Genomic DNA, 127896 nt, shown 5'->3' on the forward strand with positions numbered 1-127896 from the left:
TGTTAGTGCTTTGCTGATGGTCAAATGACAAAGTCTTAATAGAATATAGTGGGACCGGCAGGACAAAGGTGGGCAATGTTCAGCTGGATGCAGCCAATTTCTGTGTGAGAGGCCTGCCTAAAAACCCCATTCATGGGCTGTCTAATGCTGCTGCCGTAATTAAATGTGATTACTGGAGCAGAGGGCTCCTCTCTCTCGCTCTCTGAGGGCCACACACAGGCCTGCAGGCAGCGTGCATGCGCTCATTAAGGAGGCGCTAACAGATGTACACAAGCAACAACCACAGGCGTGCCTAAATCTCTAAGCTATGTCTCAACAGACAAACATTAACAAAGGGAAAAAAATGTATGTCCAAAATGTCAACTTTTCAGGTACTACGAAAATTAGGATTAGACTGGAAAAAGCTGAGAAGTAGGGGATTTTCTTTTTACAAAGAGGTATGCAATCCTTCAACTTCATTTTTAAATGTAACCTGGACTAAGGTTTCTTCCTGACAGTCTTTATCCTCCCAAAGTCTGAACCGTGCACAAAAACAAACAATTCCCAGCCGTAAATAAAAAACAGGCTAAACTATGACCCTCAGTAAGTGATAACCATAAAGCAAACAGTAAGAAATATAAACAAAAATCAATTATGGTTTCCATCAGCACAAACACACATTTGTGTGCACACACACACTTCGTCTGGCCAGCTCTCCGGTCCAGTTTCCTGGGCAGACACAGTCCCCCTGGTGCTCATGGGAAATCGTGAGCATGCCAGGCCCCACAAAGGCGTCCTTTCAGCCGCCTGCATGCTTGACCTGTGCAGGGTCAGCGCTCTGCTTTGTGCCCCGTGACCCTTGACTGACCCTGGGGTTACGTCGAGGGCCCCGGGGTCAAATCCAGATGCCTGCGTCTAATTTCGCCCCGACTGGGTTATCCGACCAAATCTGCCCGAAAATTTGCCCCCCAACCCCACCTTAAAACCCACTACACACGACTGAGTCCCATAGAAACACACAGGTACTCTGCCATCTAATTGGACTACCATGGAGTGGGCTCTCATGTACATTCACACACACTCATGCACATTCACACACACTCATGCACATTCATGCACATTAACACACACACACACACACACACACACACACACACACACACACACACACACACACACACACACACACACACACACACACACACATGCTGGCCTGACCCCCTGTAACTGCACTAATACCCCATCCCATGCCCTTTGGTCTATCTTGAGGGATTAAGTGCAGAAAGACACACATACAAGCACAGATACATCCGCACACACACACACACATTAACAGACACTCACATACACACTTCTGGGCGCAGCAGGCCTGGCCGAGGGTCTACCTTGAGGGATTAGGTGCGGAGAGACAGGACCCTCCAGCCAATCAACCGGTCTGTCACATTGATTTTGAGGGGTCACTGGTGCACAATGGCCAGGGTTTTCCTGTCTTAACCTCTCTGATCACACACATATGCACACACACACACACTTGCACACAGGCACACATGATAACAATGAACTTTATTTATATCATTTACGAAAAAGCAGAGTTAAACAGAGCCTCGTGACTGGGTTAAATGCAACTATTGTAAACAATTAGAGGTAAAAATAGACAGCATGGGAACAAAAAGACTTTAGGTATATACAAGTGATATTGTATGTGAAAATTCCTCCGATAACACTTGTAACAAAGGCATGCTCATATCAATACAACTCCAAATTCCCCCACCCTTTTCTCAAATCTCCATCACATCCCTGCTTCTCAAAATCCTCTGTCCCCATGGGGAAAGCACACCCGGCTGGGGGAAATCTCCCACATCAGCCCCCCTCCTCCACACTTCCATTCCCTCGCTCCTTCTCCCCTTTCCTGGTCAAACAACACAATAGCCATGTATCACAGAGGGCACCAGGCAGGAGGTTTGGATGATGGAAATAAACTGGGCTACACTGCCAGCAACATTTTCAGGTGTACAGGCTGGCTTCTTTCTCTGGCGTCATTGTGCACATTTCACCCTTTCTGTTATAGTCTTTTTAGTCCCCCCCCCTCACACCTTTAGCCCTCTGCACCCTTATGTTGCCTGTTTCCTTTTTCCTGGAGGGAATCTCCGAGGCATCTGGAAAAACAGGATTCATGCGTGTCTGTTGGTGTTGTTAAAACAGAGCAGGTCAGTGGTGGAAAAACTAGCCAGGTCCTAAAGGGGAGTAAAAGTATTAATACAAAGATGTGAAAATACCCAATTACAAGAGAAGATGTTCAATGAAATCACATTAAAGTAAATATATGAGGCATTAGATGCAAAATGTTATCACTGGATGAAAAATAAAAGTAATTCTGCAGGGAAAATGGGTCATATGATCTATTTATATGTAACATGGGATGTCCATTGTGCAATTTATTGTTGTATATCACCAGAAAGAGGAAAAACACAAACTCTTAATGTCTTTTTTGTTCCTTTATCTTCTGTCTTCTTTATTCATTTAACCAGTTTAAAGACTCATTGAGATTTAAAACCTCATTTTCAAGAGTGACCTGACCAAGACAGCAGCACAAAACAGGTTACAACATATCATATCATAGTGTGTGCTTTGAGCAGTACGATGTAAGGAAACCTGATAAGGTCATTATATCTGTGTTGGACAGAAAACAACTCACAGACATCTGACACATGTCAAAAGCGTGAGGTAAGATACATTTGTTTATTCTTGAGTAATCCATTATTTTTAAGTCATAACAAAGTCTGAAAGTAACAAATATATATATATATATATATATATATATATATATATATATATATATATATATATATATTAGAGAAAATGTATATTTTTAGCTTCTATAATTGAATGGGGAAGATAATAAATGAAGTAGCATAGAAAGATAATGCTGAAATAATGTAGGCAACAATAGGGAGCATATATGGAAGGATAAAATAAGTTTATATGTTGGAATAAATTAACCCTCCTGTTATGTTGCGAGTCAAATTGACTGATTTTAAAACTCCATAATCTGAAAAAAAATGTAAAAAGTTTTTTTTCACTCTGAAACTTTTTCTGCTTGGCTGAATTAGCTTAAACAACATATAAAATGAAAATTCCTTCCCCAAGGACACTTTGCCATTTGACTGCAGGAGCTGGGATCGAAGAGAGACAAGCTGGCAGCCCTGAGAACAGTGAGGTACAAGTGGGTAGAGCAACTTCTACTACTCTATAACCCTGGCCCTAATGTCAAAGTGGATGAAAGGCTAGTGGCATTCAGAGGTTCCTTCCATTTTAGGCAATATATGGCTACCAAACCAGCTAAATTTTTTCAAAATTTAAGATAAAATAAACAAAAATCTAAGTAATGTGAAACTATTGTATTTATATCTAGGTATTTCCAATGTACATTAAAAAAAGTTTTAACGTGAATTTTCATGAAAAACAATGAGTTATTCTCATTGAACCATGATCTGTGATAATTAAAGAACACCATTGCACTAAATATTGATTTAAATGGTTAGTGATGGAGTTAATAATGACATAAAAAAATGATTTGGGTTTTTTGGGTTCTGACACTTTTGGATCATTAAATATACCCTGGGTCAAGTTGACCCAAGAACATTATTGCTGTCCCTAAGAAACGAACATAACAGGAGGGTTAAGTAGAGGGAAAAGAAAAGCTTTCCCTTAATAAAAAAGGAGATTTCACGTCTGTACGTCACTAATTAATGTCTTCATGTGACCACGGGAGGGCGCCCGCGTGTCTCCGCAGTGATGAAGCAGCAGTCTGTGTTGTCTTCTGACTTCTTCTACCGTGAGCTCAACTTCCTGGATACGCGTTCAGAAAAACAGCCAGGCTGGATTTACTGCTGCTGTTTAAACTGAGTTTCCATGAACTTATTGTCTAAAGAAACAAGACGACGTTTTGTTCTGACGATAAATGTCCATGAATTACAGATGATAACGTAAACCGGAGGGTGAGGCGGTGGGCGCAGAAAGTCGCAGAGAAAGGTAAGTTCAGCAACAGTGTTAACGAAATTTCGTCTTTTTGATTAAGTGCTACTTATGTAAACGTGTGTCTTTGTTTTTGTGTTGTTTCTTTTCTTTTATAGAGATCGACGATAGGTTTAAGTGTGTGAAATGTAAACTAAGTAGTGTGTGTGTGTTTTCTCCCAGAGCGCCACGTCACTGAAAGGCGGAGGAGAAAGTAGTCCCCGCCGTGAGACAGCTGCTGTCACCGTGTGATTTTAGATTCCTGGTCGAGGGGGTCCAGTCAACAAGCTGGTCAAAATGACGGCGTCCAACTACGGGTTCATCGTGAACGTGGTGAACAGCATCGTTGGAGTCAGTGTGCTCACCATGCCCTTCTGCTTCAAACAGGTGCGTCACCTGAAGCTGTACGCTCACGTGTGGATGTGGAGGTATTGTGATGAAAATCCTTCACATGAACATAAGCCTTTATTTTGACTTCTGTCTCTGATAGAAAGAGTATTAATTCCGTTCAGTCGCTCATGACCAGTGGTGGACAGTAACAAAGTAAATTTACTTGAGTACTGTACTTAAGTACATTTTTTGAGTATCTGTACTTTACTTGAGTATTATTTTTTGGGGGGAACTTGTTACTTTTACTCCACTGCATTCAGAAGACAATTATTGTACTTTTTACTCCACTACTTTTCTATCAATGCTCTAGTTACTCACTAGTTTTGCTTTGAAGTCAGCTCATGAATTTCCATCTCTTTTCTGAAATCTGATCCTTAAGACAGTGAACTGTGTTTGTGTAGTTCTGTTTGTCTCAGTGGTTTAGTCATACGTGTATCTCATGCGTCTCCACGGTTGAACGTGGAGCAAACACAGAGCAAATTTCACTCAGATCAGGCAGTTCATTTAGAGGTGGTAATGATGGCTATAATTCTCCACCTGAGCTCCCATGGCCATATCTTCAGCGCGTGTTAGAGATTTTTGAAATGAAGATTGATACGTGTCATTTGAAATGTTCACCTTGTTTCTACCCAAACACACAAAAATTCACAGTAAAATCTCAAAGTGTGTTGAGCTACATAACATTTGATGAGCATTCCAAACTAATTTGTCTGTGCTGGGAGTAACTTAGTTCCTGTTTTTATTCCATGGTATAGTTTTTAGAGATTTGAAGTGATGATTTACAATGTTACAATGTCATTTAGCAGACGCTTTTATCCATAACGACGTACATACGAGAACAAGAACAACACAAGCAAAGAGTCCATTTGGGTGCAGGTACTGCCAAGCAGTGTAAAGGCAATGCACAAAATTAAATAAGGATTTTTTTTTTTTTTTTTTTTGTAAAATAAGGAACATCTACAATGAAGCAACCAAACCATTTAAGACTTTCCGTTATCATCATCAACAATTAACATCACCACAATAACGACCAAAGTACCAAGTGCTGGGTCACTGAAGAGCTGAACACAGATTCCCAGAGTAGAGCAAGAAAGTGTGAGTCAATTGTAGCTGGAAGACATGATCTGCCACTGGGGACAACAGTGGAGAACAGTCTAGCTAAGTGCATAGTGCTTCCTAAAGAGCTGGGTCTTCAGCTGTCTTTTGAAGGTAGAGAGGGACTCTGCAGATCGAATGGAGTTGGCCAATTCATTCCACCATTTAGGGGCAACAGAAGACAAGAGTCGAGCTAGTAATTTTGAGGCCTTGTGTGCTGGAGGCACTAGGCGCTTTTCAGAGGCTGAGCGTAGCAGGCGAGAAGGGCAGTAGACTTGGATGAGGGGTTCCAGGTAAACTTCTAGACTTCTAGATAAACATGATGTAACAGAATGTTACATCATAATGCATTTAAAGTTTTGCTCAAAAACAGAAAGTGACAAATTTTACTTAAAGAAGATCATTTTATTGTTTATGGAGATTAGCCCTTCATTTGATATAAGATTTATATTAGTGTTGCATTAATGAATGAAGTACCTTCAAAATATGTAGTTTGCCGAGGTGGAGCTGCAATTTCAGCTGTTGGTTGGATCCTTCTTAATTATAATGATACACTGATCAACATTATGAGCACCTGTCAAATGTTGTGTAGGCCCCGCCTGTCAGGTCAAGACCAAAACAACCCATATCTGATAAGACATAGCCTCCTTTAGACCTCTGAACGTGTGCTTTTATATCAGGCACCAAGTAATTAGCAGCAGATCCTTAAAGTCCTGTAAGTCGTGAGGTGGGACCTCCATGGATTGGATTTGGTCGTACAGAACATTCCACAGATGCTGGATTGTATTGAAATTTGGTTCGTTTGGAGGACAAGTCAACATTGTTGTGTTCCTCAAGGCCATCCTCTTCCATTACTCTGTAGTCCAGTTCTGATGGTCACACGCCCATTGTAGGCACTTCGTGGTAGACAGGGGCTCAGCATGGGCACCTTGACAGGTCTGTCGTCACAAACTGTGGTGCTCTTTGTGTTTTCACATCTGTCTGTCAGAATCAGTTTTAACGTTTTCACTTATTTAGGCTCCAGTCGCACTTTTGTTGGATTGGATCACAGAGCTCCACTCCCCACAAGCAGCAGTGAGCCATAGTTTACCCCACAATAGCTACAGTTTTGGGGATACTCTGACCCGGTTGACTAGTCATCACAATTTGGCCCTTCTCCGCTCACATCCTTACATTTGTCCATTTTCCTGCTTCCAAACATTTACATTGTAGAACTAAATGTAACTTGCTGCCTAACATCCCAACCACTGACAGATCCCACTGTGACAAGATAATCAATGCTATACACTTCATCTGCTGGTGGTCATAATGTTATAGCTGATCAGTGTGTATGGACTGTGTTATTCATTAAATCTGAATTGAAATAATTGAAATGTAAAGTGGAAAGGAGCTACAATAATTGCTGGTCATCCTGGATTACGCCAGCCACCCTCTGCACACTGTCATCAGCAACCAGAGAAGCTTGTTCAATGACAGAATGCTCCTCCCCAGATGCAGCACAAATAGACTCAAGAACTCCTGTGTCCCTCGTGCAATTAAACTGTATAACTCCTCACTTGGAGGGAGGAGGGGGGGCGGAAGGACAGAGGATGGGGGGAGAAATAGGCCTGAACTGACCACAACAAAATTCAAACAGCTTGCACTATTCATTATTTATAGTTAATTATGTATTTATAAACAAAATGCTTTTTCTTTCTCTTTTTTTTTTTTTTTACTGCTGCTGCTATTTTATTATAAACCTGCACCGATATTCCTTATTTAGACTTGTTTATTGAGCTACTGTGTACTGTACCATACACTACAGGCTACTATTTGTATACCTGTGATATTTTATTTTGTGTATCTGCGTGCTGTCCAAAGGATTAAGATGGATTAATTATCTATCTACCTATCTACCTATCTTATCTCTGACACACATTTGTCTATAATAATAAGGTAGTTGGACACAGACAGTGAGATTGGATTACAGGCACAGTAAAACCGTACCCACGTTTACACCTAGGGTAATTATATGGAATAGTTTATCCAAAGCATATATTATATACTGTATGTGTTGTGCAGAGGCAAAGATGGTGAGAATGTAAAGTTGCAGACTGTGTCTATAATGAAAATATGACTTAGTTATAGTCTACTGATTTATACAGTATATGATGTATAATGAATATGAAAAGTCTACACCCCCCTGTTAAAAAGCCAAGTTTTGTGATGTAAAAAAATGAGACCAAGATGAATCATGTCAGAACTTTTTCCATCTTTAATGTGACCTATAACATGAACAATTCAATTGAAAAAAAATCAAATCTTTTAGGAGGAAGAATACAAAATAAAAAAAAATAATAATGTGTAATTTAATATACTATATGTTCTTTATTACACTTTCTTCAAAGTGCTATGTATAGGGATGCATGATATTATTGGCACATTATCGGTATCAGCCGATATTGGCTTAAAAATGGACTATCGGACATCTGCCAACATGCCGATATCCGATGATATAATTATCCGATAAAATAATGGGCTGCCTGCTGCACACATGTTGGGCTCATGTTTTAAGTTAAATCTGAATTTAAGCAGCAGTCTGTAAGGTATATGTAGCTGACTAATTTAGGCACATTTACTGTCAAAGAGTAAACCATTTTATTTAATTTGGGTTTAATTGTTGTACAGTTACACTTTTCACGTGTTCCCTGTGAACAGAGGTTAGGTTTTCTTACTGTGTCAATTGTGAAATTGGCCAAATTTGCCCTGGTTGTGGGGATTGTTATGATTGTCTCAGGGAGAGCATCATCCAAGTTTTAAGTGGGATGTATCTTTTTGTGTGAATTTTGTTTGAAAGCCATTGTCATAAATAAATATGCAGTTTTAAGTATTAAGTATTTTTCTTATTTTGCACAAGAAATGAATATTACATAACAAATGTGGTAAGAGTATCACCATAATACTGTACGCTAATTCCAATACAGAAGAGAGTTGATGATCTCTGAAATTAGGTGTGCGGAAAATAATATCAGTATCAGTTATCGGCTAAATTAGTTGTAAAATATAGGCATATGAGATATCGGCAAAAACCCCAATATCGTGCATCCCTAAAAGATCAAACTTGCATTAAAATTCTCATGTGCAGATCATATTCAATGTTATGTATATGTCTAATACAGATATGTGCAGTCCATTCTGTTATTGTATCGTAAAGTGTGGATGACTTTTCTCAGACCTTTCATTCCCTTGTCCTTCTTTTCAGAGTTTGCAAAATGTAAAGCTGCTGAATGTGTTTTTCCCTCAATGCACTGCTGCTGTTGATTATGGTGTTTAAGAGACCCTCTGTCCTCTTATAGTGTGGGATCGTGCTGGGTGCTCTCCTGTTGTTCTTCTGTTCCTGGATGACCCACAAGTCCTGCATGTTTCTGGTCCACACAGCCAGCAACACAAAGAGAAGGACATACGCAGGACTGGGTGAGTTTTAACATGCATTGATACTTGAGTTTACATTAATGTCTATTTGTGCATAACATATATAAATGCAGTGATTCTGCATTTATTAAGTTCATGAAAGTTTGTGCATCTGAAGATTTGACTGTTTTTAGAGCCGTTTCCAGCAGGATATCCTAAATAAACCCATTTCAAATAGAGGAAGAAGTTGGTAGTCAGCAGTTGTATCAAAGCCATCATGACTTTGCACAGATGAAAGAAACTTGGACATAGAAATGCTTGTTCACGTCACAGCAGTGTTTTTATTTTATCTTAGGTTTTGTTAAAACAGAAACTGATTTTAGGACCCTCCTATATTTGTCCACATGTTACCTCCCGGCTGGATTACTGCAATGGAGTCCTGTTCGGGGTACCCAGCAATGCCCTGGACAGGCTCCAGCACATGCAGAACTCAGCTGCCAGAGTTCTCACGCACACCAAGCCCTGGCAGCACATGACCCCCACTCTCATTCACCTCCACTGGCTCCTTGTAAAGTACCGCATCACCTATAAACTCTTCCTCCTCACCTACAAATCCCTGCATGCCCTTGCCCCCCCCAAAAACCTGGCTGACCTCCTCCACCAACACACTCCATCCCGGAACCTACGGTCTTCGGACCTGGGTCTCCTCTGCATCCCCTGGACTAAGCTGCGGACTTTTGGGGACAGAGCATTCAGTGTGGCAGCCCCCACTCTGTGGAACTTTCTCCCTCCGGACATCCACAGCGCCCTGACCCTGGACAGTTTTAAGAAAGCAGTCAAAACGCACCTTTTCCTCAAGGCCTTTCCCCGTTAGATAGTGTTTTCCCACCTACCTCCCAGACCCCTACCTGACACTGTGAAGCGACCTTGGGTTTCTTGAAAGGCGCTATATAAATACCAGTTGTTGTTGTTGTTGTTGTTGTTGTTGTTGTTATTATTAATAATAATATGTTTTCAAACTGCTGTCTGTCTATCTCTGCAGCCTTTCATGCTTATGGGAAACCAGGGAAAGCTCTGGTGGAGCTGAGGTGAGTCAAATCACTGATTTTCTCTTTCTGTAGAGCTACATTTTAAATGTGTAATTCTACATTTTTCTTCAAATGATTTCAGTTAACAAATACATTTGTTTTAGTTCCAAAATGATATCACTGAATAATAAATGTAATTCTGTCCTCTGTCTCTCCCTGCAGTATGATTGGTCTGATGTTGGGCACCTGCATTGCCTTCTATGTTGTGATAGCTGACCTGGGCTCCAATTTTTTCGCTCAGCTGTTAGGTTTACAGGTTTGAGATCAGCATATTCTTTTCTCAATCTTTAAACACTCTTGTGATCAAGCAAATTGGCTTCCAAACCTCTCTCGTAGATCTCACTTCATGTTCATGGTATCACTCCCCTCTACAGGTGACGTTTGGTTTCCGTGTGCTGCTGCTGTTCGCTGTGTCTCTATTTATCGTGCTCCCTCTGAGTCTGCAGAGGAACATGATGTCCTCCATCCAGTCCTTCTCTGCCATGGCTCTCATGTTTTACACTCTGTTCATGTTCACGGTGAGCTCCCTGACACACACACATACAGAGAAAAATAGACCGCAGAGGAAGCACTCTTTAGCATTGCTTTCAGAACTTGACCACCAAAATGCATGAAGTAGAGCTGCCCTTATAGAGGGTTAAATACTTAATGAAAATATCTAAGGACACACATAGTTAATAAACTAGGTCATGTAAAGTTTAGCCTGCATTTACACTTTCTGTACTCTGTTTTATGATTTCCTAAAGTTCTGGGCCCGTATGCACGTCCAGCCATTACACAAACGGCATCTTTATTCTTAACGTACCGTTATGGAACGGCCCATTTGGCTGTAGCGTTAGCTGCATGCACGACTGCCAATAATTGACCAATTAACTAATTGCACCATGAAAGTGAGGCTGGTGCAAAACGTCATATGTCCAGGGAACCTCCTGAAAAAGCCAGAGCCAACAAATTCAAATTGCGCATGCCTACTACGCATAAAAAACAATAAACATGGCGAGCGGTACCGGTGTGACTGAGGGAAGATCAAGAAAAAACACTTTTTCAGTGGAAGAAGAAATGGACATTTTATTAGAAGAATATAGAATGAACAAACAGCTATTATCAGCAAGTCAATCGTCAAAGATAACAAACAAGGAGAAAGGGAAAGTTTGGCTTAAAGGTGACATATCATGCAAAATCTACTTTTTAATGGTTCTCTACCTGAAATATGTTTCCCTGGCATGTCTACAAACCCCCTGAAAATGAAAAAAATCCATTCTGCCCCTGTTCTGATTTCTCCACCTTTCTGTAAATGTGTGTGAAACGAGCCGTTTCAGTTTTCAGTGTTTTTGTTTCGTCACAACAATATCTGGTCTGTCACGGAGGTCAGAGCTCGGAGCTTGTTCCGCCCATAGACTGTATAAAATACAACTCAACTCCTCCATTTTTCATTACCTGCACAAATGTGTGGTAACAAGGAGCTTAGGAGGGAGGGATGCTAGTTGTAGGCTGTCTTCATAAACCACAAAGGTTGGTTTTACTCCCCACGTCTGCAGATTTGAAGATCTAGTGGATGATTTTTATTTGTCATGGATAAGTGCTAGCGCTAGTTAGCATAGCCACATAGGTACATGTCGTAGCTGTAGCTGTGTACCAAGACACACGTCGACATGCTGACAAATAAAACAACAAGAAACACAGAATCTGTGACCAATCGTTCAGAAAGGTCCTGCTACAGGCGCCTCTCCATCAGGATCAGACTCTGGATCAGATTCAGAGGGTTGAAGTAGCGCGGCCTGTAAGCAGTGTGTCTATTCAGCCAACATGTAAACATTAGATCAACGTGCTGGACAGCCGAGGCACATCCACTTCCTGAGGGGGCGTGGTCAGAGAGAAATCAGACCGTTCTGAGCAGGGCTGAAGAAGAGGGCTTTTCAGGCATGCCAAAATCTGATTTCAAAGTGTTCTTTTGAGCATAAACTTTAAAGACATGTTTTGGGGACCTCTTAGACCAATATATTTTGATGAAAAGAGCGGAATATGTCACCTTTAAGATCTTGAACCGAGTAAATGCGTGTGGTGTTTCTGAGCGCACATTAGAAGACCTAAAATTTAAAAGAAGCAACATGAAAGCAGCTTTGCGCAACAAGCACCGCCACCAACGTGGTACAGGTGGAGGACCACCTGTCCCCCCATTGAAGGATGAAGACTTGTTAACGGAGTTGTTTGGGAAGGATTCACTTAACAGCATTGCTGGTAGGTTACCTAAGAATTATGTTCTAATTCATTCATGTCAAATAATCTACAGAAGTACTTTTTTTTTTTTTACATTTTACATTTCGTCTTAAATGGTAACACACAAGCACGATGTCCGCCATCCTTTAAACAGCCCTAACAGGTACGGTAGTCCTGCTGTTAGCACCTGTAAAGGTGGGGTCTACCTCCATTAAATGTAACGCTTTGTTGGGGCGTTAACCTGGCTAATGCATACCCCTAATCGATTTTTTTTTCACTATTAGTACAAACGGCCCATTTTCATTGCTAATGGCCTGACGTGCATACGGGCCCTGGAGTTTATTCTGAACCAAACTCAATCTTTAATATCCTCTTCCACAAAGACATAGGTCATATATAAACACAACAGACACCTTGAAAACCTTTCTGAATATTGTGTGATGACTGTAATGTGTTGTATTTGGTGTGATGTTCTTCCCTATGTGCTCCATCGTACAGAACTGTGTTTTCCTTTTCCAATACAACATTGTCTTGCTCCTCTTTTTTAAAGAGCAAATTGGAACTTAATCACACCAGACAGAAAACAAACGCTGCACTGCTCTTTGTAGTGTGTAACACAGATCCCATGGGAACAAGACACCACTGGGGAATGGCCACCAGAGATATTTTAAGCACTGTAGGTGCAAAGTAAATAGAGGTCAGATAATCAATTCCACTGACTCAGAATCAGAATCAGAAATACTTTATTTGTCCCGGGGAGGGAAATTTGGTCATCACAGAGCTCTTATAAACAGTATGTAAGAAAGTCAAAATATTAACAGAAGAAGGAATATAAACATGAATAAAATAAAAGAAACAAATAAAAATTAAAATAATACTAAACTATGTACAGAAGCGCAGAATAGTTAGAACTATCTATGTACAAAAGCGCTGGGAAGGAAGGGGTCGGGGGGGATGAGTAACATTTAACTCAACATTCATGTTTTTGTTTGATTAAGTTCTATTTACAAATAAAAATTTCCATTACATTACCCTAAATTCCCATAACTCCCATGGAAAGTTTCCAATTTAGAATATTCCCAAAATTCCCCAGCTTAACTTCCCATGGAAATTTCCTGGGAACTTTCTGGAAATTTACCAGAAATTTCCACCCCTTTGCAACCCTAAACACAATTTACAAAGGTATTCACTTTCCAGGTTTAAGTCGGGTGACTTCTTGCAGCAGTTTTCTGCCTCAGGTGATTCAGCTCATTTACTCTTTAACCTCACACACAGTTAGTGCGTGTGGTTCTGTAGCACTAATATGGCGTTGCTTCCACAGACATGACCTGTAGATCTGTAGCATGGGGACAACCTGAAGCATTAGAAGGTGTGTGTCTGGCTTCAGATCCAGACCCGGCTCAGCCCAGTCCAGACCCATAACCGTCTAACATTGATGTCATTTTTCCCTCCTTTCCCTTTTTGCTGATTACACCACTTTACCTCTCTTTCTTCCTTGTGTCCTTCTGCTCTCCCTCACTCTCCTTGACTACCTCCTCCCTTCCTCTGCACCCTTTTGTTTGCTCCCCTCTGTCCCACCGCTCCTCCTGCTGCTGGTGCTGTAGATAGTGTTGTCGTCACTGCGCTATGGCATTATCTCGGGTTCCTGGGTGGAGCGGGTTCACCTGTGGCGTTTGAAGGGCGTCATTCAGTGCCTGCCCATTATCGCCACAACCTTCTGCTGTCACCCGTAAGTAAACCACGGAAAACCCACCCCCAGAGTAACACCACTGTAAGGGCAGTGTGGGGGGGGAGGGTGGAGATTGAAGGTAGCCTGCTGTTTCTTCCGCAACTTTACGCTCCTTAAACTCCTCTCCCTCCTACCTGGTCCTTCACTCTCACTCTCATCAGTCTTTTCCATGTTTCACCTTTTAATTTGGGTTTGGTCTGAGCCATTTGTGCTCTACGAGTGTGTATGTGTGTGTGTTGGTGGCAGTAGTACTAGGGCGGAGGAGTGAAACATACTGAAGTGAAAGTTCTGATGTTCAGCCGACTCCTCACCCAGGATGAGCAGCCTGGGTGTGGGTGTGGGAGGTTGAAGGGATAAGGAGTGTTCTGTTTTTAATCAGGTAACTAAAGGAGCAAGACGTAAGAAACACAAGCTGATCAAAAACCTGTAAGGTAGTTTGTGTTGTAATCACCTGTTCACAAGCCTCTTTTTTAAGTTCCATTTTTTTTAATTTTTCATTATGTATCACTTTCATTACCTAACAGGTTTTTTGTTCAGTTTTGGGTTTTCTGTCATGTCTCTTGTTTCTCTGTCTCTATTTTCTCTCCCCATTCATTCCTCTCATAACTTGTGAACCGTTGGCATGGGTGAAGCCCCCTCCCCTCCTCCTCTTCGTGCTCTCCCTTCCACTTTCAACATTTGGTTCGGGCCGTAACCCCCCCCCCCCCCTCCTTCCCTTCAGATGGTGCTGTCCTCGTTCAAACACGGGCTGCTCAGCGGCTGGTGGCTAGAGCAGGTCAATGTGGTGCGCTGGGAGGGTGTGTTTCGCTGTCTTCCCATCTGTGGGATGGCCTTCGCCTGTCAGTCGTAAGTACTCCTCCCATCCCTCCACCCGCACAGGACCAATGAAATAAAACTAATATAAAAAGAAACCAAAATAAAACGATCAAAAGACTATTCAGAGTAGGGAGAATGTGACGGTAGTACTGAAATCATCACTGTCAAACGGGGGTTTTTCCACTGTCTAACTCCTGCAGCTGCACCATGAAGTAAAACTTCCATTGCTGCATGTAGAAACTGATGATGATAATTATGCATCTCTACCTGCATCAAGCCACAGTGGAGGGATCGGGGGGAGTTTGTCACATAAAGAAGCTCTGAAATCTGTGGAGGAGATAATGGGTTGTCCATGGACTTCTTGCGGTAATTAAGGCAGTCTGCTTATTTTCATTAACATGCTTTTCACAATCCGCTCATGTGTTCCCTCTCCGCAGTAAGATCTGTCCCACATTTCCCAGGGTTAAGTGCAATACGTTTTTAAGATACTCAGAAATGTATTACTGAAAATGTTAGCTAACAAAAACTAACTTCAACGCCTGAGCTAACAAAACTAACACGCTAAGTTTCACATTTTAGTCAATAAAACTGACTATACTTACTTTCCAGCATTGTTTACTTCAAAACATTAGCTATCAAAACTTTTACAGCTTACTTAGAAATGTTAGTGAACAAAACTGATAAATGTAACTTACACGTTAGCTCGTAAAACTTGTATGTCAAAAATTTACAGGTTAATGTTGCTAACAAAACTAACTCTAATTGTTTAAGTTTATTTCATTTATATAGCACCTTAAAAGCAAAACAAGTGCAGAGATGCTTTACAAGATTAGCCAACAAAAATTATAGCTACGGGTATGGCTAACCATTAAATTTTAGCCACCAAAACTGACATTTCTTATTTCAAAATCTAAGCTAACAAAACTTGATAAGAAAACATCAAAATCTGATACACTTTTTCAACATTGCTTGCTTTTATATTAACTACCAAAACTCCCACGGTTGATTTAAAAATGTAAGCTAACATAAAAAAACATTTAAGTCAGAATTTTGCTATGTTAGCAAACAAAAAACAGGATGTCTAATTAAAAAATGTTAGCTGGTTTTATTTTGTAATCTGAATTTTAGAAATTTCCAAACCATAAATGGACACAGATCTGTGTGTGGCTAACACACTGTGTTTACACATGCTTTTAGATATTGCGCTGATTTTAATTTTGGCATAAGATAAACTATCCTCGCAACATCTGCAGATTTTCAACCACCACACTTCTTAGAATTTCTTAGAGTCATCTCTCTCTCATTTTGATCCATCTGCATGCTCTGTCACTGCTCTTTTGTTCTGTCCTTTGTACTTTATCTCTTGCTTTGCTCTGGGTTTTATACAGGTAAATTGTTGAAAGCTTAATTGGGATTTTGGTGTACAAAGTCTTATCTTTGGTTTGAACGCTGCACTTCATAAGGGTGAAAATACTGTTGCAGAGGTCATACGGGGCTAAATGTTTGGGTGGTGGCCCTGTATGGGTTTGTTTGTGTGTGAGAGAGTGAGGTAAGTGGCAGGAGTCGGTGACCGTAGCCTCGAGACTGAAACAACACTTCAATTAATATAATTGCACAAAGCCAACACGATATTATGGAATGGTAGGCTTTTTCATTAGTGAAGGATGTGAGGTGTGCGCCTGTTAGAAAAAGAAGAAAGAAGTATGTGTGTTTTGTGCATGGTGCTTCCACTAGCAGTGCTGAGTGATATTTGGCAGGGTGATTTCTTGGCCTGTGGTCAGGCTGAGCGAGGCGAGCACCCCGTTAAGCCAAACCACTAATCAACACATTGGACCGCCGCCATCTTACAGACACACACTGATGTATTCACGGGCTGATTAAACAGCTCTCAGCACATTGGACTTTTATTACATTCATGAAATGTGTTTACTTTCAGTTAAAACATTACTTAACATCACCATTATGACGGGGATGGGAGTTGGCCCTGTTGTCTTTTGGCTGCAGAGTTTGAATAGTGAGGAGCATTTAGCTCATAATAGAGGGACATAAGAAAAACATGTGCAGCCAAATTGTCCCTCTGCGATGCTTCTGTCAGCATGTTTCAACTGTCAAGCTAATGGTATTAACTACCGCACACACTCAAGCCCCCCCAACACTATTCCACGTTCACTTTGAAGACCTTCACAGTCCTATTTCCTCCATTTAAGGGCAGCAAAAAATCACATTAGCACCCGAGTCAGGACTGTTGAGTGACAATTAGATGCTCAAACTCCCCGCTCGAAAAATGCAGTTTTATTTAACCTTGGCTATCAGATTTACTGGTTTGCAGACTAAACAAGCATCGAAGAATAGCACCACAGGACAGGGTTTGCACATAAAACCAGAGTGTGTGAAAGAGAGAGAATAAGAGGCAGCATAAGTAATCGTTTCTCTCTCAGGTTTTCTCCACTTCTTACTTTTACACATATAGTGCAAGAGCGTAGGAAAGTTTACAGTGCCCTAAAACGCACCAGGCATTTTCTGTTATTTATAAAGCCTGTAAACATACAGGATAATGTACCGACAGCCCCCTCAACACTGTTGTGCTCTCTTATTGCACAGAACAGAGAGGTACAGAAGGAGAAAGATACCAACAGTTACAGATAGACAGACAGAGGTTTTAACGTCTGTTAGTCTTGACTACTGTCACCCATTCTGTGCCACGCGCACACACACACACACACACACACACACACACACACACACACACACACACACACACACACACACACACACACACACACACACACACACACACACACACACAGCCAATGTTGTGATCACTAAATGAAACTATGAAAGAGTTGATGCATTCATGTACATATCAGAAGAAAACTTACACAACAGACCTGATGGTCTTGATGCCCTGACTTACAAACATGACTTATGATTGGCCTTTTGTTTTGGGGCTCGTTTTTGTAGGTGATAATAAAGGATCTGACACTTCAATTATTCAAATAACAAACTTATAAATGAATAGTGAAACAGTTCCATATTTATGTATATAGGACATAATTATTAATACATAAAGTAATTATAATTAATAAGAAATATAAGGAATAATTTATAGTGAGCAGGTGGGCCAGTGTCTCACTGAAGCGATTCTATTCTATACGTTATCCTGATTTGTTAGCCATTAACCACTTACCTTAAGTTTGGTGCTCTCCAAATATTTAAAAAAATATCATACACATTTTTAGCATTCTGATTTAAAATGTCAATGAAACTTTTTTTTTACGCCTATTACCAATTTACAAATCTAGAACGCTAACGGAAACTAGCATTACTTCTTCAGACCCAACAGAGAGCAATGAAATGTGATAGAACTCCATTACGCAGATCAGTTTGACATTACGTGTCAGTCTTGCTATTCAGAATGTAAAAAACGCTGTTATGGGGTTTTGGCCAATGAGAATCAAGTATTTAACACAGCTGTGTAAGAGAGACGGGTAATAAGCTTCGATATGGACTCCTCTATTTTACATCAGATGGGGAGTTAAAAACGTTATTAATAGGTCAAAACCAAGCGGCAACCTAAAAATATGAGTCCAATGCGGAAGTGCTAAAAACTGCAGTTCATCGAGGATTCGCTTGAGGCTGGCTCCGGAAGAACCGGAAGTCACATACACACCAATTCAAAAAAGACGATCTTTACAGCAGGAATAAACATGTTTACAGCCTGGTGTAAAAGACGAGTGTAGTCTGGATAGCTCATTTCTCGATCGGCACACACTGTGAGGAGGTTTAATTTTTTCTAACGCGCCACTTTCAAAGATATTGAGATTACAAGTCTTCCAATGAGAGGCGCAGCTGCCTGCTGGAACCCTGTAGCTGTTGGCTAGGAGGCTCAAAGCCCGCCTCTGTACCACAATCACTCGACAGCAGCAATATGGCCGCCGTCACCGATCTGCCTCAAAATAGCGCTTCAGAAACAGATGGGTGACGTCACGGATACCACGTCCATATTTTATACAGTCTATGGTCGAAACTGACTGCCGTGTTTCTTACCATTGTTGAGCTCCATGAAAAACGTATTAGAGTTATATGATATTTTAAGATCTGTAAATGGCTGAATAAAAACATAGAACTCCCTAGTCAGAGTTGAATGGTGACATGAATTTGATTTGAGGAACACGTTTCATTTTATTATAGATTCAAACAACTAGGCCTCCATATGTCTGCAAATCTAAAAATGTCAGTAGCTTCAAGAAAAAACAAACTGTGTCAGTTTCTTCACTGTCACACGGTCTCTGCTGGGACTACTTGCTCTAATGCTCCACGTCCCACTGCACAAGTTGTAAAATGATTGGACAGTACATGAATGCACAGCAGCAGTAGCAGTGTAGTCTTGTAACATGCAGCAGCACACAAAAGTGTTTTGTTGTTGTTGGGCTTCTTGTCTCACAGGCAGGTGCTGCCGACGTATGACAGCCTTGACGAGCCATCCGTCAAACGCATGAGCACCATCTTCACCTCATCCCTCAACGTAGTCACCATCTTCTACATCACTGTGAGTAGAAAGACAACAACGCATAACAGCAAACATCATAAACACTGTCAGTGTATAATGGAAACAAATTTCTAACGCTCACATACATTTCACTTAGAAACCACTGAAACTTAACCCAATTCTTTTTTCTTACTGTTGGTTTGTGGACCAGGTGGGTTTCTTTGGCTACGTCAGTTTCACAGAGAACATCGCTGGAAACGTCCTGATGAACTTCCCGTCTAACTTGGTGACAGAGATGATCCGTGTGGGCTTCATGATGTCTGTTGCCGTTGGATTCCCAATGATGATTCTTCCCTGCCGCCAGGCCATCAATACTATGCTGTTTGAGCAGCAGGTGAGCTCCAGCGATGCTTTTAAACTAGCTGTGTAGAGAGTTCAAAAGGTTCAGAGGGTTAGATACACGTTCAAAAAGTGACATCAATGTGTGGTGTTTGAATTAAACCGATAGGTGTAACAAAAGTGCATCTTAAGGCAAGTGTCGACTGGAGTTAATCTTAAGTGTAGCTTTTTTCTTATACGTCTGAAAATGTTTGTATCAGAAAGTAAAATTGGCTGACATTTTATGTTTAAACCAGAACTCCAAACCTCTTTCAAATGAGATGAAATGCTGCATGTAAAACAGACCCCGCTGGAAACAAGAGCTATGATATTTAACTGTGACATGATATCTTATTAAGATGTTACGAGTATATAAAAACGTGTCTTAAAAAGCCGTCACGATTTCTTAAACGATACAACACACCAATTCAAAAAAGCTGATCTTTACAGCAGAAATAAACATGTTTACAGCCTGGTACAAAAGACGAGTGTAGTCTGGATAGCTCATTTCTCGATCGGCTCACACGGTGGGGGGGGTGAATTTTTTTCTAACGCAGTAATTTCGAAGATATCGAGATTACGAGTTTTCCAATGAGAGGCACAGCTGACTGTGGGAACACTGTAGCTGTTGGCTAGGAGGCTCAAAGCCCGCCTCTTTACGTCACACTTGCTCGACAGCATGGCTGCTGCCGACGATTTGCCTCAAAACAGCGCTTCAGAAACAGATGGGTGACGTCACGGATCCTACGTCCATATTTTATACTGTCTATGGTTTGCACACTGAATTTGAACAGATTAGTTTTTTCATATCCATCCCTTTCATTTAAAAGCTCCTGTGAGTCATTTCAGCTGAGAAAACGTGGACAACCATTGACTATGATCTTGTCTGAATAACCACAGATTCAGATGTCTATTTTCACTTTTCCATTGGCATCCTGTAATATACCTGTAAGCCATCGGATAATTCTGCAGCTCCTTTAACAGTAGGTAAATCTCTGCGTGCTCTCGTCTTGTTGCAGGAGTGGGTGGACCCAGTGTTTAAAACTTTTGAACAAGTGTCGTACTGTTGTACCAAGTTTTTTGCGAAGAATAGGAAAATCAACGCATCAGACTCCGTTTGTGGGTTTCTGTTCGGAACATTTTTTAATTGATCATAGATCCAAAAAATGTTTATGAAAAAAACAGACTCTGCAAAAGCCTTAACTGTTGGTAATATGCTGAAGAGAAATAAGGCTCCATTAAGTCCAAAAATGGGTTTGGCCACAGCACATGAATTCATACACTGGAAGCTTTTTAGAAAAAAAAAAGTAATGATATTGCTTCGAAATGGTAATTTTATTATAAATTTCCTTTTTTATTTCTGTTTTATTTTCTTTCTTTCTTCCAATGAACCTACTTTGTGATTTCGTCTTGTAGCAGAAGGATGGGACGTTTGCTGCTGGCGGATACATGCCTCCTCTGCGCTTCAAGATGATCACACTCTGCATTGTGTTTGGCACCATGCTGGGAGGCATTCTCATCCCCAACGGTACATCCTGTCTGCCTTTGTGTGTATGTGTGGGTGAACAATCATGTGTGAATTGAATGGATGGAGATTGTGTGTGTTTGTGTACAGCTCGTTGGCTGTAGGTCTTTAAGGTGCATGTGTTCCTTTATGTGGGCGGAGTAGCTGTGGAGTTTTACGATGTGTGTGAATGTGACTTTACGAGTCAGTGACTGTCACACTCTAACACAGTCCTTAAATCAGGACCCTAACTTTTATCTCCTTTTAGACGGGCAGACGGGAAGATAGGGCTATTATTCTCCCAGACTCTCACTACCACACACACTCGCACACAAACACACACATGCATACACACAAATCCATGTAAACACTTTCATTGGTCCTCAGTCAGGTTCCCGGAGTCTCTTGTCCTTTTCACAAACGGCTCTGAAACAGTGCAGATGTAAAGGTTAGCATGTTTTTATGTTTTATTCATCATTTTATTTGGCCACTGTTTGTTAAACTTTTGATTGAGTGGACGCACACTAACACATGCACACACACAGAGCGGTTTTGGCCAGCTCTTTGTGGATCTAATCAGGCTAATAGACTGAGGAGAAGGGAGGTAAAGACCCCGGAGAGAATGGACACTAAATCTGATGGAGACAATATGGTGTCCATCCTCTGGATGAACGATGGGCTTCCAGGCCCTACGCCCAGCCGGCTCAGTCCACGGGGACGGGGGCGGGGACAGGGCTCACTACTGCCAGGAGCAGGGTGCCATGGCTGGTAGAATAGGGCTGGGCAGGTGCCATATGTAAATAACAGCACCAGGTATGAACAAAGCCAGTGAATAAGTGCAGAGATATCAGAGCTTAAAGGAGGGCATTGAGGTTTCTAGAAGAAGTTGTGGTGCATGAGCAGGAAACTAACCTTTAACTCTTGGTATGTTCCCATCATGTTCTGCTATGTTATTCTATACTTTAGACTCACTCTTTCAACTCTGTCTGAAACTTCAAGCTTCCTAATTCATCTTTTTTCAAAACTTTAAGCTAACATTTTTTGCCCCCTTATCCTGAATTTGAAGTTAACAATTTCACCTCTTTTCTATAAACTTCAAACAATAACTAATTGAACTCTTGATTTTTAACTTTAAGCTCAGTATTTCACCTCTTTTTTGCAATCATTAAGCTATAACTATCTTAAAGTTTTATTTCTAATTTTAAGCTGTTAAAACTCTTTATTGAACCTTTAAGGAAACTATTTTAAGTTTCAACAGTTGACTTTAAAGCTGGGGTTGGTAGTCTCGGAAAACTAGCATGAATTTGAAGGTAGCATTTCCTCAGGACTCCGTCTAACCCCTCCCCTCCTCCCTTGGAGCAACGGTGTCATGCACCATCTTCCTTTTAAAGTGTCCAGTCACTCAATCATGACAGATTGATCGCCAGCCTTGTCCTCATCAACACCCACACCTGTGTTAATGTGTGTGACACCTGTGTGTCATTGAAATTATGTTAGCTTGTCCTTTTGTGGCAGGGCTGAAATGCAGTGGAAATGTGTTTTTGGTGATAAAGTTCATTTTCAAGGCAAAGAGGGACTTTGCAATTAATTGCAGTTGAGCTGATCAATCCTCATAACATTCTGGAGTATATGCAAATTGCCATTATAAAAACTGAAACAGCAGACTTTGTGAAAATTAATAGTTGTGTCATTCTCAAAACTTTTGGCCATGACTGTAGAGTGTGTGAGCTGGAGAGAAGAGAGACAAGAGGAGAAGTTCTTCATTCATTCAAACATTGATTGTTGTTTTGTTGGTTGGCGTGATCACGGCCGACAGTGACTGGTTAGTAAAACTCAACGTGTTCACGAATCAGCTCGTCATCCCTACAGCGTCCGGACGGACGCTGTAGGGATATACATTTTCTGTAGGACTTACTAAATGTCATTCATTCTTCTGCTTGTCAGAGCCCCCGTGGTGAGAGCTTTTTAGACTCTGATACGGACTACAGTCCTGAGCAAAGCACCTCATCGGGTCAGAGGGGACAGGCCCGAGGTCGAGCGAGAGGGGCAGTAAATAGAGTCAGGGGAAGCAGAGGCAGGAGACGGCGACGAGGAGTACACGCCGGGGAAATGTACGTGCAGGAGGCGGGCAGAACGGCAGGACGGGATTTGAATGGTTTAAAATTTTGGCACCCAAAAAACGGTGATTGGTTGGTGTTTTCCCAGGTTTACTCCGGCTGTAGATAGCAGCTCTTTTTCACTCTTTTTTAAGAACACATTATGTATTGATTGCCATCAGGACATAAAGATCATTTTAACCAGTATAACAAAAAGTGTATCTAAATCTGACTACCAACCCCAGCTTTAAGTGAATTATTTTAATGCTACACTTGGAGCTATTTCAACTCAATATCCTCTACTTCAAGCTTTCTATCTTGACCCTTTAATTTCAGCTTACTTCATTTACTATTACATTTAAACTTTTCTTTTTTATAATATATTTTTATAAGGTTTTTCTGCTGTATACATCAATCAAAAAGTGCATGTTACCCAGTTTTATATTTTTACAGACAAACAAGAACACATCGTACAATGACAACCACTAGAGTCTAATCCAATGTGTTTTGAAATGTTATCATAAAAATAAGAAAACAGGAAGGACTCATGAATTAGAAAGAAGAAATGATACATAAAATAAAAAAATTAAAAATAATTTCTTACAAAGAAAATCTTGAAATGAATTTTTTACAGCTTAGCCTATGAAACATATATTACGTTAGTCCTCAAGAGAGGGAATAGAATTTACAAATGATAGAAAAGGACCCTGGGTCTTTTTAAAATGATATGAACAACCTCTAGAACTATACTTAATTTTCTCTAAATAGAGGAAAGACATTAGGTCTTGTAGCCAGGAATTTTCAGATGGCGGTTTATTATCCTTCCATTGTAGAAGAATGCGTCTGCGGGCCACAAGAGAGGCAAAAGCAATGATATTTCTTTCCCTGACAGAAAAGCGAGTTTAAACTTATCTTAATTCTTTTACAAGCTATTTCAGGTTTTCATCCTTAAACTATGTATTTCAACTCTTTTTCTCATCTTAACGCTAAATATTTTGATTCTTCATCCTTTACGGTAAGAAAACTTTTTAAAGTGTGCATCCCTAATCACAGCCCTACAGATCAGCTCAATAATCCCTCTGTTTCTCTCTCTCGTTATCTCGTCAGTGGAAACTATTCTGGGTCTGACTGGAGCCACCATGGGGAGCCTCATCTGCTTCATATGCCCCGCTCTCATCTTCAGAAAGATCCAGAAGAATAGCCTGCTTGCTCAGGTGAGACAGTCAGATTAATCTCTCTCTCTCTGGATCCATCAGTTCATGTCATTCACTGTATCTGACCCGTCATTCTTCTCTGTTTTTCCGTGACATATAGCTGGTGCTCTGGGTTGGTCTGGGCATCCTTCTGATCAGCACCTTCACCACCCTTTCCATCTCAGCCAGCAGTCCCACCGTCAAGGTCCAACCTCCTCCTCCTCCAGCACCTGACAAGAACAACCTGCTGCTGCCAGACCTCCCTGAGCTGCATGGTAAAGATCATGACATGCGCTAATAGCATGCAATCACTTACTTACTTGATGGGATGTAGATTAAAGTGGTGAACTAATGAGCCTTGGAAACATTTACTTCACCGATCTGTGGCCAGGGTTTGTCTGCAGCGACTCAGATTAGACCGCAGCTCTGCATGCATTAATTTAATAGAAAAAGCAACATGAAAGATTATTTATGTTTTATTTTTAAAGTTGAGGATTAGCTGCGGCACCTGAGAAACAGCAATATACAGAATCTGAATATGAAGCCACAGCAGGGAGGCAAGAGAGATTAAAACAAAACCACAGTAAAAGAGAGGCTGTCTTTTTGTGAGAAGAAAAGATGGAGACGGACAGAGTGGCTGATAGACAGACAGGCCGGGTGAGGAGATAACCTCTTGATAATATCTGAGAGCAGCGCTGAGTGCTTGACATTGATGGAGCGAGAGTGATGCCCTTCAAACTCGAGTAATTCCCCCCCCCCCCTCCACCCCTCTTCCTCTGCTCATTTCTCCTGCTCTCCCCTCCCCCTCAAAATACAATGTCGAGACCCCTGTCTCCCCCTCATATCTCCAGTAGCAGCTTTAAAATGCCTGCAAGCTCCAGTAGCAGAAAGGGAAGAGGGTGATGAGGGTTTGGGAAGGGACCAGGGATGCAGATGGATATACAAATGGAGATTGGATGAAGAGGAACTATTCGAGTAAATGTTATAATTTCAAGGTGGTTTTTAGTATCACTTTATATCCTTTCACTTCCTCCTCAGGTGAAACCAATGTGGTCCGACCTCGTAACCTGTTTCCTGTTTGTCACTCTTCATTCTCATACAGCTCCCTCACCCCTCTCTTCTATCTTTATCATTATTATACACCAATTGTGCCTGTTTTGCGGCTGTCAGTATTTGCTGCCATCTAGTGGATCTACTCATCAGCATCAGTCTGATCCAATCCATCAAAGCTGGGTGGACCAGTGCACATCATTTGTATGAGATACACTGAGTTGTTAATTTCTTTTAGTGCCTGCTGTTAATGTGTGTAATAAACACAACTGTACAAAAACTAGAGAGTGCATGTCAGGGCAAGATTTAAATTGTGCTGCAAAAGAACACAGTCGTTTAACTTTTCTCAGACAGAAGAAAATAGAGGAATAAATGAGGTGGCACATTTATGGTTTCTTAATTTAGTCACAGCAGTGTGTCTCATATTATCCAGTGTGTCTGTGTATACTGGCTGTGTGATAAACTGCAACAAAGGCAAATAAAAGCTTGACAGTAGCAGTATTAAAGACGACAAGAAAATCTGTGGATGTGAAAACTTTACTTTAGTGTCACTTTAGGACTGATTTGTCTTAACATGAAGAACAGATTGACCTGGGATCCTGGGATATTTAACATTTATACAAAGTAGTAGTATCCAGTTGCTTAATGAATAATGTTGTGTGCCTGCATGTAGACAACTCTCCAAATAAGAAGCCAGTGGAGATGGAAAAGCCTGCCCTTCCAGATGTGGAGGTGGTTAAACCTGTAGAGAGGGTCCAAGCTGAGCCCCCCCAGATTAAAGGGCCAGGGGAGGTACCCGAGAGGAAGAAGCAGGAAGAAGTGCAGCTGGATCGCCCTGATGCGGGTAAGGACACAAAACCATGGCTTGAATCAGATTCGGTTTGATTTCGATTGTGTAGAAATTGTGACGTTTTGTCTTTCTGCTCAGGTGTTGCAGTTCCAGAAGGGGGGGCCCATCGCCATGAACCTCCCATCCCTCATGACTCAGTTGAGGTTGTCCCAAGGAAGAACAACGCAGAGCTAGAAGAGGACATAAAACAACCTGTCCCTCCTGCTGGAGATGCACCAAAGAAAGATGCAGTGGAGGCAGAGGGTAGCAAAGAAGAGAAAGATAAACAAAAGCCTGTTGTTGTGAAGAAAGAGGAAGTGGATTTGGGTGGAGGTGAAGTTCTGTCTAACGAGGTGCTGGAGAAGCAGGTTGTAGATGCAGGCAGTAAGCAAGAAGTTCCCCCACTGAAGAATGAAGTGGAGCTTAATCCTTCAAAAGAGAAGGTAGTCCTAGAAGAAAACAAGGAAGCAGCAGCACAAGAAGAAAATGTGGCCAAAGCTCCTGATGCTGCAGGAAAACGTGAGCATCTGTCACTGTTCTCATTTTACAGTAATTTAAGCTGAGTGTAATAAAAGACATCAATCATGTAATATTTCTTTACCTTTCAGGTTCACTCCCTGAAGGAGAACACCAGCCTGCTGCAGCTGCAGACAGCAAGGATACAGCAGATGAAAAGTTGGAAGGTGAGTAGTCTAGAAGTCTTCCACAGAGACACTTACTCAGCAGTAAAATGAGCTGCACGTTAATGTATCCTTTGTTGGTTCATTTTTCATCTTTGAATTTCTACAACTGTTCAGATGGGATGTGATGTACCCAGCACTTTGGTTTACTTCACTGGCAGGCCAAACAATCCATTTTTGATTGTATTTGCCAAATCTAATGTTATCGTAAGACACTTTAGAGAAGAGCAGGTCAAACTGTAATCTTATTTTATTTGGACACAACTTAAATCCACCATGATCAATCACTTGAGCAGCACTCGATGTGGACATACTTCCTTTCAGCAGACAGAAACCTTGAGCAGAACCAGACTCATGAAAACAGCCATCTGCTGTGACTTAATGGGCTAAAGGTGCATTTTGACCAAGAGTTCCGGGGTCTTTTAGCCCCCAGAACTGCTTTCCCCGGAACTAAAAAGTTACTGTGCCCCCATTGTTGTCTGCGTTTCGACCGCAGGCTGAAGTCCTGGGTAGATTGTGCAAATCAGGCCAGTGACGTATGGAGAAAAAAAATTATATTAAATAATATTTTGAAATCTTAATAGAAAACTAAACTAGTATGCATTCCCAGGAACTCCCTCTGTGTTTCAACACTTGTGTAAACTCCACAAACACCGATACGTTCAACCGAAAGTCCCAGGATCTTTGAAAAGTACTACCCCAAAGCAGGGGCTTTTCAGGGGGGAGATGATCTACCCCTGAACTAAATTTAGACCCTGGTTCCTCCGGTCAATTCGACGTAGTTCAGGGGTAAAGTCCCTAGTTCTGGGTTAAAGTTCCTGCGGTCGAAAAATGCCTTTAGAAAGTAGGATATGGGGAGGGACACAGAGAAAGATGGATAGAGACAAACAACCAGAGCAACAACACAAACAAATAAAACTGATGTATGGCTATAATGCTAATGCTAATGGTAATGGTAAAAACATGTATTATACCTGTTGTAACAGAAATGTAATGATAATGGACTGATAATAATGATCGTAAGAGAGGAGGTCAGAAAGTCTTATATTAGCATTAGCAGCTATTATGAAGATTTTAAGGGGAAGACCTGATGATGTTAAATGTGACCAACTAGAACAATTATATTTCCTTTTAGAAAATGTGTGGGGAAACTGAAAGCTGAAGGAAATCGCAAAATAGTAAACACAAAAAGGGGTTTACCATAAAGCGGGAGCTCCACATACACACTCAGACATGCACATATTCACACACCCAGCACTGTTCCGCCCTACAGGCTTCTATTGCACATGGCCACCGTCTTCCCCTCTACACACCTCTGTTTATCTCAGGTGCTGGATCAGAGGCAAGGCGACCAAGCCCCAGCAGTACGGCTTCACGCGTCACACAGTGCAGACAAGGTGCAACAGGGGCATAAATATCCTATTTTAGAGCCTATTGACGGCCCTGCTGTAGAAACTAGAAGCTGAAATACTTAAGCTCAAAAAGCTTGGAGACGATGGAAGAGCAGACAAAATACAAACAAGCTTATGATTGAAATCAGCGTTGGAAAAGAAAAATAAATAAGTTGCTTGAGAAACTGGACCCTTTAAATGAGCTTATGACACAGCTGAACTACAGACGCTTAATACTGTAAACAACTTGATTTTGTAATTAAGGATAAGGTTAAATGTCCTCAGAGGGATGAACACTGAGCACCTTATAGCATCAGTATGGATTTCCAGTGTTGTTCTGTATGCTGTTCATGCTCCCTCCGCTTTACTCCTCATGTCAGTGTGCATGTTTTATCTCACATTGTGTAATCTCTGCAGTTTCTTCTTGGTTATTTTGCTTATTATTAGGGTTGCAAAGGGGTGGAAAATTTCCTGTGAATTTATGGGAATTAACTGGGAATTGAGGGTAATTTAATGGAAAGGTATCATATCCAAGCATATATATTTGTTTTGTTATAAGCAGACATCCATCCAAAATAACAGTACAGTTAAAATACAGTTAAAACTGATTTATTTGTAAGTAGAACTTTATCAACTCAACTCAACTCAAACTTTATTTATAGGGCACTTTTAAAACAACCGGGGTTGACCAAAGTGCTGATCAAAAGCAGCACAATTTAAGTGTTAAATATTTTATTAAACAATCAATTCTTTCATTAAAGAGAACAACAACATGAATGTTGAGTTAAATGTTACTCACCCCCCTGACCCAGCCCATTCAAAAATTAACGAAAATGCAATCCCAACAAAATCCCATTCAAAATGTTAAATGTATAAGAGGAGCACAGCAGTGGTTTGATTCTAGTCTGTTTCTTTCTCTTAGCTTTTGTTGACTTTCTTGTTCTGTTTACTTTTGCCCTCTCTCTATCTCTCTCTCCAACTTTACCTTTTTTTTCTTCCTTTCTTTGCCGGACTCCTGTCACAGTGATAAAAAAGCTGGTTGCAGGTATGAATTCTCTCTTTCCTCTTTTCCCAATCTCCCTGTCGCTCTGTCATTCACGTAGTGTACTATACATATCAGTAAAAAGCGTACAAACATAAAGTACAATCTATTTCTTAATCATATTTAGGGCTGTCAAAGTTAACAGAATAATAATGCATTAACACAAATCCCTTTTAACGGCACAAATGTTTTTTTGATGTGCAATTAATGCACGTGTGTTCTGTGGTAATGACCCTCGGTCGCCCTGTGGGAAATCAGGAGGCGGTGCAGCGGTTCTCTCCACAAGGCCAAAATTATTTGCATTTACTGTCGATGTGAATTTATTTACCACCGGAGTGTGTTGAGTCTCAAACAACACTCATCGGCGAAGCACACGGCTGACGCAGAGAGCCCTCCTCCTCCTGACCTAAGCTGTTGCAAATGTTCCTGTGTGGTCTTATTTTCCCCCATGTGAGGTCAGACACGATTACATTGGATGAAATGATTTAGTGTAAGTGTGACGGATCAAGGGAAGGATCTTTGAGCGAGTTCCATCATTTTGTGTTGAGCTGCTTGAAAAAAAGATGTTTAGCTAACCTTTACAGGTGTACACCGTGTTCCAAATTATTATGCAAGTTGCCTTTTTGTGAATATTTTAAAAACTATGTTAACAGTCGTTTTCAAATTAGTTTGGAAGTCAGGTAGTGAATATATTTCTTCAACTGTGTGGTTAAAATTATGCTTTTTGGCTGTATTTTTAAATAAATGCAGAATCTGCAGAAATTAATGTGCCAAATTATTATGCAAGTTGGTGATAAGAGCATATAACTTGTGAAAATTAAAAACTAGGCACCATTTTTAATGTTCTATTGATTGAAAATAATAATAATATTTACTACAACTGTATTAAAACTTCAACAAAAACACAGTTTTCTTTACATTTGTAAACAAAATAGAACTGTTAATGTCTTTAAACATTTCAAATCTAAATTGTTTCTCAAATTTCCGATATAACCTTTTTTTTCAGTGAGAGTCAGAGGTCACTGGTAAACCGATTTAGTTTCTGAAGACTTTTCCGCTGACTCTGTGTGCTGCACATTGTATTGCTTTCCAAAGATGCTCTTTTGAGCTGTATTTCTTGCCATTACTGTAAATTATCTCCTTTATTATTGACCACAAGTTCTCAGTCGGGTTGAGATCAGGTGAGCAGGCAAGCCAGTTCATGAGGCGATGAAATATATTCACTATTTGACTTCTTGACAAATTTGAAAACGACTGTTGACATAGTTTTTAAAATATTCACAAAAATGCAACATGCATAATAATTTGGAACACGGTGTAAAGTTGGACACTACATTGTGTTGGTATTACTAAGTAATGTTACGTTCAGGTCAGAGTGCGTATCAGTTGTTGCTTGTTGGGCTTGAGTTTGCCATGCTATGCTTTCACGTGTCTTTGAGCGTGCAGTACCTTTGAGGTTATAGTGGACACTTTTCTGGACACTGTTTGTCATTGTTTCGGGTTGTTGTATAATAATGGATTTACAGATGTATCAAGCAAGCTTATTTTTCCACTCCCATGTTGATAAGAGTGTAAATGGAGAGATAAAATGTGTGTTTTGATGTGCGATTAATCAGGATCTAAAGAATTAAATGTTTGACAGCCCTAGATATAAGTTAATGTGTTGATGTAGAATCCACCCACTCACCTCCCTCCCTAACATAGTTTGTGTGTCTACAGCCGCTCCTCCCAGTTTAAAAGTTCGGACCAATGACAGAAATTAGTCATAGAGGGAAAAAAATGTCTGTCTCCCTTCCCTTCTCACCTAGACACTGGTCCCACATCCACCTAACTGAACTTCTGGCTAATAAAATGTTCTTTGAGCACTTTGTTACTCATCCTAATTCACATGTCTGTCATGTAGAGGGCCAGCTGGATCATGCCGTCCTGCTGCAGGTGATCAAGGAGCAGCAGGTGCAGCAGAAGAGGCTTCTGGACCAGCAGGAGAAACTTTTGGCTGTCATAGAAGAGCAACACAAGGAGATCCATCAGAAACAGCCTGCTGGTACGTATGCATGTGATGTTTTGCAGATGTAAGAAAGAAGAAAACGTAGTTGGTAGTGCTCAATTAAAGAAATGAATGTGTTTATAATTGAAGGGGCTGGTGAAGGCGAGGCAGAGAAAGGCATCCAGGAACACTTGGATGTGGTGGAGGGAGGAGCAGCAGAAAATCCTAAAGAGCCTGGCCTAGCCTCAGACCTGAAGCAGCCCAACGAGGGAGCTGGGGCTGCAGCTGGAGCTCCACAGGCCAGAGCAGAGGAGCCTCAAGTTGTAGCCCAGAATCAAGCCCAGGCTGTGGGTCAGGGTGCTGTGGTCGGGGCTCCTAAAGCAGTCGTTAAAGCAGCTTACAAAGAGGATAGCCCCGACGCAGCAGGAGGAGGAGAGCCCCAGAAGCAGAGTGAGCTGGGGGCAAGGGGAGTGCCACTGGGAAATAAAATACCTGATGACCATCAGCCTGAACCTCAAAATAATCAGGTAGCTCAAATTAGAACTGAAGAAAAAAGATTAGATAAGGAGAAAGAACGACTAGAGAAAGAGGTTCGGGTGAAACTGGAAAAAGAAAAGTTAGAGAGGGAGCTAGATAGGGAGATAAAGGAGAAACTGCTCAGAGAACAGGAGTTGGAAAAGAAGCAAGCTGAGAAAGAAAGGATACAAAAAGAAGTGGAGGCAAGAGTAGAAAAGGAGCGACTGGAAAGGGAGAGACGGGAGAGGCTGGCTAAAGAACAGGAGCTGGAGAAAGAAAGAGCGCTGAGGGAGAAACTAGCACAGGAGAAAGAAGTAGAAGAGAGACTGAAGCTTAAGATCCAGGAAGTAGACAATGAAATACTTCAGAGGAAGAAAGTGGAGGAGGAGGAGGCTCGGGTGAAGCTGGCCCAAGCGGAGCAAGACGTTGAGGCCAGAGTTGCGGCACAGGGGGCTGGAGGTCCAGAGGGAGAAGCTTTGAAGAACGGAGGACGAGACCTCAAAGAGAACGCTGCAGATCAGGCCGACCCCAGAGGAGGAGCAGAAGACTCGGCCGTCAGAGCCAAGGTTCAGCCTCAGGGCTCCCACGAGAAGGTCAGGGAGCAGGGAGAGATGGATCTGAGGAGGAAGCGCAGGGCACTGGGATCTACACAGGCCAAAGGAGCCTCAGAGGAGACTGGTGCGTCCAGGGGGGTGCCTGGGCTGGAGCCCCTGCTGGAGCTGGGGGGCCCAGACCTGCACGCAGCCTTGGAGCAGCAGCTAATGGCTGCTGCTCTAGTGCACTCACGGCAGATTAAACAGACCTCAGAGGACAAGGGGGCGAAATAATACACACCAAACACACACGCAGATAACTAAACTATACCTGCAAAGAGCCTGTAAAACTGTGGACCATGATACCGTCGCCTTACAGTCTTTCTTGACTTAAGAAATGTTTTGGACTAAGAGGAATATTTTCTCCTTCACCATACTGTGTGCTTCAGAAATAACCCAAAGTCTTTATTTAAGAGCAAAGTGTCTGTAAATAGTAACTTATTTTGTCTGTAAGGGGGAGAGCTTGGAGAGGTTACTGTTGAAATGCTTCTGAATCTATGCAAATACCAGTCTGTGTGGAGTATTTAGACAGGGTGAATAAATTAATGTATGTATGAGTCGATGAAGTCTCTCTTGATTCACCAGCTTCCTAGGATCTGTTTGTTTATTGTCACCTGTGTATTTTTAAAGTTGTGGTCAGTTTGGTCGATCTGTTACTTTCAAGTGTTAATATTGTAAATTTGAAGTGTGGTTAATGTCGAGGGATTTTTGAACCTGACTTGACCACATATTGGATGTAACGTGGGTTTGAGCGCCTTAGTGTCTTTTCGCTATACTTTCTAATGAAAGTAACTGATTTGAGCCTCCCGCCGGAGGTACGAGGTGTATAGTAGTGTAGCCTTGCTGATAAATAAACTGTTGGCAGTGAAGCAGCTTGATCCACTGGGTCCATGATTGTAGTTACTTATCATTCCATCTTCAACATCTCCTCTGTGTTGATTTATCAGTGCCTTCTAATCAATATGCTGCAGTGGTAATGTATCAAACAAACCAATGACTTTATTATTTTGGTCTTTTTCCTCCATTAGACCTCTTACTGTAAACATTACGCCATTTATGAAACAAGTTTTGTACGTTGTGTTGAGGACATATGTTGAGGGCTTTTCTTAGTAATCAAACTTCTCTGACTCCAACCGATAGCACTTCCACACATGCTGGACCCATGCCTTGTACCAGAGGCTATTTTTATGACTATTTTTTATGTGCATTGTCTTTCTGTACATTTTGCTTAGAAGAATAAATGAAACGTCTTTATTGCATCCATTGTGGTTGGTCTGTTTTCTCTCTATAGATGAGAACATTGAATGAAATGTTTAATTCAACTTTGTACAGTAATACATTTAAATTACTTTCACAATAAGTCACAAAATGGCACACTTAAATCCAAACTCCACATACACAATGCAACACTTGAGTCCATTTTGCAGCTCCAACAAATCCAGAACAGCTTCCATTCACTTAGTGTTTTTTCTTGGCCTGTAATAGAAAAAAAAAAGAAGTCAGAGCCATGCTGTTCTATCACCACTGTGTAAACACAAACAGGATCACTGACTTTGTCACGTACTGCATTTATAAAACAGGTCTTCAGGGCGTCAAACTCCTTGGCACAAAGGTCTTTCTTCAGTTCCTGTCTGCCTGTTGTAGTAGCGGTCACACACTTCCCGTACACTGCTGCCTAATCACACAAGTTGACATCAAATAAAAGGAAAAACTTTTGTTAATATAATTCAACTTGATTCAAAAATTATTTTTACTTTAAAGTTATATTTTTGGGCTTTTTTTGCCTTTAACTGATAGGACAGCTGAAGAGAGACAGGAAATGTGGGGATCAGAGAGTGGGAGAAGACATGCAGGAAATGGTCACGGCCGGGAGTCGCACATGCGACCACTGCGACAAGGACTATAATCTGTATATTTTTACTTTTAAAAAAATCTCATTTGAAGACTATTGTCCTCATGAATTGACTTTAAGTACTCTTTGCTTTGCAATGTAACTTTAGTAAAATTGTACAAAAGCAGTGTGTGCTGTAGTATTTATAGTTTTCGATACACTTATATGACTTTCTTAAAAATGTAAGTGTTTTATATTTCCATCATTTATAATGCATTGTCCATTTATAAAATGGTTTAGAATCTTATACATAATGTGTTGCATGTAATAGGGGGTTAACTTCATTTCATCTACAACCCTATACTGCATACTAAAAGTGACAACTTAAGTCCGACTAATATAAACTATACATCCTCAAACAATCATGGGCTTTAATTTGGTTAGTTTGGTCAGAATAAGTGGCCAACTTTTAGTCACAAAGGTGGTTTACATTGTACAGGTTCTTCATTGTGCTGTTAGTACAAACTCAACATTTTTCACAGATTGTTTCAAATAAAATAGACTATATTATTAAAGTAACTAGGTAATTCAGTGAGTTGCAATGTTCGTATAAGCAACTTGAGAATAGACTGCCATCCTGTGGCACCAGAAGATTACTACAAAATACAGTTTGAAAAATAAAATAACATATGTTTGAGTCTATGAATTAAAGCAATGACGATGTACTTATACTATAGCTAACTAACCAACTACCTACAATGCATCAAACATGGAAACCAACAAGAGTTTATCCACCCTTGTTTTTTGACATTACAAATAGCCCTTATCAGTTTGGGTTTGCCACGCCCCCTGATGTCAAAATTGATTAATAGACCAATGACTGTACAGAAGTTAAGGAAATATGGCATTAATAAATATTTAAATACATTGTAAAGCTAAGAATAGTTTATCATGATCATATTTCAAACCCACGTTAAGTCTACACTGTGCTGGATTTTGCACTTTTCAGAGCTTTAAAAATATGTCCTCGTTATCTCTCTACAAGCAAACTGCATTTGAGGCTTGGAAGTACGGTGGCCCTGAAGGACAAAACAAATTTACAAAAGATGAAACACTTTCACAAAGTTGGAGACAAATTTACATTTTGAAAAACATTTTTACATTTCATAAAACAAAATTACATCAGCAAAAAACTTCTACCAAGGCCAAAACACATTTACATTTTAGAAAAGAAATCTACAAAAGATGAAACACTTTTACAAAGTTGGAGACAATTTTACGAACGATGGTACACTTTAACCGTTACGTCCGACTCCGTTTAGCCTGAATCCATTTAGCCTGAGGCTATGTGGTCTGAGGCCGTTTCATCTGAGTTCTGACACATGATGAAGGTTTTGCGGAGATATGACGGAGCTCTTCCAGAGACATGATGCTTTTTCATCTGAGGTCTGACACCGCTCTCTGAGACCAGAGGATGTTCTAATATGTAAACCATGTCAATCTTCATTTGGTTTCCCTCCATCAAAACAAACTAAGGCTGTTTTCGAAACGGCCTGCTACATACTACTTAGTAATGTAGTAGGCTGTAGGTATTGCCTTCTACATACTGCGTTTGAATTTAGTCTGTAGTCTAACTGTTCTGTTCGATCTGTGTTGCAGTATGCTGGGACAGACGTCGCTAGATTTCCGGTTTCGGAAAGCAGAAGTAAACAACGGCGAAGCCGATAGAGAAACTGCTTCTTTAGCATCCACTTATGATTTAAAAAGTTAGGAAGTGGTTTATATGTAATTCAATAACCTTCACAGCACCCAAAAACAGATTTCCTCCCGTAAAAATTGAAGGAAAAAGAAAAAGCGGAACGAGATTGTGCATTATGGGAAACAGTACGCGAGGCAGACTGGTAGGATGCATACTGTGAAACTTTCCCGAATCAGTAGACGTCCGGGGAGTTTTGACATACTGCAGATTTTGCTCTTGTTCACATACTGCTTACTACATACTGAATTCTGGCCAAATCAGTACGTACTGCTAGTATAGTAGGCGGTTTCGGAAACAGCCTAAATGACCCCCTCGATCACTTCCAGATCACTTCCGGTATTTGGTACATTCTCTTTCCGTAAAAATGAAATGTTAATTTGTTTCAGAAATGGTTAAAGTGTTTCATCTTTTGTAAATTTGTTTTGTCCTTCAGGGCCACCGTATGGAAGGCTTGCTGAAGCAAAGGTTAATGTAAAGTAAGCTATTTCTATGTTTAACAGATTCAGATGAAAATTGCACAGTACAATGTCTTTGGCTTTACTACAGTAACAACTCTATGACTCTTCTTATGCAGTGCTTACCTCTGCTGAACACTGAGCAAGAAGTTCAGGGAAAAGTCTTAATTTTTCTCGACTTCGACTCCAAACATTTGACCCAGACATGACTTCAGTTAAAAGGTCCTTAAAATATCAACCGACGAGCACAATAGAGGCTAAACGATCATTTGGTATCACGCTCCTATTCACAACATTTAAAGTGACCTAGAAAACGTGTAAAACGTTTACATGTAACATACACATCAACCAGACACTGTACATCATGGACGGCGCCATAATGTTGACCTCGTCATAAAGGAAACATCCAGCAGAACATTCCGTGATATGATTGGCTCATGTTCCTGTCAATCACGGTGAACGTTCCAGCTTTAACTAACCTGATTGGCTATCTGTCAAGCGTGGTCGTAACCAGAACGCCAATGGGCATTGTGGAAGCTGTTTGCTCTCCTCTGATTGGCCAGCTGTCAACTCGAGCCCAACCCTCCCCTCGTACCCCTGAGAGGAAGATGAGCAACCCGCAGCCAGGATTGCTAAATCATGGCAACATTTATGGAACGATTAGCTTTCCTTCAGAAAGTAAGTGTGGTTCGCGGTCATTACTTGATGTGAAATCTATTAGCTGAGAGATGGAAGAAGCATGACTTCAATGACGTGCGCAAACAGTCTGTGTTAATCTTTTTAAGTTGTGCCATCAGTAGCTTGTTAGCTGCCTGCTAGCTAACATCATGAAAAAACAATCTGGTTATTGCATTCGTGTCATATTTTAGTTTGCAGCTTGCAAGTGTACAACTTCGGACACGAAGGCACCAAGTAACAATGCTGATAAAACTGCATGTTTCGCCAAAAGCAATCTGACTCAGACCCTGGTGAGGTGCCACATTGGTGCTCATTCCAGTATGTTTCTAAGCTGTGTAGTAAACAACTTTATCACACGCCCTTCCTGACAGCTTTTAACCTCACTGTATCATTTCCATCATCTGAAGGTCCCGACTCTGATGAAGGCTACAGCAGATGATGAAAACCCCTGTCCTGGCTACCTTTTTCAAGAGATTGGAAGTATCCTTTGCAGGTTTTGTTTGCATATTTTTCATTGAAAGTCAGAAAACATTTGATCACCACAACTTTTTTACCCTTGTTGGACTATGGAGACCTGCTTTTTATCAATGCTCCTGATCAGTTTTTAAAGAAATTAGATACTGTATATTACTGTGCTTTGCATTTTATTACCGGTTGCAGCTATGTAGATCACTGTTACTTATACGCTGTCGCACACTGTCAATCTTTGTACGGCCGTAGACTCTCTCACGGGCTGATTTTTATATATAAATCTATTCTTGGACTTCTCCCTACATACTACATGTGTAGAAACCTCAGCTGATATGGCCTGTGCTCTCAGGACATCATACAGTTGCTGGTCCCAAGAGTCAGAACTGAATTGGGCAAAAAGGCTTTTTCATTTTCAGCCCTGTTAACCTAGAATGATTTGCAGAAGGACTTGAAACTGACACATCTTGTAACTCTGGGGGAATTCCATTCAATCATAAAAGACAGAAACAAGCTCAATTGGTTCTTGTGATTGCACTGTGTTATCATGTAACCATGTGAAACTGTGACCGTATTTTATTTGTGTTGTTTCGTGTGCTTGTTGTGTGTTGTTACCTGTTTTGTGCTGCCGTCTTGGGCAGGTCACTATTGAAAAAGAGGTTTTAAATCTCAATGAGTTTTTTAGAAAGAAAGAAAGAAAGAAAGAAAGAAAGAAAGAAAGAAAGAAAGAAAGAAAGAAAAAAAGAAAGAAGAACATGCATCTACATTGATTTAGTTAATAGCCACTTGATTTCATCTCCTTTTTCTTAACCTCTGAGAATGTAGGGATGTTAACGTCAACATTGTAAGTGTCCAGAGATTAGAAATCCATTGCCTTACGATGAATTGCAAAATTACATGATGTGTCACAGATACTGTCAGATAGAGATCAAGAGTTTGAGTCATAAGTATAGTTTTCTAGAAACCCCTTTATAAGGTAAACTCTACAACAAAAATGAAACCATGGGAATGTATTTGTACCCATATCCTAAAGCAGGAAGTTATTCATTAAAAAGTATGTCTATAATATTCACACAAGGGCAAGAATATTATCACCACAGTTATTTGTGATGGTCTTGTATTCTAACAATTTGAAAATGACTGTGATAAGGGTAGAAGTACTAGATGGACAACACCATGGAAAGATTCTTAACCATCGTTCAACTGAAGAAATCTCTCATGAGTCTTCAGGTTGTGGGCAGTGTTTGCTGGAGTACCTTCTGGAGCGGTTGCAGGTGGAGTCCTGTCATGTCAAACTCAAGGTGTGAACAGTGTTTGTGTATATCAAAACTAGATTTTCTTACCTTTTCTGTCAGCATGTTCGTTATTATTGTTTTCTTCTCTGCTCCTCGTGTTTCAGGTGCTGAAGATCTTTGTCCATCTTTGTGGCCATGGCTCAAACCATTTCCTCACAGAACTTCGAAGAAACTCCACCTTCATCCAGCAGGCGTCAGGTGAGACATTGATAATTTCTGATTTCAGCTTGGATTTATTATGGCTCTTTCACCAGCTTACATCAAATCTGTTGTTGGGTTTCCTGCTCTTTTAAGTGTACAGTGGCCCTCCTGATCCCATCCATGGCACAGCCTTATACCAGAAAGTGAGAAATACAGCCCAGGTAAGACAGGTTTGATTTAGTCATCAAATCAATTATAGAAATTTCACAGGATTAATACTTTTAATCTTCTTCCCATTTTCTACTCAAAGGAGGTGGCCAGGCTGCTTTTCACAGATACACTTTCAGCCAGAAGTGATGCACTCACTCTGAACACAGCCCCCCCGAGTATGGGTGAGTCATAAATTAAGTATTTAATGTTCATTTAAATAAACGTGACTAATGATAAATAAGTGTCTATTGCAGCTTGAAGGACCATTTTAATCCCCTTAGTAAGGGTATTTGTACTTTAGAGCTCTGAATACAACCAGTGCTCTGTCTGTTTCTGTCCAGGTATGGGCTCAGGAACTTCCCACAGGTCAGGAATGCAGGGATTTGGATACAGTCCGAGAAAGCAGGGAACAGGTGAGTGACGCACTTTTATAAACACACACTACACACACATTCAGCCTCTCCTCTGTGTAGGAGTCTGTCTTTACCTTTATCTGTCTGTACCTGCTCCTCCCAGCAGGCAGTGACTCACTGCTGGATAAGATCCAGAAAGCTGCAGAGGTAGTGGCCAGCGCTGTTCTTCCCCCCACTGAACACCAGGGTATCCGTCTCCATGACAACCATTACCGGGCTGTGGTCGCGCCCTCTGCCCCTATAGAGGTGGCTGTGCCTGCGTGTGCCTACAATGTGCCTGCTCACAGACCTCAAGGTGAAACTTTGATGGTCTGAGGGGACATTAGCATTGGTTTCTCAGTTGATTTAAAATAGCGTGATGCAGTGCACTTCATGTCCTCTGCGCTGTGTACACTTGCCACAGGATTGAGCCAGCGCTGCCCAGGTCAGGTGGGAGGTGGTTGGGAGGAGACCGACAGTGGCACCAGCTCCTCTCATAACTCTTCTCAGGATATCCCAGCTAACAGCAGAGCCTCTGTGGGCAGCAAGTCAGCCGGTACAGGGAGCCAATCAGGAGCCAGCAGGGAGAGCAGTGGGGACCTATCAGAGCGGTGAGCAGCAAAATGAAACAAGCTTGTTTGATCACAAGGCACATTGAAGAGCTAGTACGTGATCATTTAAATATGAAGGGGGTTGTTTAGTTCTGTCAAAGTACATGATGTCAGCCTGGTCTGCAGGGTGGAAGCGTTGCAGTTAGGGGACTGTGGCCAGGAGGTGGCGCTCATCAACAGACTGACTGAGGGATCCAGAGTGTTTCTGTCCCGAGAGGAGAGCCAGCACTTCATCAAAGAGTCTGTCCATCTAAATGGATCCGTTATGATCTTTATTACTTATTTTTGCGTATTATTGTTGCGATTAATTCCTGTTCTGTTTACTTCTTCAGGTGCTCCATTCTCAACTGTGAAGTTGTGGTGGAGTTGCTCTCAAGCAAGCTTCAAGATCCATCAAACACTATCAAGATGGTAATAGCATTTAGGACTCACCAGAGATCCAGGTTTTGTTTTTGATGTTGTCCTACTTTTTGTTTCTTATTGTTGTTTCCCTCCAAATGTTCAGCGGGTGCTGTGTGCTGTGTCATGCCTCATGACCTCTGACCTCCTCTCTCTTGAACAAATGTTTGGAGCGACACAACGAAGACTCCGTCAGCTGAGTGAGGGTGCTCCGGGTCCTGTGGCCAACAAAGCCACTAAGGTGAGGGGAGAAAGCTGCACATGATACAGCACTGATAGGACAACACTACAAAGTATGAGCATTAAGGGTGTGTGTTTTTATTCTTATCTCCTCTAACCAGATCCTGCGCCAGTTTGAGGCTCTCATGAGTGGATGCCTACACCCTCCCAGGCAGGATACAGCCAATAGCAACAACCAGACAATGCCCAATCAGCTTCCAACACCTACATACTCAGACCCTTTACTACCAACCTGCTCCTCTGTTAACACTAACCTCAACCATCATCAGCAGGATATCTCACCCACAGGTGTCAGCCAAACACTAAATCACCCATCATCTTCTTCTTCTGCTCCCTCCACGGACCAGAGAGACTCTTCAGCAGAGATTAATGACGTTGATGCAGAGACACTGCCTGCAGCTCAGAGAGAGTTGGTGCAAAACCATGTGGAGCCAATCAGGACTGCTGAGGATGAATTAGTTGTTGGGGAGCCAGAACTGGATGAAAACAGGAGCTCTTCCCCTTTAGCTGAACCCCCGAGGGAGCAGCCCAGTCTGAGCAGACTGTTCCTGTTCAACGGTATGGAACTGGTGACAAAGCCGAGGCCCCTGTGTGACAGAGAGGCCTCACAGACAGAGACAAATAAAATGGACGACAGGTTCAGGGAGAATTTGTGTGTGCATAGCAGTATAAGTAGACCCAGTGATGAAACTCCTTTAATTTGCAATTCAGTAGCATCTGAACCAACGTCGGCCTTCTCATTTCTCAACTTTTGACCACCTTTTTACAGCTGGGACTGTAAACACTTAATCCAATGATGTCATCACATAAGTCAGAAATCTATTTATTTAAAACCAAAATTAGATCTGTGCAGTTTTAACAATTTTAAAAAAGGAGATTAATCATGGTTGGGTGTTTTGTTCTTATCTGTACCATGCCTCTTTTGAAGTTCTATTTAAGCTGCAGATTAGTTTGAGAGAGCTCGTATCAATTGTAATTGCCAGAATACAGATGTGCATAAACCACACTCCTCACGTATATTAAGTAGACTGGTCTGGAACTATGTTGCGGGTTGGCTGAGGTCTGATTTTGCAAAAGAAGAGAATTCCCTGAGAGTGGTTGTGTTAGATTACAGGTTCTGATTGACGGTTGTTTTATCTCAGGATTCCTTTTAGCCAACTGGAACAACTTGTACGCCTCTGCAGCACGCTCCACACCTCTGAGGGAGAGCACCCTCTCTTTGTACTTTGCACTACAGTTGCTTTCCTTAGAGACTCTACAGAAAGAATTGTCTTCCATATTTTTTGGTACTAAGCTATTACGTTTGTGTAAAGGTTATGAGTTTACAGATTATTTATTAAGTCTATCCTGTCTTGATAGATCCATACCTGAGTGATCAAAGAGTGCATGTCTATGATTAAAAGCTGTTAACTAAGGGAGGAATACATTGTGAGATCCTGTGTGTACTTGTGTATGAAAGAACATCTGCTATCTGTATAATGCAAACAGCTGGTTGCTCATGTTACCAAATAAAAAGCTGATTATGTTCATTAATACACCGTTAATTCAGTTGCTGTTGAGTGAAGAGCGAGCTACATGCACAGACAGTAATCCAGCCTACTGATAATTACCATCCAAGCTACTGATGTGTTTTCTTTCACTGAACACAGGCTGTGATGTAAAATAAAACATGCTGTATTTTTGTTACAGCGCTAACTAAGTCTAGTACTGTCCTTTTATCTGAACACTGCATATCATCAGTGACATCACTTTCAGCAGGGCTTTTATTCCAGTGTCAGATGATTTGAAATATAACACAAAATATGACTCACTTCAACATCTCGCATTTTATTTGCAACACAGTGTGCTGGTCTTATTTAACCATACATGAACAAGTATGGCCGACAAGCTTGGTACACACACATACACACACATGTTGTGTAAAATGTTGAGGAAGTAAAAAGTGATTCAGAGAGCCTTTCCTTCAGGCTGTGTTGTTGTTCAGGAGCACTGAACTGAGTATGGCGTTGGAGCCGCAGACTGCTGTGCTGCTCTCACAGCTCTATAATTAGCCAGAGTCTAATCTGAGGTTGGACTTTGGTGGTGAGGCTCAAGATGAATCTCTGTTACCTAGAACCTGCTGACCTGCAACACTAAAACATTAGATTCATTTAGAAAGTGAAATGTAAATACTTAATCTGAAATTTACTGCTTTGGTTTACGACAATAAACAAAGGCTTTAAGTAATATCTACTGGATTGTTTTAAGAATCTCCGATGTGATTAATCCATGGACGTCGTTTTATGAATGTGATCACTACAACTCCCTCCCTGTGGATACAAACATGAGACAAACTTCCCCGGTCAAAAATAAACAGAATGAGGAATTATTGGGTAAAGTGCTTAGCTTTATTTAAGATTGCAAGCACTTTGGATCATCACACTCTCCTTTTGATTAGCACCAATGACAATGTCCACGCATCAACGCACGCATGTAAAGAGAATGATGCCTCTTTATAAAGTGCAAAGGGTGCGTGCACACACACACACGCACACACACACATCAATACTGCACAAAACCACAGTGGCTGGGCCATGGAAAGGCGGATGTGCTTATGGTCTTGACAAATGATACATGGCGAGGTGGGGATGAGTCTTTGTGCCCAAAAAATCTGTAAACCTCCCCACACATCGTCCCCACACATCGTCCCCACACATCGTCCCCACACATCGTCCCCACACATCGTCCCCCCACCCCCCCACCCCCCTGACCCAAGGGTGTTGCTTGAGGCTTTGAAAGAGGAGTCATCGTGCCAGTGATGTCAGCACTGATGTCGAAGGGCAATAGGTCAGGAGAGGGGTCAGAGGTCACGGTCATGTCGAGCCCGGGCGCCCTCTGGTCTGCAGACTATTGAAGTGCGCCTCCCTCAGGACTCTGTTGATGTGGTCGTAAGAGGCACTGCTGCTGTCGCCATGGAAACCATGCTGCGAGGAGCTTGCAGATTCTTCAGGCTTAGGGCTGAGGGAGTTGTGGGTGATGCGGTTGTTCTGGCTATGTATGCACGGCCTGGCGGTGACCACTACACCTCTCTCCGGACTGCTGATCCCATTGCTGCTGTCGCTGCTGGAAGACTGCAAACACAGAGCAGAGATGGGCCCTGAAGAGGAGCTTCATGGATGGATGGATGCAGATTCTTTAAATAAAACATGTAGTGCTCTTCCTGACCATGGTGCATTGCAAATGCGATACAGATTCCTGTGTTTTTATATGTATGATGCCTGGTTGCAGGCTGCATTCATAAATGTCTCGAGACTGCACATCAGAAGCTCAAGGATAGAAAATAAATGACCTTAATAAATGAGTAGAAAGATTTATCCTTTCCCACATGACTTTTCATCAAAACAGTGGAAATATTGTAGTATGTCTTTGTGATGCTCCTCAAAATTAGGGTGAAACCAGTCTCACCTCTGAATCCAAATCTGACACAAGCAGACTGGAACCCCCGCCTGACTTTTTGGCCTGCGGACTCAGCTGTTGGACCTCCTCACTGTCACAGCTACGGTGTCGTTTCCTGTGCACAACAGACCGGGGAGGAACATAAAGTATTCTGACTTAAAAGAGTGATCATTAAAGTGATGGAGATGGTGTGAAAGAAACTATGCAGGCGGGGGAGGGGATGTGGGGGGGGGGGGCAGGGCCGAGAGAGGCAGAAAATTAGAAAGAGAGAAAATGAAGGACAACCAAAAATAGCATCTCACACTCAGGCAGTTACATGATCACTTAAAGCACTACCACCATGAGAACATATTGATTAATACAACCATACCCTGGTCTACGTTGAGACTACACACTGAGTGGGGTTTACACTAATACTGCATCAAGTGTGTTTTAGCTACATTGTTGCATTACCATTAAGAAAGACATGCTAAATATGACAGTGTGGATCAATCAGCCTGTATTTCAAAACATTATTTTCATGAATCCCCGTTACCTGCTGTCAGTCAGCATTTCTGCAGTCTTGGTGGATGCTATTTTGGCAAAGAGAAAGGTTGTTGCTCCCTGTGAGCTGGATTGAAGGATCTTAGTTCGAGGCTATGAATATGTTACAGCTCCACGACCATTAGCACGGCCCTGTTCAGTCTCATAACGTCAGGAAATCTTTGATGTATGAATGAGCGATCCAGATGGCCGAAGCAGACGTAGGAAAGCACAAACCTCTGCTATGAATGAATTCAGACCTCTCAGGAGTCCAGTCCGCCCTGCCTACGCCTCGGTACTGGTACAAACTGCTGCTGTGTATCTGAGAGAACCAGCTGACTGACACAGCTATCTAGTATCTCTTCTCGTTGACGTGAATCTCGAAGAACTCAGGACATGACAACAACGAGACGAAGCTAGCCCGCTAGCAGCTACTCTACAACGTGAAATCAGCAAAATGTCAGGCTAACTACTTCAGCTAACTGGACTGAGCTAACTCAAAGTTCTTCCGCTTTCGTAAATCGTCCACTGGCTGTCAGCCGAAGTTAACTGTTCCCTGGACTCGACATAAATCCAGCACACGCGGTTTAACAACTAGAGTGAAGAAAACATGTACTGTTAATGTTGTTTGAAGTACACTGATGCATACTCAAGAGGCGGATGATATATAACAACTCGCCTATCCTGCTGGTTGTCAAAGTCGCACCGAGTGAAGCGCTTACTAGAGATGTGACGTTCGCGAACGAGTCGGTCTTTTGAACGGCTCTTTTAAGTGAACGATGAGAACCGATTCGCTGTTGCGAGCCGTTCATTTGGGAGCCGTTTTTTACGGTGGCCCTGAAGTGCAAATCACAACGGCAAATCAGAAAACACAACGGCAAATCAGAAAACACAACGGCAAATCAGAAAACACAACACAATGGCAAATCAGAAAACACAACACAATGGCAAATCAGAAAACACAACGGCAAATCAAAAAACACAACGGCAAATCAGAAAACACAACGGCAAATCAGAAAACACAACGGCAAAACAGAAAACACAACGGCAAATCAGAAAACACAACGGCAAATCAAAGAGGTTCCCTTCAAAGAGCCAGAAATCCCATCTCTAGAGCTTACATGTGACGTCATTAGTAAAAGCAGGCATTTGAGAACAGTAGGAAAATACGTAAATATCGGTTTTAGACAGCGAGACAGTGGTTGGAAATGTTGGTTCTTGGCTTGCCTCATTGCCATAATGCAGTGTCAGTGTGCAGAAACATGAAGGACCAAATACATGTTGTCTTAAAGACGTCTTAAGAATTCTTGTATTGCATGTATTTTCTCAATTGATATTGTTAGTTGGGATTTCTGATATATAGTTTGGTTGTGACAGTTTCTCGTTTGAAACAACAGGTGTCTCAGGTAAAGCTTAGTTTGGAGCAAGAAAAAAAAACAAAATCTTCATGGCGGTTTCAATTTTTTCTCACTTTAATAGCAGGTGATCATTGAAGTAGGAAGAACAACGATACAACTTCGAACTCCGAGCATACAAAGGACACGTGAATGCAGCATAAGGGCAAACAGTTTCCGGTATCAACACAATGGTGAACAACTTGTCAGTGGCAGTCCTTATACTCAGTTTAAAGATTTTCTCTCCACAAAAAAAAGTATTTTTTTATGACAGGAGGAATTCTTGTGGAGTTTCGATGAAATTATTTTCTTTTAATCTAACATACGTGTTGCGAGGTAAGTTATATACTTCGTAAAATGCTAAAATAAGTAGATACATTTTTTTAAGCACTATTAGACTGTCAGTCAGCAAGTGTCTGTCCAGGCAGGTCAGTCAATCTACTAATATCCCTACTGTACGGTCATCTGCATGCCATTATGTACAGCTACACAAAAACAATATTTCCATGTTCACAGGACTTTATTTATTGTTTTTTTTCTGAGTAGCTTTGTTATTATAATTTTTTTTAACTGTTTATTTTGGTTTTTCACCACTTAACACACATTTTCTACATTAATTACCATTTATATAAAGACATTTTTTATAATAAATAAATAAATAAAATGAAATAAAATAAACATTTGTATATAAATTAAATACATATAGAATATATATAAGGAATGGTAAAAATATGAATAAAACATTATGTAATAACAGGCATTTCAGGCAAGGGTCAGGGCCTCCTAATTAGCTGTAAGAAAGGTGTTAATGACCTACCTTAAATACAACCAAAACACAATAAGTCTTCAGAATATTAATTCATACAGCTTCTTTAAATACATTTCACCCATAGGTAACCATAGGGGCCGGTGCCTAATCTGTAACAAAGAACAACAAACCTCTGTAACAGAGTGTTTTGTATATTTTAACTTGACCAAATCTATATCTACTATGTGTCTCTCTTCCAGATGAAGGTGATCCAGCACTCTGTGGAGACCCTGCAAACAGCTTTGATCTCTAATCGTCAGGACTTGGTTACACTTTATAACAAGTACACTAAGAATGAGCGGCATCTTCTAGAGGAGGGATTCCACTCAGGGCAGCCAGGTTCCCTTTTCCAGCCCATTACTGTGCACTCTGACTCTGACTGGATCCCTGCTCATCCCGAAGAGCCTCAAGACTTTGAGAGCTTCTACAGAGACCTTTACCGCAAAACTCCTGATGCAAGCCTCCATACTATTTATATTCAAACCATAGGTGAGGCTCTCTGTGTTAAGTGAAGGTACAGCCTCTGGTGTGTTTATACTTATCCTCAATAACAACCCAGTATACCATTACCCATCAACACTCAAAATGAAAACAAAAATGTTAACACAGTTATGAAACAGAATAACCAAAAAATGTTAAGGCAACGTTCAAACCTCTACACTATTTTTCTCATAGGTTCGTTTGGGGAGGTAGGCTCTCAGACAGACCAGTACGTGGAGTGGCTCAGAGACTACTGCCAGGTGTTCTTCTATGGGCTCTCTGTCAAGCTGCTGCCAGCAGTTACTGTGGCTGAAACCAGATGTTCTTTCAGGATTAACAGTAACTCACACAACATTCAGATCCGTACCCGTAAGTTAGTTCTGCCCCCTCCTCATCTGTTGGGATGTCTTAGCCACTTTTCATGTAGAAATATATGAGAATGAAGGGTCAACGTTACGAATGTTGCTTTGAAAATGCACAATATTGCTTAGTAGTTGTTTTCTCTTGGCTTGTAGGTGACCTGCTTCGATTCCTGGAGGAAAGGAAACCCAAAGATGCTTTCTGTATTGTCGGACTGACCATGATTGACCTTTACCCCAAGGACTCCTGGAACTTTGTCTTTGGGGAGGCTTCTCTCAGTATGGGTGAGATTTAACCACACAGCCTTTGCTAAGTATCTCAACATATTGTAATTTTGCTGTTGAAGTACCTTCCTATCTCCTGAAAAAGCTACAAAAGTAGACGGTAAAGTAAATATTGGTTCGATCAGTATTTTATGCAATCTGTAGCATGCAGTATGGTTGAGCTTCCACTAGATGGTACAAAAGTGATTTATATAGAATTCTTGAAATTGCATTGGCTGTTTAGTCAAGGTTGCTCCATTTTGTCTTCAGGAATGGGTGTTTTCAGCTTTGCCAGGTATGATGACAACTTCTACAGTAGAAGTTACGCCGGTAGGCTGCAGAAACAACTTCAGCCAAAGCAGGGGGACTACTCTGTGTTTGATGACTACTACACTCCCCCCATCAGCAGCACTCTGCTCCTTCGATCCTGCAAGGTCTATTACAAATCTGCTCCTTTGATTGCTAACTTTTTGTACCATGAACCTTTGACTGGTCTTGCCAAAGAGCTTGTGTCAATACTACTGATTAGAAAAAGAAAAAATTCAATACTGCTGGTTGTTTTTTCTGTGTTTGCCTATATTTGTTATCAGAAAACACTATTGTTTTTTTTCAGACCATGACCCATGAAATTGGCCACATGTTTGGCATACAACATTGCCAGTGGTTAAACTGTGTCATGCAGGGCTCCAACCACCTTGAGGAGTCTGATCGGCGACCCCTGGATTTCTGTCCTGTCTGCCTTCGTAAGATACAAGTCGCAATCGGCTTCAAAATAGCTGAAAGATACCAGGTAAAAAGAAAATGATCTGAGGAAGGTTTATTATTGTGATGGCTCAGCAAAATGTATTATTTGTGTATTAAAATGCAAGACTTAAAAAAAAAAAAACAGTACAAGTATAGTAAGGTCAATGAAAAAAAGCATCATGACAAACTTTTATGAATGAAATACTTGATTTGTTCCCTCACATGGTCCTGGGTCAGTGAGTGCAGTCACACATGCCAAAGTAATCCTGCTTATTACAACCCACTTTCTAGAAACACCCATACAACACACGGAGAACATTCTCAACTGCCTGTTGAGAGTTCACTGGCAGTTCATTTTTAATGTTTGCAGCTAAAACATATTGACTGACATATTTCACACCAGACCACACTGTTTCACCACAATAGATTGTAACTTTACCTTAACTGTACCCACATCATTCCCCAACTTCTTCTTTGGAGTTCCTTGCAAAATTAAGTTAAGTAAGAATCACAGATACAAAATGTAAATACTTAAAAGAGATTACAGTTCATTAGAGGTAGCTGTTGTAAGTATTAACCCTAACCCTAACCCTAACCCTCAAAGTCATTTATTATTATAATGGTTTAAATATATATATTATAAGCACATAAGTTTGCCAAAGGGGCAGAAACAGTCACATGCATTAATGTTTGGGTCTTTTGTGTTTAACAGGCCTTACTGCAGTGGATGGAGGAGAATCAGAGTCAAACATCCTGTCAGTCTGTGCCCCTCTTTCCCAAACCAACTGAAACTTTTCACACATCCAAATTGTGGCTACGCAGATGCTTAGACATACTGCAAAGTACATGAACTACAGGAATAAGCCTGGGTTATAATGGGATTTCAGTATTTGTTTCTTTCCTCAAAAAGACAAACCCACGTTTGTTTATAAACTACTTGTGTTTTAATCAGAGTGGTAATGGGCACTCCTATGGGAGAGGAGATCCCTTTTGGAGGGAGTATCATATTTATATTGAGTAGTATCTGTTTAAAGCTCCTGTGAGGAGTTTCTCGCTGGTTGTGGAGCAGACTTAAATTCACATAAATGTCTCAATATAATCTACACAAGCAAACAGTAATAAGTTTCAGAATTTCTATATCATGGTTATTAATTAACTATTAACCACTGGTGGGGGTAGATGTCAGAAAGCTGAGTGACTGCATGCTGCCTTTAACATTTTCAATAGCAGAGATCCACGGTAGGTATATTTCACAGTTTAAAAAAAAGCAGGATGAGTTAAAAAATAATAATCTGCTTATACATGTAAAGGACAAAATCAACAGATATATAACAGGTACTAGTGTGTCCATATAGGGGGCACCATAACAACACACACAAAGTTTTTCACAGTAGCTTTAACATGTCAGTCAAAAGCACTTCAGACAAACCGTGTTACCAGCAAAAACTGGACAGTAAAGTTACTTTTTTTTGTCTGAGTGAAAGAAGTATCAGGAACACAAGATATATTTTAATATGGAAGGTGAAATGTTTTCATTGCAGTATGATGCCTATGAGTGTTTTTAATGAGACATAAAATCTTTGTCCTAATTTGAATGAAATGATAAACTGCAAATACAAGAGCAGTTGAAAAGTTGCCTTAATCTTGAGGATTATAAAAAAAAAAACGCATGGCACTCTTTTAAAGGTTCATGTCACTCTTTTAATTGTGATTGAATATTTTTATTACAAAAATAGTTTGAGTCTGACATCTGATAACAAAGAATAATGCACTGTCTGTATAACAAAAGCTTCATGAAAAAAATATACTTTCAATCACGTGTGATCACCTGAGCTTCTAATTTCTGTAACATGTGTTACATCATTTGTGTGATTTGTAGTTCTTGCGGCTACATTTGCATCATAGTTTCTGCTGATCATTACAGTATTGATGCCCAGAAGGTAATTAGTTGATCAAGTGTCAGTGTTATATTCTGGAATAGCTAAAACCAAAGCAGCTCTGTTGACAGTGGATCACTTGTGGTCAATAAAGAACATATCCATATTCACCCCCCAACATCTCACTACTGCTCCTACAAACAAGACTAGAGTAAAGAATGTTCTCAATTAAAGCTTCGAATGTATTAATTTTATAACACTGACTCTTGACGGACTGTTTGGTACGTTAGATATGTAAGGCACAATTTCTTCAACATATTGTGACCTATAACTTCTCATGGTTTCTCTCAATGCATATTAGAAACACTTAATGTTGGTCTTTCTTTTAAGGGAATTAATGCCATACTACTACTTTCCAGTAGTAGTGTTTAAATACATTTTGACCCTTATACTGTGTGATATGCTCAAGCAAAGCTTATAACCTTCGGGTCATCTTTTGTGGCCCCTTCTTGTTGGTGGATCGAGATCTTGTCTACTTCAGTGCAATCCTCTAAACTGTCAGGTCTTCTGTCTGATGTTTGTGCTGCATCCTGCTCCTCCGATTCCTTGTTTCCTTCATGTTTGTCTTCAGGGCATTTTGAGTACCTTCTACATAGTAATCCTTTCTTAGCAGGTTTTACCAAACCCAGAAACAGGGCGCCGATTCCCATGCCAGCTGCACAGGAGTAGAAGGCTGATCCATAGTTCTGAGTCATGTCCACCAGCATACCTGGGGGACACAGGAAGATTATTAAAACACTGTAAGTCAGGCTTAGAAAATAAGACTGATGATGTCTCAGTGACATCATTAGGGTTCTTTCATACTGGGGATGGCAAATGGTTCATAGAAAGCCCATACTATGGGCCAAATAGTTGGACTATCTGCATCTGCCTCACCAAATTTGACCATCTTCAAGATTTAATATCTGACTTTTATTACATGAATAAGACTTTTATCCTCACTAGACCTCAAATGTCTCAGTTTGTGATTCTCTCTTCCTGTCTTGCTCTTAATCTTTTTGTTTGGATTATATTCTAAATTCAATTTTACCTATGTACAATCAATGAAATGCTAAATCTAAATCAAACATCACCCCTATATTTCAGATAATGAATTTGGTATTTAACCATGGCTAGTACTTATAGTAAACTTGAATACAGATAATCTCACCTCCGAGAGGGGGTCCAGCCAGCCCAGCAAAGCTTTGAATGAATACATAAACACCAGCAGCCGAAGACATCCTCTCTATGCCCACCACATCATCCTCAGCCAGCATGGGGATGTGTGTGCTTGTTAGAGTTCCCAAAAAGAACCCATAAATTGCACAGCACACAGCCAGGCCATAGTACTCTTTAACCAAGGTAAATCCAACCAGATCAGCAGTCAATAAAATGACACACACCAGAAGTACATATAGCTTATGCGCCCTGAGACGCTCCCGTGTCAGGATCCATCCGATGCTTAATCGGCCAAAGATTTCAGCCACGGCCATGGTAGAGAGCATGTAGGTGGCACGGTCCCGCTCCACGCCTCGAGTCACACTCAGCTCAATGATGTAGAGTTGAGGGGCAAAGAAGCCAAGCGTGACAAACAGTCCAAACAGAGAATAGAAAATAAAGCTGCACTCTCTGAGGACTGAAAAATCCAGAAGTTTTGTCTTCTTTAAAGATACCTTTTGATCACCCGGTTTCTTTTCATCATTTACCAACTGTTTCTCTGCATCATGGCAGTTGTTTTCCACTGATGCGTCTTCTTTGGCCAGTAAACTCTTCTCCTCTGGACTGCTGTGTTCTGCATCCTTTAGAGGCTGGACACTAGAGTCCCCGGTGCTCACAGAGCCTCTGATGAGGTCATTGTCCTGACTTTTGGAGGTAGTTTGTTCATGTGAGGTATTGTTCTCTGGGTTTGTGCCCTCTACATTCTCCTGAGTACTGAGGGCTTCCAGTTCCTTTTGGGATGATGTGTCGGTCTCTGCTTTAAGGTCCTCTCTGGGTTTGATAACAATTGGCCGGAGAAGAGCACCAAAGATGATGATGGTTCCCTGAAGGCCTCCCATCACTACCATGGTTTTTCGCCAGCCAACATGGTCCCTCAGTGCTGAAAAGGCTGAAGGACAAGAGGAGGTAATTGTTCATCAATAAGGCTTGATCATAATTTGAAAAGTGAGCTGCATCAGATCTGACTTGTATAAAGACTACATCAAAAATATAGCTTTCGGTGGTGCATACAGCTCCATAATAGAGAATAAGACTGGCAATGTCGTATATTTCAGTAATGTCAACAAGTCTATGAGGAAACGAAACATGCATCTGTCTTTCTCAACACCTGTCTGCGTATCATGTACCATGTCATTGGTTCATTAGTAAATCTCATTGAAAACATGTCATACAAAAACAGTTTTATTTCAGAGACAGTTTGCAGAACAGCTTTTAACTAGACTGTGTATTGTTCATAAAATAAATGAATAAACTTTTTATTTTGTGGCTTTTTTACCACAGTTCACTGAATATTTTTGCAATAGAGCGGGGAGATTTTTTAATAGCATTTGACAACTACACATTAAATGCTTGTTAGCAGGTATTATATGTTGTTAGCTATAGTCATTTTTTTGATTGTTTATGATAATCATTAATAATACAATTTCAGGGATCTTTCCTGGACACTAGATTAATTTCTTTAAATGTGTTTAATCGCTGAATTTCAAGTGTTACTCACAGTTGATCCCATTTTTAAACACATATTTAAAATTCCATTATTTTGCATGTCAGAACAGTTTTAAGTCCATATTGACAATGTAAAGTAATTGCAGTCTAGTTTGCTGCATCTGCATGCTTAGCTCATATGTGTTAGATCAAGCTTTAAGTGCTTGAGGGATTTTTTTATTCTGTTTAACTTAAAGTGCATTTTACTTTTCACTTGTCAACTGAGCTATCTTTGGGGTTTTTTTGGTGAAATGTGCTATTCAAAAGCATAGTGGTTGAGTTATATTCCGTCACCACATCAGCAGGAAGCAAGAAGATGCTTGGGGTGGCTTAACTACAGTGTGTCGAAAGGGACAACATGGTTTTTTTTTAACTCCAAACAAACCATTGCCATTTCCAATAGTGTACATATACACAAGCAATGGAACCTCTTACATACCTGGTGCCAGGACAAAAATTGCCAGGGCCTCTCCAGTGGAAGCCACAGCTGTGACCAGAGACCGTCTGCGGTTAAAGTACTGGGAAAGGATAGTCACAGTTGGCAGGAAGGTCAGACAGTAGCCAATACCTGTAGTGGAAAAGCTCAGTTTATGAAATAGTAGTAATGCTTAAAAAAAAAAAACATTTTAAGTGCTCTTTAATGTTGTGTCTGAACTGACACAAAATGAGTGACTGAACATAGAGGAAGGGGGAAAAGGAAGAAATACAAAACCTGCAACTACTCCATAGGTGATGTACATTTGGGTGATGGAGGAGGTAAAGCTGGTGGCAATAGTACCAAGAGAAATAAGGAATCCTCCCAACATAACAACAAGCTGGAACCCAAAGCGGTTAGTCATCACAGTAGAGAGGGGAGCTGATGACAAATGGAGAACAGTTGTTAAGGGCAGAATGTACAGTATTACTGAACATTCATTCTCACTTCAGTCTGTACTGAACTTTACTAGAACTCCTCAGCTGTACTCACCATTGAAGGTCATGACAAACACACAGATTGAAACAATCCAAGAGACCCGACTGTTGCTCTCTTCAAACTCCTCCATCAGCTTCTGGAGAAAGATGCCAAAGATTTTGATGGTGCCATAGGTGAAAACTCCCACCATGAAGAAGGCGAAGGCAACCACCCACCCCCAGCCTCCATCAGGGGCCTCTGGGTACACATTGGGCCCCAAGCAACGCAGCCCTTTTCTTTTCACTCGAAATAGTGCCATGGCCTGTAAAGGAGAGACAAATTTAGTGACGGACATAGTGGTTGGTTTTACTGTTTAATGTTATCAAATTAAATTGCTCATAACTGAGTAGCTAACAACAGCTTACTATTGATGTGTTGGTTGCATACTACATTGATCCTATGACGTTTTTTTAGGTCCAAAATAAGATCCAACATGTTTTACATGGTATTAAGTTATGACACAAAGAGCCATGCATGGGGAAACATGTGTATGTTGCCCACCTCTTATGGTAGGACACATTTAGAATGCAGCTGGAATATGCATGACAAAAAAACTAATAAAAACATTTTATAAAAAGCAAGAAAGTTCTTTGTTTTAAATGATATAATACAAATTAAATAAGTTCAATGGATGGATAGAGTTTTGTAATTTGTATTAACCATACCATTAAGAGGAGAGTGCATTTTTTGTGAGACAAGGGTTGTTATTCTTGTTTACCTCTATTCTATTCATCAATATGACTGACAATTTAAATGTACTAAATACATTGTATTGTATATAATTACAGGAGCACAATCATTACACACACCTGTTTGGAACTCATGCTTTAACTAGCATCTTTATATGTCATATATTTTGACAGGTGATATTACAATGTTGGCAAAGAATAAGTACCCAATGCTATTGATTAGAACAAATAAGACCATTACATGCCCACAAAAATACAGTCCTTGACTTTCACTCAAGCAAATTGGATCAGAAACAAAAGAATTCCCCTTAGATTTTTGGTGTGTACATCCACTGATAGAATAACTGCCGTTGACAAATACAGATGAATAGTAACACCTAATCAGCACATTTGAATACATTAGGATACTGTATTAAAGTGACAAAAGTCAGCTACCTTCTTCCAACAAGCAAACTCTACCCTGTATAAAACAGCTGTGTCAAAATTTGATCTAGTTTTTAAAATACAAAAAAAAAAATCAGGGCAGCAACTGAGAAAAGTCACAATCTGAACTTAACAGTTCAGTTCAATGTATTAGATTAATTAAGACATACTTATAAAAAAATATATACTGACTTGCAAACTGTTTTGATATACTCAAAATGTATGTTCCTTCATAATTATTCCAGTTTTTCTACATTTGTTTTTACCTTTTGAGAATCCAGCAACAAAAAACATTTTAAAGCTACTCTTATTAGAGAAAGTGTGATCCAATTATAATGGAAACTTCTCACAGATGTTTTCACATCAGCAGGAAATAAAAACAGTATTTTATGCAGGGCCGGCCCATAGCATAGGCACATGCTAGGGGTGCTGGCCATCCATAGGAGGCGCCGCTAAATGACTGAGGAGGAAAATTTGAAGATAATAGGAAAAGCAATATTGTTTTATCTAATTTAATTTTGGATTAAATTGCGGAATGATGCCGGTAAAAATTTAAAAGCTTGTGATTCACTTTTGGTTTTAAAAGTAAGGGTTTGCAAATCAGTTTTTGAAGTCTTCAAGTGTTCATGATTTATTTATTTTTGTTGTTTTCTTTACACTTTGGAAGCTGTTAGCTTAATTAGATAGAAAATGTAGGCTAAGCTTTAAATAAGCATTTTGCTTCTGCCTTTTCAGTCATCACTTAATACATTACTGTTGCTTTGTTTAAAGTGGCTATGCTGTGAAAATGATTGTGTTATATAATGACTGAATACATTCTACTACTATTACATTATGCATTTTGAAATGGTATAATTATTTTCCTGCTAAATATCAGTGTTATTACCATTTTAATAATGTTCTTTTAGAGTTCATTTTATTTTAAAACAAAGGAAACATAAGATATACTTTATTGGTACATGTAAAACATAAAGCTGGATGTCAGTTTTCTTTCAATGTATATGTGATGTGATTATTGGAGTTGGTTATAATACAAGGGGCACCAGTTAAAATCTTACCAAGGGCACCAAGTCGGTAAGGGCCGGCTCTGATTTTAAGTAAAGAGTATGAAATCACTGCTTGTCCTGTTGTTGTCCAAATCATCTACACAATGTTTTTAAATAATTTCTATATGTGTATCACTTATAAAACGCAATTAACCCTCACCATGATTGTATGTTCTTGTTCAGTTTATTTAAAACAGGACTGTATTTTTTTTTTTTTTTTCATTCAGGTTTTTGGAGGGGGTGTTCTCATTAAGAGTACGGACCATCTGTCCGTCCTCGTGCGGCTGACGCAACGCACCCGGTCAGGCAGTGGCTCGTGAACATTGGACAATGTGACTTTAATGACTGCAACACACACTCTGTAAGTACCTGTTCGAGCAAGGTGTTTAATTCGAGGCTAAGTAGATATATCGTCATCATGCTGTGTGCGACGGCTTTAATAAGTTAAACTAAGTCGTCTAACAAAGCAGTGCGTGTGTGTGTGTGCAGTCTGTCTCACCTGTGTCGCTAGTTGGCCGATCAGACGCTCTCCCCGCTCGCCCTGAACTTTACAAACATACTCCCGCTCGTGGAGGTCCTGAAACTGATCACGGACTCGTCCAGACGCTCACACGCAAAGACACATACTACCATGCCCTGTCTCATAGAGGCTCGCATTCATGAGTCCCGGGGGCATGGAGGGGGTGGGGTTGTGAAGGGTTAAACAGATCTGGATCCAGCCAGTTCTCTGTCAATATTTCGTTTGTAGACTCCCCCACTACACTGTTGGGGGCAGACTTGTTTGAGGTCATGGTCTGAAGAGTGCAGAGGCTGTCCCAGGATGTTGTAGTAGCTTTAATGGTGACAAACTGTAATGGAAGTCCTTGATGTTTCTAAGTTGACAAACTATATTACCTAAAAGTCTTTTGACTCTCTACTGTGGAGTCTTTCACATTTCAACTGATTATGCTCTGAATTAGGATTGTTGGATACATGGAGGACTATTAACCCCAAAGAAAGGGACTACACATTTTTCTCACACCCACACAATTGTCTCTCAAGAATAGATTATTTATTTGTTTCAAGACCTATTTTAGATCGTATACAGCTATGCAGGATTAAGTCATGCGTTCATTTAGATCACTCCTCAGTTAGCTTAGAATTATCCCCCCCACATCACGACCCCCAGTCTAGACACTGGCGCATAAATCCTCTTTTGCTTGCTGACACCTCATTCATATCATATATGAACGAACAGTTGGACATCTTTTTTTCAGCAAACCTCACTCCAGATACATCCGCATCAATTCTGTGGGAAAGTGCCAAAGCTTATGTGAGGGGAGTAATTATTTCATTTGCATCTACCAAGAGGAAAAAAAACTTAAATGCACAGTCTGAACTTCAAGATATAATAAATACACTTGAAATGGAATTTAAATCTTCACCTACTAAGAAAACACAAGAGAAACTAGAAACTGCCCGCTCATCCCTTGACCAGCTCATTACCCAAAAAGCAGAAAAGGCAATTTTTTACGCAAAACACACATTTTTTGAGTATGGCAACAAACCAGGAAGACTACTAGCGCGTTTAGTTAAAGGCCAAAAGGAAAACAATATAATACCTTCACTTATTGATAAAGATGGTAAAAGACACTTTGAAACCAAATCTATTATAGAAATTATGAAAGACTTTTACGACAATCTTTACAGATCCGAATGCATATATAATCCTACCCTGAACAATGAATTTTTTGACAAAATAGCGCTACCAACTCTGGCGGATGATGCAAGAGCAACCCTATGCTCTCCTATTACTGAATGGGAAGTACGTGAAGCTATTGGGAACCTACAAAGCGGAAAATCGCCAGGACCTGATGGGTTTAGTTCAGAGTTTTATAAGGAATTTGTTAACTACCTGGTAGAACCTTTAACAAATATGTTCTCAGAGTCATTCCAAAATGGTTGTCTCCCACCTACTCTTAATATGGCCCACATATCTTTAATATTGAAAAAAAAAAAAAAAAACCTGAGAACTGTTCATCATATAGGCCTATCACTCTCATAGGAGTTGACTGTAAAATTCTAGCAAAAGTTCTTGCAGCCAGGTTAGAGAGATTCATCCCAGATCTGATCAATCCTAATCAAACCGGGTTTATTCTTAACAGACACTAACACAAATATGAGAAGGTTGTTAAATATTATTCAGTATGCCCACTCCACCGGAACCAAAATTCTCACCATTTCATTAGACGCAGACAAGGCATTTGATAGGGTAGAATGGGAGTACTTATTTGATGTGATGAAGAGATTTAACTTAGGGGACACATTTATCAATTGGCTGAAAATACTATATAAGTCACCTACGGCCAAGGTTCTTGTCAATGGACGCTGTTCAGACCCCCTCTATCTTCAGAGAGGGACGCGCCAAGGCTGCCCCCTTTCACCCCTTCTCTTTGCTCTTGCTCTTGAACCCCTGGCAGAAATGATTAGGAACCATAAGGAAATTAATGGAGTTGAGCTGGCAGGAGTGGACCACAGAATTGCGCTCTATGCGGATGATATTTTACTTTTTGTTAAAAAACCTGAATCTTCAATCCCAGCGATCCTCTCGGTGATAAATCAATTTTCTAAAATCTCAGGCTACAAAATTAACTTTGAGAAGTCTGAAGCCCTCCCATTAGGGTCCTTCAACCAACCTGCTGACTTCCCATTCAAGTGGTCACCATCTGGCATTACTTACCTCGGAGTTAGAGTATCTGCAAATCTTAATCATCTCTACAAAGAAAATTTTGCAAATATTGTCACAGGAATGAAAACAGATTTAAGCCGTTGGATGGATCTACCTTTATCTTGGATGGGCAGAGCAAGCCTGATAAAGATGAACATACTACCAAGGCTTCTTTATCCAATGCAAATGCTCCCTCTCCGCATTACAAAAACCACCATTGGTGATATCGAAAAATTAATTTCTAGATTTTTGTGGCATGGGAGGAAAGCAAGAGTAAGAATGAAAACATTACAATTACCCATAGACAGAGGGGGTATAGCAATGCCAAACCTTCTGTATTACAACTGGGCTTGTCATGCTCAAACAATTTACAGCTGGATACATAACTTCCTGGAAGCCAAAACACCTCATACCGACTCCTGGTGCTGTCATCCACACTCACTACTGTGTTTCTTATCTAGTAATGTTCCGCTCCCAACAGATATTAAAAAAAATGTAATCACATTCAACACAATTAAAACTTGGCACGACATTTCAAAACTGATTGGCCATAAGAACGTCACATCATCCCTTGAACCAATAATTAATAACAATCACTTTCCACCTGGACAAGGTACATGTGTTTTTAAAAAATGGTTTGAAAAGGGTGTTAAAACAATTGGAGACTTGTTTGAAGCAGAAGCAATTATGTCCTTCCAGCAGCTTCAGGACAAATTTGGAATATCCTCCTCAAATTTTTTCGCATATTTGCAGATTAGAAACCTTATTTTAACAACTTGCAAGTTTCCAAATGATAAATACATCAGGAGCCCTTTTGATACATTCTTACTAACTCTAAATATTTCTAAAAAGTTTATTGCTCTTTTTTATCAGAAGTTGCAATCACTTGACCAATATAGCATTGATAAAATCACCAGCACGTGGGAGAAGGACCTCAAAATCCAACCAAGTCATAAAGAGTGGTCAAAGTTATTCTCAATGTCAAATAAAATCTTTACATGTAATCGTCTAAAGGAAAGCCAGTACCGAATCCTCCATAGGATTCAACGTACACCTCAATTTCTAAATAAATGTAGCTCTAATATATCTCCACTCTGCAAGAAATGTCAGAAGGAGGTGGGAACTTACTTTCACCTAATATGGCAGTGCCCTATAATAGCACGGTTCTGGAAAAACGTTAGAAAAGAGGTACATACAATCTTAAACAAAAAAATTAAACTTGAACCTGCATTGTTTCTGTTGGGATTTCCACAAGATGGTCTAGATCTTAATCAATCACAATACACCCTTCTAATGAAATTGTTTCTACTAGCAAGAAGGTGTATTTTGTTTCAGTGGATCAAGGAAAAACCACCAACAGTGACACAGTGGTACAGAGAAGTATACAAGGTTATACCAATGGAGAGCCTCTCCTCAAAGTTAAAAGGGAACAACAGATATTTTTTTTAAACTTGGCAACCAGTCTTAGTTTATCTACCCAATGAAATTACAGATTTGTTACAAAAAGGCGGAGTACCTCTCAATCTGAACCCTATTTTATAAATAAGAATTGCATTTTCCCATCCCCTTTTGCTGTTTTGGCGGGTTGCCGTTAGCCCTCTTTGGGAAGGGCTTGTGGCACGATGCCTTGTATATGTTTACCTCTTTGCCAGTGTGTGTTTTGCTACTTGAGCGGCATGTGCTATAGGGTGTTGCTGTCTGGTTGTGAGTCTTGATCTGGGGGCTGTCGGGTTATTGTCTTCTTGTCTTGTTTTGTTTGTATCTTGTGGATTGTTTTGGTGTTCTGTCTTTTTCGTCTTTTATCTTCTTTGTCTTGTACTGATGTGTGTTGTTGTTGTTGTTTTTTTGTTGTTGTTTTTATGTCTTTCTAGTTTCTGTTTTTTTTGTTGTTGTTGATGTCCACTTTGAAAAATTAATAAAAATATATATACACATTTAAACTGATCAACCTATGGATTAATGCAGTTTCACAATAAACAATGTGAGTACACTGTGACATTACTTTGTTTTTTTCTGCACTGGTAGAGGTGTGCCTGTTCACCTTTTTTTTTACTGCTGAACCTTCCAACGTCTAAATATACCACCATCATAACAAAGACAGAGTAGTTACATTCTTTCTTAACACAAATATGTCCTCAGACAAACTGTCAGATTGCACCTGTCAAGCATGTTTGTTTTCCAAACATAATTGCCACAGAGGTTGTGGATCTGCTCGGTCTCAACTGTACTGAGGTTAGAAACATTTGATAAGGACAGCTCTATTTTATTTGGGTCAAGAATGATCAGTCATGGGATTATGTACATGTTTAGCTTGATATACTGACAAGGTAAATGACAGAGAGACTTGGAAATGCAGGCATCTTTAGACCAATCAGGAGCCCTCACCAGGCTCAGCAGATTTTTTCAACTGCTCTATATTTGGCCTTCAAACAAACAGGTTGTTGGGAAACATGTCAAGCATTTTGGTTGGTGCCTCTTTTAAGATTTTAGATTTTTAGATTATGGTTTTGCTCTGAGTTTGGTTGGCACTCAGGGTCTTAATCTGATTTTACACTTTTTTTATCTCTTTCTTTTTTCTTTTTTATTCATTTCTAGTAGTGAATTTAGATAGCAGAGTTGTGTTTCCATATCTCAAAGAAGTACAGTGTGCATCTAAAATATTGAGAAAATTGGTTTTGCAGCATAATGCATGTATCTTATTATAATGCATGTATCTCATTTTCAAATAAGCATATTTTTACATGATATCCTCTATACTTTGTAAATATTGTAGATACAGTTATGCTCACAGTATATGTAATAATATATTTATGTTATTTATGTTATGAAATCCATGTTTTCCCTTTGCAGATTTTGACCCAGAATGGTGGAAGCTTTCACCTGGCTCCTTCTGTCTGGGATGCTGATGTGTGGTCTACTGCTCCACACCCTGCACAAGCAAGAAGGAAATGTTGATCAAACCAGTAAAAAGCCAAATTTCATCATTATACTGGCAGATGATATAGGCTGGCATGACCTGGATGCTAACCAGCCTGAAAGGAAAGCAAATCACACACCTTACCTGAACCTGATGGCTGAGCAGGGACTCAGGTAGAACATTTATTATCAGTTATATACTACATGATCTGTAATTTAATAATAAATTCAGTGTCATATAAACTGTTACCTAATCCTCTAAATTATAATTTCCATACTCCCTCTCTGTGGTATTCACAAAGGTAAATAGAATAGAATAGAATGTACTTTATGAATCCCCCAAGGGAAATTCAGGTGCCTGGCAGATACAATTATAAAAATCACATAAAACAAGTAATTCAGGTGTCTGTCAGCTCATCTCCCATTGGCTAGACAGTTATGAAGCCTAATGGCTGCAGGGATGAATGATTTTCTGTGTCTCTCAGTCCTGCAGTGCAGATAGATGAGCCATCCACTGCTGCAGTTTCTCTGGTCCACAAAGAAGTTGTGAAGTGGATAATCTGTGTAATTTAGAATGGACTCCAGCTTATTCTGTGTGCATCTGTCCACTGCTGTGTCTTAACAGCCCGTGATGTGCAGATGCAGAATGAACTCCGTGACACTGGCTTGCTCATATTGCAATATGTTTAATTACAACAAATAGCATCAGTATCAGTAACAAGCATCGCGACTGCTGGGAGGACGACTGGGCCAGATGAAAGTTGCCTGTCCTCTGTCTCCAAAGGCCGTCTTATAAAGGGTGTAGGTGTCATCACAACACACACATATGTGGACATCTCAATACCAGTACAACATTGCTGTTTTGGAATCCATCTCTGAAGACTTTAAAATGACCATGTCAGGTCATAGAATAACACACTTGCCACCACAGACTGATAAAACATCTGCAGCATCTTACTGCAGATGTCTAAGGATCTGAGCCTCCTTAAGAAAAAGAGGCGGCTCTGCCCCTTCCGGAAGAGTGCATCTGTTTTGAGGTCCAGTCCAACTTGTTGTCCAGGTGTACACCTAGATATTTGTAGGTTGGCATCCCTTGAGCCTGGATCTTAGGAAATCTACTATCATTTCCTTTGTCTTTGAGGAGTTCAGTAGAAAACTTTATTATTTAAAAGTATTTAAAGTTTTATTTATCAATGAAAGTGTTCTACCTGTGCTTTCCCCAGATTGACAGATTTCCATTCTCCTGCCTCGACCTGCTCTCCGTCCCGTGCTGCCATCCTGACAGGCCGCTACGGCCTCAGAAATGGGGTGACTCATAACTTTGCTGTGGGCTCAGTGGCTGGCATGCCGCTGTCTGAAGTCACCTTCCCCCAGCTGCTGCAGAAGGCAGGATATTTTACTGCCATGATTGGGAAATGGCATCTAGGTCACAATGGACTATACAGTCCAACTAACAGAGGTAAGAGGGAGCTTGACATCCTGTAAAACCCATTCACCATAGTCATGTATTATTACATCACTCTCAGAGTGGGGCCTTCAAACATCAGTGTAATGTTCCAGTGCTTTGTTCCTGGTTAAACTTGATGATAGCATTTGAATTTGTTGGCATGTTAGGTTGGTCATATTAAGCGACATCAGCCATATTCCAAAGTAAAACTGCGTATTTTATCACCGGTTGGCTACCTAAAGACAAATGTTAATGATAGCATTTAACAAGGTCCTATATGATTTAATGTTACAGGGAACAAACACTGTTTTTTGTGTCATTTAACACCACTAGTCTAACAGCTTAACTTTAAATATGGCCAGAATTTCCTCCAGGTTTCTACTGTTCACTGTTCGCGGTTGACGAGCAATTCAGAGATAATTTCCTGATAATTTCTGAGACACTCCAGATTTTCACAACAAACAACCTGGAAGACAGCAGTATGACATTAGAAGAGCAGTTTAACTACCCAATTTGAGGATGGCATGAGAGCAAAATAGCCTCTGCATGATTGGGTATGAATGGGAATGGTCAATAGATGCCAAAGTAAGGAAACACATATAGTGTGTAGGTAGTTATGTGAATTAGAATCCTGATAGTGTGAGACAAGATCTTTCTGCTTGGTATCAGAAGTGGCGTGTCCAGAGGGGTGGCCAAGGGTGGCACTGGCACCCCTTGAAATCCAATTGGCCACCCCAGGGGGCACCCCAAAATCCTAAACTATGATTGGCTGTTTGCCTTATCAGAGTTGGGGTTTCTATTAAAATCTATAATTTGGGATGAATTAAAAGGCTGACAGTAGATTTCTTTATTAGTGCCCTCAAATGTGACTTTGAAAAAACATCTTTTGTTAGTCCTTAAATAATTAAGCTTAGAAGATTTATGCCACTTTGTCATGTTTTTTTTTTTAAATCAAAAGGAATATAACAACTGTTTAATTGGCCTACTTGTGAAGACAGAAACGGTAAACGTTATTTATTTGTAAATGCACTGGTCACCCCTGCCTATGTGAGAGCCTCAGTTGGGCCACCCCGGTCAAAAAGTTCTGGACACGCCCCTGGGTATCAGGGTACTGCTGATTCTGTTGGGATTCTAATTTGCATAACCACCCATTCACTATACATCAACTCGTTTGTTATCTGGCTACTAACTAAGGATACGAACAAGCAGACCCAAAAATGTGTTTCAAGATGATTCCACTGATGTAGAAACAATTTATGTATACAACTTAAAAAAAATAGTCACTCTAATTCCACAGTTGGTAATGCTTCCATGGCAGCACATCCTTATCATCCTTGTGGGTTGAATGAACATAAAACTTCAACCTGCTTATTTAATGAATTTCATCGAATTGAACATTTCTATTATACCGTACGTAACATTATACAAGGTGAACAGGATGTGTGCAGGAAAATGTATGTTGACATTTCTCTCCTCATTCAACTCTCCAGTTACTTGGAGCTTTACAGTTGATACACCTTTAATCATATTTGGAAAATGTCACAACTTTTAAAACTGTTACTTTTATCACTTCTGCTTGTGGTTTGAGTTACTTTACAGTGATCAGCAACTTAGAGATTCACTCACCAGCTCTGCTGCTATTGTCTGGATAATAGGACAGGATCTGACATTACACCCTCTGTGTTGTTAAGCCTACTGATTTACAATGCTAACAGATACAAACATGTTCCTCTAGTGTTACCGAGCAGAGGTGAAATGTGCCAGACTCTTGTACATGGATTGATTTGATATGACATGTGTGATCAGGTTGTCCCTAGCGTCTCATATGCTATTGAGAATGAATCATGGTTGGTATGAGGTTTTGACAAATCAGAGTCAAGTATTTTACACAGCCAGGTAAGTCAGGTAGCCAAGTGACAAGTTAACTTAATCAGTAAAAATCAGGAAGGGGTGGTGAGTTTTAATTAAACCTAAATATCAAACTCTGAGCCTAAAATATAAATTCAGCTCCTACGAAACATGCTACCCGACCAGATTTGAGGAACAGTTATAGTAGGTCTATAGTATGTTTTTTTTTTTGCCTCTTTAGAAGGTATGAATCAAACTTCAGGAGCATAAATAAATCCTTCTCTAATCTCTGTTTGCTATGCTTTGCTTTTGTCACCTCCCTGTAACCTTTAGGACAGGGAGGTGACACAAACACAACCTTTTTTAAACAGCTAAATAGATTGATCTGAAACATCAAGTAACTCTCCTCACTACAGTTGAAAAATTACAATATAATAAATAGTAACATGAGGTGTATACGATATATATATATAAATATACAGACTGTAAATGTGTACAGTTAACAAATAAAGCCTGTTCAAAGATTACAGTCCAGCCTTGAGACTGTGTAAAAAGACAGTGCTGTAGCGTCTACAGTGCTGTGTAGTCTACAGTGTTGTGGTGTTTACAGTGCTATAGCGTCTACACTGCTGTGATGACATTCTCTAGGTCACACCGGCCACAATAAGTGTATGAGGGAACTGATCGGCCTTGCTGCAAGAAACAGATAGCACAGCAAACAACTGTTTGTAGCTGTGTTATATGTGGCAACAGTCCTGCCCCTGACCTTACACCTGCAGCTGACTCAACACCCAGGTTCTTGTTTACTAGTGCAATCAAGCCCCTTTACCTCCCATTTATTGCCTCTTTCCCTGAACACCCTCTGCATGTCAGTCACAATAGCTGCGATAATTGTATTTTCAAGTTTCTGGGGCAAGATGCCAAAGTGTTTTTTAGTAGCTTTAAGCCATAAAATGTTCAAGGTTTCCCCCCGTAGTCTGCACTTAGCCTTGGTCTCAGCTATAGTCCTGAGTAGTTGTTACAAAGCAAAAACCACTTGCACACCTCTGCAGAGACTAGGTCTGATGTCTAGTTACAAGGGGGGAAGCTGGTGTTGCCACAGCAGTGTTTTAACAAACACAGCGGGATGTTATAAAGCTCAGGTCAAATACATCAAGCCTTCATAGTAAAGTCCTTTGTGTCAGATGCCATTTGGCATTGACACAATAAAAAACAAATAAAACCAAGTGAAAGACTGGTTTCATATGGTAGTAAAAGACCACATAAACTGGTTTTAAGGTGTGGAGTGAGGGAGCTGGCACCTGGTGAATAACACTGATGTTTGAAGTCATACATGTCATCTTCAATAAAATAACTTTGAACTAAACTAAACACAAGATTACAGTTACACTGTGAATTTGGCAAAAGTCGACATTAAAACGTCATTCACATTTGAAAGTGTTCAATTATAGTTTAATGTGGGAGTTTGGTACCTGCCTCAGAAATCTTGAAAGAAAACAGTGACAGCTTGGCTTTATCAATTCTTAACAACAACAGCAACAAACAATTTGCCATTGTTGAATGTGCTCCTAGTCAGAATGCACACGTCATGTTTATTTTCTCTTGGGCAGGTTTCGACTACTACTTAGGTGTCCCCTACAGTAATGACATGGGCTGCACTGACAATCCAGGATATGATCTGCCTCAGTGCCCCCCCTGTGACTCATCTAGACCGGAAGTTATCAGGTGTGGTTCCTTAAATAATATAGTTAATACATAGTAGAGGTTACTAACATGTTAATTTTAACTAACCCTTAATTCAATAAATAACCCTTAACTAAGCCTTTATTACAACCTAAATTAACCTTTTATTACACCATTAAATAACTCTTTATTAAACCTATAGCATAACCTTAATTAAACACTTAATAAACCAATTTTAGGTCTTAATTAATCCTCTTTTACACGTTAACCCTTTAACACACACTTTTATACCATTTACTAACATTTTCATTGCAATCTTTATTCCACCTTTAAGGAACCCTTTATTCCACCCAAACCATTCATTTCAACTTAATTGCATCCTTATCTTACTCTTTATTGAATACTTCATTACACACTTAACACACCCTTTATTTCCCCTTAATTTACCTTGTTTACTTATCATTTGTAACACTTTTTTTGTATAGCTTAATTAATTGTCATGGCCCCCTTAACTCACCCTTCATTACAATTAATGAACACTTACACACAGTTAGACTTCATTTTTATATTTATTAGTATACTGCTGTTGCTACTACTACTGCTAATACTAATTCTGCTACTTTGACTACATACACTATTATTGTGTTTTCTCATATTTTTTCTAATACCACTCAACTCTTACTTACTCTTGCAAATATTGCTTGTACAACTGCAGAATCATGTTGTTAAACTCTAGTATTCTCCTGGTCCAGATTACAGAGAAGTGTACATGGAGGCTGCTACTCCAAAGTGGGCCTCCCTTTGATTGAAAACAGCAGTATTGTGGAGCAGCCGCTTGACCTGTGGACACTAACAGAACAATACAAATCTGCTGCAACCAGGATTATACACAATGCAAGGTACAATAAAACTAAAAACATACACAAACAGGTTTTTATGAGAAGACATTCAACATGTTCATTTCATCAAGTTAAATGTGCTATCCAGAAGTGTGGAGTTGATATTTTCCATCATGGCGGCAGCAGGAAGCAGAAGACGCTGCAGCAGCCTAGCTGTGGTGTGCTGAACAGGACAAAATAACACAGTCATAAAGAAAAAAACGTTTTCATTTTGGACCTTAATTGCAATAGGATTGAGGAGACTTTTGTGTTGTGAAGAATCTTTGAATTGTTGCACAACTTGTCACGGCAAAGAAAGCAGGAGGAGAACCCATGTGCAGAATAAAGAAGGAGGTTTTAATAAACTAAAGAAATAAACAAAACAACGAGAAAAAAAGAAACTTACGTTGAAACAAACTGAGAACACTGAGAACACAAGAAAACAGGTCTTACGCAACATAGCATACACATACAATGAACCGACCCAGGAGAGGGGACACAGATAAACTAATTACACAGGATTATAAGCAACAGGTGTGGAACACACAAGAGCAGGAAGTAAAACTATACCAGACACACAGGGATCAAGAACTACAAAATAAAACAGGAAGCACGATAGACTAGGAAAACGCAAAAAATACAACACTAGACAAAGAACCACAAGACACAAGGGGGACTTCAGACATTTACAAAATGAACTAGAAATCTAAGAAGGATAACACAGAAAACTATCACAAAAACAAAGGCAACTCATGACACAACTGACAATATACAGTATATGGTGCTGTCATGTATGCAAATATACATACGTTTCTCAATCAAAAAGTTGCATATCTACTTAATTTTAGAGGGAAGAGGTAGTAGGTGGTAATCAAACTGAAAGAATAATTTGACCTAATAGGGTAAATGGAGTTCCCTGTACTATCAATGGAGTTAAGATACTCAAAATGCATACTTTTGGTGCTCATGCTTGAGGGAGTGAGCCCAGATTTTATCAAAGCTCATTTTACCAACTGATAATCTGAATCAAGTAGGCACTAACATCGTAATAAAAATTCTTCTCTTTTTGTGTGATAAGTTTGGTAAATGGTTCTCTTGAAGAGGTGCACTGTCAAGGCTCTACCTCTCATACTACTTTCAGGGATTTCCTGACAGAACTTGGAGCCTTTTTGAATGCGTGTGTGTGTTTGTTAAAGGCACAGGACGATGGCAGTTATCCCTGATATTTGCAGCTCCCTGTGAAAAGCTGGCCTTTATGCTATGTCACAGAGTCATGTGAACTAGTGCAGCAGTTACTAGTCATGTGCTTTCAAGATTTAGAAGTATGCAGGCTTTGATTCAGTGAAGCCATTACAAAGTCTCTTAATGCTGTGGTCTAGGAAGTTCACATTCAAAGAAATATGAGTTGGCAGCATGGTTTACTCAAAAAGCCCACGTGTGCACTTTCATATTCAGCAACTTTGTAGTGAAAAACATTTAATCCTGTAAAATGAAACAGAAAATGTTTGAAGTGTTGCAGGCTGCAAGCCACAAAACAGGTATAATAAGTGAGGTTGATTTACATTGAGCAGGAATGAAAGAAAGCTGCCCGAGAGAAAATAAGCATGAAGCTTCTATCTCTTTGAGTTGTCTAATATGGTTTTCAAACATTGATTATCTTTGCAGGGAGCGAGGCCAGCCCTATCTCCTGTACTTAGCCTTAGCTCACATGCACGTTCCCCTAGCCCCTCCACTCTCTCCGTACGCCTCCTCCACCAGCAGCAGGGTGTATCGTGCCAGCCTGCGAGAGATGGACAGCCTGGTGGGGGCTGTAAAGAGCGCTTCTGATGAATCTGATAAAGACAATACTCTCATCTGGTTCACTGGTCAGTCAGATGAATGAATGACTTAACATCTTTAAATTGGCAATACCAGTGTGGTTGTTACCACTGAGATGTATGTATTATGTATCTGTCTTGTGTTAAGGTGACAATGGTCCTTGGGAGCAGAAGTGCCAATATGCAGGAAGTGTTGGACCTTTCATGGGGAAGTGGCAGACCAGCAGAGGTAAAGAAAAGTACTTTATAAAAAGAACTGATGTGTCGAATCACTTACAATTTACTGGAGCTACTTCACACATTGTTGGTATGTATCATTTTATTCCTGAAGCCATGTTTTGTCTGTGGTTTAGGTGGAGGCTCAGCGAAGCGCACCACCTGGGAGGGAGGTCACAGAGTGCCAACAGTCGCTTATTGGCCTGGGAGGATCCCTGCAAACACCACCAGCGCCTCCCTGCTCAGGTACTCAAATTTCACCAACACAGACTACCTCAGATCCTATACATTTTCCTAAATAGATCTTTAGGCTGAAAGAGAATATATGGGTTTATAAGGAGCCAGCATCAACTTGATGTGATGGGTCCATCACCGTTTAGATATCGCAATTTGTCCTGCATATTTGGGTTTCACTGAAATATTTTGACAACTGTTGGAATGTATTGCCGTGAGAGTTAGTATGCACACTGGCTCCCCTCTCAATACAAAATGCACTCATTATTGTAAATCCCTGGCTTTACATCTCTTACATTTACATTATTTTAATGATTGATTTATTGTTTAAAACAAAATACATGCAAAACAGATGTATACTATGCTTTGTGTCAATGTGCAAATTTAGCATGCTTAACACTGCTCAACATCAGTTTGTTAGCATTATTACTGTGGGAATTTAGCATTAGCACAAGCTTGAGGAAACAAGACCTTATTTGCATAGTCTGATTTTAAAGGTTAATATGTTGGCGTAAGAGATTTCCCTTGCCCTCATCCTGTCTAATTTGACTGATTGAAATCTATATTTAGAACATCTTTTTAAAATAAAAGTAGAAAAATAAATAAGCAAGAAATGAAAAAAGTAAAAGTAAACCTAAACAGCAATAATTACAGCAATATTCAACACAAAGCAAACGTTTTCAGAAAGGAGTAGCAACCCTTTATCTCCTTTTCAACAGCTAATAAATCAGAAAATTCCCAGAGCTAGCAGAACCGTTCCTCCTCTGTATTCATAATATTCATTTTGTACACTTTCATTACAAAATAAAGTTTGTGCTTTTCTTCAGTGTGGTGTTCAAACTGTTCCACAAATCGACTTCACAGATTGTTGTGAGTTATCTGAAGCAGGCACTTTGAAGTTTAGACGAAAACTTTGTTCTTCTTTTGACGCTCTTGCAGTGGTATGGACATATTTCCAACTCTTCTGTCACTGGCAGGAGCAACTCCCCCTTCAGATAGATGCTATGATGGCATTGACGCTACAAATATTCTCCTGCATGGTGATCAGGGGGGTCATGAGGTACTCTCTTCTTTTTATTTACCTGATTTATGTAAATGTTTTATTTTGTATTGTCATTTTGAACTATATAATCTCTGCTCTTCTTTCTTGTAGTTTCTCCTCCATCCTAACAGTGGCACTGCTGGGAGATTTGGTGACCTGCAGACAGTTCGGATGGGGAAATATAAAGCTTTCTACATCACAGGTAAAAATAAACGTTTCTGCAGTGCAAGAAACAAACTTGCCACGTTGCAGTACACTCTTGTTGTTACTGTAATTCAGAGTGTTGTTTTTCCCTGCCACTATGATAAACAGAGTGCGTGACATTATGTCAACATGGCGGTACCAATACAGTTGTATGTGTGGTTGTCTATACAGGCATATTTTATGATCATAACTCAGATTAGTAGCAGCTTCAATCTGTCAGTGAAGCATCAAGCTGCATACATTTAAATGTCTAAGTACAAGGTATTTACACACTATGTATTTCACACCTTCATTTTTAGTTGAACAGTAGATTTAGCCACTGTAGTTTTTTTTGTAACTAGTATTCAAGATATTGGAATCAACAAATAAAGCTGCTTTTGAATGAATGTGTAAAAGTGGGCATGGCCGTTTTTTCCATCAAAGAGTGTTTTTTGTACAAAATTAATGTTTGCAATCAATTCAGAATTCCCAATTTAACCCCTAGTTTGACCCCTCACAAGCTGCAGAAGGCAGAATTAAACATTTTAAAATTTTCACCAATAAGGTTCTAGGTACCCGAACTTCCAGCAGCTGTCACAGATTTTCCTACCCGAGTTTAATTGAAATCTTTATATTTGTCTTATTAGAGACCTCTATGAACACATCGGTGAAGAATCCTTTTGGAATTTATCCCCAGATTGACCAAATATAGACCGCTTTTACATGACTATTTGAAAACACCTCCTTGTTTTACAGGTGCAGCTGAGGCGTGTGGCGGTGCGACAGGAAGGCAGCAGCTCCATGACCCGCCATTGATATTCGATCTGGAGCGTGACGAGGCTGAGGAAACACCTCTAGACGTCCAGACACCCAATTACCAAGCAGCAGCAAAGAGGATCGCTCGCAGGAGGGAGGAGTTACTGTGGGACATTGCGACTGATAAGTCAGTGTCCACAGCAGATTACAGCACGGACAATTCAGCAGTGCCCTGCTGCAACCCCAGACAGACAGTTTGCCGCTGCCACACACTGGGCTGAGGGTGGGGAATCACACACGCACACACTAACACAACAAGAGTGGAGCACTGATGTAAGCAAACAGATGTGGAGACAGATGTCTCCTCTTGACATGCTCAGCTGTTTGTGGAACGTCCTGTTTGGGAGGTTCAATGTCCAGATGCAGCGGGAGACATGCAAACAAGAAAGGAGGGCTAGTCGGTCCAAAGGGACGAACTTTGACTTTGTTTGATCAATAACCAGGACGAATAAGACAAGTTACATTACATGATCAATCTAAGAGTAATTCAACAAATAAAAAATGTGAGGTTCCTTAAACAGATGAGGCTTCATTCATCAAAACCTCTTAATATCAAGAACCTGAAATTATGCCTGATGTTGAAAAATATTTTCCACATAATTTAATCATAAACTAAAAGCAAAGCAAAAAAAGGGTTAAAAAAACAAAAACTTTACAGAACAGTGTTTGAATCATGTCTCAGCTTTAATCAGTTTCTGGTTTAAATGCCCAGAATGAACAGCTCAATGCAGCGTAAGGGTGTCCTATCAGCGCCACCTTTTGGCAAATCAAATGGTATTACCAAGTTACTTATTACAACAGTACTATATATAAATGTTATATATACATTATACACACAGTAAAAATCCTCAAAATATATTCACGCATGGTAAGTCTATGCGTTGACATGTAATACTCAAAACATGTTGCAAAAGAATATTTAATACATCAAAGTAAAAATGACTACGACTGGCATGTTAACAAACTGTATTCAGCATCATGTAGTAAATAAAAGGTCCTCAGGATATCTCTGAAAGTCAAGGACCTGTAACTTTGTCATGTACATACCCACGTCAAGCTTTTCACATTCAGCTGCTGACTGCTCGTCTCACAGACGTCTCTCCGAGATAAATTAAAAGGTTACATTTGTTACTCCCCATCTATCGCCACCACAGTTAGTATGACAGCTGCATCTGCAAGTCACTAAATACATACTGCATGCATCATGATTGAAACTGGTGTCACACTCGAAACATCTTTTCCTTCTTGAGTGAGTTGCTGTTCCTCTCTCTTGAGGTGCGACACGTTTAATGCCCATTTAAAAGCTCAGAAATTCCAAAGGTCCGATGGACAAAAATGCACTCATAGAATTTTAGAGTTTAAGGTGACAGAAATGAAAACATAGTGTCATGTAACTTGACTGCTTTGATCATATTATCATGTATTTGCCATAAGCTTCTCTAAAAACTGCAGAAAATGAGTGTTTTGCAGTTTTGGAAGCTCTCCTAAGAGCTTTTTTGTCAGCCTGGACCCTGGTTACTCTGAACCAGCTTGAAGGTCACGTTCACCTGTCGTCTCCTCAACTTCTTTGTTAAATTCAGTCTTCTGATAACCCACCATGTCTTCATCAGGCTGCTACCATGAAATTAATTAGCAACTATACTGTCACTGTCAGGGTTGCTCGTGTGCACAGTCGGCATTCTTAAAAAGATTTAACACTGTTAGTAAAGGGCGTAATGTAGAAGTTAACAGTGGGACTCTTAGACTTTGAGTCTGTCTGAGAAAAGCTCTTAACATGTTGTATGTATGTATTGTTAATGATAAGTGGACCATACACTCTATTTTAGTGTTTTTTCCTAATTCTTTACAAAAAAAGGACAGGGACGCTTACAGAAACATCAGGAAGTAACATCTTGGCGAGATTTGACCCTCGGCCAGCAGAGGTACGTGTGGAAAGGTGGGGGTACCACAACATCTCAACACAGGAATATTTTAGTCCATTGCCTCTGCATTAAACAAGTAAGTCTGATTGTTATGCAGGGATTGGATGTTTAACAGGAAGGGGGTCAGGGTTTGGTCAGTTACACTAGTTGCCGACTGGAGGGAATTCATTCTCGTCATCCAGACACACAGGGCCCTCTGCAAATTCGTGCTCTGGGATGATGTCACCCTTCTGGGCTCCACCGTCCTCAGAGTAACCTGGGGAGAAAAAGGGAAGGGAAATAGAAAGGAAGTTGATTATGGCAATTATCACATGGGTCCACTGGAATCTCCGTGTAGTACCTTCTGCTGAACAGGATGTCAGAGCTTCAGTCAGCTCAGAGTAGTTTCACAAAATTGACTTTTTTAGGTGCTTTTGATAATTATTTGTTGTCATTGATAGTTCATCAAATGTTTTTGTAGCTGCTGGTACACCAAATACAAATACATTTTCGACTAATATCCCCTACATTTATGATCCAAACTCCTGAGACATTTAGACTTATAGTAGTTGTACCATTTCTATTGTTACAAGTGCTCAAGGCTCCCATGAGGAGTTTTAAGTTCATTATTACACACACTGAAACCAAAACCACTGTCTCTATGTGACTTACAAAAAATACAAAAACAAAAGAAACATCAGAGGCAACATTGATCATTTCTTTGTGATAACTTTCAGTGCCTTTAAAGCACTGCTGCTGGGTAGGTGTCGGACAAACTAAAGCCTGGTCCACACAATAGAGTTTTAAAATATTATAAGATGTTGAAAATGTGAGAGACCCCACAAATGAAGACAATTAGTCACAGATTCAACTGTTTTGCTCTTGAAGTGTGTGGAGTCTGACGATATGTAAAACACACCACACCACACACTGACAGATTTCATTCACCAACAAAAAGCTGTAATAACTTCATAGACTGTCAGTCTAGGAGTGTCCAGGTCAGAAGTCCATCTTTTAACTTGTAAAGTTTTTCATCAGTTAAAATCTTTATGATAAGGATTAATAATTAAAAGTACTGTACCCATGAGAGTGGTGGAGGAAGGAGGGGTGGAAGGGAGGGCCACAGTGGCGGCGTATGATTGGCTTGCTGGTTGAGGAGAGACATCCTCCTGCTTCTCCTCCTCGCTCTCTTCCACCTGCTCCTCGCTGGATTCAAACAACCTGCAGGAACAGAGCAGACAGGGACTCATAAAACCCAGCTCACAGTGATAAAACAAGCATCAACACAATTTCTCATCTGAAAGCTCAGTCTGCAATTATTGTATCCTTCTGTTGTGGAGCTATTTAACCACTTGCCATTCCTTAACTTCTTCATTTCTTTTCATTTTTGGCACACTATTTATCAGACATTTACATGTATTCAGCCATTTCAAAACACACACCTGTGTTTTTGGACCAGGACACACTCGCCTCCATCCTGTGGATCCACATTATAAATGTAGAGAAACCCGTCTGAGGACGCCACCAGCAGCCGAGGGAGCTTCTGAATCCTGACGAACAACATTAACAGAAGATCGTGAATTTATCTTCACAGAAACACCTGGAAAACTTCCTCTCTTGTCTCTCACATGCTCTGTCTTACGTAGCTAGGGCGCAGATGTTCTTCAGACCAAACATGTTGAGTCGTACTGTGGCGAAGGCTCGGTCCTGATGCATCATATCGGACACCTGGGCAGGCAGGTAGGTGCTGGCTGCTGTGAACATTTTGCCCACATACGCTGACCATGTAGGAGACTCCTCCTCTTGACTGGTAAGAATATGAACAAGGTGTTTAACATTAAAAACTGTTACTAGAGACAGATGGATTCTTTTTTGTTAGAATGAATAACATAGTGACTTTTTCATTTTATTTAACAACAGCAATGGTTGATTGTTTTACATCATAAAGACAGCAGAGGGAGCTGGTTGTTCCATGCATTGTCCCCTCCTGAACCATGCACGGTCAGAAAGGGACAGCAGACAAATTACTTCTTATTAATAATAGAAATAAATAATCTCTTTCTTTCTCTTTCTAAATCTTCAAATGCAAACAGTTGACCACTGATCAAGAGTCCTCTTTGTTTATTAAGTTTTTGTAAGTTATATTTTGGGGCTTTTTTGCCTTTATTGACAGGACAGCTGAAGAGAGACAGGAAACATGGGGAGTAGAGAGTGTGGGAAGACATGCAGCAAATGGTCAACCGGCCGGGAGTCGAACCGGCGACCTCTGCAACGAGGACTACAGCCTTGATATGTGGCGCGCTTAGACCACCAGCGCCCCAAGAGTCCTCTTTGTAAGAAAATAACAAGGTTTTATTTTGGTTTTGATCCAAGGACCAGCGATGATACTCACTACTGCCAGGTTTTGTTTTTGTTATGTTATGAAACCATTTAGATCTTGTTTGTTTCCACTGATAAATCCCTCTATCCATTATGTAATCACTTCAAAACAAATCACTTACTTAAAAAAAAAAAACTGAGTGTGCATGAAGTCTACCTGGGACTGTGCTGCTCCAATTTGAAGATATGAACCGTCTCAGTGTTGCTGGAGGCACACAGGAACTGAGCATCTGCACTGAAGGACAATGAACTGATGCTTACATATCTAAAACACAGAGACAAAAAGGAGAAGGACAAAGCAGTTAAGAGTTAAGTTGGTGTAGGTAACTTAAGTGAAAGCTGCAAGAGTATGTTAGACTTTGAAGGTATCAAAATATATTTCTGACAAAAAAACTCCCCAAACCACATAAATGTGATCTTCCTCACTTGTGGTGTAACCCTATCAAAGTACTTTCTCTGCCATTCTTGTACACCAAGCACACAAGCTCAGGCTTTAGGAGAAATCCACTCATGCCACAGAGTGGGCACATGTAGGCAGCAAGTAGTCAGTGAGGTAGGCAAACTGCAGGGAAACTTGAATCTTACTGAGTGTATTTGTCTAATTTCTTGTCAAAACATCTCACTACATTTAATATGAGGCACACTGACCTGACAAGTCCAGATATAAATCTGATTTCAAGATGTTACAACCAAAAAAATCAGAGTCTGCTTTATGTGTACACATACATGGAATTTGACTCTGGTAAACTTTGACTGCTGTGTGCAAACATTAAAGATAAAGTATTAACTAAACATTAAACCAAGTATTACAGGGCTTCATTAAAGCTCCTGTGAGGAGTTTTTATCTGGTTATGAAACAGACTGAAATTACATTTCACGTTTCCTTATGACCTATGAAAGCAAATGAGATCATCTGCATAAAGACTGATTATTTCTCCAAGGTTAATTTTTAATGTCTGAAACCTCTGTAAGGGGGTATGTGCTAAAATGATTTGCTTAATGCTGCCAAATCAGCTCTTATTTACATTTCCACAGCTCAGTGTGATACACTAGGCACCTCTTTATCCACAGGGGACGCCAGATTTGACAAAACCTGAAAGTTCCTTACAGGAGCTTTAAACCCAAAAGTAATATATACAATCCTGTGCAAGACAATAGTGCAATAGTGAAGAGTGCAGAGGATGCTGAAATAAACATGATAATAAATGTGTAGTTGTGTAATAGATGTTGATTTACATGAGGTAGATACTGCATTAATACATGACAGATGAGGGGAATATATGCTCATACAAAAGGGCCATAAAACGTGTGCCAATACTATGAGGATAAGGATTTCCTCAGGCTCAGTGAATGTTGCTACCTTGGGTTACTGCATAAGGACTTAGTTAATTGTATTGACTAAAATTAGCTGCCTAAGCAGCAAGAAAATGTGTCCTTCACACGTTTTTTGAAATAAGTTTTAAAAATATTTTCAAGAAGCATATCAATAATATTTTGGTTGCTGCACTGGCAGCCATTTTAACTCTTACAGTCAATTCTTTTTTTGTTTGTAATACCTTTCATGAAGATCCACATCAAAACTTGTCAGGATAATATGGCTAATACAAAGTGCTTTGAGCTACTTTGACTAGAAATTACACACATACATTCAGTGAGATTGGAGCAGGACAATCTATTTTGTTTCATTTGGTCTGAGTGAAATGATTGGAATGGCTGTTTACATACTACCACAACTACATGTATCTTTTGATTAAGAGCAGAAATCTTGTTTTAAGAACAGCCTGTTTTTCTTGAACACAAAAACTATTTTGAAAAAGGGCCAGTTAAAAGAAGATTTCCATCCATGTCTTTAAATTGAATCGTCACACTGTAAGGGTTAAAACCTGAATGGAAAAGGTGTATGAGCGTGTTTGAATCTGAGGGTTTCCACTATTTAACTACTCTCATTTTGCAGTGTTATCATAGATACTCACTAAAAGCCCAACAGTGAGACCACAACTAACTCCAAGTGGTTAAGCCAGAAGAGTATCCTGTCACCTAAAAAACTGTTGACTGAGAGGTCATCTGACCTGCACATCTTCCTGTCTGCCACAAGACCTTTTTTAAACATACAATCACCATGAGTCATTTTGTCCACAGTCTGCTTAATACTTTTTGATTTGACTATTTGACAGTCTGAGGACTTACCTTTTCATCCCTCTGCGGAATTCAAACAGTTTCTGTCCTTCAGGGACGCTGAAGACTCGGATCACAGTGCCCTGATGAGGAGGAAGTGGTTATAAGGAGGCTGATGGAGGATAAAACAGAATAGGGACTAAAACAGAAACAACTAGTCACCTTCTCTGAAGCGCTGGCTAGTTTGGTGCCAGAGGAGTTAAAGGTGAGGGCTGCCAGAGGACTGTCATGGGCCTGGATCAGTGTCAGAGTGGTCTAAAGAGCAAAAATTTGCTTCATTATGACACCAGAGGCAGCAGGATTTACAAGAGATGTTAAACAGCAGCAATTTTATTGTTGTGTTTTGGATGTTGTGTTAGACTTTGTTGCAGCCTCACCAGGTTGTTGGCATCGTAGACTGTGATCTCTCCAATGGTGGCACTGCCAGGGTACGCCAGGAACGAGTTGCTGTGGTTGACAGAGAGAGCGCAGAGACCTACAAGACAGCACAGAGGAGAATACTTGTTGGTCCAATCTTTTTACAGATTGTTTTTTGGGGGCTTTCTGCTTCCATTTCATAAGACAGCTGAATGGAGACAGGAAATGTGGGGCCTGCAACGGATACAAGGACTGTAGCTAATGTTCATGGACAACCAACTGAGCTAAATTAACACCAGGTCTGATCTTCCCAGTAGCTCATAGTGTTGCAGTTGAGTCCCCAAACCTTAGGTTCACGTCTAGTTTTGAGTCCCAAGTATTAAAGACTGAGTCCTTTAAGAAGTGGGAGTCGCTCCCCATTTTCTGAGGCACATCTTTAGGGCATCCTGGCAGGAACTGTTGCTGAATTAGACAGCACGTGAATGGGCTGACAGGTGAATGTGCCGGCTCTTGCTTGAAACAAAAAAATGCACAGGGCCTTTCACAAAAAAAACAAAAAACGTCTCTATCAATAAAATAAGTGATAGTCCTGTCTATTTTTTGAGTCCAAGCATGAGTCATCAGTGCTCATGTCAGTAGTCCTAAAAGGCCGGCCTTGAGTCGTAATTGAGACCTTGTCCTGGACTTACAGTACAACAACACTGGAAGCTTGGATATCACTGTCCATTCACTGACTTCACCACTACTTCTTTTACATTGCCTGTTCAAGTCATGACTGTGACACTCCGCTGTCAATGCAAGTCACATAAAGGGGTGATAGCGGGACACTGTAGTTAGTGCTTCCACAGCACTGCAGCAATGAAAAATCCCACACCGAGACTCTAATACCACACCATTGCGGGTTCAAAGTAAAAATAAAAAGAGTTAAGGCTGAGCTTCGTTACAAGGCTGTGGTGGAGTCTCACTGTGAAAAGAGAGAACTGGAAGAAGGACTTGAGTTTGTTTATTTTAAGTTCATCTTTATCAGTATAGATGTCTGTGTAACAGCTTCATGGTACCTGAGGGGTTGATGGGTGTATTGAGAAGGGTCTTGAGTAGTTTCATGTCTTTAATGTTGTGGATGTAGATCGACTCCTCCAGGCAGACCACCAGCCGCTAAGATGACAGACAAGCAAAGACATGAAACATTAAAAAACAGGAGCAACATCTTTGAGGATCACAGGAAAAGTAAGGTCTACTTCCATTTCTTACCTGTCTGTTGAGCCTGACGGAGAGGATGTTGTTGGAGTAGCTGTAGTTACAAATCTCTGTACCTTTCTTGAAGTGGTAAACGTTCATCCGCCGAGGCATGGACAGACTGACCACCACCACCAGACTGCTGGAGAATAGACGCTCCACAATATACACATCTGGACACTCCACTGAGAGAGACACAAGAGAGAGACATTAGCTTCTGGCATGCACTTATTCTTCAATGTTAACTCTAGTAACTCATTCATGCAGACTATATTCAGAAAGGCAAATTTAGTATCTTGGTCAGTTACTATCGTGCCTCATTGTTATCAGAGAAACCGTCAGCCAGTCTCAAAACAAATGAGCTGTTGAGCTCACTTCCTCAAACTGACTGCGATATCTTTTTAGCTAGAAAACTGAACACTCCTGTCATATTTTTCTTTAAGCAGCATAGAAGAAATGCAGTTGCATGACCAATTGTTCCTCACTACAGATTAACATGAAACTTCTCTCACACTTCAGTCATGTAACCTCAGGGAAACGCTGCAGCTTTGTCACTAGCTGTATGCATGACTCAATTTCCATAAATAAGCCCTCAATCATACACATTGTTTACTGTAAATATGAATGTGCAGGGGAGCTGTCAAGGACTTCCAGTTAATGCACAGTTACCCTCTTACCTCCCTCATGGATGCAATCCAGTTTGTCCACAGCAGTTACAGAGAAGAGCCGGTAGCCAGTTTTGGTGCCCACAGACAGGGAGCTATAATGAAAGCACACAGAGATTATTTAACCAGCCACAGCAACCTTTGTTAAGGCTAGAAATACCTTAAAACACTGTAGTTACATATTTTAATTACAGTTATTTTAAAAATGATGCTGAAAATACTCCATATGAACTCTGCTGCATGTTGTCTGCTGGCCAGAGAACTACTCCCAGAAAACCTTGTGCGGGTATTACTTGACAAAAGTGCAGGAATTTAATTAGAATCAAACTATTGTTATCCATACACACACACAATCACTCCAAAAATATGTGGTGGAAGTAGTAGAATAAGGCTGCAGTGTATGGCCCGATTGTCATTTTCATCCACAAAATAGTGCATGAACACTTACAGCCACTTGCATGACATGTAAGTATGAGCTGAGATAACTTGTGTACAGTGCTACTGATAACTGAATGATCATCTGTCATACTATAATAATAGAATGAGGAAGCAGTCACCAAGCAAACCCTTTGTTTACCTCAACTTAGGAGGCAACCATATGCGACACTTATTCTTTCAGTTGACCTTATCTTGTTAAGACAACACAGCTTGCATTAAAATCCATCAACTGTGCTAAGCAAACCTATCTTATCTTGACTGGAGACTATAATGACAAATAGACAGAAAGGCTGTAAAATGTTTGGCCACCTGTTTGGTTTTACAATCAAAGCCACTGGTAATGTTTATGTAAGGGGACACACCTGTAACTTAACATATAAGGTAGTTCCACAGGATCCCTTGTAATCTCTTTACATTTGGCAGTGGTCAACTATAACACAGGTGGTGGTCACATGACCGAGGGGGCAAGTAAAAAAAGGGGAACATCTGTTTGTAGAGCTGCTTTAAGTAAATTTGCTATAACCTCAGAAAATACCACATTTGCTGTTACTATTGTTGCTATTTTCTGTTGGGTGGTGTCACAATAGAAGGGAGGGTAAGAAGGATTAGTGATTAGTCATTACACTTTAGACCTATTTATGTATAAAACTGTGCCTTATTACACAACAGTCATAAGTTTGGTTAACAACAGTCTAGTTTTATGTGCAACAGGCCTTAAAGATTAACACAGTGGCCTACTTCACTTTCGAGGCTGCTGGGGACTAATCTGCAATTTATTAATAAGGCAAACAGACGAGTTGGTCAGACACACAGCTGCTTTGTTTACGCTATTCCTATTGGGCAAAATATGAACCAGAGTATGTAAAGCAACTGAAAATAATTATGCAACAGTCAGGTGCATCGTGGAGATTGAGTTCATGCTGGGCCCAGCCCGCAAGTCGCTTACGTGGTGTCCTGGTTAAACGAGGCACAGATGAAACCTCGGTGCACTGCGGGGCCGTCCGGTACTTCCTCGGACTCCATCCGGGACGCTAGATTCCCTCTCCACTCGCCGGCCGAGGTCGGAGGCCTTGGGCTCGGGTCGATCCCCGCCGGAACCCGCTTCCCCTCCTCTGCTCCCCCGACTCCAAGCGCCACGCTCACACTCTGCGGGGAGAGGAATGTCCGGGCAGCGTTAGCTCAAAACGCACACATTACGCACGAGCTAAAGTATCCCAAACCTGAACTAGATACAAGATAATCCGCAACACCTTCTAATGGAGCTGTTTCACTTTAGTCAGTCGACGGTGTGGTTATCATGTTATTAACTTCCAATATCCACACAACAAAACAAAAACAGCTGATGGGTGGATGCGTCACTGTGAACTGCATCGCTATAGGCTGACAACAACATGCCAAAACCTCGACTCCGGCTTCGCTATTGGCCCAGCTTTTTAAATGCTCTAGATTATATGACAAAATGTATGTCAATCATTTTACACCCGCCCTATCAGGGGAAATCCCGACTGATTGGCCAATTATTCCTTCAGTCTTGTCACGAGGAAATGTTTTGGTGTTTTCATTGGATAAAACATGTATCAAGCTTTTGGTTGATGTGCAGCGACCAGCAACACATCAACCACCCTGTAAAATGGGCTACTTTGGCAATATTTACAGAACAAAAACGGTCAAATATTCAGTTCTTATGATTTAATAACCTCCCTTGATAACAGTCTATTGTTATTTTAGTTTTTGCTTAAAATTTGAAATCCAAGTGAAGGTGTTGTGTGAAGACACATTTTCAGCTGAAATTTAATTATTTGCATCAGGTAACAGATAAAGAATGAATGCAAAGCCATGCGTTGATATACCGAGTGTGTTGAGATCATAGACTGTAAATAAAAAGGTTGAGACACCTTTGAGATACAGATTTAATTTAATTTTATTTATTTGTGTATTTTTACTATAAAGTTTACCCCTCTTCATTTCAGGGTGATAGATGCATAAATTGTATAATTCACACACAAATCATATTGCAATTTTCTAATCAAAAGTGCTTCATCATTGAGTGAAAATAAGTTTTGACCAACTACTCTACTGAACTAAGTAATTACATTCATAATCAAATAGTTTTTCATGTAATGATACATCTTTCACTTAGACTAGTTTTATTTATTTAGACCCCTCATTTTTGATGGTTTGTGTACCTATAGTATGTTGAATTCATCCACTGTAGGGCAAGTAAAATTTTGAATGCAGTACTCATTAAAACACTTGAGTTTTTATGTATGATTATATTGTCACCCATTCGAGATGCATTTCCCAAGTTAATACGTGGTTTATTCCAACTTAATATTTTACATTAACTTCGTCCTTCACCTTGTGGCCTTCCCATTAATGTATGCAGTTGCATGTCCAGAGGGGTGGCCAAGGATGGCACTGGCACCCCTTAAAATCCAATTGCCCCTTAAGTCAGAGGAACATTAAAATCTTCATCATTGCATATTAAGAAGAGAGACCAGAACACACGTGCTGTAGACAGGGTTTGGACTTTCAGGAATTACAGTTGCAGAAGCCCAGTAATAGACCTATTACTTCACAAGATGTCTCGTTTTCATTTCAGACAGCTTACCCCGGAAATACCCTTTTTCTAGATAGGCTCCGCACACTGCAACGAACTAGTCAACCATCTGTACATTCAAAGTGAGATTCGTGTTATCAGAGTAAATTTTAATCAGATATCGATCGATTTTTTTCTTCTTCTAATTTCTGAACTATTTCCTTGACGTCATGGCTTCCGTGCGCCCCCTTTAAGGTTGCCAAGGGTGACGGGCTCACATGTCAGAGCGGGGAGGATTGACGTCAGTGTCGGCTGCTGATTGGCTGTCAGCCGTATCCGGTGGGGCAGCGGTCCAGGGCTCGGGAAAGAAATCGAAGCGAGGAGGATCTGGTAACGGTGCGCCTCTGAGAAATATCACCCATCCCGAGTCTCTTACGAAGGGCTCGGCAGGAATTTACACGTTCTTGTGAGTAAATTTGTTTCTGCAATGAACGGATAGCATGACCTCTGGATAGGTGAAATGTGTTTCCTCCGTCTCTCGTTTGTTTATGATAGAACTCAAGATGGCGTCATTGGAGGAGAGCTTTGCCTTTGCACGGCGCTAGCAAGCTATGCATCAAACTAGACACCCTCAGGAATACAACGTAGGCCCCATATGGCTAAGACTAACCTCATACAAAGTGTTCATTACTTCTATTCGATGGTCATTTGTTGTCATAGTATAGCTTAGCTCGCATATAGTCCGCTTACTATGAGCTCCTCGGCTGCAGCCTTCGCGAAGCCTTCCTGACCTAGACGGTGTTACAGACAGGGCATCAGCTTTTCTCCGTCTCAATAATAATAACCATTCACTCATGTTGTTCACCAATACGCCTATTATATCATGTATTCTCCAATATATCCCGTCATCGCCTGCTCAGCAAGGTCATTTGTGCATCGCAGTGTTTTCTCAAATTAAATTGACAGCTCGCCTCTCGCCGCCTGCTCTCGTGCACAGAGCAGGCGGTGCTGCAACTAGAACTACATGAAAGACTTGCATGATTTCACTTGCTTACATGTTTCAATAATATTTACAGACTTGCATATAATGATAATGATAATGATAATAATAATAATAATAATAATAATAATAATAATAATAATTTATTTGAACAGCTAATTTGCAAAAACAGTTAACTCACTTTTGAAAAATTAAAAAAATGTTTCAAAAAACATTTTTTCTAATACTAGCTTTTGGTATGAGCAATCAACTGAGGTTGGGTGGCTTTGACAGAGTCAAAATGACTTTACTAATCAGAGATATCTTGAAAATGTAACTTTATTAGGAATCTATATCCAAAAGAAATATGTTTTTTGAAAAAATGTATAAATCTGTTTCTGCAAATGAACTCTTCAATTTAGCACTTTTCAATACAAGTAAAGTGCTTTACAGTTGGCAATAATAACAAGAAGTGCAAAGCAAAATTAAGCGATACAAATAAAATGAAATAAAAGCTTAAAAACATAAAAACTTATAAAACGGACCCTTAAAATCAGAGCTAAAATTAAACAAAATCACACAATAAAAGCTTTCCTGTAATGACATAAAACATGGGACTGACTCTGCAAGTCTGATCTCCTCTGGCAGGCTGTTCCAGAGTGTAGGAGCCCTGACTAAAAAAGCCCTGTATTATTAATATTCAGAAGAGTCTTGTTTGTTAAGGCTATATATTTATACCACATGGCTTGACATTAATACTGGTCACTTAAACTCACTAGTTAGTTTTGTAGGTTTTGATGAAAGCAAGCCTGCAAGTTTCCATCATGATCCTAGTTGGTTGCATTAATGTTGTGAGAGCGTCATCTTTGAAAATATGGCGAGTAATCTTTGTTTCCCCTGTCAGAACAGAAATCATCCGAATCCTATTAATCTGATGCACATGCATGACACATTTGCAGGGGAAGAAAGGATCTGTCTGTCCGTCCGTGTGCTCCCTGGGACATGATGATCACTCGATTACTTATCTGAACTGCACATGCTGGGTACATCAGAGCTTTGTAGGCCTTCCTGTTTCAGACCACACTGCTAGATCAAGCTTTCTGAAGAAGCTTATATCACATGATCTCAGATCTTTCAAGCCCTTTTGCTCTGCAGCAATGTTGTGTCCTCACATGTTGAAACCTCAAGCGTTTTCATTTGTGTTTTTATGGTTTGGTTGGTTTCACAGTGGATTGATTCACAGGCCTTCCTCTCCCCAGTCGTCTCTAAGTAGGCCTCGTCTATGAAAGTGAAAGGCTTCCATTCAAGCTGCTGTAAAAGTCAAATTGTTTTAAGTAAATAAGGCCTGCTGCCTGTCCTAGTTTCTCATCTGTGGTCAGAAATGTGTGATCGCATCATATGACCAGTTTTCACTCCTGACACTGAGAAGCACTCAGACTCCTCATTGCCAAACAACGCCCCATCTCTCACTTTGGCTCTATTTCTCTCACATCCTCATGTTTTCTGTCTATCCATTTTTCCTCACGACACACAGAAAGCCCCTCTCTGTTTAGCTCTGTGTTGTATTCTGATGATCTGAATTAATGCTCCCCTTTTTCCCCCTGTTACTGTCCAGTCTCTCCCAGTACAAAGGTTAGAGGTCACAGAGCAGGGTCGCCGTTGTCGTCATGGCATCTGGAAGTACGAGCAGCGAGGAGGAGCGGAGCCTGAGGGAGTGTGAGCAGTACGTGCAGAAACACAACATTCAACAGCTGCTGAAGGACTGCATTGTCCAGCTGTGCACCTCCAGGCCAGACCGGCCCATGGCCTTCCTCAGGGAGTACTTCGAGAGGCTGGAGAAGGTTTGTGTAAATTAGTGTGTGTAAATGTGTGAGAGCTATTTTGGTTTTCCTTATTTGTTATTGATCAGAAACCCGTTAGCCTACCATTGAAAGTTGATTAATATAAACTTTTATATTACACATGTCTCATGACCAAGCCAATATTTGCTCTCATTATCTGAACTCCTTTACAATAGGTCAGACTATATTTTATTTACATTTTGCTATAGAAATGCCATAGAAGCTGCTGTAGACCGTTATTTAAAATAAATCATGCTGGTAACTTCCCATTAGCATGTTTAACCGATTTATTTTATTTTATTTATTTAACCAGGAGAAAACCACATTGAGATTAAAAATCTCTTTTTCAAGTGTGTCCTGGCCAAGATCAGCAGCAGCACATTCCAGAAAAGTTACAGACAAACTATACATATTTCTAAAACATTACAACATATCATGGGTTTCAGAACAAAAGTCATCAGTCAAAACATCTACAAACTGAAGCATCTTCCTCAAGAGCCTCCAGTCTGCTTTTAAAAACATTTAAACATTTAACATTTCTATTTAAATAATAGAGCCTGCTCATTTAAGTCCTGCCCATTTGATTGTGTTCTTGTCTATACAACTCTTCAAAATGTATGTAACAGGATTATGAGCAACATTTTTTTTTTAATTCTTTCTTTATTGAGGAAGAGCAAACACTTTACAGTCAGTAGTTATTCTACAGCAGAATGTAACATGTATAGTAGGCAAAACATACTTGATAGTTCTACAGCGATTTAGCTCTTCAATTATTATTTTTTATTATGTGCAACATTAATCAATTGACTGTAATTACAGTGCAAAATTCCAGGTGATCTGGTATTAATATACTTCACAAAAAGAGGACTTAAGAGGACAAACATACAGTGAGTGAAACCAGGAGGGAGATAATAAAGTAAAAATAAAACATGAAAAGTTAAAGATCCTGTGAGGAACCTTTGGTTGATGCCAACTTTGTCAGCTGCTGTGGACAAAGCGATACCTATTATCTCCATTATGATCTTAGTATTTACATGTAATAGGTGTTGTTGTTTTTAGCTTATGAAAAATTCCCTCCTGCTGTCTTTAACAATCTTGTTGTGAATATTGTTAAACTGAAAAAAGGCTGTTTTGGTGTTGCTCATTGCCTCGTCTGAAACTGACCTTGCTCCAGCATTTACAGGCTTAACGCCACCGATATAAAAATCATCAATCAGGTTCATTTCAGCTAAAAAATTACTTAAAGGAGCTTTAAAGTCAAACAACCAAATTAATCTCAGTCAATTATAAAATAAGTCAAAAAGCAGATGGACTGAGTGCTGCATGGGTTTGACTCGCGGTGTAGGAAGAGGAGTCTCTCTGCTCTTATTTGTGGTGGTCAAAGTTTAAAGTTAGAGAAAATGATCTGAAGCATTCAGAGGGGTTATTGATAGAAATATCTTTATTTTATTAGGGCTGCAGATTTTATTGTTAAACCAGGTTTACACTTTACAGTCATTAAGACCTGAGCCTTCATTATCCCTCTGAGTGCCTCAGATATTTTTACTGATAGAATAAAGTTTGGATAAAAAGCAGAAAACTAAAAGGACCACATTAAAAATCAGCAATATAAAACAGCTTTCTTAGAAGATGTTCAGGCCCAGCCCATTTTGTAGTTCATGAGTTGACTGTCGTACGATGACGTGAATAAAAATAAGAAACTTTTTCAATCTGGACTTAAATATTACAGCTGAACGTTTTCTTACATCCTTAAGTGAGAGATGTGGGAGGCAAATACTCAGAGACCCGCTGATAATTATTCGGTAAACTATAATAATGTCAACATCAGGACAATCAGCGTCTGACTGATTGACTATGATAAATAAGCTAATGCAAGGCCTCTTAAGTCAGAGGAACATTAAAATCTTCATCATTGAATATTAAGAAGAGAGACCAGAACACACCTGCTGTAGACAGGGTTTGGACTTTCAGGAATATTAACAGTTGCAGAAGCCACTTTCAAAACCTGATGCTATCCTGAGTAGAGGTGTGAAAAATTATCGATACAGCAATATATCGCAATACTTTGACTTCCAATATGATATTGATATTTCAACTCTTAATATCGATATTTTTGTAATAATAAAAATTCACATTTTAGCCGAGTTGGAACTAAAATACAACTTCAGTAATTCAAAAACAATAAAGTGGAAAAGTTGTTTTCAATCAAACAGTTTTGACTTAATTTGTCCTTTCAATTTTGAGTAATATTGGGTGATTTACATATACACCATCTCTATTTTTTCTTAGTTTACTGTGTAGAATATCGCAATATATCACAATATTGTGATATCATGATACTATCGTATCGTGACCAAAGTATCGTGATGAGTATCGTATCGTGAGGTTCTTGGCAATACTCACCCCTAATTCTTAGTATCAATAATCTTTAGGCTGAGTTAGTGATTTTATATCTGCTTATATTTGACCACTTTTTTTGAACATATTTTTGATTCCAGTGTTTCATTCCTAAGATTTTTGTTGTGTGGTATATTTGTGTCTCTTTATCAAGAAGTACTCTGAAATGAACTCAATGGAAAGTTCGCTCTCAAAATAATCCTTGATTTAACTTGAATGAACTTCACCTGCCATAAACCTTGTTGGCTTACGGTTCACTGACGTCCTCCCGCCCTCTCTCATTCCAGGAGGAGGCCAAGCAGATCCAGAACCAGCAGAAGGCCAGCAGTTCCCGCTCAGACTCCCGCGATGAGGAGGTTTCTCCTCCCATGAACCCAGTGGTGAAGGGCCGTCGGCGGAGAGGAGCGTTCAGCGCAGAGGTTTACACAGAGGAGGATGCAGCCTCTTATGTCAGAAAGGTACTGCCATCAGTTCAACATGATCAGTGCTATTACACCTGAGTGTGGTTGAAAATCCAAAGTGAGTGACAACATTTTAACACCATCAATTTGTTCTTCTCAGGTCATTCCGAAAGACTACAAGACGATGGCAGCCTTGGCCAAAGCCATCGAGAAGAATGTTCTTTTCTCACACCTGGATGACAATGAGAGGAGGTACCTGTCCTAAACAATCTATCTTTATATACGGAGTTTAAAAGTAAAGTTTGATAATTGTATCAACCAAAACATCTGTTTTTTTCAGTGACATATTTGATGCAATGTTCCCAGTCACCTACATCGCAGGAGAAACAGTTATTCTGCAGGGTAAGATGACTTCTTTTTAGAGTGAAGTGCTAAAACAACATTTATCAACATCATAGCTTGCCTTTGTGTGATGCTAACGGTGCTGTTTTCTGCATCCAGGCGACGAAGGGGACAACTTTTATGTTATCGACCAAGGGGAGATGGATGTGAGTGTTTGATCATGGATTTATAGAAAGCAGTTTTAAACAACTAACAAAAACTTCAGGAGTTTAACACAACTTGTTTTCTTCCTCTGTCTTCTCTCAGGTGTATGTGAACAATGAATGGGTGACCAGCATCGGGGAGGGAGGCAGCTTCGGAGAGCTGGCCCTGATATACGGCACCCCAAGGGCGGCCACAGTCAGAGCTAAGACCAATGTCAAGCTGTGGGGCATCGACAGAGACAGCTACAGAAGAATACTTATGGTGAGGAGACGACTTAAACTACACGTGGCAATGTCATTCAAAGAAAGGACAGCGTTTAAGACGCTTGGATTGTAAATTCCTGACAATTAATCTAGAGCCAAGGTGCAATCCCACTAACATGAAAATATTTCTCTTCTTTAGGGAAGCACTTTGAGAAAGAGGAAGATGTATGAGGAATTCCTCAGGAAAGTGTCCATTCTAGGTGAGTTTGTTTTATGAAACCAGCCTCAACCCAGAATCTAAAAACAGATTAAAAAAAGAAGAAAGTATCTCTTTCTGTGCTGGGATTAAAAATAACCTGCTTAAAATAACTCAGAACAAAGCTGATAACAGGTCCAGCCTTCTGAAAACAGATTTGTGTGCGTTCTTTAACTGACTCCTCTGTGTCCTCTCTGTGTTTCAGAGTCTCTTGATAAATGGGAGCGTCTCACGGTCGCTGACGCTCTAGAGCCCGTCCAGTTTGAGGATGGACAGAAGATTGTGGTGCAGGGCGAGCCTGGAGACGAATTCTTCATCATCTTAGAGGTAAACGGTCTCTCACACTCGCATGCGTACATTAATGCGAGTTACAGTACCAGAATGTGACCTATGAACTTTGAAGTGTTATTCCTTATTGGGCTGTCTATCACTGCAAGTTGTTTTATTTCATCAGTGAGGCAGCGTTGGATCAACATGTAACTTACTGCAGCTTCATGTTTCATTGTGGATCTTTAAACTCTTACAACTGTTTGTAAACCACACATGTATGCCCTCTGGTGGTGATGTGAAGGTATTACCTCAGCTTAAAGACGTATTTCCAATAAGACTTTTTTTTCTGGGTTTTTTTTTCTGTTTGTTGAGCAAAATTCAATGAAATTTTAATTTGCGTACAAGTTTGCATTTTTTAATTTTTAATTTAAATGGAGAATAGAAAAAAAAATACACACAACAATGAGACTGGGAAAATCACACTCCTATCAGGAGAAACAAAGTGCATACATTTGCATAATTCTATACCTGTAGAGGTCCATAAATACAGAATCACCTGCACATTTACAATATAAACATACCAGTCCCAGAACTCAAAAAGAAAAATAACCCCTTCATATTTCCAATAAGACTTTAACTGATAATGAATTATTCAAATAAATTCAGGATTTGCAACCGTTTTGATGGACAAATATGAAAAAAAAAAAAGTATCCTCTGAAGCTAGAATAGTGTGATGAGGTTTTGGTTTTTTTTTGTTTGTTTTTTACCTTTCTGACATTTTCTTGTATAAATCATGAATGGGTTACTCAAGAAACAAATCTGGAGAATAAATAATGAAAAAGCAAAATATAATAAGAACCAACAGGTTTCATAGAGTGAAGATTGGAAACTTGTTTGGTTCAAGGTTCTTTCTGTGTCCATTTTATTCAATGATTAATTTTTTTTTTTTGATAACTTTAGGGCCCCTAAATTAAAGGCACTGGAAGGGATTTTACCTGATTTTACCTTCATAGTAAAATCAAATGATCAACAACAAGATTGGTTATACCTTTGTACTGAATTTCAGTGCTGGTGCTCAGGTTATTTCTTCTAATGTTGTGTTCTCATGGCTAACACTGGAGCAGCAACAGACCCACGTTCATTGTTGATATATTGTTTTAGACAATACTACACCATCAGGGCTTTGCTATGTATAAGATCTAAATGGCTATGAACAGGATCTGTCGGTGTGTATATACTTCCCCACTCTTAGAGGACAAGTTGTTAAACAATGTGCCGTGAGAGATACCACTAAACCTGTTTGTCTTGTCATCTTAGCTAACAGTTATATATCAGAGGCCACAAAGTTTTGTTGTTGTTGTGTAACGCTTCATTTTAAAAAGCTGCACATCAATATATGACATCATCACTCTGCATCCTGTCAAAAGTCGTCTTGAACAAAGAAAAGTAGTATTAAAAAGAGGATCTGTATTTCATTTATTCGCTTTACTTGCTTTAATGCACACGTTGGTAAGAGTCACCTCTTTATGACGGTGAGTGATGGTGCTCATGGGAAATGCAGTTTTGAAGCAGGAGTAAACACAACATGAAAACTCCTCACAGTGCCTTTAACTAGTAACACTTGATCACAGAAGTAATGAAAACTACTTTATTCATGAGAACATATAGAATATTCCTGTTGCTCAATATTAAAAAAGGTCATAAGTGTATATATGGTTAAGGTTACAGTTAAAGTGTTATGAGCATGGGTGCAGCTCGCTCGGCTCGAAGTGAGGCTTTCACAAAAACTTCTCCCCCTGGTGGCTGGCTGTAGTATAGGTCAAAAACTCCCCTATTCATTTGAATGGGGCTGAGTCAAACTTTAAAAAATAAATACACATCGTGCAAATGTTTCTCACATCCATATGCTGTGGTGATATGTAGTTATTATTTGACTGTTTTGTGATCAAGGCCTCTTTTTTTCTGAAAAGTTTCTTTTTCGTTAGTTATTAGAGTTTAAAGAACTGGGTTTTTTTGCTTCTAAACCGTTCAATGGGAAAAGGCTGAGCGACGCTGTCCATTTTATTTACAGTCTATGGTTAAATTATAGTGACCTTAAAGTGTGTGTGTGTGTGTGTGTGTGTGTGTGTGTGTGTGTGTGTGTGTGTGTGTGTGTGTGTGTGTGTGTGTGTGTGTGTGTGTGTGTGTGTGTGTGTGTGTGTGTGTGTGTGTGTGTGTGTGTGTGTGTGTGTGTGTGTGTGTGTGTGTGCGCGCGTGCGTGTGCGTGTGTTTTTCAGGGTTCTGCAGCCGTGTTGCAGCGTCGCTCAGAGAACGAGGAGTTTGTGGAAGTGGGGAGGTTAGGACCGTCTGACTACTTTGGTAAGAACTGAAGTCTTTTGTTTCACTTACTGGACCGAGTACTTCTGTGAACTGAGAAAATATCCTTGAAGTTCTTGCTTGTGCTCAAGCTCCATATGTTATTGAAGGGTAAGTGTTTCCTGGGTTTTAAACAGCACGTTTGTGTGTGTGCGTGTGTGTGCGTGTGTGTGCGCGTTTGTGCATGTGTGTGTGTGTTCACCAGGTGAGATCGCTCTGCTCATGAACCGCCCCCGCGCTGCCACTGTGGTCGCCCGCGGCCCCCTGAAGTGCGTCAAGCTGGACAGGCCTCGCTTCGAGCGCGTCCTGGGTCCCTGTTCAGACATTCTCAAACGTAACATCCAACAGTACAACAGCTTCGTCTCGCTCTCCGTCTGAGGGGAGCGGCCTCCCTCTCCCTCCACCCTCCTCCCTTCCTTTTAGACCCAGGGTCCACCAATGCAATTTGCTTTCCTCGTCACTTAATTCTTCTTTCTGTTCGCTTTTATCCCTTTTATTTTTTTTTCCACACGGAGATTATTTTTGTTGTTACCACCCATCACGCTGAGGTGACTTTCAGCCATTCACCAGCGCTTGTACCAGCTGCTGTATGCTACCTTGTAGGCACAGTTACATCACGTTACCTATGTTATATAAATGTATTTGCTGGCTACGCTTTGTTTTTTAGAGGTAAACACAGAGCAGGAGATCTGGAAGACATTAGGGTCTCAGACTGATGAGACAGGACAATCAACCTTTACAGTGGCGCTTCTGGGAGCTTGTTACAGACGTGTGTTGTACATTGAAGTGAAGAAAGGACTGCTTTTCCCCGTTACACAGTTTTCTTTCTGCTTGATTAGATAAACAACGTAGAGACGAAACTAGAAGCTGAAGAAAGTATGTGGTTGTATCAAATTTAGCTTTCAGGTTTCAGCTGTATGATGGTTGTTTTTGGAGTCTGTTTTGCTTCTTTCCAGAAAGCTCTCAGAACTTTTAATTAACTGTGCAGCTACCAGGCTAGTGCCAAATGTTGATTACTGTCACATTGCAAGGATGCATAGCCCTGGATAATGCAGCGCAAGTTCTCTTCCCTTCTATCTGAGGCTCCAAACAGAAAGTAGTTGTTACCCTTATTGTCCTCTTAATCGGTAGAACAACCATACAAGAACTGCCTTGACTACTCGAAGGGAAAATATATAAAATGAAGTAAAAAAAAAAAAAAAGAGTATTATATGTATTTCAGTATTGAATTTTTTTAGTATAAACCAAATAACTTGGTCACACTTCTGCTATGGTTTGTAATCAAAAATGTTATCATAGTATAGTTAAAATGATCATAGTTATATTATTATCATTGACTTAATGATGAGCTTATGGTTTGGAGTGATGGTGATCTTAAATAAAATATGTTTAACTGTCTTTTGTAAACACTTATTTTTCCATAAATTCTATTTTAGGTGTCCAGTGCCACAAAGTAAAAGAAAAAAGCTTCTTCCTGTCAAACAACAAACCAGTATGTATCGTATTGTGTATAAACATCATGGGGTTGAAGTTTTTAACCGAGATCTAAAAGGTAAACTACCGGTTTGTTGAAGTGATGTCTTGAAAGGAGATTGTTTTATGGAATTCATGACATGAGAAGTATTTATGTGTGAAAGCATCACAGGCCGAGCGAGGGGATATTTATTTAAAAACGTGTGTCATTGCTTCTTACCTGGTGAAAAGGTGGCTGTCTTTTCATCAGAGTAGCTTGTGATCTGTTCTCTATGCTTACTTGGCACGATGTTTTAGACATCCACTGATCCGGTATGAATGGAGGCGTGTATTTAAAAAGAAAAAAAGAAAAAAAAACGTGTCCTGCAGCTGCAGGGACTTTGTCAAATATTTGGTTTGTTACTCCCTAGCTTAACTGCTTCATGACTATTTAGATGGCATAAAATGTTACGTCTGTCTTTTTTTTTTCTTTTTCTAAAGATCTTTACCAAATCACACAATGTTGACTTCTGGATTAAAGGCTTAACTCTTCATTCCTGCCTCACTAGCTGTTACCAGAAGCTTTCATGCATCCGTTTTGTCTCAATCTGAGCACTTTTAAGCGCTCAGAATTGAGATGTGTTTGTGTGCGAAAAGATTTGATTTTGGTGCCGATTGCAGGGTAGTCAGGTTAGTGAGAGGAGCTTTTGTGAATGGAAATGAGTGTTTTTTTCTCTTATGTTGAATTGATCATCATCATCTGACTCCTCCCTAACTGTGGGGATCCTCTTTTGGATTTGGTTACCCGTGGATTTGTGTTCGTTAATCCTGATCCATAAGGAATGACAGTTTCTGGGCGAGGGGATTGTGTCACCCTCCGTCAGATTACAGTTTTCATGTAAATAGCACCATCATCAGTTTTAGTCCAAACTGTTTCTAACCACACTGCAATCGTCCCGGTTTGCCTTAGCTTACCTTACCTGGGCTTTCAGTAGTTGTCAGTCACTCCTGCTAGCCCGAAACCTTCAGTGAGTTTGTTCAGCCCGCAGCGTAGAGAGCTGCAGGCGATCAGAGGACCATTCTTTTTCTATTCTACCCTGTATTCAGTTTGACCTCCTCTATGTGCAAAGATGTTTATCCTTTTGGTATAGATTGTTCCAGATGGCAGTTTAAGCAATAAAAAAGTAAAAATAATACACCTTTGGCTCTGTCTTTTTTTTACAACTTAACTGTACTTGAATGATAGTTGAATCCAGTTTAAGTCATCACTTTCTTTTACTTAATCTGAACTTTCAGTTTCTTCTTTAAACAATGTGGAATTAATTATTATAAGGACAATTTTGTTCGGGCAGGTGCATCTCAAGAAAGTAGAAAACCATGAAAAAGTGTTTAGCTCAGTTTAAATCTCAGTCAGAAGGAATTCAGTTATTTTTTGGATAACTGTCAAGTCAGCAGTCTCCCGCATGATTGTGGTTGCATGCTCTGATTTACTGAGAGATACACAATAATTATACAGTTTGAATAGTAAATAACTGTCTTTTATCTGACAGATGGACTGTTGTTCATTTTTTTGTACTATTAGCAGCCTGTTGAAATTCAGAAACAACCTTTAGGGCATGTGACCACGAACACTATTTTTTTGGGCACCACCACATCAACAGTTTCAGAGTACTTCTCACCGTTGCACTTCTCTTACTGTTTCTGGGTTACAAAAGTTGTCCTATGGCACTTTTGCCTCCCTCACTAGTGACTATTATGTCTATTTCAAAATTTAGTTTAATATTTGCTTTCATTCAAAAGTTTGTCCTTTAGCATTAGCATTAGCATTAGCAGCATACTAGACCTGGAAATTGTCCTCTCGATAAGCAAAATGTAGTTAGCATCTCCTGTGTATGGACCTCCAACATTGTTGTTGAAAAAGTTGATATCAGAAGTCCTGCCTCTTCTGATATTGATTAGTAAGTTTGGGGGAAGTGACGATAAGGAGCGCTACAGTGTTTCGTATTGATTTTAAAATTATTTTACTAGCTTTTAAGGCACTGCATGGCCTTGCCCCAGACTACATATCAGAGATGTGTCCTCAGAGCAGAACAAAAACATTTGGTGACGCTGGTTTCAGCCACTACGCTCCTAAACTATGGAACAGCCTGCCGGAGGATCAGAGGGGAGCTGACAGAGATATTGAGACTTTTAAACGTAAACTAAAGACATACTTATTCAATCTGTCTTTTATGTAGGGTTTAACAATTTTCTTACTTACCTTCTACTGTAATATTGATTTAAATGTTTCTTTATAATTTTAGTAATTTTAACTGTTATCTTATTCTATTTTTATTTATTTATTTATTTATTTATTCATTCATTTATTTATTTTATTTATCTACTCAGTTTTATTGATATTTTTAGCCTTGGTTTTATTTTCAACTCTTATCCCTACCCTTTTTAAATCTATTTTAACTATATCTATTTGTATTCTTAATTTTGATGCTTTAACTTATTTTAATTACACATATTTTATTGTTGGTGCGCATTAGTCTCTTTTTTATTTTATTATATTTCTGTTTTTATCATTACTATTTTTATTATTATTAGAATTATTATTATTATTTTCCCCTAATATGTCTTGCCATTGTTTTATTTCTGCTTCTTTCTTGTTTTCAATCGCTTTAAAGCACCTTGGGTTGCATTTGATTTGTATGAAAAGTGCTATATAAATAAAGCTTGATTGATTGATTGATTGATTGATTGATTGATTGATTGATTGTTCAAAAGTTGAACTATTTTCAACTGACAGGAATAAAAAACAGCTGACGTGGAAGGTGTTGTAGCACTGAGAATGCCTAAGTGCTCAGAAGCTAACGTATAGAAAATAGGTGCGGTAAGCACAAAAATGCTGTTGGTGTGCACAGGCCCTTAACATGTAGTAATAGTGAACCTGAACAGTAAGGACCACAAAACAATGATGTACTCCTCTCTCTGAAAATCTCCATGAAGGCACGTTTTGGTGATTAGATATCGAGGTTGACAACCCCTGACCCCTTTCACATCATCATTTGATACATTGTTGTGATGAAAATATTGATTACTACTACCATCGAGAAGGTGATCAATCCTCACATGTGTCTATTTCACAAAAAGGCCAGACTTTTGGGTCAGACAAGTGCTGCAGAAACTTTTCCATCAATCTAACATCTGATAGAGGACGCAACTGTTGTGTCCATTTGTCTCTCGTGTTGAGCTCCATCCCTGCCGTCATGCCCGGTCAGGCACATTGCTCACATACAGTCACACTCAACCCCTCTGCCTGCCCTGCAGCAGTTGGCACAGTGGTGTAATTCCAAGCTCTCAGATGTTACTGTGGTGAACCACCGCCTGCACCAGCAGCTGTTAACCACTGCAACAAACCTTTCTGCTCTATCATGCACAGATTGGAACATAGAGAAACTGAAATGTTTAAGTGTTTGGGCAATCCTCTGAATAAATACTAAATATAATTCATTTTCTTTGGCCTATATAAAGATAGAAACACAAACTAAATGCTTGCAAACATTTAATTTCCGTCCTTTTTCTCCACACACACACACAGGTATTCCTCTTAAGCCTCATCATGGAACCCAGACTTCGGGGTCACTGTAATTGAAGGACTTCTTTGATAAAATCTGAGGATCATAGCAGCCTGGAAAGAGGAAGAGAAAGTTCAACTTAATATTTGTATCATTTAAATCATATATGTAGCTTAAACACTCTAATAGGGACATCATATGTCAGTATGTAGGTGTCAGTATGTTTAGTATGTAGGTTTTTCTCAGATAGCTGGAGAAGGTCAGATAAACACATGACCTGATGTAACTGCAACAAAAAATGATCGCGTATCGACTGCACAGTTTGTACTCTGAACTAAAGTTGCATTGTATGATAAGACAGGGACCAGTTTCAGGGAGATTTACGCTTCTCCTCTGCTGCAGGGACTAAGAGACATAGATACATGCTCTATGAGAAAAAGCTTTGGTGTCTTGATAGCATCAGAGCAGTCAGGGACATTCCCTGTGTGAATGTTTCACAGTATGTGTCGGTGGGGAATTCACTCAGCCCCAGGCCCAAAAGAAGTGTCTTGCTGTGGTACTTTTGTAAATCAACCTCTACATATACCTCACTTTTTCAGCTGAAATAAAAGTTGTATTTGCTGTTTCCTTATTCAGAAAATGGTGAAAGGGTTGATACCATTGGATGCAATCAAGATGTATTCTGGGTAATACACATGTAGGGTTTTGGTTGGCCAAGAAAAACCCGGTTATGAGATGCATGCATTTCGTTTCTGTGGTGTAGATGTGTTTATTTAAAACAGCATTCAGCTAATAAATGACAACTAGATAACTCTAAAACAACACAAACTAGTTACAGCAGAGCATGACTTTGCTTAAAATGAAAAGGGACAGTGGGTTCTAATGGTGAGATCTATCTAGTGAGACTGATGAGGTTAAAAGAAAAATCATCTGTAGGTTTCAGGAGTTACTTTATGTTGAAATGTTGTCATTAAATTTTCAAGTGAACATACTTCTCCTCACCCTGCTTCATTTACATATGCTCAAGTCAGCATTACCCTGCAGTTGCCTCACTGAATTGAAGCAGTTACTGTAGTAAAGATGCAAATTTATTGCAAACGTAATTTAATTCTGCTTTATTCTTTTAAAGATGTACAAATCTAGGATAACCACAAAGCTCAAACTTGAGTGTGAAACTGTGAGCTGTGGTTCTCCAGATCATAAATGCCCCCTGCAGAAGTCCATATCTCGTTGTATTCTGCAGAAGTGTATAAACTGTATTGTTTTCTATCTGTAAACGCTCTTAAATATCATAATCTGGTGTTTATTCCTCGTTGTGTTTCACATCAGCTGTATTTTTCTGGTTTTAAATAAGAAAAATCCTCCACATAAAACCAGAATTTCCTGGAAATGCATGTGTTTTAAAAGCATCAATGTGTTGTGTAGTTTTTTCAGGCATTACCTGGTGCTGGGTTGTTATTGGGCTTTAGGTATTTGGGGGTTCTTTCCAACCTGGATACAAATGCAGCCGTGGGCACTGGATGCTTAGACATGCCTCTATAATCATCTGTCTCATAGTGGCCTGGGCCTGGAAAGGGAGGGTCTTTAGGGATGATCAGAGGAGGATTTGCTAAGCGCAAATAATGCCCCCTTCTTCAAACACAACAAGCAGAGTTAACATCTTTAGATTACTGAAAAGAAATACATTTGGAAGAAATGAAGACAGATATGAATGCATTGTGTTTGCTCACGGCAGGAGAGTCCTCTTCACTGGTGCAGGAGGCTGATCAGGGTTGTAATCCCCTGGGCCAGGACCAGACTTGATCACTGGAGCAGGGATTCTCTGGGTTTTGGATCTGAAGGGGGACGAAACTGCCTTGGAGCAGTTCTGGATTGCACTGGTGTTCAGTTGATAGTGACCTAAAACCAAGATAAATCAAACCAGAAAGGCTGAACACAAAAGTATTTTGTAAAATGAAATTATGCATATTTAAAAAATGAGAACTTAGAAGAATCAAGGGAAATTACATGGCGATGGTGCATTTTCCGTTCGGTTAAAAGCTTCACAGCATCTTGTTTTTGACAGGAAGCTTGATGTACCGCCCACTGAGGAGAATCTCTCTCTATCAGGAAATCTGATCTGTCGATTCAAGAAGAAACAAAAAGCTACACATCAACTACAGGAAACACAAACAGTTTGAGAATACAGTCATTAAGAACATACACCACACATACGTCGTACTGATTTGGGGCTGGACTCCTGTGCTTGGGACCATCCAGCTTCACAGCCACTGGCAGCCTGAACACTCTGGACACTCCGGTGTTGAAGTCATGTGTGTCTATGAGGGAGCTCTGCAGGTTGTATGCATTAGGTCCTGGGAGTATTCTCTGTAGGTAACCGGTATGCGAGGAAGCCTGAGGAGAGGATTACATAAAAAGCCATTGTATTGCTCCTGTAATTGTAATCTCAGTTAATCTACAGAATCAGAACCCAGCTTAATGACTAATTACATAACTACTAGGGGAGTGCAGTGGAGAGGTATGAGGTGGTACGAGATGCTCGTTTAACACAACACAACCAAGACAAAATAAAAATAAAGACTATTCCTGATGTGATGAATGCCACAGGAATGTCAAAATAAAAGCATATGAGACAGACGACTATATGAATCGATGTAAACAAATTGCGTTACAGACATTACTCATACACCACTGCTAATGCTGATCCAGATCAGTGTAACATGACATCCCCAATAACTTAATTAAAGGTCATGTCATCTCTATTTTGTAGGAGAATTTGGGGGGTTTGCAACATTTATATTTCATGTTAGTGGACTAGAGCCAACATTCACATATATGGCTCTGAGGTGCTTAGGTAAGGCAAGTTTATCTATATAGTACACTTCACAGTCACTAGCTGAAACTAATATGCTAATGTTTTGCAGCTATGGTGTTCAACATGTTAGAATCCTAAAACTGCATGTTGCAGAGTCAGTCCCTTGTTTTGTTTCATTAATCAAGACTCATTTTTACAGGAAAGCTTTTATTGTGTGATTTTATTCAATTTTAACTTTGCTTGTCTGTTTTAAAAGTCTGTATGCTTTTCAGCTTCTTATCACTTCATTATGCTTTATATTTCTACTGTTTTTATTGCTCATTGTGAAGCACTTTGTTACCTGTATTGAAAAGTGCTATATAAATATTATTATTATTATCATTATTATTATTATTATTATTATTATTATTATTACTATTATTATTAATATTATGTTTTAGTAACTAAACCACCCTTCTTGTTTGCTGCTGTAACTTCATGAATTTCCCCGTTGTGGGACGAATAAAGGAGTATCTTATGTTGATGGCACTGTAGTAAAATTAATCCTGACTGGCAACTGAATATGAGTATGAATTAAATTTAATTCATGGAAGATGGTTATCTATTTTGCAGTACAAGAAAACATGAAAAATGAAAACTATATGGAGAATGACAGTTATCCATTACTGTCATGTCCATGTCTGATGACAGGGCACTCATCATACAAATTCAGTGAGGTTCTGCTGATGGGTAATCAAGTTTCTGTTTTATGGTGAAACATAGCAATTTGTTGCTTTGACATGGCAATATTGTTTTTTCATTGGATAAATTTGTTTTGGTTTTTTTCATAAAGAAAATGGATTCAGTTCGAGATTGCATGAGTAATTTCAAAGAAGTTATGATGGTGTCAATTACACAAATAAAATAGTCATTCAGTATAATTTTCATTTTGTGTCCTGGTGTGTTTTTACCTATTCCATCATTTTTTTCTGAGATCTTTTCATTGATTATCCAAATGATATGCAAATAATGTCTGAGCAGTCAAAATGACTGTTATGGTCATTATAGTAGTTGCAGAATTCTGGTAGACCGAGTGTTAAAGACGGACTGCAGAAACCTAAAATCAGTGCAGTGACAGACTCTGGGCCCTGACCTTGGACATCACAAAGCCTGTGGTGCCTTTCTTTGAGAATGAAGGACTCTGGGTTTCAGCATTGGAGGCACAGTCATAGCTGTCAGGTCCTGGATTGTCCCTCTGTAACACAACAAGCACACATTATCATGTTTAAGTTGAGTTTTGAAACAGTAAATGTACATTTAAGGTTTGTTAAAAGTCCTACCAGAGAGGCGTTTGCAGGAAACCTCTGGGATTGAGACAGAAACCCCTTCTTTTCCTGATTCGTTTTCACCATTCGTTGGTGTTTTGTTGGAATTGAAGATGAAACAGTGTGAGCCGGGATTTCATCACTTTCATTAAACTCTCGATACATGTTTACACACCAGGTGAAAAGTTACTGCTGATGTCTGTAAATCTGAAGTCTCTCAGATCATGTAGCTATAGGTACAAACTGTGTTACTCGAGTTATCATGTAGCTATGGCGATGTACAAACTGCTGCGCCGCTCACTGCGCAGCCGATTCTTTCCCATTCGAGTCAATAAAACACCATATACGGACTCCCGACAGTTTAAACATCGTTTGGATCAGAAATATTCATCGATTTTGAATGTAAGCTACAAACAGCCACATGATCCAGGTCGACTACAACAGAACTTTAGTCATTATGTACCACATATCTGGAACAAACTCCCTGAAAGCTCCAACTCTCACCTCTTTTAAATAAAAGACTAATACATTTTTATTTGTCACTGCCTTCCTATCTTAGCTTATTTTAACGTAACTAACTGCACTTTAAATGCAAATTTTTAATATATTCTAATTTTCCTTTTTCTTTTGTTTTATTATATTTTTCATTTTAATTGTGTTGTTAATTTTTAATTTTCTTTTATAACTGGTGGTAAATATTGAACTTTTACACGATTGTTTATTTTTTCTGCACCTGTATTTGGTTGGGATGGGTTAAAATGTTTTTGAAAACAGTTGCAATGTCACATACATCCACAGGGTGGAGACATGTTTCTGCTTTTAGTGAAGAAAAGCTTCACTCTGGTGTTCATCTCTAGATCAAGCTCTTAAAAATCCCTACATTTTTCCATACATTCCTGCATTTTAAATGTTTGAGATATCCTACTCCCACTTTCAACCATGCTTCACCGTATCACCATGACCCTATTTTCTTTTACTTTTTAAGGAGGATTTGTTTAACCATAGGCAACTGAGGTCATTTTGCCACAAGGGAACATTCTGCCTGTGCTTTCACTTCCTCCTCTGTTTATTCTTGTTGCCAGGTTTTTATGAAGATAAACTGTATAAACACTGCGGTATGAAGGTATTCACCTCCGGAAGAGAGCACACTTTGTGATCTTATCGACCTCCCCGCTGGCTTCTTCAGGTGGATGTCTGACTTTCTTTGGTATAACTTGTAAATTCTAACATCCCTTTAAAAATAGTTGTGGTTTTTCGTCGTAGTGAACTCCACATGGAGGGAACATCAAAACGTCTGATAAGATGAACAAAGAAACTAAGAAGAAGTTAAGACTGAGGCTTGCTAACAAAGGAAACAAATTCACAGATTTTTAAAGACGTAGCTTTGTGGGGCACTGATTGGCCTAGCTTTCCATACACCATCACTAGTGTTACTACTGAACTTGTTGCTGTTGCTAGTTAACTATGGTTACAATTTTGAGCCTTACTTGTAAATTAGTACAGTCAAAAATACTTAAACCTAGTGTTACGAGCGGACATTTTTGTCATTACAAGTAAATTATTAAACTTTTTGTATGCTTACTAATTAAATCTGGGGTTGGTAGTCAGATTTAGATACACTTTTTGTTATACTGGTTAAAATGATCTTTATGTTTCGATGGCAATCAATCCATAATGTGTTCTTAAAAAAGAGAGAAAAAAAGCCGCTATCTACAGCCGGAGTAAACCTGGGAAAACACCAACCAATCCCTGCCATCAGGAGCTAATTTATGAAACCAATCAAATCCCATCCTGCCATTCTGCCCACCTCCTGCGCGTACATTTCATGGTTGTTTGTGTTTTTAACTTTCACTATGATAATGTTTTGGTGTTTAGTTTGCACTGAGTGAGACAAGAGTTGACGTAGTGCAAAACACAAACAATGTGCTGAGGACTGGTTTTGAATCAGTCACAATCATATGGCGGCGCTCGTGCATGTGAGTGGGGGCGTTGTTTTGGTGGAGCTCCGAGGGGAGGGGAGGGAGGGGTTAGACAGAGTCCTGAGGAAATGCTACATTCAAATTCATGCTAGTTTTCCGTGACTACCAACCCTAGCTTTAACTAATAATGTCAAAATATCTGCCACTAGTGTCACTGGTAGAAATTGATGCCTTTACTAGTTGACATGTCAGAGTTTTTGCTGTCTACTAGTTAACTACTAAGAGTTTGAGCAGTAAAAGATTAAATTAGTGCAGGAAACCAGTGCTTGATATCAAGGATATGGAATAAATGCTCAAATGGCTTTTCATACGGGCCTCTCATACAGACCCTAAAGTCCTGGTGGCAGAGGTCGCAGGTTTGACACCTGGCCGCGATCCTTGGCTGCATGTTGTCCCCTAGTCTCGACTCTCCACTTTTTCTGCCTCACTTCAGCTGTCTGAACAGTGAAAGAAAAATATAACTCTAAAAAGTTGTTTTTGTTTCAATATATTTGCGCGGTATTATGTGTGTATTCAGTTCCTAACAGTTATGTGGTAACGCTGTTTAAACACTCAAGATGAGACAGAAGGATTACAAGTCTGGAAAACAGGGTGGAGTAAACTAAATGGCTGTTTAATAGGCAGCACTTTAAACTCACATAAACACACTCACCACTGGATAAATGAAGTCAAGACCATATCATTGCTTAAAGTCTTTATTTATTAATTCAATATAAATAGACGTAAGAATCTTAAAAGAATCACCAACATTTATTTCATAATCTGATCCAGTGCATCACAGCTCTTCTGACTTTCAAGACTATCTCTACTTCTTCAGCTGATGTCTTTGTTAATTTCTCTCATTACAAGTCTCGAACTGCTCCTTAAAAGGTATTAATATAGATTAATCTTTCATGAACCAGCCTGATGTTGCAGGTGCACATGTAGTGCCATAAAATGCACCCTCAGGGGATTTTATGTTGATGAGAGAAACTGAAGGAAATAAAACTATGTCTCCCTCTGTGCAAGGAATTCAAAGCCTGCAATGATTCGCTCTCTGAACCTTTCACAAAGAGATTCTTTCCTTCTCCCCTCTGAACATTTCACAGCGTCTTCCATTTATGGCTTGTTCCTTAAATCAAAACCATCTGAGCTTCACCTTGAAGTCTTCGTGTTCTACAGAGCAGCTACGACGAGGAGGAGCAGCGACTCTTCATCCTCTGTTACCTGACCTCTCTCATCTCTGTGACCGTCTGAGGCCTCGATGTAGATTTCACAAAGTCCCTCGTGATCACCTCGTCCTCACCCAGCCGCCGCACACAGCGCTGAACCACCCGGAGGACTTTGTGTAACCTGCGGTCCAGGGCTAAGAGGTGGGTCTCTGTCAGGATGGGATGTAAGAGGTCTCCCTGCAGGGATTCCCTCATCACGTCGCTGAGCCTGTAGTCCTGTCGAGACAGGAGCTGGAGACGCACTAAAGTGGAGCGTTTTATCCTGAGGGAGGAGGCAGAGAGGTTAATTTGCCTGCCAAAACTTTTGTTGGAAAAAGTATGGTGGCCCTGAAGTTCAAAACACAACATTTCTAAAAAAAAAAAAACCTTTCCCAAAACACAGCACTTTATGAAACATCTCAAAAACACCACAGCCAACAACATGAAACAACTTTTCATACATCACAACATTTAAAAAAAAAGAACTATAGGTGCATTTTGACCACTACTGTCCCCGGAACTAAAAGGTTCCTGTGCCCCCATTGTTGTCTGCGTTTCAACCACGGGATGAAGTCCCGGGTAGATTGTGCAAATCAGGCCAGTGACATATGGAGAAAAAAAATTATATTAAATAATATTTTGAAATCTTAATAAAAAACTAAACTAGTATGCATTCCCAGGAACTCCCTCTGTGTTTCAACAACTGTGTAAATTCCACAAACACCGTAAAGTTCAACCGAAAGTCCCAGGATCTTTGAAAAGTACTACCCCCCAAGTAGGGGCTTTTCAGGGGGGAGTTTATCTACCCCTGAACTAAATTTAGACCCTGGTTCCTCCGGCCGAAACGCACGTAGTTCAGGGGTAAAGTTCCTGCTGTGGAAAAATGACTTAACTTTCATGAAACCCCAGAAACCTTCAGGGCCACCATACAAAGGCACTAAATCTTCATTACAACTCCACAGGCTTTATATCTTTGCACTTACATGCAGCACTGAGACAGAGGAGTCAGAATGGACATCTCATCATGAGAGGGTTTCCCAAACCTGAACACAAGATGTGAGAGGAAAATCAAAACACAAAGCATACGGTTACAATAATTTGATCCTCTGTGACGTCTTTTTCTCACCCTCTGGCATTGTCCAAGTGAAGAAGAAATCCTTCATCACCAAATTTGGTGAAAATTTCATAGTGGTGTCTGTCCATGTTTCCTGTAACCCACAGCAGGAAATGTATTCCAGACTATAAAAGTTCTGATGCTTACATTGGCTGGTGAATGATTAAACGGTACAACATACCTATAAGGAAGTCAAAGATGGACATGTCTATGATGTTGAGCAGCCTGTTCCCTGAGTTATACGGATACATCTGCTTTATGGTGTCACAGAAGAACGGATTCACCTCCCACCTTTAAAAAAACAAGCATAACTGAAATGTGATGCAGGAACTGTATGGATGTTATTTCCATCAGGGTCACATTTGTGCCATAATTGAAATAGTGATCCTCATTACCATTCCTCTATAGATAAAACTAAATAGTAGTGTCATTAGTGAGAACGTATCAGCAAACTTGAGGCACAAGGCAAAAAAGTCAGTTCATTAAATAAGTAGATTTAGTAGCAAAGATGAAAATAAGCATGCACAATACTGGGAAAGTGCAACGTGTGATTGCATTTCTCAAATTCCTATGAAAATATGAAGTGCAAAAAAATAAATCTTACAAAGTGCATATTAGGGCAAACTATCTGACAAAGTGTTTTGTTTTTCACCACTAAAAGATTAACAATTAAGCTTCAGCCACATCTGACAGCATCAGGGTGGTGTAAAAGCAAATCTGTGCAGCCAGGCTTCCATCCAAAAGGTAATGTTTGCATGATTTTTACGATGATTTATCGATGCAATTGCAATTAATACCAAAGCCCCAGACTGAAAGAGAAAATTTTTAAATAAGAGCTCTTGTTCTTTTTTCCTAACTTGGAAAAGCGTTACACAACAAAGTGATAAACATCCAAATTGTTTCACATCAACAAAATTAAATAGAGTCTGGTCTTTCATTTAATTTTGAAAAACACTTGACTTTACAGTCTAACCAGAGGCCACCAACTGTCTGGACCACAGTTAGACTACAGTTTGTAAAATAGACCCTGTGTTATTATGCCACATAGTTCCCATGTAGCAGCACAAATACAAGTGTCATCAAATGGGACGTTAAATATCATGAGTGTTCAAAAGTTGAGGTCTTACTCCTCTCGTCCACTGAAGGTGTAGGAACGGATCCAGGGGTTGGGGATGGAGATGCGAGGAGCAATGCTGAGGCCAGGTAGATAGGCAGACAGAGAGCCCTCCAGCAGGTCAGGGTTTCCACACACAGCGTACTCCGTCTTACACACATACAGGCACTTTGCAAAGAAACAGGTGTTGTTGGCTGTAGAAAAGGAACAAATATTAAAATGTGAATTTAGTTTCCTTTTCACATGCCTTTAGATAAGCTCTGACTCCCTCTCAAAATTGATTTTTAACCTGTGTGAACATAACCAATAAATAGACAAAAAGCAAAGTTAAAACTCCCGTAAGGAGATTTTAGTCGGTTGTTAAAAACGCTGAAATTAATACTGTTGCTTCTATCTGACCTGCAAAAGCAAAAAAAAAAAATACGAGATAAGATGAATTATTTCTATATATATGCACAAACAGCCTTTGTTTAAATTTACCACAGCAAAGATTAATTTTAAATTATATGTCTGACTTAAATAACACCTGGATGAGGTTTCTCATCACAAAAAATAATTCCTATCATTTTGAAAAGTCAGTGTATACAGACAGGAGCTTTAAAACTGGCTCAAAATATCCACTAAGAAAAGAAAACTGTCATCTAAAATCGCAAACGCTTGCTACGAATAGTTCTACCGTTCATAGAACTTACTTACTTTTATTTTTGCCAATAATAAGTTGAAAATATTGATATAACTTTTATGTGTCTGTGAAATACAAATCGAGGTGGGAGACAGGAAAGTTAGCTAATCCAACCTGTTTTCTCCTGATTCAGGTTGTTTTGCTAATCTAAGAAAAACAGTCAGCCAACTAGCTGTATCTGTTAGCACCATATTCACTGCACAGTCTTAGTTGCTATAATCACCTTCTTTTGGGGGGGCCACCCATTTTCTAACCTATTTTACTTTGAATTACTGTAGTTAGTTATTTATTTATTTTTTACCAGGTGAGGTGAAGAAGACCCCTCGGAGGTCTTCATTGTGGGTGACTTGGAGCACTTCTCCTGTGACGTTCACCAGCCTGCCCGACACAGGAGGGACCCTCCTGAAGTCCAGGATCCTGAGAAACAGGTAGGGGAGATTTAGAGGAAAACTTCTTCAATTTAAGGTCATCTGGGCAAGAAGGGTTGCCACCAAACTTTATTAACTGCAAAAGTAATGACAAGACTCCAGTATTGATGAATACTTATCTCTATCTCTTAACCTGGTTTCACAGGAGTCACTGGTTCATTTTTTCAGATTCTGATCACTGAATAACCCAAATTGTCAGTCTTTATGCTGTATAATTTTGCTGGCTGCATTCAAAACCACTATCAAGAGCTCATGTCTCCCTGAGGGCCATATTTCAGTCATGACTCGCAAACAGCAATCACACAACAATCAGTGTGTGAGGCTGAATGGCGGTTTCTCAAATCCTCGGCTTTCCCTCAACTGCTGATTGCTGGCGATGATAATGAGCGCTTCTGGCAGCCACCACAGACACAACAGAGGCAGACAACACACTGCCACAGATTAAAAACACACCACCATGAATTAAAAATAGGAAACTGTTTGGGTTCTGGTCTGATTCTCACATTTTTAAAATGTGATTCAAATAAAAGCAGATATTCAGGTTAAGAACTATAATCTTAGTGATTGAGTGGTTGACGTCGACCTTCTGTTTTGAGCGGTGAAACTATGAATTATCACGTGTGGCTTCTTAATGACACAGTCTAGCTTAGATGACTATATTTCAGAGTGAATCACCTCAGTTTAGCTTATGTGCGATTACTGAAAGACGTGTGTGTTCCTGTGTTTGTCTTTGTCTGTGGTTCCTGCTGATCAGCTGGTTTGGAAATCATGGGCTGGGTAACATGTTGCAATCTATGTGTAGGCTGGCTGGTTTATTTGTCGGCTCAGGGAGGCGTAGTTGTAATTTATAGCTATTTGTTTAACACTATATAGATTTTTTTTAATTCCCGTCAACTGGAATGACGCTAGTAACTTAAAGGTATTGTGAGGAGTTTTTCACAAACCAATCTTCACAAACAAAAACGTCCTCAAATGAGCTTTAAGGGTTTTTAATAAAAAAGCAAAATTGACCGACATGCTATCCTCTTTTTGTTATGTCAGTCCCTAGGCTGCACTTCAATGCATGCCTTGGATCCACCTGCTCCATATGTCGGCGCCAATTTAGGAACATTTTAGTCAAGACCAAGATATTAGGTCAAGACCAGTCATATTATATACCCATATATATATATCATAGTGCTTAATCAGTCATTACCAACCATAATCCCACCATGTCAACCTGTTACTACTGAAACATAATACTGCCTGTAATTACTGCTATTTAATCCATTTGTAACATTTGTATTTATCTAAATTCCATCTGTAACATTGTATATATCTAAATTGTATTCTATCTTTATCTACCTATCTTTATTTTATTTTACTAATTGGATTGGAACTTTCTCTTGATTGTACTTATGTCTGGGTTGCTGCAACAAGTGAATTACCCCCAGGGGGGTCAATAAAGTAATATCTTATCTTATCTTATCTTATATTGAGGAGACCAACATTTCCTGGAGTTGTGATGCAGATCATGATCCTACCATAGGAAAATAATGATACAATATTTTTTCCCACATTGCCCGACCCTAATGAAAAACATTTTTTCCAGAAGAAGATAACATTTGCTAATGTTTACGTGGCTTGTGGAGAACTGAGGACTTCCTAGTTACTGTTTTATTGAGAAAAAAATAAAATAATTGTTATTAAATAGGTATTTCAGATATAACTTTTATGATTCCTAAGTCACAATGTGTCCTGTGGCCCTGAGGTATTCTATGGTCATTACATGTGTACCTGTCCAGGTGGAAGGCAGCGATCTCTGCATTGTGTCTCTGGAAATCAACGAAGTAGAAGAAGTCCTCTGGCGTCTCCTCATCCCTCTGCTGCCTGACACACACACACACACACACACACACACACACACACACACACACACACACACACACACACACACACACACACACACACACACACACACACACACACACATACACAGTCAAGATAAACACAGTGATCAAGCTGTCAGTAACAGTAGCCTGTAGTGTATAATCAACAAACCAAATACCATCATTTTAACAGATACCAGATGATTTAGTCTGACGCAAATTAACGCACTTGACCCAATATAATTTATTGTAATGTAACCAAAATGCTAAATTTCATTTTTTTTAAGACTTCAGTGACACTGACTTTTTTTTTAAAATCAACAGCCAATCCACATTTTCAGTGTCTAGTTGCCAGTGTGTAGGACTTTATTCTTTTTTACTATCATCAATACTCTGTGAATTATAAAGACTGATTCTGAAGTTAAGGAAACACAGTAACTCTTATTTTCAGTTGAGAGGCATATCAACTTGTTTCACAAGTTCTTTTCATTTCTATAAGTCATATTACTCAAGTCAGCTGACATCATTATTTAGTCATCTAAATCATGAAATCTCTTTGTGCGGGAAACACTCAATCATCACACATCTGAGTGGTAAGTTAATGACAGAGCCAAAGCTGTAGACTGTATAATTCGTCATCGCTTACTCATCTACAGTCACTTTAAAACACCAGTGCTTGAGCTAAAGTGTGGCTTCATGGTTCCTACTTCAACTTTTTTTGTACAGTTGTGCAAGGATGGAATTTTTGTTTATTACTCATCAATTTAGATTATTTTAAGACCAAGAGTTATGCAACATTAGGTGCATAAGTGGCTGATTTGACTCACAGGTGGCAGCATTGTTGCTGTTTGCTAGGTGGAAAGGTTGTGGCCTCCATTCCACCTCTATACAAGCTCAAAGATAGCCAGAAGTTAGGTGGAGCCCATAGACTGTATAAATAATGGACATAGTATCCGTGACGTCACCTATCTGTTCCTCAGCACTGTTTTGAAGCCAATCGACAGCGGCAGCCATATTGGAAATGCGGAACTCAACCAGGCATAGTGTGACCTAAAGAGGCAGAGTTTGAGCCTCCTAGCCAACAGCTATGTGTTCCCGTCCGGGAGTCAAGTCAGTCATGTCCTTATTTGGGCAAAAACTCGTCATCTTAATATCTTCTGAACCGTCATGTTAGAAAAAAATTCACCTCCAGTACAGTGTGTGCCGAGAGAGAAATTAACTACGTAGAGCCAAGCCATTTTTTTAACCAGGCTGTAAACATGTTTATTAATGCTGCAAAGATCGTCTTTTTTGAATTGGTGTCTATGTAGTTTCTGGTGTTTCTGCAGCCAGCCAACCTCTAGCCTCTAGCCTCTAGTGGATTCTCAATGAATAGCAGTTTATAACACTTCCACATGGGCTTCATAGTTTTAGACCGGAGATTGCCACTTGGTGTAGCCAACATTTGGGGACCTGCCACTTTTGGCTCCATAACACCTCTGAGACATCACTGAGACTTGTTTGTTTGATTTTTTTTAATGGTGCTTTTATGTCTTTACTCAGACACAAGATAGTGGATTGAAAAGGAAACTGGGAGATAGGAAAAACGTGCGGCTACAGGTTGGAATCAAACCCTGGCCACAGGTTTTGAGGACTGGAGCCTCTGTGCATGGGGGGCACGATTTAACCACTAGCCCAAACCATCACCCCCTACTTCAATGATTTATTCAGTGTATGTTCTCACCCAATGTGTACTGATATAAAAGCCATTGATGGTGTTTAAAGTAGACCAGGGACTAGCTGTTTCATGACAACTAACTATTTCTAGTTGCCAAGTTTTTTAAAATAGCAGTCAACTAGTTGACATGTAAGAAAGAGAAAAGAAGGTTCTGGTGCACCAAGAAAACTGTATTCTGTAATGCAAACAGCTCAAGCATTCCACTGTGACATACCACACGGTTCAGAATCACATTTTATCTACATAAGCAGAAGATAAATTGCTGTGCGGTTTTTCTAAAAAAAAAAACAAGCATTCAGGTGCGCAGAGCCAAGGTCAGCCCCCTCCCCTGTGGTGACTATGTGACTAATGCCTAAAGTGCCCACTAGGGGTTAAAGTAATGGAGTAGTCGCCTAGTAGGTGAAACCCCCGCCAGGGACGGATAAATGTGGATTCAGTCCTCACCTCATTGGTTTGAACATGACTTTAGCAAAGTTTTGCATCTTCAGAGCCAGTTTCAGGTGATGTCCACTGGGCTTCACAACTAGAGAGAAACAGAGACAGACAGCTTTTAAATGTCAAAAATGAGGTTGGGTAGAAGCTGCTCCTCCTTTACTTTGTGTAAGCTCCGGGGTTTAAATGTCAGCCTGACAAAAGCAAACACCACTTATCAGGTAACTGAGTCAGTATTTGGTCTTTATCATAATGCTCTAGAGGCCGGTTCAAACTGGAATATATCCTGGCTCTGCCAGTTCCCTGTGATAAAGTAATTGGGGGTTTTGGTAACACAGTTCGAGCACTGCTCTTTTCTGTCTGGCTGTATAGGATTTCACAGCATGAGGCCAGACTAACCACACGCACGCCTCCCCCCTGCGGTGCTCTGTAAAACTTCAGTGTATTAATAGTTAACTATCGCATAAAGCTTTACAATCAGGACTTTTTTTTTTACAGGAAATGACTGAAAAGAGGCATAAACAGTCTTTGTGGACAATGAAAAGTGTCTCTCTTCAGTTAGTGAAATAATGAGAATGTCTTTTGAGGTTAAATTTAAACCGTCTGGACGGATTGTTTTGCTGCGTTTCCTCTTGGCACTGATCGATGCTTGCGTGGTCAGTCCTGTAGCTGAGGCACTACAAGGACAAAAAGTAAGTATGAGCAGTAGAATATGTATATATATATAAAACTAAATTTTTTCAAGAGAACATGACGATAATAAGAAATATCGTTTTTTGCCCTCTAAATATGCTTTGATTCCATATTTCTGATTTTAAAAAAGCTGAAGCACAGCCCTAAAACAAGCATTTGTATCCTCTGTAGAAAACCCTAATTAGTTATAGATAGCCAACAGGTCACTGCATCACTTTATCAATTATCTATCCACACATTTGCAGCTTTTTCTCTTCTGCAGTAAGAGATGGAAGCGTAGGTGGTGTAGGTTAGAGCTTGGAAACATTTGCTTCCCTCGGAGCGTGCACACATCAAAAATTTAATTATGGGCTCTGCCTTTGAACATCTCCAAATGCCTGTTTTTATTTGCCCTAGAGCAGGCCTCTTATAAAGGAAGAAAAATCTTAATTTCAGTGCCAAATGAAAACCCAACTCTCACAATCACAAAGGCAGCAGTGTATTTGTGTCTGAAAGAACTGACGAGCACGGCGGAAAAGAGATAAACAAAGAGGATAGTCAGGGATCGAACAATCATGCTGTTACATGCTGGGCGTGAGTCGACACAGCATCAGATATGAGATAAAGAACACAAAAACCTGAGCAGACAGAGAAGCATCACTTCATCCTGTGGAGCCCAGAACATACCTTGGGTGCAATCGCATGCTCCCTTCAGGGCCTTCTCATCTTGAGTGTAATCTGTAAGAGATTAAAAATTACAAACTTGTTATGTAGTGTATAAATCACTCTCACTTAAGGTGTAACATGTAGCATTGGACTGTCATTTCAAAACAGAGCCATCACATTCTCTAAAATCCCCTTTAATGAAGCAGCAAGTCAGTAAACCGCTCTTTAAAGCTCCTGTGAGGAACTTTCAGTTTGTGTTGATTTTGTAGACCCCTGTGGACAATACATTACAGCTTATCTCTTTGCAGATCTTGCCCTACACACGCGTGAAAAGTCATTTTGTTTGACACCTATCCCCCGGCAGCGACTTAAGGCATTAAAAAAAACGTCATAGAAAAAATTAACAATGTTGTAGCTGTACGTGTTGTCTGCTTTTGTAGACCATTTAGAGGTATTTATATCCAGCTTAAAAAACCCTTTATGGGGCGAGGAACCATATTTGGTAACTTCCACACCCCCCCAAAATGGCACCCTCCCCTACTTCACAGTGAGGTTGAGAGGCATGTGGTTTACACCCAGCCAATCAGCAAAAATCACTCTACGTAACAGAATGCCCCAATGTGGAATTTGACCAATCAGCAGAGTCCTGGAACACATCAAACTTCCTTTTACTCTGAAGTTGGAAAAAGACGCTTTACCGGCTCTGCCCACTTCAGTAAATAAGGTGCAACATCAAAACAAACCATGGTAAGTTGACAAAACTCAAGCATTTGATGCTAAAGTAGTTGTACTAAGTGGTGACATGTGTGTTGTTTGCGGAGAAATTGTCACACCGACCTGCAACCTGGATATTACCCCCATGATCTATGTTATGTTCTTATGATCTAATGTTGTTACATAAATGTTCTTTTCACCCTTACATGATTTTTCTTGTATTTCTCATATACACTATTCTTTGAAAATGTTTTACCACTACAGGGCAAGGAACCATATTTGGTAACTTCGTTGACCTCGATTTTCTACATGAAAATGAAACATTTTGAAAAATGTCACAAATGTTAAATAGTCTTGTTATGTCCTCCAATAACACTCTTGGGTTGAAATTTTGAATTTCAAAGTATCTCAATGAGTGCCCTTTAAATGGTTAAAACTCCTTACTGAAGTTTTAATTTTAGAAGTTGCTCACAGAAAAGAGGAAGAGGGCACAGTGATGAGTTAGTTCCATCTTTTAGGATGGTGTTAAGTTTGAATTTGAAACAGAAGTAAGTACCTAAGATGTTTTTGGAGATGTTGTCTCAAGTTTTACTGAGGATAAATGGTACAAATATTGGTCTCATTCGATAAAGAGATAATCTTCTAAATAGCTTCAACTAGGTTTCACCAAGCGAGCCGGATGCTCCCCATTTGGTGAACCTTTCAGTGGAGTATCTGCCCCCTGGTGGCTGGCTGCAGCATAGGTAAAAAAATCCGTCAGTCAAACTTTAAAAAATAAATATACGTGGTACGAATGTTTCTCACATCCGTATGCTGTGGTGATATGTAGTTAGTATTTGACTGTTTTGTGTCCAAGGCCTCTTTTTCCTGAAAAGTTTCTTTTTCGTTAGTTATTAGAGTTTAAAAAACGGGGTTTTACTTCCGGGTTTCCTTTGATTCACAGCCGCCGTACAGGGAAACTTCAAAGAACACACAGCATCTTATGACAGTACGCTGTAGGGTGGAGCTTGTTACAGTGGCTTCACATGCTCTGGCTGCACAATGGCTGCGCCCAGGAGCGGGATTTTTTGGCTTCAGAAGAGGCGGAGCAACGCTGTCCATTTTTATTTACAGTCTACAGGTTTCACTCTGATAAGATCAGGTATTTACTCTTCTTTTTCAGATTTGGAAGTAACAGGGTATAAATACTTTGTTACTTTCCATTAAGAGTTGGACTTTCTCAGTTATCTCTACTTCATTTTCATTTCCCCCTACATGTAAAACAATCAAAAAAACATAATTTTCAAATTTTTACATTAAGCAAACCATCTAGCTTCTTTCACTTGAATGTGTTTGAGCAGAACTTTTGTCTATTTTATATTTTGCAACATTTTGCAAAGCTTTCTTAACTTCAAGATTGATTTCAATCTGAACAGATGGAACAATAACACATCTGAAAAGACGATTACTTGGCATGCTCGTCAGTACATGACTCACCTCAGACATGACATAACATCATGCCATGGAGCCTGCTGTCTTCTTACCCCATTATAAATTAGCTTAAACAAATGTTGTTATTATGCTAAGAGGAAGGTGCAAATTCATGTAATCAATGTTGGTGTGAAAATATGTATGTGGGAAAAAAAAAGCCTTTGAAGGTTTGTTTAGTTTATATTATTTCAAATGTGACTATTCTATTTTTTCTAACACACTTAAATGAGCAAAAATAGCAGGTCCTCAAAGTTAAGCTGACCCTGTAAATGTGCCATATTTCATCATAAAAATATGAATAAAAACTCTGTTAAAACTGAAAAAAAGCTATATCAGGGGTAAAGTCAAACATTCATAGAAAAAAGTCAAATTTTAGTCCACGGAAAGCTCTGAAGAGCGGCCTGCTCTAATATGAGGAACATGGAGCATCTTGTGAAGCTCAAGTTAAGTATAGGTTTCATAAATGTATGGATACTCAATCTTTTAGCACATCAGCACCATGTTATCCTCAGTATCAAGATTCTGAATAAACTGCACGAGAAACTGAGTTTATCCTGAAGATGGGCTGACTAATACGCAGCCTGTCCTCGGCTGTGATGAGTGAAACATCACAAGATGATCATCGTTCCTCATTTTAGTGCAGGCAGCTGGCTGCTTTTCTGAAATCCCCCCTATATGTCCTTTTATTTTAAGAGTTACCAAAGTCTGTAACTACAGCTTCTTGCTCATAAAATCATATCTTTATTCTCTTAAGACTTTGTTCTCTCTGTTGTAGTGTAGATTAGCCCTCTTAAGAAGGTCAATATCAAACATTTTCTTTATTAAATCCTGATTGGGTCTTGTTTGACTCCAGGTGGAGGGAGATTCATTCCACCTGAGTTAAGGTGGCCCTAATTACATAGCTCCTCCCTGTTTGGTCCAAGAAAGCAAGAGAGACAGCAAACTGCTTGGTCTGTATTTGTCTCTCCTAAAGAGAAGGCTGCGTAATGATCAGTTTGTTCAGTGTTTGTCTGCAGAGAACTTTTAGTAACTGACCAAATGAATTTCTCTGTTTTTCATGGTGGCCGGGCAGAGTAGACTCTTTGATCTGAGATTGCCTGCCATGGAAAACAGTAAAACATTATAAATACCGTAAAAACAAAAAGGAAATGTATCAAAGCGACCGTTTTCAGGATGTTTTGTAATGTAGTTTGAGGAACGAATGATTGAAGATTTATAGTCTTTAAAAAAAAGTCTTCTGATGGATGTTTACATAGACAGACATCCATCAGAAGACTCTTTACTTTTATACAGTGAGTACATTTCAGATATATATTTTTTCACCATTACGGAAGTAAAAAATTTGAATGAGAGCTTCTGTTTTATCATTAAATTTGTCTTTTACTAAAGGATCTGTACTCTATTTGAGTAAAGAATGTGTCTACTTCTGCCTCTTCTGTTGCTTTAACAAAGACACGTCCACCTCTCCATCCGTCCTTTACCTGCACTGACGACCGTCATGCTCTGCGACTCCTTGAGGAGCTTCGGGATGGCCGGGTCGTCACGTGAATACAGAGCGTAACGGTTGATTCCCAGATGGAACTTCACCCAGCTGGCATCGGGGTCAAAGGTCACCTCGTGCTCAATCACCGTGATGTTGGACAAGGCTGCTGCCCCGCTGTAGATCTTCATATGTCTGAGGAGAGAGAAGCCAGAGAGAAATCTGTAGCAGCTTCTAATATGACATTTTAACAGTACGGTTGAGATATGTAAAGAGCTCTCGTTCTTGTGGATGCTTTTTTGGTAGCTGACTGAAAAAGACCAGGACTCTGGCTGTGGTCTAGTTACTCTTGGATTGCTCGGCTTTAGAAAAATATGCTGTTTTTAGAGGCAGTATTTTATTTTGGAAGGACTACAGAGCTCTGCGTGAATAAAATCCATGGCAAAGTGGATTCAACAGGTTTCCTTCCAACAAAAAATATTTATAAAACACACAAGGAAAGGAACTACAAGGGAAACAGATCTTTCTTTAATTCAAACTCTGTTTCTTATTTGAGTTTCCTGCAGCCAAATATGTCATTCACATATTTAATTTTATGGTTATCACACGGGTTCTCCGTTGGTTTTAAAAGCAGCTGTAACACATCTTTAAATTTCCACAGCCTCTCCTCTGTGCTATACTTACAGACCGAGAGGAGGAATAATCTGAGACCAAAACAAATAAGGCTGTGGTTAGAGAGCAGCACCACATCGCCGGAGCTGACCGCGCTGAGTGGGACGGTCATCTCCCAACCTAAACAAACTCCATCACAGACTGGATAAAGCACCAAGAGAGGGGATAAAAATATGAGTGTCTAAAGGTGAAAGGCCACATGAGGGATGAGAGTAATCAGGATAAATGTAGACCAGAGAGTGCAAATGTTAGATTCATTCTAATAAAGATTAATCAGGATGTTACAAAAAGAGGTTGATGAGGAAATCAACTTGTTCCCTTGTTCTTTGTGCTGATTTTAACTCTTCATTTTGAGCAGCCATTGATGTTAAATCTTCTTAATGTCAGTGTTGGGATGATGTTGCAATATTTTGCAACCCTCAAACAAGCCTGCAGGTTATCCATCGTGTTTCTGCACAGCAGAGAGCACATCCAATCCTCATTTTTCTCCCTATTTTCCACCGTAAGAGCCCAAAATGTGTACCTCAGGGAAGACATGTTTGTGAGGGGTTTTGTTCTCGACATGTAGACTTTTTTATGACGCACAGAACTGTCTTACCACATCCTGGCGTCTGTGTGTGTGGGTGGGAGTAATTCCGTTATCACAAGCTAATTCACAAGTGTGTTTATGTGCACGGTTAGTGTGTTTGTCTGTTATGTCAGTGACCCTGCCCTTTGACCACAGTCAAGCCCCGACACGTGCTTCCAGAGAACTGCTTTCCTCTTTCACAATTAAAGTTGAGTAACTCTAGAAAAAGAGTCACATGCAGTTGCAAAATAAACTGCACTGTGGAGATATGGGGCAAAGTGTGGATGTGATTTTTAAAGATTTAGAAGAATGACACCTTTATCTGACCTTTCCCAGCGTGACACTTTCCTCCTGTAGTACTCCATGAGATGCTCTGCCTGCAGCAGCCTCTCCTCTGGTCCCAGCAGAGGAGTCTGGATGTTGTACAAAGGGTGGGAAAACAGCCTCTCCAGCTTTGAGATGCCATCATCAGGTTCAGACGTGATGATATCCAGGGGCGGTGCAGAAGTCCAGTTTGAGAGCTGTGGGGAGGCCAGACCCCCATGCCTAGGGAGGGTAAAGTTCTTGTGACCACATGAGCAGAGATGTCCTGATTGCTGCCTAATAATCCTCAGCTTTGGCAGCAAGATGAAGTAGAGGTCAGCAGAGAAGATTGCAGTGAGGGTAGTGACTAAGAAGATTCTGTCTCTCCTCATCATTAAAAACTAAAGAAGAAAAAAGTCAAAAGAAAAAGAGCTGGAGATGATCCTAGCTATTTCCTGGATGCTATGGCATCACTGGTCTTCTGCCTCTGGTCTCTCACACACTCAGCCAGACAAAGTGAAGCAGTCAGAGGTTGGCCCAAGTCTCTCTCGTTCTCTCCTCTATCTGTCTGTCCCTTCCAGCCTCACTTCTTCTCCTCCTCCTCCTCTTCTTCCTCCTCCTCTTCCTTCCTTGGCAGCAAAAGAGCCGAGCCGAGAGCAAGCATGTGTTCGCAACAGTCACTGACAGTTTGGCTGCTTCCAGGGACCCGCTGCTGGGGAGAGAGAGAGAGCGAGAGCGAGAGCGAGAGAGAGAGTGTGTGTGAGTGAGTGTACACTGAGGGTGTGTATGCAGGTATGTAAACAGACATCAAATGACAGGTTTGTGGATTGAGAGTGAAGGCAGTCCCGAGTGTTTTACTGCCTTTTTTTTGCACTTTCTTGCAGACGGATTGTGAATGTGCTCGTGCTGATTTACAGGTTTGTGTGTGAAAGTGTGTGAGTGTGTGCAACTTGCCTTGACATTGCTTTTCTTCCAAGAAGACAAACAGACAGGATTCCTTTCCCCCTGTCATCTTCCTCTCTCCTTCTCGCTCACTCTCACTCCTCCTTCATCTCATCAAATCTCCAAATCCCTCCTTTCACATCATCCCTTCTTTAAACTTTTATCCTCTTTTCTACCTCTCCATTTCCTTCATCCTTTCTTCTTCCCTCTCTATTTCTGCCTCTTTCGCCACAGAGCTTCGGTCTGTTTCGCTCCAGGCAAAAAATTCCCAGCTGCACTCTCCTTCCTGCTGCAGTTCCCACACATGAATCCCCTCACTTTCTGCCTGTCATGCTGATCTGCAGAGAAACGCATGTTTTCATTAAAAAAAAGCTGTGCTGGGGGAAAAAAATTCAAACTCTTGCACAACTTCAAATGAGGCAACACGCAGGGAGAGATAACACCTCCCTGCGTTCACAAGCCACCTTTTCTCTCCCCCCCCACCCTCTCTGATTTCTGGGAAAACATACAGAGTGTAAATGTCGCTCTAAAAAGCCTAAAGCAGCTTAATTCTGGTGCAAATGAAGACTTTGCAGGGCATTTCCCAGCCTGCATCTGTGTTGTTGTTTCTGTGGTATTTTGGAACATCTGTCGTCTGTTTGGGTGTGTGTTTGTGTGCGTGGAAGTCTGGCGAAATTACGCATCAATGTCTGGGAGTTGTTCTCCAGGGTGCTAGTCTCTCTGAAGAGAAAACAGGCTGAGAGGACTCCTGGAAATTAGTGAAAGGAAGATTTAACCTGCAATTTAGACAGATTGTAGAGGAGCTTCTGTTAGGCATCCATTCTTTAACTCACACTCACAAAAAAACACACACACAACACACACATGTGGTAAGTGTGTGTCTACCTCCTGGAGGGTTTTTTTGAAGACCACAGCAACGAAAACAAAAAGAGATGCTTTGTTTTGACCAAAATGCATGCTGCAAAATATTCCACTCAAGTCAAATAAGGACCACATTTCCCAACTAAATGTGTCTTCAGTTGCAGTTTGTCTTGAAACTATGTTTATTTTGCACAGAAAAGATAGTTTTATGATAAAAATGAAAAAGGTACTATCAAACAGAACATTTTTCTGACAACACGCTAACATGCTGTAATTCAGTATGTCTGTTTTGTTTACATGTTTGTTCCAGCTGTTTGTAATCGTCCCTGAGACACAAAACATCCACACCAGTGCTTAAAATAACCTGCTTTTTAGGGATGAGCGGGCATGCACATGCAAAGAGGGTGCAAAATCTAGTGTGGAGAGAAGACAAGCAAAAATAGGACATTGCATCTTGTGTCACCAATTTGTTCAATTCAGCAGACCTGTGACGACAAGTACAAGGTGTGCTGTGAGAAAAATGGGTGAGATGGCGAGATGCCTGTCAGTATTCATGTTTGTTTGGTTGACCCAGAAGTTTCAAATATCAGGTAATTTCAGATTTCACACTGCTTATAAAGAAACTATAACCTTCAGGGTAACATGAAGCCACCTTTTCACAAAAATGCAGAGCTGACAATGTGTTAAAAGTAGATATTAGCATTTAGGGAAATAAACTGTATAGGGTCAGCATCAGGAAATACCCTAAGCCAAACATGTCTGACTGGTAACATCTAGCTTTGCTCTGCTTGAATGTAACTTTTATATCCTGGACTATTTTCATGGATGGAAGATGGTGCCAAAAAAAACTCCACTAAGCTTCGTAATGCCACACCACCACCTGTCATTTTTATGCCAAGTGTTACACAAATAAAGCCCATTATTGTATTGAAGAGATGGTGTTTGGTAGATCTTCTTACCTTTGGATGGAGTAGGGCTGGGTGTTTTCCCTGCTTCCAGCCTTTGTACTTCACTAGGCTCATTAGTTACTGACCTAGCTTGATATTTACTGAACAAACATGAGATAGGTGACAGTTTTCTCATCTAACATTATGCAAAATAATGCATATGCCATCTAATCAAAGTGTCAAGCTATCAGTGGTTATTTCTTTCCCCACAATTATTGATTTTTCTAGCAGTAAAGCTAGCCAAGTGTTATCTGTATCTTCTAATGAGCCTTCAAACATAAAAGTTGTATTAGTCTTCTCATCCAACATGTTTGCTCACATAAATAGCTTTGTTTAGCTAAAGGACTTGAAACACCTAGCTTGACTAGCCTTAATAGCTCGAGGAGGAATAATACACAACACCCTGTCATATCATATGAGTAATTTTAAACTAGTAAGCGAAACAACGAATTCTGTTAATGGGTCTTACATGTCCTATTTAGTAGATTTACCTTTTGATGGAGCCAAGCTTTCAAGACTTGCTAGGCTTGTTGGCTAATTAGCTCCTGTCACCTAGCTTCAAATTTACAATAAAATGTACAACACAATAATGAAATAGGTGTTAATCATTTCACCTACATATTAGACAGATGGTGAAATTCGCTAGTTTGTCAACATTTCTTGTTCGAGTATGTATTTTTATTAATTTATTTAGCACTAGAGCTGAGCTGACCAGGTGGGTTTCTCATTAGCCTTCTAGTATGAGAACAATGTAAGTCTTCTAATCTTATATGTTAGCCCAACATAAAGCTCAGATCTGACCAAGACACATGACAAAGTTTCAGTTCTGTCTGGGTAAAACCAGTAAGACAAAATCCCCTCATGAAAAATAAAGGGAAGAAAGGAAATAAAAGACAGTGAAACCATAGTGAATTATTAAATGCAGTTCACTGTTTGTTCTGAAAATGAAATATTGCCTTTGTTCATATGACATATTAAAACACACATTTTTACTTCACAGTTTTAAGCTGACTCCATAAAGTAGGGAAAGCAGAGAAAACTGTATTTATGTCTGCGTCTCTATATCTGATTGGACAGGTAGGAGGCTCACTTTTCTTTCCAGACGCTGTGAGCTGAGCCTTTTAATGCCAGTCAAACTCCTCTACCACACCCAGGGGATTGTGGGTAAATCCCCAGTGGAGGCATCTACTGGAAAAAGAAATGAGTAGAAAAATGAGGAACACACTTTTCAATTTCAGGCTCAGAAAACAGTTTTCATAAATATGGAGCTGAGTTATCGAGGCATTCCTCCTTCAACAAACAGCAATGAGATGAAACGGTGGAAGTCTTTTTAACTTTCAGTCAACCCTCTAAGCAGTCCATTCACATGAAGAAACAACCACAGGGAAAGAGAACAGAGATGCTAAATTTGGCACTCAAAACATGATAAAAAGGGTTGACATTTAGAGCAACTCCCAAAATAAGAAAAGGAGGTGTGAAAAATTTGTCTGAAAAAGAAAAACACTTTAATAGAAGAAATCCAGTTTTTCAGAATGAGTTTACTAAAATAGCACTGCTCCATGTTTCATTACGTTTCCCCTCTTTCATTATAGCTTCTCATAAATCACATTTCTTTGGACAACTTCAGCCCCAGCATGGAGCGCTATACAGCCACAGCGCCTGGGCAATCGGAAGAGTGAATGCGCCCTCACATTCCTTCAGTCAGAATTGATCATGCTTTTTTAAGTTGAATGTGCCGACCAGTGTTTTTATTCCGGCCACTACTGGATGTCTACAAGCCTAGACCACCACAACAATAATAAACACTCCCTCTATAGAGTGTTTATAGAATGCATTGAAAGTAGTTTTGGCCTGTGCTGAACTGGATAGAACATTGCAAAAAATACAAAATGACTGTTGATTTGATGGATGAAAGATTAGTCAGTGCAGCAGTAACAAGTGAAGCAATTTGAAAATTGACTAAATTTTGCTGGAAAGCTGCCAAATCACATTACACACCATAATAATAGGGTACAGGCATGTTAAAATGGAAATGCTATAATGTAGCTTTTTTGTTGCGCAAGTAGCACCACCAGATAAATAACAATCTTATAATCAGTTTATTGGCATGAAAGTGTATTAGCTATTTTCATGAAACGCACACAACATCTCAGGGTTTGGTTGGTTCTTTGCAAAAATGTATGACAGTCTTTCAAAACAGAGAACAGATGAAATAGTGACTTTAATTATTTTTATTGCAGAAAAAGAGCATCAACAGAACAAAGATCAGGAGCCAGGAGGAGGACATACCGGAAAGGACTGAGTAATCTGTATGAAATTCACCTGCAGGACAAGAGTTTTATGGGTTGAAGACACCAAATCAACAGTGATTGCTGTCGCGGACATCATCAAACAGTCGTCTCTTCTCGTGTCTTCACACAGATACTGACACAGAAGGATTACAGATGATGGTTGGGTGGATGGATGTGAGATTATGGATGAAAGGAAACAGAACAATTGAGATGAAAGAGTCAAGTGCGTGACAGTGATGCAGACATCCTTTGTGTTTACACTCATCAGCTGCTGATTGTGTGATTGGAGTCTACCATGGGTTGTCGCTCAGGGTCGTTCCCTGCAGGGCTGGAGGATGGAGCTAAAGAGGATGACAGGAGACAATGTCAGTGAATGTGTGTATGTCTGTAGTGTGTACATAACAGTGTCTGCTTGGGTGTGGTGGATGAGAAAGCACAGCTAATCGCTTATTTTGGCAAGTTCTGAGTAACGGGCAGACAGGGGAAGGAAAGTGTAGGAAATGTCTTGCAGATACACACACGCACAGAAAAACCTTGAGCTTTTGAAAAGAAAAATTTAAATCTGGCTTGCATTTCTGGAGCAGAACATTGCCCGAATGTTCCCGAGCTGAGCTCCAGACTTCAGAGGAGGGGTATGTGAAGAATGCTCTGGCTCTTCTCTCCATAATGTGTTGAAATTGGACGTGATTTAATCAGAGTATCAGGTTTAATTAGCTTGGGAGGCCATCCTGACCACTGCATATAACCTATTTTCATGCAGCAGCAGCTTCACACACCCGTACGCATGTCGAGGAGAACTCTGACGAAAGTGGTAATTACTGGACGGGACATTCCCAGAGCTTGGCCAAATGTGACTCAGGGTCAAGTAGAGTCCAGATGTGTGTGCACCTGAAACACCTGTTTGCTCTGAATAGTTACCTTTACAACAGCACTTTTCCTCTGAAGTTTGACCCCTCTCAACAGGCTCAGGTACTTGACCTTTGACCTCACTGGGCCTCAGTTCTTCACTTCCAGTCCTCTCCGCCATGTCTTCTGTCAGATGTTTCTGAGTTGTCCTACAGAAGTCAGGACCAGAAGAGTTATCATATCTTTGCTTGTGCAAACATAGAGCTGTTTACTTTGGACAGACAAGATTCCAAATTTTGTTCATGCCACTGAACTCAACAGATCCTCGATCAGTGATCTCTGCTGGATGGTGTTTTCTCACAGAGTCTGATATCTGTGTGTTTGTAGTTAGATTTGATTCAAACCAGAACTCTATCTGATCGCATTACCGTGGTTTAAATGGCCTTCACTCTTTGTGCTTCTTCTTTCATTGTGTGTGTGTGTGTGTGTGTGTGTGTGTGTGTGTGTCTGTCTGTCTGTCTGTCTGTAAGTGTGTGACTGATAATGATACAATTATGCAAGATTTTAACCTCATAATTGCACAAGTCCACAGAGTAACTTTGGGCTGATCAGCTAATGGGTGAGGAAATGTGAGCTAATGGGACTACAAAGAATGTTTGTTAAAAAGAGAACATCTTGTGCACTTATGCTCATTTTTCCAATTTTGGATGATAAAATTACAGGTTGTATAAAACATGGTCATAGTCTCAGTGACTTCATCCATTGGTTTCTGGAGAGACGTTCTAGTGGCGGCTGCCATCTTGAGTCCTAGTCACTCCTGGTCACTCAAGAAACCGGCAAGAGGTGGAGTTCATGCCATAGCTTTGCCATCTGGTAAACAGCTACAACATGCCCACCATTCAGTCAAATCAGGCACAACCCGAATGGTGCCAAAGTATACATAATTCTTTGCCTTATAATAATCAAAGTGGATGAGCTGTAAATAAAATCACATTGTTACTGTTGATGTGTGCATTTGGTCATCTAAACAATTAAACATCATCATCCTAGTTGGCACCAGAATTACTGGTCGTTAAACAATTTATTCATATATTGTTCATAAATTAGTTCAGCCATCCGCCACTAGCTGCGGCTGTAGCTCGAGTAATGACTACTGCCATAATGCCATAACGCTCTACTCCCCCAGCATAAACAAACAAAGATGGCCGATAGCATTTCATAGCATAGTGCAGTGTTTTGATCTAGGGTATGGAGATAATGTGTAACCAGCACGGGCATCTGCTAACCATAGCAAACTCAGCTAACCAATTTCACATTGTTAACCCACGATCTGTGATCAACTGTTGATCCGTATTAAATAAATTGTGCTCCATACCAATCAGTTAGTCCAAATTTAAATTTCCATTTAAAGGATAATGTAATGACTTGATTCAGAACATCCCAAGGTGACACAAATACAAATAAATAAGACTCTGATTCTGTCCAGCATGCGTTTATTTTACATTAAGCGTGTTTAAATTAACACTAAGTACAACTGAAACAGATGGAGCTGTTAATTTTATAAACCAAGTATTAGCAAAGGAAAACTCTAACCTTAAGTTGACTGGATAAAAAGAGATTAGTACATACAAGAGAGTTTTATCATCTTTTTGTACTTGTATACCATTTAACTTCTATCTACTGGGTCTGATTTAGTTGGGTTCCATCTTGTGATGACAGCAGAGATTATTTTTTTGAGGTTTCTAGATACACTCAGGACATATAATGAAGCTGCCAAAAAAAGCAATGTACTGCATGTTAAAATTAATTTCATATACTGCACAAAATGTGAACAGAAGACTTATTTCTGACAGTGCAAGAATGACTGTATTGGATGTAAATGCCAATCCATCCAACATTTAAGATATATATTGTAGATCAACAACATCTTTGACCAAAAACCCCAAATTATACAGCACACCCTTGAATCAACAGCAGAGATGCTGTTATATTGTCTGGTGCTCTGCAGGTGGTTGACCAATCTAAAGCCACAGAGGCAGTTACAGACAGAAGTTACAGCAAACAGTAAAACTGTCTGTCTTAAAGACACATACCACATCACCATATACAATCCTTTAAATTTGAACAGCATCTGTCTGCGACCAGGAGCCTTCAGCAGCATGTCTCTCTCATGATATGTGCTGACGTGTTCTTGATGTTTGTGCTGACTCTGTCCTTCACTTCACTGCATTTTCATCTTCTTAAATTAGCTCCCTCCTCTCTGCTGCATGTTACCCAACATGTGACTGAAATGCAGTGAAGCACACAGAAAAGAGTCTGAACCACGCCAGCAAGTTTATGACCTTTAACCAAAGTGAAGTCTATTAAAGACTCCACCGTCTGTGGAAACAACGAGGGAAG

The 127896-nt window shown here is 40.0% G+C and overlaps 11 protein-coding genes and 1 long non-coding RNA gene across 17 annotated transcripts; 6 read left to right on the plus strand and 6 right to left on the minus strand.

Annotated features, from left to right (window-relative positions):
• The first annotated feature begins 3789 nt into the window (after positions 1 to 3789).
• slc38a10 (solute carrier family 38 member 10) lies at positions 3790 to 33725 on the plus strand. Of its 3 annotated transcripts, XM_034707408.1 has the most exons (18): positions 3800 to 4011; positions 4177 to 4380; positions 8814 to 8931; positions 9911 to 9956; positions 10119 to 10212; positions 10331 to 10474; positions 13778 to 13902; positions 14624 to 14748; positions 19165 to 19267; positions 19419 to 19601; positions 21002 to 21113; positions 24293 to 24399; positions 24500 to 24653; positions 26102 to 26272; positions 26357 to 26776; positions 26866 to 26940; positions 31274 to 31414; positions 31508 to 33725. In XM_034707408.1, exons 8-18 carry the CDS (start codon positions 14624 to 14626, stop codon positions 32698 to 32700), a joined length of 2784 nt encoding a protein of 927 aa, XP_034563299.1. In that variant the 5' UTR covers positions 3800 to 4011; positions 4177 to 4380; positions 8814 to 8931; positions 9911 to 9956; positions 10119 to 10212; positions 10331 to 10474; positions 13778 to 13902; the 3' UTR covers positions 32701 to 33725. The 3 variants fall into 3 exon arrangements, with proteins under 3 accessions (XP_034563297.1, XP_034563298.1, XP_034563299.1); XM_034707406.1 differs by lacking the exon at positions 14624 to 14748 and having other exon boundaries at positions 3790 to 4011; XM_034707407.1 differs by lacking the exon at positions 13778 to 13902 and having other exon boundaries at positions 3799 to 4011.
• Positions 33726 to 33729: 4 nt separating this feature from the next.
• On the minus strand, positions 33730 to 36921 carry ndufaf8 (NADH:ubiquinone oxidoreductase complex assembly factor 8). Its single transcript, XM_034707419.1, has 3 exons — positions 36638 to 36921; positions 34031 to 34141; positions 33730 to 33942 (listed from the first exon to the last, which is right to left on the minus strand). Exons 1-3 carry the CDS (start codon positions 36716 to 36718, stop codon positions 33925 to 33927), a joined length of 210 nt encoding a protein of 69 aa, XP_034563310.1. The 5' UTR covers positions 36719 to 36921; the 3' UTR covers positions 33730 to 33924.
• A 136-nt stretch (positions 36922 to 37057) lies between these two features.
• tepsin (TEPSIN adaptor related protein complex 4 accessory protein) lies at positions 37058 to 42644 on the plus strand. 3 transcript variants are annotated; one of them, XM_034707410.1, is made up of 13 exons: positions 37058 to 37189; positions 37597 to 37669; positions 38867 to 38958; positions 39057 to 39150; positions 39247 to 39314; positions 39404 to 39485; positions 39645 to 39716; positions 39823 to 40011; positions 40120 to 40306; positions 40421 to 40546; positions 40639 to 40717; positions 40812 to 40946; positions 41047 to 42644. In XM_034707410.1, exons 1-13 carry the CDS (start codon positions 37151 to 37153, stop codon positions 41698 to 41700), a joined length of 1890 nt encoding a protein of 629 aa, XP_034563301.1. In that variant the 5' UTR covers positions 37058 to 37150; the 3' UTR covers positions 41701 to 42644. The 3 variants fall into 3 exon arrangements, with proteins under 3 accessions (XP_034563301.1, XP_034563300.1, XP_034563302.1); XM_034707409.1 differs by having other exon boundaries at positions 37059 to 37189; positions 39820 to 40011; XM_034707411.1 differs by having other exon boundaries at positions 37060 to 37189; positions 39820 to 40011; positions 40433 to 40546.
• A 112-nt stretch (positions 42645 to 42756) lies between these two features.
• si:dkey-21c1.1 (protein FAM104A-like) lies at positions 42757 to 46022 on the minus strand. The gene is made up of 3 exons (XM_034707418.1): positions 44916 to 46022; positions 44390 to 44495; positions 42757 to 44055 (listed from the first exon to the last, which is right to left on the minus strand). Exons 1-3 carry the CDS (start codon positions 44930 to 44932, stop codon positions 43798 to 43800), a joined length of 381 nt encoding a protein of 126 aa, XP_034563309.1. The 5' UTR covers positions 44933 to 46022; the 3' UTR covers positions 42757 to 43797.
• A 447-nt stretch (positions 46023 to 46469) lies between these two features.
• LOC117829754 (archaemetzincin-2) lies at positions 46470 to 51006 on the plus strand. 2 transcript variants are annotated; one of them, XM_034707416.1, is made up of 7 exons: positions 46470 to 46632; positions 47305 to 47593; positions 47780 to 47953; positions 48100 to 48228; positions 48478 to 48641; positions 48821 to 48997; positions 49664 to 51006. In XM_034707416.1, exons 2-7 carry the CDS (start codon positions 47305 to 47307, stop codon positions 49799 to 49801), a joined length of 1071 nt encoding a protein of 356 aa, XP_034563307.1. In that variant the 5' UTR covers positions 46470 to 46632; the 3' UTR covers positions 49802 to 51006. The 2 variants fall into 2 exon arrangements, with proteins under 2 accessions (XP_034563307.1, XP_034563308.1); XM_034707417.1 differs by lacking the exon at positions 46470 to 46632 and adding an exon at positions 46645 to 46724 and having other exon boundaries at positions 49664 to 50998.
• Positions 50616 to 57403, minus strand: LOC117829750 (monocarboxylate transporter 7-like). Its single transcript, XM_034707412.1, has 6 exons — positions 57180 to 57403; positions 54538 to 54784; positions 54283 to 54426; positions 54010 to 54138; positions 52039 to 52974; positions 50616 to 51597 (listed from the first exon to the last, which is right to left on the minus strand). Exons 2-6 carry the CDS (start codon positions 54779 to 54781, stop codon positions 51293 to 51295), a joined length of 1758 nt encoding a protein of 585 aa, XP_034563303.1. The 5' UTR covers positions 54782 to 54784; positions 57180 to 57403; the 3' UTR covers positions 50616 to 51292.
• On the plus strand, positions 51099 to 72985 carry arsg (arylsulfatase G). The gene is made up of 12 exons (XM_034707414.1): positions 51099 to 52991; positions 56908 to 57041; positions 62238 to 62477; positions 63527 to 63762; positions 67209 to 67323; positions 68034 to 68180; positions 69825 to 70024; positions 70125 to 70205; positions 70330 to 70438; positions 71366 to 71486; positions 71580 to 71670; positions 72408 to 72985. Exons 3-12 carry the CDS (start codon positions 62251 to 62253, stop codon positions 72686 to 72688), a joined length of 1608 nt encoding a protein of 535 aa, XP_034563305.1. The 5' UTR covers positions 51099 to 52991; positions 56908 to 57041; positions 62238 to 62250; the 3' UTR covers positions 72689 to 72985.
• A 147-nt stretch (positions 72986 to 73132) lies between these two features.
• On the minus strand, positions 73133 to 82996 carry LOC117829753 (WD repeat domain phosphoinositide-interacting protein 1-like). The gene is made up of 13 exons (XM_034707415.1): positions 82869 to 82996; positions 82565 to 82764; positions 81193 to 81275; positions 80531 to 80700; positions 80338 to 80434; positions 79300 to 79397; positions 79085 to 79177; positions 78935 to 79005; positions 76905 to 77012; positions 76011 to 76175; positions 75811 to 75918; positions 75450 to 75589; positions 73133 to 74645 (listed from the first exon to the last, which is right to left on the minus strand). Exons 2-13 carry the CDS (start codon positions 82639 to 82641, stop codon positions 74533 to 74535), a joined length of 1323 nt encoding a protein of 440 aa, XP_034563306.1. The 5' UTR covers positions 82642 to 82764; positions 82869 to 82996; the 3' UTR covers positions 73133 to 74532.
• Positions 82997 to 84443: 1447 nt separating this feature from the next.
• LOC117829883 (cAMP-dependent protein kinase type I-alpha regulatory subunit) lies at positions 84444 to 96054 on the plus strand. The gene is made up of 11 exons (XM_034707633.1): positions 84444 to 84623; positions 86752 to 86977; positions 89662 to 89832; positions 89936 to 90027; positions 90116 to 90177; positions 90277 to 90323; positions 90424 to 90582; positions 90724 to 90784; positions 90986 to 91107; positions 93328 to 93409; positions 93612 to 96054. Exons 2-11 carry the CDS (start codon positions 86804 to 86806, stop codon positions 93782 to 93784), a joined length of 1143 nt encoding a protein of 380 aa, XP_034563524.1. The 5' UTR covers positions 84444 to 84623; positions 86752 to 86803; the 3' UTR covers positions 93785 to 96054.
• Positions 96055 to 98395: 2341 nt separating this feature from the next.
• stpg1 (sperm-tail PG-rich repeat containing 1) lies at positions 98396 to 102921 on the minus strand. Its single transcript, XM_034708185.1, has 7 exons — positions 102556 to 102921; positions 102369 to 102470; positions 100636 to 100815; positions 100429 to 100540; positions 100152 to 100320; positions 99863 to 100053; positions 98396 to 98534 (listed from the first exon to the last, which is right to left on the minus strand). The coding sequence occupies exons 1-7, from the start codon at positions 102703 to 102705 to the stop codon at positions 98464 to 98466; spliced, it is 975 nt and encodes a 324-aa protein (XP_034564076.1). The 5' UTR covers positions 102706 to 102921; the 3' UTR covers positions 98396 to 98463.
• A 2277-nt stretch (positions 102922 to 105198) lies between these two features.
• Positions 105199 to 120314, minus strand: fam20a (FAM20A golgi associated secretory pathway pseudokinase). The gene is made up of 11 exons (XM_034707172.1): positions 119634 to 120314; positions 118068 to 118261; positions 114424 to 114474; positions 113077 to 113155; positions 110824 to 110916; positions 108921 to 109036; positions 107951 to 108131; positions 107005 to 107114; positions 106836 to 106917; positions 106693 to 106752; positions 105199 to 105992 (listed from the first exon to the last, which is right to left on the minus strand). The coding sequence occupies exons 1-11, from the start codon at positions 120002 to 120004 to the stop codon at positions 105722 to 105724; spliced, it is 1608 nt and encodes a 535-aa protein (XP_034563063.1). The 5' UTR covers positions 120005 to 120314; the 3' UTR covers positions 105199 to 105721.
• Positions 117575 to 118657, plus strand: LOC117829597. Its single transcript, XR_004634640.1, has 2 exons — positions 117575 to 117878; positions 118039 to 118657. It is a non-coding gene; the product is annotated as an uncharacterized LOC117829597 (long non-coding RNA).
• Positions 120315 to 127896: the final 7582 nt, after the last annotated feature.

Source organism: Notolabrus celidotus, chromosome 18 (assembly GCF_009762535.1).
Source record: "Notolabrus celidotus isolate fNotCel1 chromosome 18, fNotCel1.pri, whole genome shotgun sequence".
Taxonomy (NCBI): domain Eukaryota; kingdom Metazoa; phylum Chordata; class Actinopteri; order Labriformes; family Labridae; genus Notolabrus; species Notolabrus celidotus.

Excerpts from the sequence above, each read along its gene's own strand:
- LOC117829753 (XM_034707415.1), bottom strand. The coding sequence starts at position 82,641 with ATGGAGTCCGAGGAAGTACCGGACGGCCCCGCAGTGCACCGAGGTTTC. Across the intron at positions 79,178-79,299 it reads TCTACGATGCCAACAACCTG|ACCACTCTGACACTGATCCA; the intron begins GTGAGGCTGCAA and ends TTTGCTCTTTAG. Across the intron at positions 75,919-76,010 it reads AACATCTGCGCCCTAGCTAC|GATTCAGAAGCTCCCTCGGC; the intron begins GTAAGACAGAGC and ends GTTGTTCGTCAG.
- arsg (XM_034707414.1), top strand. The coding sequence starts at position 62,251 with ATGGTGGAAGCTTTCACCTGGCTCCTTCTGTCTGGGATGCTGATGTGT. Across the intron at positions 68,181-69,824 it reads AGGATTATACACAATGCAAG|GGAGCGAGGCCAGCCCTATC; the intron begins GTACAATAAAAC and ends TTATCTTTGCAG. Across the intron at positions 70,206-70,329 it reads GAAGTGGCAGACCAGCAGAG|GTGGAGGCTCAGCGAAGCGC; the intron begins GTAAAGAAAAGT and ends TCTGTGGTTTAG.
- LOC117829883 (XM_034707633.1), top strand. The coding sequence starts at position 86,804 with ATGGCATCTGGAAGTACGAGCAGCGAGGAGGAGCGGAGCCTGAGGGAG. Across the intron at positions 90,028-90,115 it reads CTGGATGACAATGAGAGGAG|TGACATATTTGATGCAATGT; the intron begins GTACCTGTCCTA and ends TGTTTTTTTCAG. Across the intron at positions 90,583-90,723 it reads GCTACAGAAGAATACTTATG|GGAAGCACTTTGAGAAAGAG; the intron begins GTGAGGAGACGA and ends TCTCTTCTTTAG.
- fam20a (XM_034707172.1), bottom strand. The coding sequence starts at position 120,004 with ATGATGAGGAGAGACAGAATCTTCTTAGTCACTACCCTCACTGCAATC. Across the intron at positions 114,475-118,067 it reads CATGACGGTCGTCAGTGCAG|ATTACACTCAAGATGAGAAG; the intron begins GTAAAGGACGGA and ends AATCTCTTACAG. Across the intron at positions 106,918-107,004 it reads CATCTTTGACTTCCTTATAG|GAAACATGGACAGACACCAC; the intron begins GTATGTTGTACC and ends TGTGGGTTACAG.
- stpg1 (XM_034708185.1), bottom strand. The coding sequence starts at position 102,705 with ATGTATCGAGAGTTTAATGAAAGTGATGAAATCCCGGCTCACACTGTT. Across the intron at positions 102,471-102,555 it reads TTCCTGCAAACGCCTCTCTG|AGGGACAATCCAGGACCTGA; the intron begins GTAGGACTTTTA and ends GTTGTGTTACAG. Across the intron at positions 100,321-100,428 it reads GGAAAATGCACCATCGCCAT|GTCACTATCAACTGAACACC; the intron begins GTAATTTCCCTT and ends TCTTGGTTTTAG.
- ndufaf8 (XM_034707419.1), bottom strand. The coding sequence starts at position 36,718 with ATGTCTGGGTCAAATGTTTGGAGTCGAAGTCGAGAAAAATTAAGACTT. Across the intron at positions 34,142-36,637 it reads TTGCTCAGTGTTCAGCAGAG|GCAGCAGTGTACGGGAAGTG; the intron begins GTAAGCACTGCA and ends TTGTGTGATTAG.
- tepsin (XM_034707409.1), top strand. The coding sequence starts at position 37,151 with ATGGCAACATTTATGGAACGATTAGCTTTCCTTCAGAAA. Across the intron at positions 38,959-39,056 it reads CCTGTCATGTCAAACTCAAG|GTGCTGAAGATCTTTGTCCA; the intron begins GTGTGAACAGTG and ends CTCGTGTTTCAG. Across the intron at positions 39,486-39,644 it reads CACAGCCCCCCCGAGTATGG|GTATGGGCTCAGGAACTTCC; the intron begins GTGAGTCATAAA and ends GTTTCTGTCCAG.
- LOC117829754 (XM_034707416.1), top strand. The coding sequence starts at position 47,305 with ATGAAGGTGATCCAGCACTCTGTGGAGACCCTGCAAACAGCTTTGATC. Across the intron at positions 47,594-47,779 it reads TATTTATATTCAAACCATAG|GTTCGTTTGGGGAGGTAGGC; the intron begins GTGAGGCTCTCT and ends TTTTTCTCATAG. Across the intron at positions 47,954-48,099 it reads CAACATTCAGATCCGTACCC|GTGACCTGCTTCGATTCCTG; the intron begins GTAAGTTAGTTC and ends CTTGGCTTGTAG.
- LOC117829750 (XM_034707412.1), bottom strand. The coding sequence starts at position 54,781 with ATGGCACTATTTCGAGTGAAAAGAAAAGGGCTGCGTTGCTTGGGGCCC. Across the intron at positions 54,427-54,537 it reads GTTTGTCATGACCTTCAATG|CTCCCCTCTCTACTGTGATG; the intron begins GTGAGTACAGCT and ends ATTTGTCATCAG. Across the intron at positions 54,139-54,282 it reads CACCTATGGAGTAGTTGCAG|GTATTGGCTACTGTCTGACC; the intron begins GTTTTGTATTTC and ends TTTCCACTACAG.
- slc38a10 (XM_034707406.1), top strand. The coding sequence starts at position 4,291 with ATGACGGCGTCCAACTACGGGTTCATCGTGAACGTGGTGAACAGCATC. Across the intron at positions 24,400-24,499 it reads AGAATAGCCTGCTTGCTCAG|CTGGTGCTCTGGGTTGGTCT; the intron begins GTGAGACAGTCA and ends CGTGACATATAG. Across the intron at positions 26,941-31,273 it reads AGCAGATGAAAAGTTGGAAG|AGGGCCAGCTGGATCATGCC; the intron begins GTGAGTAGTCTA and ends TCTGTCATGTAG.
- si:dkey-21c1.1 (XM_034707418.1), bottom strand. Across the intron at positions 44,056-44,389 it reads TGTCAGATTTGGATTCAGAG|TCTTCCAGCAGCGACAGCAG; the intron begins GTGAGACTGGTT and ends CTGTGTTTGCAG.